General features: G+C 48.2%; 4 protein-coding genes and 1 long non-coding RNA gene across 7 annotated transcripts; 1 reads left to right on the top strand and 4 right to left on the bottom strand.

Annotated features, from left to right (window-relative positions):
- Nucleotides 1-20,095: 20,095 nt before the first annotated feature.
- LOC119776724 lies at nucleotides 20,096-20,763 on the bottom strand. The gene is made up of 2 exons (XR_005279811.1): nucleotides 20,456-20,763; nucleotides 20,096-20,168 (listed from the first exon to the last, which is right to left on the bottom strand). It is a non-coding gene; the product is annotated as an uncharacterized LOC119776724 (long non-coding RNA).
- Nucleotides 20,764-21,211: 448 nt separating this feature from the next.
- Nucleotides 21,212-23,906, top strand: LOC119776716. The gene is made up of 2 exons (XM_038275295.1): nucleotides 21,212-21,535; nucleotides 23,034-23,906. Exon 2 carries the CDS (start codon nucleotides 23,043-23,045, stop codon nucleotides 23,904-23,906), a length of 864 nt encoding a protein of 287 aa, XP_038131223.1. The 5' UTR covers nucleotides 21,212-21,535; nucleotides 23,034-23,042.
- A 6,973-nt stretch (nucleotides 23,907-30,879) lies between these two features.
- Nucleotides 30,880-36,018, bottom strand: LOC119776713 (zinc finger MYM-type protein 1-like). The gene is made up of 4 exons (XM_038275292.1): nucleotides 35,874-36,018; nucleotides 33,566-33,652; nucleotides 33,321-33,434; nucleotides 30,880-33,211 (listed from the first exon to the last, which is right to left on the bottom strand). The coding sequence occupies exon 4, from the start codon at nucleotides 32,494-32,496 to the stop codon at nucleotides 31,057-31,059; it is 1,440 nt and encodes a 479-aa protein (XP_038131220.1). The 5' UTR covers nucleotides 32,497-33,211; nucleotides 33,321-33,434; nucleotides 33,566-33,652; nucleotides 35,874-36,018; the 3' UTR covers nucleotides 30,880-31,056.
- A 5,204-nt stretch (nucleotides 36,019-41,222) lies between these two features.
- Nucleotides 41,223-76,111, bottom strand: snapc4 (small nuclear RNA activating complex, polypeptide 4). The gene is made up of 21 exons (XM_038275294.1): nucleotides 75,727-76,111; nucleotides 73,974-74,087; nucleotides 73,834-73,868; nucleotides 73,644-73,760; nucleotides 73,454-73,576; nucleotides 70,257-70,415; nucleotides 70,092-70,176; nucleotides 69,908-69,989; nucleotides 69,718-69,819; nucleotides 53,328-53,400; nucleotides 53,094-53,258; nucleotides 51,715-51,865; nucleotides 50,995-51,101; nucleotides 49,589-49,683; nucleotides 46,769-46,863; nucleotides 46,583-46,674; nucleotides 45,727-46,503; nucleotides 44,863-45,297; nucleotides 43,675-43,956; nucleotides 42,291-43,481; nucleotides 41,223-41,609 (listed from the first exon to the last, which is right to left on the bottom strand). Exons 2-21 carry the CDS (start codon nucleotides 74,083-74,085, stop codon nucleotides 41,508-41,510), a joined length of 4,380 nt encoding a protein of 1,459 aa, XP_038131222.1. The 5' UTR covers nucleotides 74,086-74,087; nucleotides 75,727-76,111; the 3' UTR covers nucleotides 41,223-41,507.
- A 4,817-nt stretch (nucleotides 76,112-80,928) lies between these two features.
- pomt1 (protein-O-mannosyltransferase 1) lies at nucleotides 80,929-102,124 on the bottom strand. Of its 3 annotated transcripts, XM_038275310.1 has the most exons (20): nucleotides 101,992-102,124; nucleotides 91,878-91,998; nucleotides 91,701-91,807; nucleotides 91,571-91,621; nucleotides 90,790-90,936; nucleotides 90,590-90,698; nucleotides 90,354-90,413; nucleotides 90,170-90,263; nucleotides 89,939-90,094; nucleotides 89,446-89,576; nucleotides 89,265-89,360; nucleotides 88,968-89,060; nucleotides 88,797-88,893; nucleotides 88,185-88,277; nucleotides 87,989-88,109; nucleotides 85,286-85,383; nucleotides 85,098-85,211; nucleotides 81,854-81,980; nucleotides 81,601-81,778; nucleotides 81,155-81,329 (listed from the first exon to the last, which is right to left on the bottom strand). In XM_038275310.1, exons 2-20 carry the CDS (start codon nucleotides 91,988-91,990, stop codon nucleotides 81,155-81,157), a joined length of 2,160 nt encoding a protein of 719 aa, XP_038131238.1. In that variant the 5' UTR covers nucleotides 91,991-91,998; nucleotides 101,992-102,124. The 3 variants fall into 3 exon arrangements, with proteins under 3 accessions (XP_038131237.1, XP_038131239.1, XP_038131238.1); XM_038275309.1 differs by having other exon boundaries at nucleotides 80,929-81,329; nucleotides 89,939-90,263; XM_038275311.1 differs by lacking the exon at nucleotides 81,854-81,980 and having other exon boundaries at nucleotides 80,929-81,329; nucleotides 81,601-81,836.
- Nucleotides 102,125-105,799: the final 3,675 nt, after the last annotated feature.

Raw genomic sequence — 105,799 nt, 5'->3', positions numbered from 1 at the left:
TGGAAGACATTGAACCAATCTGACTGAATGATCTGATTAAATTGTCAATGTAAAGTGTCTTGAGATGTCATGTGTTTTGAATTGGCCCTAAACAAGTAGGCTATAACTAAAGCAGTTGAAAACATTTTGAGAAGAAAAAAGAATCTTAGGTGGCCGCAAACAGCAAAGCCACAGATTTCTGGTTGTCTACGATTCAGTCTAACTGATTAAAAGGTAACCTCAGCTATTGGTCTTTGTGTTGTTACACCGCCATCTTGTGGGCCAATAATTACACTACAAAATGAGCAGAATCAAGACACCCAAATCAAATGCATGCTTCCTGATTTTAAGGTTATTTTATACAGTGGCTTGAAAAAGTATTCACACTCAATATTTTATCACACTACAAAGATGCAAAGGGTGCAAAACTATTCAGACACGTTTTCTCTGAGAGCAACCAGTTGTCTTTAGGAGTTGACTGAATAGAGTTCAACAGTGCGTAATGTGATCTCAGTACAAATGCTGCAGCTCTATGTGGCAGGGTTCTGCCCTATGTTTAAGTTTATTTTTGGTTTCTTTGTACTTTGTGTCTTCATAGTTCTTTTCTAAAAAGTATTGAGTTCTTCATTTGCTCTCTGTTACCCCTTGTGTTTGTTTCCTTTCCCCTTGGCTTCCTTCTAGTCTGTTCCACTCACACCTGCTTCTTATTCAGCTCATTAGTCCATCCTTTGTTCTGTTCCTTATATTCTATTCACTTTATTTCTATAGCTCCAATTCACATCATGTCATCTCAGGTCACTTTCCAGTTCACCAGATCATCCAGTCAGATTGATTCAAAGTTTTCTATCTAAGGAAAACCAGCTGATTGCATCGACTCATTGACTCTTCAGCAATCCCTCACACTAAGCATGCTTGTAGCGACAGTGGAGAGGAAAAACTCCCTTTGAACAGGAAGAAACCTCCAGCAGAACCAGGCTCAGTGTGAGCGGCCATCTGCTGAGGCCCACTGGGGTTCAAGGAGACAGAAGCAGACATAGAAAAAGAAGCATAGATACAAAAGGCGGCCCCGTCCAGGAAACACACAGCCAGGCAGACGAGCTCCGAGCCAGCTCCCATGTCAGAGGATGAAGAGAGCACATCCAGTTAGTCACAGTCAGAGAAACAGGACTACACTGGAAAACAGGCCAAGCTCCAACATCTAGAAACAAAGGTGTTGATGGCAGCAGCACAGCTGATATTTCTCTCCAGGATGGAGTCACAGCCAAACAGGAACAGACCAGATGAAGCTACTCTGAGGAAAAGCAGAGAGAGCAGAACGTTAGAGATTGAACTAACAGATTCTGCAGAGTGGGAGAAAAGAGATAGAATGAAGCAGAATGATGAAAAAGGGGTCCCTATGTCCTCCAGCAGTCTAAGCCTATAGCAGCAGAACTATAGAGATAGATCAGCATAACCTGAGCCACTCTAACTAGAAGCTTTATCAAAAAGGAAAGTTTTAAGCCTAGCCTTAAAAGTAGACAGGGTGTCTGCCTCACGGACTAAAACTGGTAGTTGGTTCCACAGGAGAGGAGCCTGAGAACTAAAAGATCTGCCTCCCATTCTACTTTTAGAAGTTCTAGGAACCACTAGTAAACCTGCAGATTGAGAGCGAAGTGCTCTGTTAGGAACATCAGGAACAATCAGATCTCTGATATCAGATGGAGCTTGGCCATTTAAGGCTTTATATGTGAGAAGGAGGATTTTAAATTCTATTCTGGATTTAACAGGAAGCCAATGAAGAGAAGCCAGGATAGGAGAGATATGATCTCTCTTTTTCATTTTCATCAGAACTCTGGCTGCAGCATTTTGGATCAGCTGAAGGCTTTTAACTACAGTTTGTGGACTTCCTGATAGTAAAGAATTACAATAGTCCAGCCTTGAAGTAACAAATGCATGGACTAGTTTCTCAGCATCACCCCTGGACAGGAGATTGCTCATTTTTGCAATGTAATCTATGTAATGGGTTAGCTTCATCTGGATTATAGACAGATATAGCTGGGTATCATCAGCATAACAGTGGAAATTAATCCCATGCTGTCTAATAACTCTACCGATTGGGAGCATGTATAAAGTAAAGAGAATTGGTCCTAGCACTGATCCCTGTGGTACTCCACAGGTAACCTTTGAGCATGTTGAAGATCTATCATTAACGTGAACAAACTGAATTCGATCAGATAGATCAGATTTAAACCAGTCTAGTGCTGTTCCTTTAATTCCAACAAAATATTCAAGTCTTTCTAAAAGAATATTATGGTCAACTGTATCAAATGCAGCACTAAGATCCAACAGGACGAGCACAGATACAAGTCCATTATCTGAGGCCATGAGAATATCATTAGTGACTTTCACCAGAGCTGTTTCAGTGCTATGATGAGCTCTAAAGCCAGACTGAAACTCTTCAAAAAGTTCATTATGGTGGAAGTGATCGCAAACTTGTTTGGCAACTACTTTCTCAAGAATTTTGGATAAGAAAGGAAGATTGGATATAGGTCTATAATTAACCAAGTCATCTGGGTCAAGAGACGGTTTCTTAAGCAGAGGTTTAATTCCAGCAACCTTAAAAGCTTTAGGTACATATCTCTGTAACAGAGATAGATTAATCACATCTAGAATGGAGGAGGAGATCAAAGGGAATACCTCCTTAAATAACCTGGTTGGAACTGGATCTAACATCCAAGTTGAAGGCTTAGATGAAGACAATAGTTTAGCTAACTCTGAAAGTTCAACTGGATCAAAGCAGTCTAAACCCGGTTCAGATTCCATGACTACCTCAGGTACAATCGCGGATAGAGGAGTGCTTATGATCTTATTTTTAATAAGATCAATCTTATTTATAAAGAATCCCATAAAATCATTGCTGCTAAGAGCAGGTGGAATGGACGGTTCAACAGAGCTATGGCTCTGGGTGAGTTTGGCAACTGTATTAAAAAGAAATCTAGGATTATTCTTATTCTCCTCTATTAATGAGGAGAAGTATGCTGCTCTTGCTTTACAAAGGGTCCTCTTATACAGCAGTAAACCATTTTTCCAGACTAGGAAGGACTCTCGCAGGCCTGTGGAGCGATATTTTCTCTCCAGTTTCCTAGCATTTTGCTTCAAAGTACGCAGCTCTGCATTAAACCAAGGAGCAAGCTTTCTATTTTTAACGGTTTTCATTTTCAAAGGAGCTGCGTTGTCTAAGGCAATACGCAGAGAACTAGCAACCCCATCAACAAAATCATCAACCTGTGAAGGGGAATAAGCTATACTTTTGCACTCTGCAGCACTGCTCAGCGACACAGAGGAGAGAGACATTAGTGATGCATTATATCATGATTATAACTTTATATTTATCAAATATAAAGTTATAATCCACTGACAGTCACTCAGTAACAAAAACTGCAATCAGAAAATAGTGAACCTTCAAAACTAACCTCAGCAAATCCAAAGAAAAAAGGGCAACTTTTAAAATATGCTCAGAATCTGCAAAGATATTTGAGAAGTAAAGTCAAATATTTTTCAAACATGAAATTAGAGTAACTAACATACGTATGTCTGTCTGGGTTAGAAGTGCTTCCTTTTCATCAATGACATTTGCAGCATCAGAAACCAAACTGTCTGTCTATGCTGGTTGAAGGACAGGTGCCTCAGTGAGGTAGGATCTGGGAAGCCATTTTTGTTTTTTATCCAGTACACCATGGGGCTCTCAGACCATGGAGCGCTGGGCTCTGACAGATAGACTCTCTGACAGATAGACTTGGATCTAAATGAGTAGAACAAAAACTAAATTATATATTTCACTCTATTTGATATTCTTGTGTCAGAAAGTTAAAGCTTTTCTGAGACAATAAATAATAACCTGTCGATCTGTTTGGCTTTGGTCGGTTGTTATGGGTTGTTTTCTTGCATCCCTTCATACATTGTCAGCAGTGAGATGTTGTTGTCATCTTCCTCGGTTTTCTTCTCCTGTGGCTCATCAACATTTTCTGCTGATTTTTTCACTTTTTATTGCTTCCTGTTTGGTTGTTTGGTCAAAATAGCAGTCCTTATCTCTGGGATCCAAGTTGTAGCAGAAAACAGTGCGTCCATGCAGATGTGACTGAAATGCTGCTCCATGGCTTGCAGCAGGGCTCTTTGAAGTTTAAACTCTACGATCTGAAGCAACCTTCCTATTTATCAGGTTTTAAGGCTTCGATGTCATCAGCTGCAATGACTGAAGCTGAACTTATGTCTCCTGTAGGCTGTTCTCAGGGGGCAGGTTTAGTAAGCATGTTTTCAATTATAGTCCATTTATCATTTTTCACTTCTTAACTAATGTTCCTAAAATTAAATTAAAATCTCCTTCATAACTTGGTCAGATTTTGAAAAGTCTAAATCAAACAAAGACTTTTCTGAAATATAAAGACAGCAGCTCTGAGCTGCCTGTCAGTCTAAATACAAATCATTTGCCTGCTGCTTGAAAGGTTTTGCTGAAATTTGCTGAAGTTTTTGTCTAATTTCATACTGGGGGGGGGGGGGGGGGGGGGGGGGGGGGGGGGGGGGATATTGTCCCTCCTATATCTTCATTGCTCTGTTTGTTCGCCCTCCATCTTTGGAGCACAAAGGTCAGATGTTCACTGCAGTTCAGGTGGAATAAAGGGTGGCATCCTGTGAAGAACAGAGATTGTTGCAGCTTTTCTTCCCTTCTGTCCAGCAGTAATGGTCTGAAGGTGGAAACAGCATCAACATCCCAGAGATGGACATAAAGGGCCTCCAGCAGCAGCAGCAGTGGTCCATGCTGCCATCCTGCTCTAATCACACACTTTCTGATGCTGATAAACAAGATGATGACAATTAAAAGACCTCCCCTCATTTCTGACTCTAATGTTTGAAGGAAATATTCAAACAGAACAAATATTATTTGGCCTTTTAGGAAAGATAGTTAGAATAGAGACTTTGAAGGGAAGTTTGATTATTTGATCATTTCTAAGTGAAATTCTTCTAAATTACTGCAGCAGAACAATCTGTCCATCTTCTTATCTTCTAATGCAACAAGGAAGAAACATCATCAACCAGATCATCAATATGTGGGAGAAGAAACCAGATTTCTGCTCTGCTCTGCGTTTTTCTCTGATTCTGAGGTGTGGTTCTCTAACGGCGACATTTCTGACTAAATATTCTACAGAAACACCCCCCCCTCCTTTCTCCCCCTCAGGGTTTCTAGCTGGAATAAGTCCAAGAAGCTGTCTGTAGTCAGACGTCACAGATTTCTGTAGAAAATACATAAAAGCTTCAGAGGAACAGGTTAATAACAGCAGGAGGATAAATCAGTTGTTTCCAGAGAAACGGTCTCCTCAGAGGTGGAGCTTTCCCTCCACAGCATGAAGGTCCTTTGAAGGCTAAACACCTGATTGTAGATAAAACACTCCGTTCACATTAACAGTGACAGATGAAGGCTTTAACTCAGGCTCTCTGTCTGGACCAGGGGTCTCCAGCTCCAGTCCTTCAGAGCTGCCCCCCCTCAAGGGCAGATACCAGACGCCCCACCGGGCTGATCAGGGTGAGCTCTATGGAAGGCCCTAATTAGGTCTTTATCCAGAATAAACCAGACAGGGACCCAGGACCTCTCTTCTGGTCCATAACCTTCCCAGTCCACCAAGTACTGGATTCCCCTGCCCCTTTTCCTAGACCTCAGAAGGTGGTTGACTGTATAAGCGGGTCCACCATTAATGAACCGGGTGGGCGGAGGGGGTCTGGAGGGCACAAACCTAGATGAGACCACAGGTTTGACCCGGGACACATGAAAGGTAGGGTGTACTCCAAGTGAACGAGGGAGCTGGAGGCGGACTGCCACCGGGTTCACCAGCTTAGAAATGGGAAAAGGGCTGATAAAGCGAGGGGCCAGCTTTCTGCTATCCACCTTTAGGGGTAGATCCTTGGTGGAGAGCCAAACCTTCTGGCCCACCTGGTAAGTGGGACCTGGAACCCTCCGACGGTTGGCGGCTTTAATGCAATGGCCTTCCTGGCTCTTCTCCAGGCCCGCTGGCACCTGAGAGCAGACAGGCGGGCAGAAGGAACCTTACTGTCCCCCTCCAGCACCACTGGACAGGTGGGGCAGAGTTAATAGCATGCTCCACCCAGGAGAGTTGACTGGCCCACTTTGTGGGATCAGCCTCACAGAGGATACGAATTTTTGTCTCAATGACCTGGTTGGCCCTCTCTGTCTGTCCATCAGTTTGGGGGTGAAAGCCTGAAGACAAACTAACAGAGATCCCTAACAAGGAGCAGAACTCCCTCCAGAATTGAGAGACAAACTGGGGGACACCTGTCAGAGACAATGCCAGTGGGGAGGCCATGGAGACGAAAAACTTCTCGGATGAGGACCTCCCCCACCTCCCTGGCAGAGGGGAGTTTGGGCAGCGGAACCAAGGGGAACATCTTGGAGAACCTGTCAATAATAGTGAGGATGACAGTGTTACCATCAGAACTAGGTAACCCAGTGATGAAGTCCATGGCAATACGAGACCACGGCCGAGACGGGATGGGCAGAGGTCGGAGAAAACCAGATGGAGGCCTATTGGATGTTTTAGACTGGTTGCAAATGGGGGAGGCTGCCACAAACTCCCGCACATCTGCAGACAGAGAAGGCCACCAAAACTGAGACCGAACAAAGCTGATGGTTTTGGAAACACCAGGATGACAGAAAAACCGAGAACCATGGCAGAAAAACAACAATTTCTTTCTAAGACCATCAGGAACAAATAAACGACCACTGGGGCAACTGCTAGGAGAAGGTTGGTTAATGAGAGCTTGCCTGACCTCCTTCTCAACGTCAGCCTATGGTGCCAAGATCATGACAGTGTTCATGGGCAACAGCCCAGGATCCACACATTTGCATAGCAGCAATAGCCATGAGATGAAACGATACATCAGCACATTGAAGGCCCCAGCATTTATTGTTTTATTAGGGAAGATTTAAATTCAGGCATCTTTCCAGAGTTATTGTCCCTCCTATATCTTCATTGCTCTGTTTGTTCGCCCTCCATCTTTGGAGCACAAAGGTCAGATGTTCACTGCAGTTCAGGTGGAATAAAGGGTGGCATCCTGTGAAGAACAGAGATTGTTGCAGCTTTTCTTCCCTTCTGTCCAGCAGTAATGGTCTGAAGGTGGAAAAGCAGCATCAACATCCCAGAGATGGACATAAAGGGCCTCCAGCAGCAGCAGCAGTGGTCCATGCTGCCATCCTGCTCTAATCACACACTTTCTGATGCTGATAAACAAGATGATGACAATTAAAAGACCTCCCCTCATTTTCTGACTCTAATGTTGAAGGAAATATTCAAACAGAACAAATATTATTTGGCCTTTTAGGAAAGATAGTTAGAATAGAGACTTTGAAGGGAAGTTTGATTATTTGATCATTTCTAAGTGAAATTCTTCTAAATTACTGCAGCAGAACAATCTGTCCATCTTCTTATCTTCTAATGCAACAAGGAAGAAACATCATCAACCAGATCACTCAATATGTGGGAGAAGAAACCAGATTTCTGCTCTGCTCTGCGTTTTTCTCTGATTCTGAGGTGTGGTTCTCTAACGGCGACATTTCCTGACTAAATATTCTACAGAAACACCCCCCCTCCTTTCTCCCCCTCAGGGTTTCTAGCTGGAATAAGTCCAAGAAGCTGTCTGTAGTCAGACGTCACAGATTTCTGTGAAAAATACATAAAAGCTTCAGAGGAACAGGTTAATAACAGCAGGAGGATAAATCAGTTGTTTCCAGAGAAACGGTCTCCTCAGAGGTGGAGCTTTCCCTCCACAGCATGAAGGTCCTTTGAAGGCTAAACACCTGATTGTAGATAAAACACTCCGTTCACATTAACAGTGACAGATGAAGGCTTTAACTCAGGCTCTCTGTCTGGACCAGGGGTCTCCAGCTCCAGTCCTTCAGAGCTGCTGTCCTGCAGCTTTTAGATGCTTCAGCTTCTGAGACACAAACAGTTTCAACGTTTAGCTTCAGCTCCTGATAAAACAGAGACGGTTTCTTCCCTCAGACTGTCTCTCTGATCAAAACTAACCTAAGGGGCAGTCTGGGAAATGAAGTCCTCACTTTACCAGTAAAATACCCAAACTATATTTTCACTGCACTGCCAGAATAACTAGATCCAGTCCCACGTACACAGTGGATCATCTCGGCCCTCTGACTGGTTGGTGATGATCACTCGGACAGGCTCAGGAAGAAAGTGTCTCTGTGGATCCTGGTTCCTCCATGGTGGTTCCTAGGAACTCTGAGGGTGAGAAAGCAGCTTATGCAGAACTCTGCTGCTGACTTTATAACTCAGACCTGCAGACATGAGCGTATTTCCTCCATCCTGGGCTCCCTTCACTGGCTCCCTGCTTATTATACAATTCATTTTCAGTGTCTGAACAACCTTGTTCCACCATATCTATCTGAGCTGCTTCATTTCAGCCACTCCTCCTCCTCCATCACTTTGTAGTGAAAAGTATAGGGTGGTAGGAGGTTCGTGCTGATCGCCCGTGCTGGCTGACGCGTCCGTTAAAGCAGAGGGGATACCAGTTGTATGAGCTGACAGCTCCCTAGCATGGTGGAAAAGGAGTCCTAAGTATTCGACAGCCCTCCTGTGATTGAGCTGAGCTCTGACTGGGGTAGCTTCAGCCCCCATATATACACACAAACTCCCAACACACATACCCAGGGAAACCAATCCCACCCCGCCAAGGACATCTCCTTTTATATTAATATATCTTTATTGACCAGACGTAACATTTCACAACAGCCTTCCTCCTGATCATGCCATGGGGGAGGCTGAGTGAGCCCCAAACACTCATTATTATCTCTCACAGCCTTCCTTTGAACCCTCTGTGAGACTAAGACATACGTCAATATTTCATTTCACACTCTGCAGTCATTGGGAGCATCAAAGATGAGCAAGAAGCTAGACAGAGAGTCTGGGGAAGCCTGTTGTACCTGGAGAGGAACAAATCATCTTGATCCTAGGGAGGTCAACAAAACAAGAGAGATGGATTCACAGAAGAAAACAGAACAAGTAAATCCTGTAACTCCTGGGAGATCATCACCATCATCACACCAGTATAATGAGCTGGCTTGCCCCATGTATAAATGAGCTGTTTCCCCAGAAATAGCAATGATCTGTGCCCCAGTATAAATGAGCTGTTGGGCCCAGTAAAAAGAGCTGTGCCCCAGTATAAAATGAGCTGTGCCCCATTAAATGAGCTTGCCCCAGTAATCATGAGCTGTGCCCCAGTATAATGAACTGGCCCCAGTATAATGAGCTGTGGCCGCATTATAATGAGCTGTGCCCCAGTATAAATGAGCTGTGCCCCAGTATAATGAGCTGTGCCCCAGTATAGTGAGCTGTGGCCCAGTATAATGAGCTGTGCCCCAGTATAATGAGCTGTGCCCCAGTATAAATGAGCTGTGCCCCAGTATAAATGAGCTGTGCCCCAGTATAATGAGCTGTGCCCCAGTATAATGAGCTGTGCCCCAGTATAATGAGCTGTGCCCCAGTATAATGAGCTGTGCCCCAGTATAAATGAGCTGTGCCCCAGTATAAATGAGCTGTGCCCCAGTATAATGAGCTGTGCCCCAGTATAATGAGCTGTGCCCCAGTATAATGAGCTGTGCCCCAGTATAATGAGCTGTGCCCCAGTATAATGAGCTGTGCCCCAGTATAATGAGCTGTGCCCCAGTATAAATGAGCTGTGCCCCAGTATAAATGAGCTGTGCCCCAGTATAAATGAGCTGTGCCCCAGTATAATGAGCTGTGCCCCAGTATAATGAGCTGTGCCCCAGTATAATGAGCTGTGCCCCAGTATAATGAGCTGTGCCCCAGTATAATGAGCTGTGCCCAGTATAATGAGCTGTGCCCAGTATAATGAGCTGTTCCCCAGTATAATGAGCTGTGCCCCAGTATAATGAGCTGTGCCCCAGTATAATGAGCTGTGGCCCAGTATAATGAGCTGTGCCCCAGTATAAATGAGCTGTGCCCCAGTATAATGAGCTGTGCCCCAGTATAATGAGCTGTGCCCAGTATAATGAGCTGTGCCCCAGTATAATGAGCTGTGGCCCCAGTATAATGAGCTGTGCCCCAGTATAATGAGCTGTGCCCCAGTATAATGAGCTGTGCCCCAGTATAATGAGCTGTGCCCCAGTATAATGAGCTGTGGCCCCAGTATAAATGAGCTGTGCCCCAGTATAATGAGCTGTGCCCCAGTATAATGAGCTGTGCCCCAGTATAAATGAGCTGTGCCCCAGTATAATGAGCTGTGGCCCAGTATAATGAGCTGTGCCCCAGTATAATGAGCTGTGCCCCAGTATAAATGAGCTGTGCCCCAGTATAATGAGCTGTGGCCCCAGTATAATGAGCTGTGGCCCAGTATAATGAGCTGTGGCCCCAGTATAATGAGCTGTGCCCCAGTATAATGAGCTGTGCCCCAGTATAATGAGCTGTGCCCCAGTATAATGAGCTGTGCCCCAGTATAATGAGCTGTGCCCCAGTATAATGAGCTGTGCCCCAGTATAATGAGCTGTGCCCCAGTATAATGAGCTGTGCCCCAGTATAATGAGCTGTGCCCCAGTATAATGAGCTGTGCCCCAGTATAATGAGCTGTGCCCCAGTATAATGAGCTGTGCCCCAGTATAATGAGCTGTGCCCCAGTATAATGAGCTGTGCCCCAGTATAATGAGCTGTGGCCCCAGTATAATGAGCTGTGCCCCAGTATAATGAGCTGTGCCCCAGTATAATGAGCTGTGCCCCAGTATAATGAGCTGTGCCCCAGTATAATGAGCTGTGCCCCAGTATAATGAGCTGTGCCCCAGTATAATGAGCTGTGCCCCAGTATAATGAGCTGTGCCCCAGTATAATGAGCTGTGCCCCAGTATAATGAGCTGTGCCCCAGTATAATGAGCTGTGCCCCAGTATAATGAGCTGTGGCCCAGTATAATGAGCTGTGCCCCAGTATAATGAGCTGTGCCCCAGTATAATGAGCTGTGCCCCAGTATAATGAGCTGTGCCCCAGTATAATGAGCTGTGCCCCAGTATAATGAGCTGTGCCCCAGTATAATGAGCTGTGGCCCCAGTATAATGAGCTGTGCCCCAGTATAATGAGCTGTGCCCCAGTATAATGAGCTGTGCCCCAGTATAATGAGCTGTGCCCCAGTATAATGAGCTGTGGCCCAGTATAATGAGCTGTGCCCAGTATAATGAGCTGTGCCCCAGTATAATGAGCTGTGGCCCCAGTATAATGAGCTGTGCCCCAGTATAATGAGCTGTGCCCCAGTATAATGAGCTGTGGCCCAGTATAATGAGCTGTGCCCCAGTATAATGAGCTGTGGCCCCAGTATAATGAGCTGTGCCCAGTATAATGAGCTGTGCCCAGTATAATGAGCTGTGGCCCCAGTATAATGAGCTGTGGCCCAGTATAATGAGCTGTGCCCCCAGTATAATGAGCTGTGCCCCAGTATAATGAGCTGTGGCCCAGTATAATGAGCTGTGCCCCAGTATAATGAGCTGTGGCCCAGTATAATGAGCTGTGCCCCAGTATAATGAGCTGTGGCCCAGTATAATGAGCTGTGCCCCAGTATAATGAGCTGTGCCCCAGTATAATGAGCTGTGGCCCAGTATAATGAGCTGTGCCCCAGTATAATGAGCTGTGGCCCAGTATAATGAGCTGTGCCCCAGTATAATGAGCTGTGCCCCAGTATAATGAGCTGTGGCCCAGTATAATGAGCTGTGGCCCAGTATAATGAGCTGTGCCCCAGTATAATGAGCTGTGCCCCAGTATAATGAGCTGTGCCCCAGTATAATGAGCTGTGGCCCAGTATAATGAGCTGTGCCCCAGTATAATGAGCTGTGCCCCAGTATAATGAGCTGTGCCCCAGTATAATGAGCTGTGCCCAGTATAATGAGCTGTGCCCCAGTATAATGAGCTGTGGCCCAGTATAATGAGCTGTGCCCCAGTATAATGAGCTGTGCCCCAGTATAATGAGCTGTGCCCCAGTATAATGAGCTGTGCCCCAGTATAATGAGCTGTGCCCAGTATAATGAGCTGTGCCCCAGTATAATGAGCTGTGCCCCAGTATAATGAGCTGTGGCCCAGTATAATGAGCTGTGCCCCAGTATAATGAGCTGTGCCCCAGTATAATGAGCTGTGGCCCAGTATAATGAGCTGTGCCCCAGTATAATGAGCTGTGGCCCAGTATAATGAGCTGTGGCCCAGTATAATGAGCTGTGCCCCAGTATAATGAGCTGTGCCCCAGTATAATGAGCTGTGCCCCAGTATAATGAGCTGTGCCCCAGTATAATGAGCTGTGGCCCAGTATAATGAGCTGTGCCCCAGTATAGTGAGCTGTGCCCCAGTATAATGAGCTGTGCCCCAGTATAATGAGCTGTGCCCCAGTATAATGAGCTGTGCCCCAGTATAATGAGCTGTGCCCCAGTATAATGAGCTGTGCCCCAGTATAATGAGCTGTGCCCCAGTATAATGAGCTGTGGCCCAGTATAATGAGCTGTGCCCCAGTATAATGAGCTGTGGCCCAGTATAATGAGCTGTGGCCCAGTATAATGAGCTGTGCCCCAGTATAATGAGCTGTGCCCCAGTATAATGAGCTGTGCCCCAGTATAATGAGCTGTGCCCCAGTATAATGAGCTGTGGCCCAGTATAATGAGCTGTGCCCCAGTATAGTGAGCTGTGGCCCAGTATAATGAGCTGTGCCCCAGTATAATGAGCTGTGCCCCAGTATAATGAGCTGTGCCCCAGTATAATGAGCTGTGCCCCAGTATAATGAGCTGTGCCCCAGTATAATGAGCTGTGGCCCAGTATAATGAGCTGTGCCCCAGTATAATGAGCTGTGGCCCAGTATAATGAGCTGTGCCCCAGTATAATGAGCTGTGCCCCAGTATAGTGAGCTGTGCCCCAGTATAATGAGCTGTGCCCCAGTATAATGAGCTGTGCCCCAGTATAATGAGCTGTGCCCCAGTATAGTGAGCTGTGGCCCAGTATAATGAGCTGTGCCCCAGTATAATGAGCTGTGGCCCAGTATAATGAGCTGTGGCCCAGTATAATGAGCTGTGCCCCAGTATAGTGAGCTGTGGCCCAGTATAATGAGCTGTGCCCCAGTATAATGAGCTGTGCCCCAGTATAATGAGCTGTGGCCCAGTATAATGAGCTGTGCCCCAGTATAGTGAGCTGTGGCCCAGTATAATGAGCTGTGCCCCAGTATAGTGAGCTGTGGCCCAGTATAATGAGCTGTGCCCCAGTATAATGAGCTGTGCCCCAGTATAGTGAGCTGTGGCCCCAGTATAGTGAGCTGTGGCCCCAGTATAATGAGCTGTGCCCCAGTATAATGAGCTGTGGCCCAGTATAATGAGCTGTGCCCCAGTATAATGAGCTGTGCCCCAGTATAATGAGCTGTGCCCCAGTATAAATGAGCTGTGCCCCAGTATAATGAGCTGTGCCCCAGTATAATGAGCTGTGCCCCAGTATAATGAGCTGTGGCCCAGTATAATGAGCTGTGCCCCAGTATAATGAGCTGTGCCCCAGTATAATGAGCTGTGCCCCAGTATAATGAGCTGTGCCCCAGTATAATGAGCTGTGCCCCAGTATAATGAGCTGTGGCCCAGTATAATGAGCTGTGGCCCCAGTATAATGAGCTGTGCCCCAGTATAATGAGCTGTGCCCCAGTATAATGAGCTGTGCCCCAGTATAATGAGCTGTGGCCCAGTATAATGAGCTGTGGCCCAGTATAATGAGCTGTGCCCCAGTATAATGAGCTGTGCCCCAGTATAATGAGCTGTGCCCCAGTATAATGAGCTGTGCCCCAGTATAATGAGCTGTGCCCCAGTATAGTGAGCTGTGCCCCAGTATAATGAGCTGTGGCCCAGTATAATGAGCTGTGCCCCAGTATAATGAGCTGTGCCCCAGTATAATGAGCTGTGGCCCAGTATAATGAGCTGTGCCCCAGTATAATGAGCTGTGCCCCAGTATAATGAGCTGTGCCCAGTATAATGAGCTGTGGCCCAGTATAATGAGCTGTGCCCCAGTATAATGAGCTGTGCCCCAGTATAATGAGCTGTGCCCCAGTATAATGAGCTGTGGCCCAGTATAATGAGCTGTGCCCCAGTATAATGAGCTGTGCCCCAGTATAATGAGCTGTGGCCCAGTATAATGAGCTGTGCCCCAGTATAATGAGCTGTGGCCCAGTATAATGAGCTGTGCCCCAGTATAATGAGCTGTGGCCCAGTATAATGAGCTGTGCCCCAGTATAATGAGCTGTGCCCCAGTATAATGAGCTGTGCCCCAGTATAATGAGCTGTGGCCCAGTATAATGAGCTGTGCCCCAGTATAATGAGCTGTGCCCCAGTATAATGAGCTGTGCCCCAGTATAATGAGCTGTGCCCCAGTATAGTGAGCTGTGGCCCAGTATAATGAGCTGTGCCCCAGTATAGTGAGCTGTGGCCCAGTATAATGAGCTGTGCCCCAGTATAATGAGCTGTGCCCCAGTATAATGAGCTGTGCCCAGTATAATGAGCTGTGGCCCCAGTATAATGAGCTGTGCCCCAGTATAATGAGCTGTGGCCCAGTATAATGAGCTGTGGCCCCAGTATAATGAGCTGTGCCCAGTATAATGAGCTGTGCCCCAGTATAATGAGCTGTGCCCCAGTATAATGAGCTGTGGCCCCAGTATAATGAGCTGTGCCCAGTATAATGAGCTGTGCCCCAGTATAATGAGCTGTGGCCCCAGTATAATGAGCTGTGGCCCCAGTATAATGAGCTGTGGCCCAGTATAATGAGCTGTGGCCCAGTATAATGAGCTGTGGCCCAGTATAATGAGCTGTGGCCCAGTATAAGTGAGCTGTGGCCCAGTATAATGAGCTGTGGCCCCAGTATAAATGAGCTGTGGCCCAGTATAATGAGCTGTGGCCCAGTATAATGAGCTGTGCCCCCAGTATAATGAGCTGTGGCCCAGTATAATGAGCTGTGGCCCAGTATAATGAGCTGTGGCCCAGTATAAATGAGCTGTGGCCCAGTATAATGAGCTGTGGCCCAGTATAATGAGCTGTGGCCCAGTATAAATGAGCTGTGCCCCAGTATAAATGAGCTGTGGCCCAGTATAATGAGCTGTGGCCCAGTATAATGAGCTGTGGCCCAGTATAATGAGCTGTGCCCCAGTATAAATGAGCTGTGCCCCAGTATAATGAGCTGTGGCCCAGTATAATGAGCTGTGGCCCAGTATAATGAGCTGTGCCCCAGTATAATGAGCTGTGCCCCAGTATAATGAGCTGTGCCCCAGTATAAATGAGCTGTGCCCCAGTATAATGAGCTGTGGCCCAGTATAATGAGCTGTGGCCCAGTATAATGAGCTGTGCCCCCAGTATAATGAGCTGTGGCCCAGTATAATGAGCTGTGGCCCAGTATAATGAGCTGTGGCCCAGTATAATGAGCTGTGCCCCAGTATAATGAGCTGTGGCCCAGTATAATGAGCTGTGGCCCAGTATAATGAGCTGTGGCCCCAGTATAATGAGCTGTGCCCCAGTATAAATGAGCTGTGCCCCAGTATAATGAGCTGTGCCCCAGTATAATGAGCTGTGGCCCAGTATAATGAGCTGTGGCCCAGTATAATGAGCTGTGGCCCAGTATAATGAGCTGTGGCCCAGTATAATGAGCTGTGCCCAGTATAATGAGCTGTGGCCCCAGTATAATGAGCTGTGGCCCAGTATAATGAGCTGTGGCCCAGTATAATGAGCTGTGGCCCAGTATAATGAGCTGTGGCCCAGTATAATGAGCTGTGGCCCAGTATAATGAGCTGTGGCCCCAGTATAATGAGCTGTGGCCCAGTATAATGAGCTGTGGCCCAGTATAATGAGCTGTGGCCCAGTATAAATGAGCTGTGGCCCAGTATAATGAGCTGTGGCCCAGTATAAATGAGCTGTGGCCCCAGTATAATGAGCTGTGGCCCAGTATAATGAGCTGTGGCCCAGTATAATGAGCTGTGGCCCAGTATAATGAGCTGTGGCCCAGTATAATGAGCTGTGGCCCAGTATAATGAGCTGTGGCCCAGTATAATGAGCTGTGGCCCAGTATAATGAGCTGTGGCCCAGTATAAATGAGCTGTGGCCCAGTATAATGAGCTGTGGCCCAGTATAAATGAGCTGTGGCCCAGTATAAATGAGCTGTGGCCCAGTATAAATGAGCTGTGGCCCAGTATAAATGAGCTGTGGCCCAGTATAAATGAGCTGTGGCCCAGTATAAATGAGCTGTGGCCCAGTATAAATGAGCTGTGGCCCAGTATAAATGAGCTGTGGCCCAGTATAAATGAGCTGTGGCCCAGTATAATGAGCTGTGGCCCAGTATAATGAGCTGTGGCCCAGTATAATGAGCTGTGGCCCAGTATAAATGAGCTGTGGCCCAGTATAAATGAGCTGTGGCCCAGTATAAATGAGCTGTGGCCCAGTATAATGAGCTGTGCCCCAGTATAATGAGCTGTGGCCCAGTATAATGAGCTGTGCCCCAGTATAAATGAGCTGTGCCCCAGTATAATGAGCTGTGCCCCAGTATAAATGAGCTGTGGCCCAGTATAAATGAGCTGTGGCCCAGTATAAATGAGCTGTGGCCCAGTATAAATGAGCTGTGGCCCAGTATAAATGAGCTGTGGCCCAGTATAAATGAGCTGTGGCCCAGTATAAATGAGATGTGGCCCAGTATAAATGAGCTGTGGCCCAGTATAAATGAGCTGTGGCCCAGTATAATGAGCTGTGGCCCAGTATAATGAGCTGTGGCCCAGTATAATGAGCTGTGGCCCAGTATAAATGAGCTGTGGCCCAGTATAGTGAGCTGTGCCCCAGTATAATGAGCTGTGGCCCAGTATAAATGAGCTGTGGCCCAGTATAAATGAGCTGTGGCCCAGTATAAATGAGCTGTGGCCCAGTATAATGAGCTGTGGCCCAGTATAATGAGCTGTGCCCCCAGTATAATGAGCTGTGGCCCAGTATAATGAGCTGTGCCCCAGTATAATGAGCTGTGGCCCAGTATAATGAGCTGTGGCCCAGTATAATGAGCTGTGGCCCAGTATAAATGAGCTGTGGCCCAGTATAGTGAGCTGTGCCCCAGTATAATGAGCTGTGGCCCAGTATAAATGAGCTGTGGCCCAGTATAATGAGCTGTGGCCCAGTATAAATCTCATGAATATTTGCAGCAATAATACATTCTGTCATTCATCGATGTAGATAATTCCAACCGGAGGAGACGGGCCATCCTGCTACTTTATAAGTTGAAAAGGAAGAACTTTCTAAGCTGAGTCACAGTCTAGTGATCGACCGCTTTGCAAAAATCAAAAATAGGAGGTAAACTTTAATGCTCAGAAAATAAAAGAAAGACTTAGTTCAGGTTGAGTTAAACTTTCCCCTGAACTAAAACTCTGAAACCTAGGAATTAACGATTACTTCAGAATGTGTATAAGGAAACTTTTGATTTGTCAAAGTTGTTGATGTCTTATTGCAATGTTGAAAATGTTTGTTAAAACAAATATGCTCTTACACTCATTAATATCTCAACTGGTAATTTTGGTAGCAATGTATCAGGGTGGGGCAGTGTGCTTGTCTGTATTTGCGTATGGAAGGGGGGGCACATGCGGTAGGGGGCCAGTGCCCCAGTAAAGCTTGGTGCCTAGCAACGCCCCTGCTTCAAACTGGCGTGTGTCTTAATAAAGTGGCTGTTTTCTGTCTATCAACAACAGCTTTTTAATGTGAAGGTTTTCTTTGTTAAATCTATGAAAATATCTGCATGGGGGGGTGGGGGGGGGCTGACCTCCTGTTGTTTGCAACCAGAGCCAAGGTTAAACATGGTGGCTAGGCTAATGCTTAGCAGATCACTATCTATTTCACATTGTAATACTGACAGTATGCTGCGTTTTCTGAACATTTAGTCACATTGTCAAAACAAAAACAACAACAAGATTTGGTGGTGTGACTGTTTACTGTTGTTTTCAACACATAGACGCATTTACACCTAAAGACATAAACATTACATTTATATTGTTATTAAAACCAGGTTAGGATATTAAGCGCCGATGTGGGACCTTTGCTGAAACTGACATATGCCGCTTCCCTGCTGGCTATGTGGCAAAAGCCAAGATCAATCTAGGCCTGATTGAAAGCATAACATGAACAACTGGATGTTTATTATAACAATGAACTGAGAAAGCTTTCATGAACTTGTTCTTCCTGGAAGGGGATGAATGATTTAGTCAGAAGTAAAAGTAAAGTTCATATTTTTAGTGGGTTGGAAAATAGCAAAATAAAACTTTGAGACTTTATTCGTCCGGTTTTTAATCCAACCTTGACTTTTGTCATTTTTTATATATTGTTCATTTTAGAGGCTCTCATACAGAGCCGCTGTGGTTCTAACAGGGGGGGCGTTACCATGGAAACGGTTTTCTGGTCCTGGTCGTGCAGCTTGTGAATAAACGAGCTCCGGCATCATGGAGTCCACCTGTCTCCTCTGTGATCCACTCACAGGTGACACACCTGTCCTGTTTACAGGACATTTTATCGTATTCCTCCTACTCTGTACTTTTCCTTCATGTGGAAACAGAACGCTGCTGTTCAGCGGCACATTGTTCTATTAGCAACTCATTGTGGAGCCGAAGCACAAAGTGATCATTTACTTTAGTCTGTAAAGATATTTGAAAGTAGATTTACTGATTGGTTTTAGTACTTTTATGGACAGAATTGAAGATTTTCTAAATATTCAGCTGTTCAAACCATGAATGTTCCTCCATCTTTGTTTAAACAGCAGGTTGTCAGTTTAAAAAACTATTTTATCTGATTTATACCATAAAAAGATACTGTGAAAATAGTTTTTAAATGAGCATTTTAGATTTATTTTTCAGGGAAGGGTTTGATTGGTTCAATTGACTGTGTTTGATATTTATGTTATTAATATATTATTTATTTGCTGTGGTTCTTTAAATTGTATAAATAAAACAAGTGAGTTTGAAACAAGAGGTTAAATGAATGAACGACAGTTTTTTCAGATGCATGATAGACGTTTATTGTTCTTTAAAACACAAGGGTTACAGGAAAGAAAGAAAATCTGGTTTAAATGACCCCAGAATCAATAATAAAAGGAGAGATTTGAGTTTAAACTCTTTCCCCGACCAATAGAACCACCACCAAAGCAATGAAACCATTTCTTTTCCTCCTCAGGGCCGCTGGCTTCAGTGCCGACGCTCACTGATAGAAACACAGGTACTGAAAAGCTCCTGTATTGCCTTCATTGAGATTTTTGTCAATGACCTGGAGCCCCGCCCTCTGACATGGCAGCTTGTAAAGGGGCCCGTCAATCAGAGTGAAGGTCTTGATGGGCTTGGATCCCTTTTTCTGGGACCACACATTTACCAGGCTTCCTCCGGTCCCCTGATTCAGATCCTGTATAACTTTTTGGAAACCTTGCTCCTGCAGGTTCTTCCCCTCCGCTGCACTCACAGAGACTGATAGATCTGTGAGAGCTTCGTTAGGATTAGTGGTCAGTTTGTACCACAGGAATACTTTGTCTCCTCCAGCACTTGCGTTGGTGTTTTCATCCAGTCTGAAGAACCCATCCTGAAACTGCTTAGCGTCATCTTGGAAGCCAGCTGTAGCTCTAATCTCAGAGATGTAGGTTTGTTCTCTTCTCTTCACCCACAGGAAGATCTGAGTTCCTGAAGTTCCCCTCTTCATGTTGCAGGCGAGCCTATCCCAGCCCAGATGATACAGCTGTGGAGCTGCTTGTTGCTCTGTGGTGACAAAGAGGTCGGTAATGGGAGATCCTCCCTCTGAAGGACCTTGTTTGTACCAGAGATGGAGAGGATCTCCACCGGTTTTGTAATTTAGATTTTCCTCAACTTGCTTGTACCCTGCTTCCTCCAGGCCTTTAGACATTTCCCCACTGAAGCTGAACTGAATGTTGGTGATTGGTTCATCATTTCCCTTTTTGTACCACATGTACATTTTATAACCACCGGCTCTTTTGGTCAGACTGACAGGGATCTGGATAAAGCCTTCTTTAGATAATTTCTGTTCTTCCGTTTTTACTTCAGTGGGGCCACCCTTTTCTATATAAACAGTGATGTCAGTGATGCAATCGTTGTCTGTGTTGGAAGGCATGTCGTCTACCTGCATCAGAAACAACAAAGTGTTGATCAGAGAAACTTCAATGTAAATAAATTTGCAATTATTCACAGAAACATCAACCAGTTAAGAGCTTCATAGACATCTAGTTTATACATCCTCTGCAGCAGAGGAGAGGAAGTCAGGCTCTCCTCCGTCTGCTTCCTGATTCTGACCCAAACCTCCAAGCAACTGGAATCAAATGTAACCTGAAGCTGCGATGCTGAAGCTGAGCTGCCTAAAGACGCTGTAACCTCATGAAATCAGAGCCAATCAGGATGATGGAGACTTACGTGTCTGCAGGCAGAGGTCGGCTGGCTGAGGTCTTCTGGAGGTCTGAAGGCTACTGTTCCTGAGCTGCTCTCCTGCTCTTTATACACCTGCTGGGAGCTGGGCTGTGGTGGGAAAGCTCCACCTCTCAGGAGAGGCTTTCTCTGGAAACCCCCCCCCCCCCCCCTCGTCCCAACGGAAGGTTGGGCTGCTGGCAGCTTTCTCAGGAAGCCAGAGATCTGGCAGGTAGGAGTCCTTTGATGGGGGGACAGATGGGCGGCTCCACTTCTTTGGAAAGCAGAAAGATTTCTTCACTGATTCGGTCGTCTTTGTCGCCACTCGGCTGCGTTATTGAAGCGCTCTGGTGTCCAAAGGTCCCTAATGTTCATCTCTACTGTCCTCAATGTGCTGCTGCTCCTCTGACCAACACAAACATTTGAACAGATTTCACTTTGTTAGTCGCTGCACTTGATTCTGGTTCCTTTTAAGATTATCAGAAATAATAACTTTATTTCCTTTAAAGTCTAAAAGAGTTTTTTCCCTTTCCTGGATGGATGTCACAGGTCATGTGTGTCCCTTGTTCTCCTGGTCGCCGCCTTTAGAGCGGCCTGCTGCAGGCTCTTCTCTAAGCAGCTCTGACATCAGCTGCTGCTTGCTGTCAAACCTGCAGCGATTGGTGAACACATTAAAGCAAAGTACTTTACTATCCTGGATCTTGTAATTCAGGTTAGTCAAAGAACTGCTGTTTCCCCCAGAGTTCAGAGCGCTTCAATAACGCAGCCGAGTGGCGACAAAGACGACCGAATCAGTGAAGAAATCTTTCTGCTTTCCAAAGAAGTGGAGCCGCCCATCTGTCCCCCCATCAAAGGACTCCTACCTGCCAGATCTCTGGCTTCCTGAGAAAGCTGCCAGCAGCCCAACCTTCCGTTGGGACGAGGGGGGGGGGGGGGGGGGGTTTCCAGAGAAAGCCTCTCCTGAGAGGTGGAGCTTTCCCACCACAGCCCAGCTCCCAGCAGGTGTATAAAGAGCAGGAGAGCAGCTCAGGAACAGCAGCCTTCAGACCTCCAGAAGACCTCAGCCAGCCGACCTCTGCCTGCAGACACGTAAGTCTCCATCATCCTGATTGGCTCTGATTTCATGAGGTTACAGCGTCTTTAGGCAGCTCAGCTTCAGCATCGCAGCTTCAGGTTACATTTGATTCCAGTTGCTTGGAGGTTTGGGTCAGAATCAGGAAGCAGACGGAGGAGAGCCTGACTTCCTCTCCTCTGCTGCAGCTTGTGGTGATGGTGGCTTCAGATGCAGGAGAGTTGGCCAAGACAGCCCACCCAGACCGATGGTCAGACCTGACCGGTTGAAGCCCGTTAGAAGTAGAGGCCATTTACCATTCGTCTGTTAAAGATGAACAGATAGAGGTTCAGGAGCCATTCTGTCTTCAGAAGAACGATGTCCAGAAGACACATGCTGACCTTTGACTGGTGGTTTAGTGTGGAGCTAAACTGGGACCATGTTTGATGTTATTAAATATCAAAAAATGAAAGAATAAAAATGACAAAAATAATGTTGAAACTGAAAAAACATAAATTTTTTTGAGTTTCAGATGTGTGGTTTTTGGGGGCTGAAATGACATGGGGTGTGGGATGATGACTGACAGCTTATCTGTTCCCAGGGGTTACATTCAGGAACCATGGTGACTTTCTGTAGAAGATCATCTACATCTATGTTTATTTAGAAAACTAACTGATCTGATCAGGGCTGCACTCATCGCATCTGACAAACTATGATTTTGATCAATTTGCTGAGTGTTTTCAGTCAGTTTGAAAGTAAAGCAGAAGATGCAGCTGGTTTCTCTCAGCTGCTTTAGGTATTGTAAGGTAATAAGTTTCATGTCTCCCTCTATTTCCCTGTGAGACAGAAAGAAAACCATCCTTTACGTCTTTAGCTGGTTGTTGGTGCCCACTGACCATGAAGCTCTGCTGCAGTCCAGCCGTTCTTCCGCTTTGAGAAGATGGGAAAAAACAATCATCAGATGGTGTAAAATTCCTGGATTAAAGCGAAGTCCAAGCATGAAGCGTTTTCTCTCAGACAGATCAGATAGAAAAAGGTCGTTGAACATCATGGGTTCTTCCAGTCACTGCAGATGGGTGGATACAGATTTCTCAGTGGTTGTTATTTTTCATGGGGGCTTTAAATGAGAATTGTATAATTAAAGATGTGTGAATATGTTAATATCTACATAAACTCGTTTATTTGCTCCCCTAACGGACTGTTGGAGCAGCGAGGACCAATAAGTTCATATAATATTGCTGGTGTTTAAAGATTACAGGAGGAATAAAATAAGCTTCATTCCCCTTTTCACACAAAACTACACGTACAATTATACATCATTTATCAATTTAGTCAAATTTGATTTTTTTATTGTTCCTTCTAAAATAAGGTTTTTCATTTATTAATTCAAATATTATTTTTCAGTTTCAAAATAAAGGTGTTCAAACAGACTTTCTGGCCCTAATTCAGCTGCATAATGTAGGGATTCCTAACTGGTTGATTCACATTGAAGTCCATCTCCATCTCTGACCAACATTTGATGCTTTTCTGTTGCAGGAAGTCAACATGTCTTACATCACTGAAATCGTGGTTTCTGTCAATCAAGACGAGGAGAAACAATTCCTTTTAGATGGCTACATCCAAAACCCTGTAAATCTGAACAAAGAATCCACCGGAGCAAAAAACTTCCTCTGGTACAAGAAGGGCAATGACAACGGAATCACCAGGATTCAGGCCTCATTTAATGATGAAATGAGCAAAGGCCTACATGATGCAGGGTACCAGAAAGTTTACAAGAATCTGAACCAAGGAGCAGGTGGAGATGAAATTTACCTGTGGTACCATAAGGATTCCACTAACCATGAAATTCCAATCAAAGATCTTTTCCTCTCCACTGAAAGAGAAGATGAAGCCCAACTCTTTCGTTTTGGGTGGGAGAAGCTCACCTGTAACTTGAATCGAAGAAATGGAGGCTGCAGGATCTACCTGTGGGTACAGAGAGCTGAACCAACCTTCGTCAGTGACATCATCGCCACTCGTAACTTCGAAGATGATCATTCAAAGTTCAAAGAGGGCTACATCCGTCTGGATGAGGACATCCACAGGGGTAGTGGGGGGCCCAGTATGTTCCTCTGGTACCTTCTGACCACAGATGAAAAGGAGGCCATCAAGGACCTGAAGATCTGTCAAGATAAATGTCCTTCAACAGATTATAAAAAGGTGGAGCAGAACCTCAACGAGGGCAAGGGTACCCCAATATTCCTCTGCTACACCAAAGATGGCCAAAGCAAGAAGGCCATCCAAACCATCTCTCTGATTATCAAGGAGATTGGTAAGGAATTCTATGAAATTGCCGGGGTCCAGCTGTTGGAAACGGATCTTAACGAAGGCAATGAAGGAGTGGCAGAGTACCTGTGCTTCTATCAGTGAGGGTCACCATGGTAACAAAGCTGAGCATGCTCAGTCGGGGATTTTAGTTTGGTGATGGGGTATTTCTGTTTGTTTGGGAATGACATAATCCTTTAGCTCTTTGATTTCTGAGGTTTTAAGTTGGATGTAGAATAAGTCAAACAAAGTTGTTGACTTTTCTTTGATCACTCTGTTCTGATTTTCTCTTTAAATAAACATCCTGCATCTGAAATCATCTCTGCCTCATTTTATATCCAAGGGTTTTCCCTGTGCTGGTAGACCTGGAAGACAGGTTCATATTTTTTACGCCAGCGGGGGATCTAGAAAATATTAATGGGCTGGTAAAGAGTGGCAGGAAGTCTTTCTGGGGCGGCAACAGCAGATGGTATTATACTGCAAGACACTGGCGACCTGTGCTGGGTCCCCCGCCTCTCACCTGATCCTTTCTGGGTCATGAATGATACTGTGGTGCAGAAAATGATGGCGTACACGGATACACCAGCATGTAAACACGCACAGCAGCATCTCAGACAGCACAGGTAGAAAACATCCAGATAAGGTACGGAATAAAATGGGTCTGAGAAGATCTGTGGACACAGTTATTCACCCAAGTTCATGGAAGATTGTTCGGAAACACATTTTAACTGAAACAAACTACTGGACATTAATATCATCACAGAACTTTTCCTCCCACTCATTGCTAAATGCTAGAAATAACATTTTGACATTTATTAAAATAACTCTCCTCTCTGTTCTTCCATTGGTAGATCACTAAAAATAAGATTCTTCCTGATCAAAATCACACTCCTAGACTGAACTGTAAAAGGTTTTCTAAATTCCATTTTTACAGCAGAAACTAAATTTCAGATATTAAAAATAATTATACTAGTAAGAATCAATTTTACATTAGAAATGTTTACACATTATGAGTGGCTGTTCTGACATTTATCAGCTTGACTGAATATTTATGATATCAGAAATTTTTTTTAAGTCAAAAAAATACAAATGCTAAGCAGTAACAATAGGAATATGGAGATCTGCTATTAATTTCTAGACATCCAGAATGTTTATTCCAGATGTGGAGAGTGTCATTTTGTTTGAAATGATCATTTTGAAAAATATATATTTTTTACAGATATCAGGAGTACAGATTCAGTAAAACTAATACATATCAAAATGGCTTGCCATAGATGTTATGACCATAATAACATTTTTTTTCTCTAAATGTAGTAGATCAATGAATCTATTTGGCTGAAATCTTTTTGCAGCCGGTGAAGATGAACAATAAAAACGTTCTAATTTATAGAACCTGTTCATCTCACGGGTTCCTCCTGTTGTGGAATAATAGATATTTAATTCATCAGGTGTTGTTAGTTGAGTAAATGAAGCTTTAATTTGCTTACTAACCAGGGTTTATGCCTTTCACCTCTGGATGGTTCCTGGATGGCTGTTAAAATCCAGGTATTCCACCAATTTAGTGATCTAGGCTAGTTTATCAGCAGAGCGATTAATTATCAAAGAACTTTTTATTTCTTTTTATTCAAACTATTACCAAAAGGAGAGTGGATCTGGCCTGAGTGATAAACCATTCGTATATGAATCACAAACAACTGCGAGTTAAAAATGACGCCTTTATTCTAATAATTCAGGATTACAGAAATCTAACATCTGTGCAAACACGCTATTAGAAAATAAACACGACATAAAGGAGTAGTTTTGAAAGAAAGAGAACAAAATCCTGAGTCCGTTTAATTGGCTACTGAGATTGTCCAAGATAGGCCAGATGTTAATACATTCCACTACGTAAAAGCAGTGTATCTTAACTTATGAAGTCACAAAACGGCCTCTCCTAGCATGTGGTTGCACGCGGTTCAACCACCAACTACGTGACTTAAATTACCTGTAGATAATGGGAAAGGTTTTGCAGTTCTATCGTAGTAGAATAAAAGGCAAGGTTCCAGGGAATTGTCAACTGCCCAAGGAGACATTTTTGATCAATTGCAAAGAAAATAAGGTTCTTTTAATGTTGCAATAGACAAAAATGTTAAAGACAAAATAACAGAGAACTTTTCTTTTTGGGGAGCAGAAAGGCAGTTCAGGTTTTGTTCCGCCTGTGAACCAAAAGACCTCGCATAGGAACGAGAGGCTCTCTCTAAGGGTGAGAGGAAGGCTGTAGGTGCCGCCAGAAGGCATTTCATTTTACTGAGACGTCGGTAATCTAGAGTGGGATCCCCCCAGTTATCCAGGTCGGCACCAGAGGATTGGTGTGTATCGGGCAGAGTTAAATTACCTGTAGATAATGGGAAAGGTTTTGCAGTTCTATCGTAGTAGAATAAAAGGCAAGGTTCCAGAGAATTGTCAACTGCCCAAGGAGACATTTTTAATCAAATGCTAACCCAACTGTTTTTAATATTCTTTTTTGTTTCTGCATTTTTTTTATTTTATTTTATTCATTTTTAATTTTTTTTCCTACTTGCTTTGATTCTGTTTTATCTTCCTGTATTTTAATCATGTAAAGCACTTTGCATTGTCTCTGTACTGAATTGTGCTATACAAATAAATTTGCCTTGCCTTGCCTTACCAACCGCCAGCATCAAAAAGAACATCACCACCCGTCACTTTGACGGCAGGAAGGCGGAAGGCTACTCTCAGATCGCTTCCAGGGGACATCAGGCAGGAAGAGAGGAGGCTAATTCCGCTAGCCTCCAGGAAGCATCCATGTGGTGGAGGGGGGGGGGGGGGGGTCAGCTGTGGCTCACCACCATCAGTGTGTGAGTGTGTGAATGGGTGAATGAATGTAGAGTAAAGCGCTTCGGTCAAGTCTCCTGACTTGATAAAGGCTCTATATAAGTACAGGACGTCTACCATTTAGAACAGGACAGGAAAAACAGGAGAAAAGATGAAAGAAAGAGAAAAAACAAAGAAATGATAAAACATTTTCAGTCTGCTTCATTACCTGCAAAGACATGGAAAAAGAACAGAACAACCACTGGATATAGAATAAGAGATACAGTAAAGTAACACCTTGATTCTATTGCTGAAGTATAAGCAGTATTATTTAATCTGACATGTACTCTATGTGGAGAGTGGCGGTCTAGCGGTTAGGGCATAGGGCTTTGAATCCTGAGGTTGTGAGTTTGACCCCCCACTCCCACAGACTGCCACTCTGGCTCCCTGAACAAGACCCTTAACCCCACACTGCTCCCCTGGCGCCGCACACTGGCAGCCCGCTGCTCGCCATGGGGATGGCTTAAATGCAGAGAATTCATTTTGTTGTTCTGTACTTGTGACTGTGGAAAGACAATAAAGTTGAATTATTATTATGGTACCTGAAGATCAGAATATGGGCTTTCTGTATGGAAGTACATTTCTGAGTACCTGGAACCAAGGACTTGTAGGGATTCTCCCTCATTTCTACCAACATGTGGACTTTGCAACTCGGGGTGAAAACAGTTTAGATCTGGTTTACTCTGACATCAGAGATGCATTCAGAGCAGCCCCCCGCCCCCACCTCGGGTCATCAGATCACCTCTCTGTCATGCTTATCCTTGTATATAAAACCCCAGCTGATCAGGGCTAAACCGACAGTTAAAGAGGTCAGAGTGTGGTCTGAGGGCGCCATGGAAACACTCCAAGACTGTTTTGAATGCTCTGACTGGAACATCTTCAAGGCTGCAGCAACATATGACAACTTATTAAATATTGATGAGTATGCCATGACTGTGTCAGCCTACATCAACAAATGCATTGAGGACGTCAGCATCAAAAAGAACATCACCACCCGGGCCAACCAACCACCCTGGATAAATGGAGAGGTTCAGAAATCGCTAAAAGCACCAAACTCAGCTTTCAAGTCTGGTGAGAAAGAGGCTCTGAGAACAGCGAGAGGAAACTTAAACCATCAGATCAGCGAAGCAGAACCACAGCCAGAAGATCCAGGATCTTTTCCACAACGACAGCAACACCAGGAGGATGTGGAAAGGCATTCGGATGATCACAGACTACAACTCTGAGGAGAGTCAACCCAAGGAAGGCCCCAGGGCCTGATAACACACCTGGGCAGGTGTATAAGGAGTGGTCAGATCAGCTGGCTGGTGTCCTCACAGACATCTTTAACACCTGGCTGGACCAATCCATAGTGCCAGCATGCTTCCAGTCTGCCTCCATTGTTCCAGAAGCCTCAGGTCGCCTCCCTCAATGATTAGCGGCCTGTCGCTCTGACTCCCATCATGATGAAGTGCTTCCAAAGGCTGGTTAAAGAACACATCGTCTCCAGTCTGCCGCCAACATTCCACCCGTTCCAGTTCGCCTACCGACGGAACCGCTCCACTGAGGACGCCGTCTCTGCTGCTCTCCACCTGAGCCTGGCACACCTGGAGGAGAAGAACACCTACGATGGATGCTGTTCCTGGACTTCAGTTCAGCTTTCAGCACCATCATCCCACAGCATCTGATGGGCAAACTGGAACAGCTGGGCTTCAATACACCCCTCTGCTATTGGCTGCTAGACTTCCTCACCAACAGACCTCAGTCAGTCCGGGTCGGACCTCTGATGTCATCAGTCTAAGCCCCTCCCCTCAGGGCTGCGTCCTGAGCCCCCTGCTGTTCACCCTGATGACACACGACTGCGTCCCCAGGTTCACCACCAATCACATGTCTAAGTCTAAACATCGGACTAATTCAGGAACTAAAGCAGCCTGATTGGCTGTAAGGTGAAGCCAGAGGACACTAAGTTTACTGAAGGAAACCTGCTGCTGACCAGGTTAACTCTGGGAGGATGTTACCATGGCAACAGAAACAGAGGATGAGGAAACTCTCTTTCAGTAAACCTGCTTTGTGAAATGGACTCCTGGAGGGAAAGTTTGGGATTCTTCCTGACCGCCAGCTGCTGAGGAGTTGGTTTGTTCTGTGGATCTGGAGAAGGCTCCTGATTATTTCCCTTAAGGATTTGTGGGGGAAGCTTCCAGAATAAAGGCAACAGGGAGCTTTCTTCTTCTCTGAACACAAAGCAGAACATTAATGCAGACAGTTTGTGGTATCCAAGGACGAGCTGTTGTGACGCGTTCTGCTGCTCCGTTATGAACGTGTTCAGCATGAGTTGGATCGGTCTGCAGCTGAGGTTCTGCCTCAGAAAAAACTAGACTTCCCCCTCTGGGTCTGGGATCCAGATCTACCTCCAGGGAGGACTTTAAGTAACCCGGCATCCTGGTCTGTCGGAACCAGTGGGAGACTGACCAAGAGATTTACTGGCATGGTACCAGTTATGCTCTGGACTGTGGTCAGGAATCAGGAGTCCACAAGAAGGCTCTCAATTCTGGTTGGTTCTGACCCACATCTGGCTGTTTCTAGCTGTTCAAAGAGACGTTTATAGAAGGAACTCGTGACTGTCTAAGTGAGAAGTGGTATCAGGACTCAGGAATAGTTCCCTCAGCATCCATCATTATCTCCCACTACAGCAGGGACTGTTAGCATCCCATGCAGGTGGTGTTCATAGCAGGAAGCGTGTCCAGCAGAGCGGTCTCTGTAGACGCTCCCTTCCTGGATGGAGGTGGAACGTTCTAGAGAGACTGGGGTGGGGGGTATCCATCCAATGAAGTCGAACTGCAGAAACAAACAGAAGCTCCTGGTTTCTATGGTGTTCTGGTTCACCGTTATCATTCCTGAAACCAACATCTTTCCAGAATGAGATAAAAGTCAGACGTAATCATCCAAGCACTCGACCATCGGATCAATGTGGCAGTTATATTATTAATATTTTATAATTCACACATTTTCCAAAGCATCAATGAAACAACAGCGAGGCCATCTGATGCTAGGAAAACATCCCATAGTATTATGGGGAGTGGCGCCATTACAATATTATAATAAATAACTGAACACAGTTTATGTTTCATAGCTTCACAGATCTTAGTTTCATCTCAGCCATAAAGTTTTATTAAAGTTGTTGCTTCTTACATGAGTGGAAAAGTATTATAAACAACATTTAGCTTCCCTCTCTGCCTTTAGAAACACCCGTTATATTAAACGGTGGTCCGGTCCGGACCGACCCAAACCCTGAATGGGTGACCTCACCGTGCCGTTTATTAATGTTTTATCAGGCAGGAAGATTATCCTGTTTCACCTATACTTCATTTCTAAACTAGCCTTCCTGTTATCTTCTCTTTATCTTTCCCTGTTTGTTCAAAGACTAATAGGGAACAATATGTTCAGCTTAATTCTCATTAGAAGACGGGACATAACTTGTTGTGGCCCCCAACCATCAATTTTGGTCCCTAAAATGTTTTGATCATATATAAACGACCTTTATCATATCTCAGCCAAGTTTAATGATGACAGTAGCAAAGTCTGTTCAGGGAAAGATCTACAGCTCCTAATGACTGACAGCTCAACAGAAGTTAAAATGATGGTTTGACAGTAATAAATCATCAATCAGCATTTCTAAATCTAAAACGATCATTTTCAGCAAACAACCGAAAGATATTCAGTTAAATATTCAAATAAAGAATATTCATTTGAGAGAGATGTTTGTCCTTTTCTTCACAGTTTAAGGCAAATGCTAAATATAAATTTAAATACATACTGATGTCATCTCTATATTTATGTTTAATCTATTTATGTATATAATATGATGATTGGAATTCATCATTTAAATGATTTAATTAAACAATATGTAAAATAACATTTTATACAACAAAACATTTACAACGCCTCAATAGTGATATATTCTCCTAACCCATTACTGTCGAGCTAGAATCATCGTTAGGCTAAACCGTAACGGACTAGCATCCCTAACATTAGCTGAACTGTTGGCTAATGCTAATTCACGAGGATGAATGTAATTAGGAAATTAAAGCGTTGTTTGACTAGCTAGCTTCAGAGTACAGATTGTTTGCTAATCCTAAAGGCAAATCACGTTAGCCTCGGCTGCTGCAGACAGGCTAACGTTAGCCTGGATCAGTTAACCGTGCCCAGCTCGGTTCCATTTACACACATTGCTACTGTCCATAAGTGTTAGTCTTCTTCTTCAGCACAAGGTGTGTGTGTGTGTGTGTGTGTGCTATCAAGTGTTTAATGTGTATGTGTGTGCAAACTTCTGTGATGACTGTGTGACATAGATTTTTAACAATTACGTTCACTTGACTTGATTTGAGTGCAGAGCATGGTGATAACTTCAAAGAAGCATAATTCTTCTATTTTGATGAGAAGTGGCAAAATTATTGACAAAATCATCCATGTCAAGGGCACGTGCCCTCCTGGACTCAACACTTAGAATGGCTAGATGATTCAACCGGTCATCCATCATTGTTGTCCTGAGATGTGTTTTTATTAGCTTTAAGGCAGAGAAGCTTCTCTCACAGGAAGCAGTGCTAACAGGTATAACAATGGCAATTTTGCAGAGCCTGAATAGCTCGTGAAAAACTTCTTTGTAGGGCTCAAGAAAGACAAGAAATTCAAGCAGAGAAGCTGGTTTGTCTAACCCCCTTTTCATTCTCCTTTCCAGTAGCCGCTTTGTTTGGTGAACTTCATGTCTAAGGTCACATACATCAGACTCAAAGGTTTGGGCATAGGCAAACAAAGGCTCATTATTTAGAAAGGTTGCACTATTTGGATTGAGAGACTGGACACCATGCATGATCTCACAATTTTTGCCAGAAAAACGCCTATCCAGCTCACTAATTAGACAATCAATGACTTGGTAAAATAATGCTCTGGGGAAATCCTCTTCATTCCAATTTCTCTGCCCTACTGAGCTCATCATCAGTGAGTCCAGGAATTTTGAGCTTATTTTTCGTTGCCTTTTCTTGTCTGCTTGTACACCAATTTCACACTGTTGTGCAAGCTCCTCAACCTCTTTCCACAGTTTGCTAAAATAATCATCAGATCTGTAATTGTGGAAAGTGCTTTTAAGGGACTGTACTAAATCCACAGCCCTTGCTAAGTTGAGAGTGCTGGACTGGAGCATGTCTGACAGACACTTGGCATCCCCAAGTACTTCACAGAAAGTGACCAAAAGCCCCAAGAACTGCAAGTCAATTTGTGAAAGAAGCCCCCTTGCTAGCACTGATCTTTCACCATGTTTTTCAAGTGAGAGATCTTGCAATAGTTTCAGCACTGCAGGAAGTCTGTCCCTAAGATTACGGCATGCTGCATATCTGCAGGCCCACCTGGTGTCTGAAAGTGACTGTAGTTCCCTGGGCTGCTGTGATGGATATAGTTTCTGTTGAACATCAAGCCACCTCAGGTGCACATAAGAGCCAGATATAAAGTTATATAGCTGCTGCAGAAGTGCAAAAAAGTCCACAACCTCAGGCACTGATTTTGTAGCATCAACAAGAACTAAATTTAAGCAATGAGCATTGCAATGCACGTAAAACGCAAATCTGGCATTGCTCTGTATTTTTGCTGCAACCCCAGAATGCTTGCCACTCATGACAGAGGCTCCGTCATAACCTTGTCCCACCAAGTTGTTCCTGTAGTCTAGACCATGTCTCTCTAAACAACGGACAATCATTTGACTGAGGCCTTCTGCATTAAGGGTCTCAGCTGGTTGGAAGCATAGGAAGCTTTCATGTATGGCACCATTGTAGTAGTAGCGCACTACCAACGACATTTGTTCCTTTTTTTCAAATCTTTTGTTTCGTCAGCCATAACACTAAAGACTTCACTTTCTTTCACTTCTGCAATTATTTGTTTTTGAACCATATCAGCTAATGTCTGAAGCATTTCATTTTGGATGTTGTGACTGGTGTACTTTGCATTACCAGATGCCTCTAATCTTTGCTGTATGAAGCTGTCATGTTTCGCGATTGTGTCAAGTATTGTCAAGAAGTTACCCTTGTTTTTTGATTCTTGAGACTCTTCATGACCCCTTTGGGGTATGTTTTGGGTGGCAGTCAAAAGGAGTACTTCTGCAATTGTTTTGATGTACTGCCTGTTTTCTTGCACCTTTTTTTTGTGCTTTTCATTTAGTGCATTTAACAAAGTCTGATCTACTTCTTTCCTCTTTTTGAACTCAGACCATGCATACATTGCGTTAATATGAAGCTCAGATCTAGAATGGAGTTTAAATCCTGCCTCTTTTGACAGTGCCTTTTTCCAATTTGAAAAGCCTACATCAGATGTGAAGGCAGAGTCAGGCGCATTGGGCAACGAAAAATGCCTGCAAGCAAAGCAGTAGCAAGAGTTTTTTGACACTGAATACTCAAGCCATGAATTGTTCGTGTACCACTTGCTATTGAAGGCCCTCTTGCTGGTGCCATGGAGAGTCTTGGGGTATTTACTCAAATGTGGCTGAACTGGTACCTCTTCTCTCGATGTTGAAATATCTGTAACATGATACAATGAATCATAGTTGAGAATCAGAGATGCACAAGGTGATCAGAAACAGCGAATTAGCAGGTATCACATAGACATATAGGTTTCAAATAGACCTACCACTGGGCCCTTTTGAAGGTGCAAAGGCAGTGCTGGACACATCTTCAGGCTCAGGTTGCTCTGGGTCTGGGTCGTCGTCTTGTTCAGAAGCCTCAGAGACTTCCTCAGAAGGAACTATATTGTGAAACAATAATAACAATAAAAATAATATAAATAAATAATGTTAAAAGCAACACATACTATAAATTACATATTATAGAACAATCTCACACTGACTGAACTTGGCATGTCTGACTTGCTCTGACCTGATGATGGTGGGCTGTGTTGTGCCTGACACTCCTCGGTAATGGTTCCAGTTTGGGACTTGTCATCATCTCGGTCCACTCTCACACCTACATAGTAGAAAAATATTTATTTAATAGTATGATCAAAATAAACAACCATTGTCTAAAACTAAACATACAACAATAACCAACATTCAAAATAATGTTTAACATAACTTAAAATGACTGAACTGAACATCTGAAATAATGTTAAATATAATTTAAAATAACTGAACATGTGACTGCTTCTGTATGTTCAAACCTGGCGATGATGACAGGCTGGATTCTGCTGGACTTTCCTGACTAGTCCCAGGATGAGGGCTGCCGGGGCTGCTGATCTGCTCTAAGCCTGATCTGTTTCTCTTAAAGTAGTTATAAATCGTGCCTCCCTGTCTTTTCATTCTCAACTGGAAAAAAAACGTTTTGTTACTCCTAGCATGCATGACTTCTCTTATCAAAGCAAAATGCAACATTTCGTGTCCAAAATGATGCACAAGGAAATTAATGAATACAGACTACATTATTACAGCCTAGAAATATCAGAACACAACAATAGGACATGTCTAGTGACTGCAATCTATCCAGGGGCGTGCATACATAGACACTAGGTGGTGCTAAAGCACTAGGAAGTTTGCCCTTTATCAACGAAAATGCCCTTTTGAAACTCGTTTTTTATTTTTATTATTAAGATTTTACTGAGGTCGGTTTTAAAATGATCTTTTGAAAACCTGAGCCATTAAAAACGACTGAAACAATGCCCCGAAATGAGCCACCTCCTTACACACCCGACCAGCCTCTCTCTCTTCCTTTGTCACGTGACCTCGCGCGGTCGCCCGCAGGGCATGCCAGATGCGCAGCATCATAGCAGTTCAGTAAGCATCTTCGGATAGCAGGAATGGTCGCTGACAGGCTGCTTCTCCCGTGCCCCATTAGCCAGGTAATATACAGATCAAGCAATATCATTTTGTTGTGCATTAAAATGTCTCATTCAGCAGCACCAAACATGCATTTTGCCGACTGGTCACCTGATAAACTAGTTAGGCTAGATAAAGTTTTACACTGTAGCCCAAGTCAATGACAGATAACGTGTGGACGTCCACATAGGCTACAAATAATTTCGGTAGAGTTTGCAATTGCAAATCTATGTGTTAAGACAAACGTTTTCTGTTGTATGGGTTTTGTTAGGAAACATTAATTAACAAATTTTGGTCTCTTTATTGTCTTAATTGTATATTGATTTAGTAAATGCAGCACAATACCAAGAAAGGAGGGTTAATCGTATTGAAAAATCTTAAAAGCTGTTCACATTTTATTTTTAAGTGGTTTGTACAAAATCAGCAGGTATTGAAATAGCTATTATTTTGTAGGCTACCATAAGTCATATCCACGTGACAAGACTTCCAGTCATGTTGCCCTAATAGCCCATTATTTAAACTAATGTGGCATATTTGTTAAAGCTATTATTATTATTATTATCATTATTATTGTCATGATGGTTATTATTAATATATTGTAGCCAGTCACAGCAGGGAAGCTCTATACCATCAACATCTACCAGGACAGGAGATGAGGAAGAGTTCAGGGAAGACACAGAGACAGAAAAAGACCAGGATGAGGGAGACCAGATGGATGAGGGATTTTTTCATTGAAAACTCACGTTTATAGAATGTTACAAATAAAAGTCAAAATTCATTCAACATGCGTGTGTATTTTTTTTTATAATTAAGTGTTACACGTGCGCTAAAAAGTGCCCTGCCCCCCTCCTGAGCACCTGCCCCCCAAAATGTCTGTGCACGCCTCTGAATCTATCCATTCAATTAAGGTTTCAGCCTGCCATAACTTTACTGTGGATTACATTTGTCTGCTGCCCTGAGACTAGCTAACTACATCGGTCGTGAATTATCTACGACTAGTAATGCATTTCATGACATGGGCAAACGGTTCTGATCAAAGATATTGCTGGTTTCATAATTCAGAAGGTTCTAGACACGGACATAAAAAAAAATGAAATAGTTTCCGTTCTCGTCAGCAGTATTTTCAGCAGACATGGGCATGAAATCACAGAAATTGACACTGAAACGCATCAATATCACCCACCTGCACCTGTCTGTTTACAGCCAGGCTAGCTTCTAGCTGCCCTTCGTGAAAAGCAAGGGCTTCTCCTTATCATTCTGATTTATGAAACGGACATCAATTGAACAGAGGATGATCCTCATTGACTGAACTTATCAAACTCTTAGTTATTGAGCTTCTTTTATGAATATAATCTGTGGACGTGCAGCCTACTCACCGGTAATGTTTTGCAGCTTGTTGCACTCGGTGGCTCCACAGGCGCTTTAGTTCTTCTTCTTTCACACTAGATTCACGACTGGAAAGGGGCTGCATAGCGCATGCTGCATTGCGCCATCTACTGTACAGGAAGAACATCGCAGTCAAAGACTTCAGACGTGCAACTGTTTTAGCGGTGCCGTCAATCATCTGGGGTGGCAGTTGGGGTAGCCAATCAGATTTCGGGGGAGTCAATTGCTCCCGTAGCCACCCCTATAGATCCGCCCCTGCCTGTGACCATCTTCTTACGGTTCTTTTTATTGCAGGTTGTCTCTTATAAAGTGGTTTATAAACCATAAGATTGTGATGCGATTTCCCAAGAGGAGGTCTTCCTTCAGAGATGCACGAGTCTTTAAAATTTTCATAAAACATTTGTAATTATAGAGAAACCGGGTCCAACGCCTGTGCAGGGTCTTGGTGAGTGTGATCAAAAAATGTTGTTTCTCTTATTTCATATATTAATTTATCCTACTGACTCACTCTAAAAGTTTTCACTCAGCAAGGCCACAGCACTCCTCTGTGTGAGGCTGTTTGTAGACAAGAAAAAACCCTTATTCCAGTAACAAAACAGATTCTTCTCCAGGTTTATTCATTACGTTACTATTTAACCTAAATGTCTGTAATTTGTTTTGACTCTGACTACTTTCCATTATTGTAAATGAGGAGGAACGAACGCTGCCCAGTCAGAACAGGGCAGATTACTGAGCCATAAGGGCCGAATGATCAACTGTTCTCTCTTTGCAAAGATGTGAAAATGGGGTTAATGGTGAATAGTTGAATATTTTTCCCACTGCAGTGAGGTATTGCTGGGTGCAGATGAAAACCAGACGTTGCTGCAATCCTTCATGTTGCATGCAGCTCTGATCTCAGCTGTTCACTCAGCAGGTGCTTTGATTGGCTAATTTTACTCAGTGGTTACGACTTGGAAGGTTAGAAGAAAGGGAGAGACATGCGGCAAAGGTCAGCAGGACTAGGACTCGGACCTGTGACATGACCTCTACCTCCACGCCATGGTAGCATCCCTTCCTACCATCCCCATAGAGTCCAAACTGTCCAGAGTCCAAACTGTCCAGAGTCCAAACTGTCCATAGAGTCCAAACTGTCCAGAGTCCAAATTTTCTATAGAGTCCAAACTGTCCATAGAGTCCAAACTGTCCATAGAGTCCAAATTGTCCATAGAGTCCAAATTGTCCAGAGTCCAAACTGTCCATAGAGTCCAAACTGTCCATAGAGTCCAAACTGTCCAGAGTCCAAATTTTCTATAGAGTCCAAACTGTCCATAGAGTCCAAACTGTCCATAGAGTCCAAATTGTCCATAGAGTCCAAACTGTCCAGAGTCCAAATTGTCTATAGAGTTCAAATTGTCTAAAGAGTTCAAATTGTCCATAGAGTCCAAACTGTCCATAGAGTCCAAATTGTCCATATAGTCCAAACTGTCCATAGAGTTCAAATTGTCCATAGAGTCCAAACTGTCCATAGAGTCCAAACTGTCCAGAGTCCAAATTTTCTATAGAGTCCAAACTGTCCATAGAGTCCAAACTGTCCATAGAGTCCAAATTGTCCATAGAGTCCAAATTGTCCAGAGTCCAAACTGTCCATAGAGTCCAAACTGTCCATAGAGTCCAAATTGTCCAGAGTCCAAACTGTCCATAGAGTCCAAACTGTCCATAGAGTCCAAACTGTCCAGAGTCCAAATTTTCTATAGAGTCCAAACTGTCCATAGAGTCCAAACTGTCCATAGAGTCCAAATTGTCCATAGAGTCCAAACTGTCCAGAGTCCAAATTGTCTATAGAGTTCAAATTGTCTAAAGAGTTCAAATTGTCCATAGAGTCCAAACTGTCCATAGAGTCCAAATTGTCCATATAGTCCAAACTGTCCATAGAGTTCAAATTGTCCATAGAGTCCAAACTGTCCATAGAGTCCAAACTGTCCGTAGAGTCCAAATTGTCTAGTTTAAATTGTCCTTAGAGTCCAAACTGTCCATAGAGTCCAAATTGTCCATATAGTCCAAACTGTCCATAGAGTCCAAATTGTCCATATAGTCCAAACTGTCCAGAGTCCAAACTGTCTATAGATTTCAAATTGTCCATAGAGTCCAAACTGTCCATAGAGTCCAAATTGTCCAAATAGTCCAAACTGTCCATAGAGTCCAAACTGTCTATAGAGTTCAAATTGTCCATAGAGTCCAAACTGTCCATAGAGTCCAAATTGTCCAGAGTCCAAACTGTCCATAGAGTCCAAACTGTCCATAGAGTCCAAACTGTCCAGAGTCCAAATTGTCTAGTTTAAATTGTCCTTAGAGTCCAAACTGTCCATAGAGTCCAAATTGTCCATATAGTCCAAACTGTCCATAGAGTCCAAATTGTCCATATAGTCCAAACTGTCCAGAGTCCAAACTGTCTATAGAGTTCAAATTGTCCATAGAGTCCAAACTGTCCATAGAGTCCAAATTGTCCAAATAGTCCAAACTGTCCATAGAGTCCAAACTGTCTATAGAGTTCAAATTGTCCATAGAGTCCAAACTGTCCATAGATTCCAAACTGTCTATAGAGTTCAAATTGTCCATAGAGTCCAAACTGTCCATAGAGTCCAAATTGTCCAGAGTCCAAACTGTCCATAGAGTCCAAACTGTCCATAGAGTCCAAATTGTCCAGAGTCCAAACTGTCCATAGAGTCCAAACTGTCCATAGAGTCCAAACTGTCCAGAGTCCAAATTTTCTATAGAGTCCAAACTGTCCATAGAGTCCAAACTGTCCATAGAGTCCAAATTGTCCATAGAGTCCAAACTGTCCAGAGTCCAAATTGTCTATAGAGTTCCAACTGTCCAGAGTCCAAATTGTCTATAGAGTTCAAATTGTCTATAGAGTTCAAATTGTCCATAGAGTCCAAACTGTCCATAGAGTCCAAATTGTCCATATAGTCCAAACTGTCCATAGAGTTCAAATTGTCCATAGAGTCCAAACTGTCCAGAGTCCAAATTTTCTATAGAGTCCAAACTGTCTATAGAGTCCAAACTGTCCATAGAGTCCAAACTGTCCAGAGTCCAAATTGTCTATAGAGTCCAAACTGTCCATAGAGTCCAAACTGTCCATAGAGTCCAAATTGTCCAGAGTCCAAACTGTCCATAGAGTCCAAACTGTCCATAGAGTCCAAACTGTCCAGAGTCCAAATTTTCTATAGAGTCCAAACTGTCCATAGAGTCCAAACTGTCCATAGAGTCCAAATTGTCCATAGAGTCCAAACTGTCCAGAGTCCAAATTGTCTATAGAGTTCAAATTGTCTAAAGAGTTCAAATTGTCCATAGAGTCCAAACTGTCCATAGAGTCCAAATTGTCCATATAGTCCAAACTGTCCATAGAGTTCAAATTGTCCATAGAGTCCAAACTGTCTATAGAGTCCAAACTGTCCATAGAGTCCAAACTGTCCATAGAGTCCAAACTGTCCAGAGTCCAAATTGTCTATAGAGTCCAAACTGTCCATAGAGTCCAAACTGTCCATAGAGTCCAAATTGTCCAGAGTCCAAACTGTCCATAGAGTCCAAACTGTCCAGAGTCCAAATTTTCTATAGAGTCCAAACTGTCCATAGAGTCCAAACTGTCCATAGAGTCCAAATTGTCCATAGAGTCCAAACTGTCCAGAGTCCAAATTGTCTATAGAGTTCAAACTGTCCAGAGTCCAAATTGTCTATAGAGTTCAAATTGTCTATAGAGTTCAAATTGTCCATAGAGTCCAAACTGTCCATAGAGTCCAAATTGTCCATATAGTCCAAACTGTCCATAGAGTTCAAATTGTCCATAGAGTCCAAACTGTCCAGAGTCCAAATTTTCTATAGAGTCCAAACTGTCTATAGAGTCCAAACTGTCCATAGAGTCCAAACTGTCCAGAGTCCAAATTGTCTATAGAGTCCAAATTGTCTATAGAGTCCAAACTGTCCATAGAGTCCAAACTGTCCAGAGTTCAAATTGTCTATAGAGTTCAAATTGTCTATAGAGTTCAAATTGTCCAGAGTCCAAATTGTCTATAGAGTCCAAATTGTCTATAGAGTTCAAACTGTCCAGAGTCCAAATTGTCTATAGAGTTCAAATTGTCTATAGAGTTCAAATTGTCCATAGAGTCCAAACTGTCCATAGAGTCCAAATTGTCCATATAGTCCAAACTGTCCATAGAGTTCAAATTGTCCATAGAGTCCAAACTGTCCATAGAGTCCAAATTGTCCAGAGTCCAAACTGTCCATAGAGTCCAAACTGTCCATAGAGTCCAAACTGTCCAGAGTCCAAATTTTCTATAGTCCAAACTGTCTATAGAGTCCAAACTGTCCATAGAGTCCAAACTGTCCAGAGTCCAAATTGTCTATAGAGTTCAAATTGTCTATAGAGTTCAAATCTTCCATAGAGTCCAAACTGTCCATAGAGTCCAAATTGTCCATATAGTCCAAACTGTCCATAGAGTTCAAATTGTCCATAGAGTCCAAACTGTCCATAGAGTCCAAACTGTCCGTAGAGTCCAAATTGTCTAGTTTAAATTGTCCTTAGAGTCCAAACTGTCCATAGAGTCCAAATTGTCCATATAGTCCAAACTGTCCATAGAGTCCAAATTGTCCATATAGTCCAAACTGTCCAGAGTCCAAACTGTCTATAGAGTTCAAATTGTCCATAGAGTCCAAACTGTCCATAGAGTCCAAATTGTCCAAATAGTCCAAACTGTCCATAGAGTCCAAACTGTCTATAGAGTTCAAATTGTCCATAGAGTCCAAACTGTCCATAGAGTCCAAACTGTCTATAGAGTTCAAATTGTCCATAGAGTCCAAACTTTCCATAAAGTCCGAATTGTCCATATAGTCCAAACTGTCCATAGAGTTCAAATTGTCCATAGAGTCCAAACTGTCCATAGAGTTCAAATTGTCCATAGAGTCCAAACTGTCCATAAAGTCCAAACTGTCCATATAGTCCAAATTGTCCATATAGTCCAAACTGTCCATAGAGTTCAAATTGTCCATAGAGTCCAAACTGTCCATAGAGTTCAAATTGTCCATATAGTCCAAACTGTCCATAGAGTCCAAACTGTCCATAGAGTTCAAATTGTCCATAGAGTCCAAACTGTCCATAGAGTTCAAATTGTCCATATAGTCCAAACTGTCCATAGAGTCCAAACTGTCCATAGAGTTCAAATTGTCCATATAGTCCAAACTGTCCATAGAGTCCAAACTGTCCATAGAGTCCAAATTGTCTAGTTTAAATTGTCCTTAGAGTCCAAACTGTCCATAAAGTCCAAATTGTCTATAGAGTTCAAATTGTCCCCACAATGAGATTCCATAATATCCAAAACATTTTTTATTAAAAAAATAATTTTTCAAAAAGAAACATTTTAACACAAACCTTCAGTGCAAAAACTGTTCCATAAAAACACCAAGTCTCCACCTGGACCTGATGCAGAACCAAACTTCAGAGCAAACATTAAGAACTTTCAGCATTTTTCTACCTTTGCATCTGAAGGTCAGTGAGTAGAAGAACTTGAATTGCTCTGTAACAGTCAGGTCTGGGTCTTTTTCCATGAACCGGTTCAGAAACGATAAACTCAAATCTGATCTGAGGTTTTTTAATTGTCCAGATCTGGGAGGGAACCGGGCTTGGAGCCAATGTCAATCCCTGAGAAGTCGCAGGCTGAAGCTGCAGACTCGTCAGACAGCAGCAGAGATCTCTGCAAAAGAAAGAAGACTGGATCAGAATGAGCTAATCTGAGCAGCATACTTCTCCTCATTAATAGAGGAGAATAAGAATAATCCTAGATTTCTTTTTAATCCAGTTGCCAAACTCACCCAGAGCCATAGCTCTGTTGAACCGTCCATTCCACCTGCTCTTAGCAGCAATGATTTTATGGGATTCTTTATAAATAAGATTGATCTTATTAAAAATAAGATCATAAGCACTCCTCTATCCGCGATTGGTTTGTCTCTGGAGGGGGGGGCAGCATCTGAGGTAGTCATGGAATCTGAACTGGGTTTAGACTGCTTTGATCCAGTTGAACTTTCTGAATTAGCAAAATTATTGTCTTCATCTAAGCCTTCAACTTGTATGTTAGATCCAGTTCCAACCAGGTTATTTAAGGAGGTATTCCCTTTGATCTCCTCCTCCATTTTAGATGTGATTAATCTATCTCTGTTACAGGGATATGTACCTAAAGCTTTTAAGGTTGCTGGAATTAAACCTCTGCTTAAGAAACCGTCTCTTGACCCAGATGACTTGGTCAATTATAGACCTATATCCAATCTTCCTTTCTTTTATAAATCCTAAAACTTTAGATGAAGTCAGCGTTTCATTGTGAAATGCTGCCATCTGGTGGCAGTCTAAAGAGCAGCAGCCTCTACCTGTCAGGACTCACCTCGGCTTTCCTCCTCCTTCCTCTCTCCTGGATTCTCTTCATCTTCTCCTCCTCTTCCTCCTCCTCGTCGGCTGCAGACGCCGCGCTGTTGTTGACAAGCGGCTCCACGGTGGCCAGGAGTGCAGGGACGGTGAAGCAAGACAGGAAGCGGGCCTTTAGCAGCTGGTAGGCGGGGTTGGAGGAGAAACGTTGGGCCACCAGCTGACGCACCTCCTTCACCTGCTGCCGGTCTGCAGAGAGAACGAACCTCTGAGCGCCGCCTGGCTGCTCTGGCGCCACTCTCTGCTCAGACATGGAGTCCGGCCCCACTGAGGGGGCGGAGCCAGGATGGGTCTGAGAGCCTACAGGTGTGTGTACGCTGTCCAGCAGCTTCAGAGACGCCGTCATCAGAGATTTCTTGGACTCCAGAAGCAGACTGAGCGTGTTCAGAGTGCTGATGAACGGCGGCAGGTAGGGAAGGGCAGACCTCGCCCCGGGGATGGCCACGCCCCCTTCCCCACTCAGCCAATCCTTCACTGCCTCTTGGGTCTCCAGGAACATGAGGGAGGGATCAAAGTGCACCCCCACCCTCCGCAGGGGAGGAGGCTTCAGTGGGTCCACCTGGACCACCCCGCTGTAAGGCAGCACAGGCTTTTCAGGTGATTGGTTGACTGCTGGGAGGAGCAGCTTCATGTTCCCAGGGGGCGGGGCTCCTGCTGTAGCAGCAGAATTCAAACCAACAACCTTTGAGCTTCCAGCTGTCAGAGTGGGCGGAACTTTAGGATCTGGAGGCAGAGCCGCAACCAAAGACATGGATGCAGCTGGGGTCATGACCCACAGGGGCAGACTAGGCAGCAGATGAACCCCTGAGGCCTGAGCCAGGGGCGGGGCCAAAGCCAGGGGCGGGGCCTGGGCTCGGATCTGAGCCAGGGGTCGGGTCTGAGCCGGAGCCGGAGCCGGGGCCTGAGCCAGGGGTCGGGTCTGAGCCCGGGCCGGGTTCTGAGCCGGAGCCGGGGCCTGAGCCAGGGGCGGGACCTTGGTCGGGGGCGGGGCCTGAGCCAAGGACATGGATCCAGCTGGTGTCATAACCCAAATGGGCCAACAAGGGAGGAGATGAAACCCGGGGGCCTGAGCCGAGGGCGGGGCCGGAGACCTGCCAGCTTTCTTCTGTTTGGCAGACGAGGCGGGTCGCTTCTTCTTTTCTTTTTTAGCCTAGAAAGAAAAACAGAACGCCATCAGATGGGAGGTTCTATTGGGTTCTGGTGTCTGCTTGTTCTGGAACATGAACCTAAAATCTGTCAACATTTAACCTGAACCAGAACCTGGTTCCATCAACTGTTCTAGTCCAGACCTCAGTCTGCGGGAAACTGTGAGGTCATCGATGACATCACAGACTGGAACTCACCTTGACCTCTGCAAATTCCCTGATCTTCGGGGTCGGCCTTCGGACTCTCTTCCCCTGCTGGATCAAATCGGCCCCGCCCAAATCCCCCCGCCTCCTCTTCCTGCCTTCGCTCTGATGAACCGTAGTCTCTGTGGAGGTGGGCGGAGCCTGTGCTACGCGAGGGGGGCAGGAGGACTGAGGAGCAGAGGTGGAGGAGCTGACGGCTGCATACGGATGGTCGCTGCTGATGGCGTAAACGTCTGGACGTGTTTCTAGAGAACGTGCCGTCGTCATGGATACAGGCTGAAAGGAGAACAGCAGAGTATTATGACCAAGCAGACCGGCAATGATGTCACAGTTAACGACCAACCAGCTGAAGCTGATTGGTCTGGGATGAACTGGATCCGAGGCTGTTGCACTGGAAAACGACCAGTTACCCATCAGGATGAGAAAGGTGGTGTTGAAAAATTTTGATTTCTCTTCTATTATATATTAATTCATCCTATTTACTCTCTATAAAAGTTTTCACTCAGTCTGTTCCTCTTTCAAGGCCACACCATTCTCTGCAGGATGGTGTTTGTAGAGCAGTCATTGCTTCTTCCATAACAAACCAGATTCTTTCTCAGGTTTCTTCATAACATGTTTCTGTTCAACCAAAGTGTCTGTAATTAGTTTCGACTCCTTTCCATTGTTGTCAGTAAGGAGGAACGAACGCTGCTCAGATCAGAACAGGGCAGAATGCTGCCATTAGGGCTGCATGATGAACTGTTCTCTCTGTGCAAACATATGAATAAATGTGCCGACTGAGTGAAATCCATCCATCTACGTTTATTTAACTAGGATGAATGGTTGAATACTTTTTTCCCACCACTAAGGTCATGCTAACAATACAGTAACTGCAGGCCATTTTTTTGCACCATGTTTTTCTCCCACAGCTTCCATTTGCTGCACTTTATGGGATGGAAATGTTCATTAACTGTCTGGAAGCTGCACTAAAGAAACTTCATTTTATATCCAGTCTGTGTCGAAAATGACAAAAGTTTTCTCTGAGGCCAAGCAGAGGGGAGCAGAGGAGGAACTGCTCCTGCTGCATCTGCTGAGGTTCAGAGGGGAACGGTGAGGCTCTGCTGTAGCGGTTGGTCGAGTTACTCCAGCTATGGATCAGACCATCACAGAACGTTCCTCAGGGGAACCTGCTGAGAACTTTACCTTAGAATCTAGAGGTGCTTCCTCCTGCTGATGGGGTTCTTCAAACGCTCCTCCTTCCACACCTCCAACCAGTCCAGGATTGCTCCGCCCATCAGATTTCTCGCCACCTGCATCAGGCCAGACTGTACACAAGTCCACTTTAGACCCGCCTACATCGATGTTAGCTCCACCCATATCCAGCTTAGCCCCGCCCTCACTGCTGCAGGCAGCCTCATCCCTGCCAGCTGGGGTCTGACTGGGTGGAGGAGCCTGGAAACTGGTTAGACTGGAACCAAGAGGGGGAGCTGAGGAGGAGAGGCAGGTTGGCAGCCGAGGGCCTGGAGGTGCAGGAGCAAAGTAGATGGAGGCAGGAGCAAAGAAGGTGCTTTGAGGAAACACCTGAGGACCTCCAGAAGGAGGAGTCTGAGGGAGGAGGTGCTGGCTGGGAGGAGGAGCCTGGGGGAGGAGGTGCTGGCTGGTAGGAGGATTCTGGGGGAGGAGGTGCTGGCTGGGAGGAGGATTCTGGGGGAGGAGGTGCTGGCTGGGAGGAGGATTCTGGGGGAGGAGGTGCTGGCTGGTAGGAGAAGCCTGAGGGAGGAGGTGCTGGCTGGGAGGAGGAGCCTGGGGGAGGAGGTGCTGGCTGGTAGGAGGAGTCTGAGGGAGGAGGTGCTGGCTGGGAGGAGGAGTCTGAGGGAGGAGGTGCTGGCTGGGAGGAGGATTCTGGGGGAGGAGGTGCTGGCTGGGAGGAGGATTCTGGGGGAGGAGGTGCTGGCTGGGAGGAGGATTCTGGGGGAGGAGGTGCTGGCCGGTAGGAGGAGTCTGGGGGAGGAGCTGCTGGCTGGGAGGAGGATTCTGGGGGAGGAGGTGCTGGCTGGTAGGAGGAGCCTGCATCCCCCTGCTCCTCTGCTGCTTCAGGAGCTCAGAGACGTGCCAGGGGTTGGGCTGTGATCTGGGAGCAGGGGGCGGGGCCAGGAGCTCCGCCTGGCTCCTCCTCTGCTCTATCATCTCCCTGCAGCCCAGTGTGTCCACGTTCATGGCTTGGAGGAGCAGCAGAAACATGGAGGAGGTGGAGACGCCGCCCCGCTCCCCTCGCTCCCTCAGCACGTCTGTGGCCGTGTCTCTGCGGGTTTTAGCCATCAGAAGGTTCCCGATCCACGGCGTGACGGCGGCCTGCAGCTCGTGCTGCAGCTGCCCCCCCCCCCTCACTCTGGGCTTCTGCTTCAAGGCGCTCAGGTGGAGGCGCAGCCCCTCCTGAGACACCATCTGCATGGCAGAGGAGCGGTGGCGCTCCTCCCTGGACAGCACTCTGGGAGGAGGGCCGATGATGACGGAAGTTCCAGAACGTTCCAGGACGGTGGAGCGGACAGAGGTCCCATCAGGAGCGGCAGAGGAAGGAGGGAGCTCCACAGCCTGGAAGCTCAGCATGGAGGACGATGGTTTCGTCTTCAGGGGGATCCACTCCTCCATAGGGGGGATGATGTACTCCTCCTCCTGCTCCTGCTCCTCCTCAGAGTCTTCACTAGAATCCATGTACCGGACCACCTCATCTTCGTCCTCCTGTTCCTCCTCATCCGTGTTCTCCTCCTTCTTGATGGCGGCGGCTGTCTTCCACCCTCCTCGTCCTGCTTTGGCCTTCTGGGTCTTCTGGGTCTGCTTCCTGCCCTGTCACAGAGGGAGAGGGAGCATCAACAGGGAGGTGCCCTCAGCTCCTCCTGGCTTTGCTCCTGGTTCCTGCCGGTACCTGAGCAGGAGGTCGGATCAGCTTCCTCCACTCCCTCATGCACTGAGCATCCAGGCGGTGAGGAATCTCTGCAGCGATCTTTGCCCAGCGGCCTGCGGCACAGCGACACCCGGGTCAGAGGCTGCTTCATCATCATCATCATCATCATCATCATCATCATCATCATCATCATCATCAGAACCTCACCAACGCCGTGTTTCTCCACCAGCTTCTTCAGCAGCTCCACCTCATGTTTGTCGAAGCTTCCTTTCTTTATGCTCTTCTTCAGACAGTCCAAGTACCTGAAGACAAGAGGGACAGACAGAGACTATCAGAGGGACAGACAGAGACCATCAGAGAGACGGACAGAGACTATCAGAGGGACGGACAGAGACCATCAGAGGGACGGACAGAGACTATCAGAGGGACGGACAGAGACTATCAGAGGGACAGACAGAGACTATCAGAGAGACGGACAGAGACTATCAGAGGGACAGACAGAGACCATCAGAGAGACGGACAGAGACTATCAGAGGGACAGACAGAGACTATCAGAGGGACAGACAGAGACTATCAGAGAGACGGACAGAGACTATCAGAGGGACAGACAGAGACGGACAGAGACCATCAGAGAGACGGACAGAGACGGACAGAGACTATCAGAGAGACGGACAGAGACTATCAGAGGGACAGACAGAGACTATCAGAGGGACAGACAGAGACCGTCAGAGAGACGGACAGAGACTATCAGAGGGACAGACAGAGACTATCAGAGAGACGGACAGAGACTATCAGAGGGACAGACAGAGACGGACAGAGACCATCAGAGAGACGGACAGAGACTATCAGAGGGACAGACAGAGACGGACAGAGACCATCAGAGAGACGGACAGAGACTATCAGAGGGACAGACAGAGACGGACAGAGACTATCAGAGAGACGGACAGAGACTATCAGAGGGACAGACAGAGACGGACAGAGACTATCAGAGACGGACAGAGACTATCAGAGGGACAGACAGAGACGGACAGAGACTATCAGAGGGACAGACAGAGACGGACAGAGACCATCAGAGAGACGGACAGAGACTATCAGAGGGACAGACAGAGACCGTCAGAGAGACGGACAGAGACTATCAGAGGGACAGACAGAGACGGACAGAGACTATCAGAGACGGACAGAGACTATCAGAGGGACGGACAGAGACGGACAGAGACCATCAGAGAGACGGACAGAGACTATCAGAGAGACGGACAGAGACTATCAGAGGGACGGACAGAGACGGACAGAGACCATCAGAGAGACGGACAGAGACTATCAGAGAGACGGACAGAGACTATCAGAGGGACGGACAGAGACCATCAGAGAGACAGACAGAGACTATCAGAGGGACGGACAGAGACGGACAGAGACTATCAGAGAGACGGACAGAGACTATCAGAGAGACGGACAGAGACTATCAGAGGGACGGACAGAGACCATCAGAGAGACGGACAGAGACCATCAGAGAGACAGACAGAGACTATCAGAGGGACGGACAGAGACTATCAGAGGGACAGACAGAGACGGACAGACTATCAGAGAGACGGACAGAGACCATCAGAGAGACGGACAGAGACTATCAGAGAGACGGACAGAGACTATCAGAGAGACGGACAGAGACCATCAGAGAGACGGACAGAGACCATCAGAGAGACGGACAGAGACTATCAGAGGGACGGACAGAGACTATCAGAGGGACAGACAGAGACGGACAGAGACCATCAGAGAGACGGACAGAGACCATCAGAGAGACGGACAGAGACCATCAGAGGGACGGACAGAGACCATCAGAGAGACGGACAGAGACTATCAGAGGGACAGACAGAGACGGACAGACTATCAGAGAGACGGACAGAGACTATCAGAGGGACGGACAGAGACTATCAGAGGGACGAACAGAGACCATCAGAGAGACGGACAGAGACTATCAGAGGGACGGACAGAGACCATCAGAGAGACGGACAGAGACCATCAGAGAGACGGACAGAGACCATCAGAGAGACGGACAGAGACCATCAGAGGGACGGACAGAGACCATCAGAGAGACGGACAGAGACTATCAGAGAGACGGACAGAGACTATCAGAGGGACAGACAGAGACGGACAGAGACTATCAGAGAGACGGACAGAGACTATCAGAGGGACGGACAGAGACTATCAGAGGGACGGACAGAGACTATCAGAGGGACAGACAGAGACTATCAGAGGGACAGACAGAGACGGACAGAGACCATCAGAGAGACGGACAGAGACTATCAGAGAGACGGACAGAGACTATCAGAGAGACGGACAGAGACTATCAGAGGGACGGACAGAGACTATCAGAGGGACGGACAGAGACTATCAGAGGGACAGACAGAGACGGACAGAGACCATCAGAGAGACGGACAGAGACTATCAGAGGGACAGACAGAGACTATCAGAGGGACAGACAGAGACGGACAGAGACCATCAGAGAGACGGACAGAGACTATCAGAGGGACAGACAGAGACGGACAGAGACTATCAGAGAGACGGACAGAGACTATCAGAGGGACAGACAGAGACTATCAGAGGGACGGACAGAGACCATCAGAGAGACGGACAGAGACTATCAGAGGGACAGACAGAGACGGACAGAGACCATCAGAGAGACGGACAGAGACTATCAGAGGGACAGACAGAGACGGACAGAGACCATCAGAGAGACGGACAGAGACTATCAGAGGGACAGACAGAGACGGACAGAGACCATCAGAGAGACGGACAGAGACTATCAGAGAGACGGACAGAGACCATCAGAGAGACGGACAGAGACTATCAGAGGGACAGACAGAGACTATCAGAGAGACGGACAGAGACTATCAGAGGGACAGACAGAGACGGACAGAGACCATCAGAGAGACGGACAGAGACTATCAGAGGGACGGACAGAGACCATCAGAGAGACGGACAGAGACTATCAGAGGGACAGAGTCACCACTCTGTCCTCCTCCAGGTTCTCACCTGTCCCTGCAGGCTCCATCAGAGCGTCCAGGAACTTCTAACCGGACCTTCCACCAGCACTTCTCCCCGTAACGAGCCACAGCCTGCAGGAGGAGCTGATGGAGACAGACAGGCGTCCCGTCAGACAGACGGAGACAGACTAACGCTACAATCAGACGCTGGAGGCAGCAGAGGAAGCTGCTGTCCAGGCAAAGACAATGATTGAAGCACATCAAGGTGCAGCAAAAGCTCCTGCAGCGCCTCATGAGCAGCTGAGGGTTAGGGCTGGTTTATCCTCAGAAACCAGGTGGTCTGCATGTGTCACAGGTAATGCAGATAAGCCCCGCCCCTTCCGCAGACAGGAGGCCTCTGATTGGTCAGATCTACATCTGCTCTAATCTATGTGTATTTCCTGTTTGGAATATCTGCGATACACTGCTGCGCAAGCTGCTGGACGCGCCGCATCAACCAATGAGAGAAGCTGATCTGGGAGCTGGCAGGGAGTCAGACGCAGCACTGCTGATGCAGAGCGCTATGATCACTCCTCTGAAACAGTTTATTAACGCCTAAATTAACTTCAAATGTAGAAACCTGCCGGCAGAATATGTTGGCTTTTATTATCCTGCTGCCTGCAGTTTGTAGCACAGACCTGAAAAACGCTAACATCTACTTCCAGCCGCCACCAACAGGAGGGGAAAACCCTGGAGAGGCGAGCGGGCCTGAGGCAGCTGCTGCTGGGGATTCCCAGTGACAGCGCAGCGCCGGTATGTGGGGGTCTGAGCGGCTCCCACAGAGAAATAATCTTTGAAGGCAGGATGGTAATCTGGATGAACTGACTGCACAGACCATGTTTTCAGGAGGACTTTCTCACTTCAACATAGATTCTAACTACTTTCTACCCGCTGATCACAGCTAATATAGCAAAGCTGCTCTCTGGCATCGAACACAGGAGCAGCAGAAGCATTTTACTGGACGTCTGACCTTAATGTGGATCAGAGATGAAGCAGCAGAAGCTGCTTTGCTGCTTCCAGCCTGGCAGTCTGAACGTAGCATCAAAGGCTCATTATGCTTGATGTACGGACAGCCGTTTACAACTTTATCAAAGCCTCTTCATGCTCTCTGAGAGCCACAGTCGGTTCCTTCCTGGAGTTTCTCCATCGTCTGTGGATAATGGTCATATTTAGGGGCTAAATCAAACCCTCGCCAGCAGAAGCTGCTGCTCACTCTTCCACTGTTACAAGTTTTAGTAAATTCTGTCTGCATCGGGCGCCATGCAGAGAGGCGTGGAAGCCCAAAATGGCGTCATCTGGCCATGCGAACCTCGTGGACAGGTCAAGCATAAACCAAGCGTTACTGGATCCTAGATTTCAGATCCGGTAGGCGGTCCTGGACCAGGAAGGAGGAGCAGACATGGGTCCGACTCATACCTGGTCCTCTTCTTTGCTCCATGGGCCTTTCTTCAGCCTGGGGTCCAGAACCATGGTCCACCTGTAGAGCAGCTGGCATGGATCCCGACCCTCAATGAAGTAACTCACTGTAAGCAGAGGCTTCGTCAGAGAGGGCATCACGTCACAGGGTGGCGTCACAGGGTGGCGTCACAGGGTGGCGTCAGAGGGTGGCGTCACAGGGTGGCGTCACAGCGTGATGTCACAGCATGATGTCACAGCGTGGCGTCACAGCGTGGCGTCACGCTGTGATGTCACAGCGTGGCGTCACAGCGTGATGTCACAGCGTGATGTCACAGCGTGATGTCACAGCGTGGCGTCACAGCGTGATGTCACAGCGTGATGTCACAGCGTGATGTCACAGCGTGGCGTCACAGCGTGATGTCACAGCGTGATGTCACAGCGTGATGTCACAGCGTGGCGTCACGCTGTGATGTCACAGCGTGATGTCACAGCGTGATGTCACAGCGTGATGTCACAGCGTGGCGTCACAGCGTGACGTCACAGCGTGGCGTCACAGCGTGACGTCACAGCGTGGCGTCACAGCGTGACGTCACAGCGTGGCGTCACAGCGTGGCGTCACAGCGTGATGTCACAGCGTGGCGTCACAGCGTGACATCACGCTGTGACATCACAGCGTGATGTCACGCTGTGATGTCACAGCGTGACATCACGCTGTGATGTCACAGCGTGGCGTCATACTCTGAGTGTAAGGGATGAAGTTTCCGATCCTCATCTTCTGGACCAGCTCTCTGAGCTGGGCGTCCTCCTCTGGAGTCCAGCTTCCTCGTTTCAGAGAGCTGGAGACGAAACGCTGGAACATCTGGAGACACATGAAGGCCGTCCTCCCAGTCTGTGGGACAGGGAGCAGATAGAGACTGTTATTGTCATTTAGTACAGCTCTCATAAAGCAGCAGTGATCAGATGTAAACATCGTGGAGATTTAGAGTTGATCCAGCAGTTGATCAGTGTGATGGCGGTGGGGGAGAAGCTGCTGCAGAACCTGCTGGGTAGGAAGGAGTTCACTGCTGAAACGGCGGCTGGACTAACAGCTTCGGTCCCAGGATGGAAGTGACTCGCCCAGAGCTGCCATCTGGGTGGAGGGAAGTTACCGAACGGCCCTGATTGGACTGAGACTTTGGTCCAGAACCAAACGGATCCTACTGACCGTCACACAGCAGCTGTGTTAGGGAAACCCGTTCAGCGGGCGACTAACCGGCTGAGGAAGCAGATACAGGATTTAAAATCCAAACCCACAACCAAAAGCAGCCTGATAGTCAGTTTGTCCTTCAGTCGACTTACAGGCTTCTGTTAAAGCAGCAAGTTCAGCAGTTTGGGCTGAGAAGGTTTCTGGCAAAGAAGCAGTTAAACATGAAGAGAACAATAAGCAAATCCAACCTGGTTCTCTGCAGTTTCAGGGACGCAACCAGCTGAACCACCAACAACCACAATCTAAGCTGCTCTTCCAAACACACCTCAGACAGTGCAAACTTCATTATCCTCTGCTGCACGAAGAATGGCGGAGACGCTGTCCAGGAGATCCTGTTCATGACGGCAAATTGCAGCAGGGAAAAATGATTGACCTATTTACTGCAGTTAAATAAACAGATGGATGGATTTCACTCAGTCGGTACTTCATCATATCTTTGCAAAGAGAGAACGGTTCCTCATGCGGCTCTTATTGCTCGGTAATCAGCCCTGTTCTGCCTGAGCAGCGTTTATTCCTCCCCATTTACAATTACAGACACTTTGCTGAAACATAACATGTTATGAATAAACCTGGAGAAAGAATCTGGTTAGTTTTTCTCTGGTCTATAAACACCATCACATGGTTTATCCTTGCAAAACAATGGCTGACTGAGTGAAAAACGTTTATAGTGAGTAAATCTAGGAAATGTTAGGAGACACTGGGTTTAACACAGAGCTCCTGACATTCAGCAGGACAAGAAACAGAAGTAAATCTCCGCCATCGAGCAGAGGAGCAGCTGATTGGATTAGCTGGCCCGGTGGGCAGTGTTTAAGATGTATGGGCGGAGTTAAAGCCAATGAAGCTGGTTCAGCCCCCCCCAAAGCGTTCCTACCCCCAGCTCCTCTGCGATCTTCTCCCAGTTCCTCTCCCGGTGTCTCCTGCAGATCTCATTAAGCTGCTCCACCTCCTCGTTACTCCAGGGACTTTTGTTGATGGACGGATGGAGGAAGTTCTGCCAGAAGAGACGGATGTCCTCTGCGTCCCTCGTCCCTTCAAACTGGGGAAGAGGAGCAGACCTGAGCGGAGCCGTCGGCTCATCAATCCGCCGGTCGCTTCATTTACTCACGTCGATGTTGGAGATTTTCTGCCAGTCATGTTCTTCATATCTGTCCCCGATCAGCTCATCCTCCTTCTTGGACCTGACCAATCAGGGCACAGAACCAGGCGGGTGTTAATGTTGGAGGTGTTTACCGCCACATGACCGACCACCTGCCGGTCTTTGCAGTAATTGATGGTGAGAATGTTATGGAGCAAAAGGAATATTTTACATATAGAAGAATAAAATCAGAACAATTAATGCAGATCTAAGAGAGGATTGACTAAGACACAATTGAAGTGAGTTTTATGAAGAAAACGTTAACAACGCATTCGGCATATTTCTTAAAAAATTCAGAATGTTGTATGAAAAGCATTGCCCATTAAAAAGTATAAAAATAAATAAAGAAAATGTATGGATGTCAAAGGGGCTTATTAACGCTTGCAAAAGAAAAATATGCTATATAAGGAATTTATCAAGGAGAAAACAATAGATGCTGAAAAAAGGTATAAAAAATATAAAAAAAAAAACTCACAAGTTTAATAGGATGAATTTAACATGTTTTTGTAAATGTGGATTCCAATTTAGCGGATCAAAGATGATGACAAGGCAGAAGCTGAAGCTGTTAAAAACGAGGAAATAAACTCAAACCAAAAACCTCTGCAGGTTTTAATAACATTGACATGGAATCTATAAAATAATTGATTAGAGTATTTATAAAACCACTGAGGTCTTTTTTTAATTTATCCTCCAAACTGGAAGATTTCCACATGAAATGAAAACCGCCCAAAAGGTTCCGTTATATAAAGCTGGTGAAAGAGATTGTTTTACTGATTACCGTACCGAAACGGTTCTGGTCCGCAGCCCGGGTTAGATGGGTCTAGGGAAATGAAACGGTTCTGGCCCAGGTTCAGCCCGGGTTATAAAATGGGTCTGGGAAAAATAAAAGGTTTTTTGGCCCGGGTTCGGGCCCGGGGGGGTTGGGGGGGGGGGTTTAAACGGGTTACCGGCCCCGGGTTTTCCCGCCCGGGAAAAAAAGGGCAAGGGAAATGAAAAAGGGTTTTTCAGGCCCAAACCCGGGTTAAAGGGTCAAGGGGAAATGAAAGGGTTTCGGCCCCGGGTTAAAAGGGGTTCTAGGGAAATGAAACGTTTTTGGCCCAGGTTCAGCCCGGGTTAGATGGGCCCTGGGGAAAATTTGAAACGGTTCGGCCCCGCACCCGGGGTTTTAAAGATGGGCTGGGGAAAATGAAAGGGTTTTCCGGGCCCCGGGTTTCACCCGGGTTTAGATGGGTCTAGGAAAATGAAACGGTTCGGGGCCCAGGTTTCCACCCCGGGGTTAGAGGGGCCCTAGGGAAATAAAAGGGGGTTTCGGGCCCAGGTTCCCCGGGGTTTGAGGGGTTTCTGGGAAATGAAACGGTTCGGGCCCCCAGGTTCACCCCGGGGTTAGTTTGGGTCAGGGAAATGAAAGGGTTCCCGGGCCCCCAGGTTAAACCCGGTTTTTAAAGGGGCCCCCTGGGGAAAATAAAAAGGGTTCTGGGTCCGCACCCCGGGGTTAGAGGGGCCCTGGGAAATGAAATGGTTCGGTCCCCCCACCCCCCGAGTTAGTTTGGGTTCTAGGGAAATGAAAACGGTTCGGCCCGGGTTCACCCGGGGTTAAGGGGTTCTAGGGAAAAAAAACCGGTTTCGGCCCGGGTTAAACCCCGGGGTTTAATGGGTCTGGGGAAAAATGAAAACTTTCCCGGGTCCGCACCCCGGGGTTAGAGGGGTCTGGGGAAATGAAAAGGGTTCCCGGTCCGCACCCCGGGATTAGATGGGTCTGGGGAAAATAAAACCCGGTTCGGGGGCCCCGGGGTTTCAGCCCGGGTTAGAGGGGCCCCAGGGAAATAAATGGTTCTGGGCCCAGGTTCAGCCCGGGTTAGATGGGCCTAGGGAAATGAAAGGGTTTTTTTTCGGGGCCCGGGTTTCCCAGCCCGGGGGGGTTTTTTAGATGGGCGGGGGAAAATTTAAAACTGTTCTGGCCCAGGTTCAGCCCGGGTTGGGAGGGGCGGGAAATGAAAGGGTTTCTGGCCCTTTTTTTTCAGCCCGGGTTTAGTTTGGGTTCTAGGGAAATGAAAGGGGTTCTGGCCCAGGTTCAACCCCGGGGTTTAAATTTTGGGTCAAAGGGAAATGAAACTTTTCTGGCCGCACCCCGGGGTTTTAGAGGGGTAAAGGGGAAATAAAAATTGGTTTTTGGTCCGCGGGCCCGAGTTAAAATGGGCCCAAAGGGAAAAAATAAAAGGGTTCGGGCCCCGGGGTTTTCACCCCGGGTTAGAGGGGTCTGGGGAAATGAAACTTTTTCGGCCCGGTTCGGGCCCGGGGTTGAAATGGGCTGGGGAAATAAAGGGTTTTCTGGCCCAGGTTCAGCCCGGGTTAGATGGGTCTGGGGAAATGAAAGGGGTTTCTGGCCCAGCCCGGGTTGGGAGGGGCTGGGGGAAAAATAAAAGGTTTTCTGGCCCGGGTTTTCAGCCCGGGTTAGAGGGGTTTGGGGAAATGAAACGGTTTCTGGCCCGGGTTCACCCGGGGTTAGAGGGGTTTCTGGGGGAAATGAAACGGTTTTTTGGCCCGGGTTCACCCCGGGTTTAGAGGGGTCTAGGGAAATTAAACGTTTCGGGCCCCAGGTTCACCCGGGTTAAGGGGTCTGGGGAAATAAAAAGGGTTCTGGCCCGGGGTTCAGCCCGGGAAAGAGGGGCCCGGGGAAATGAAAGGGTTTTGGCCCAGGTTCACCCCGGGGTTAAAGATGGGTCTAAAAAAAATAAAACTTTTCCCTGGCCCGGGTTCACCCCGGGGTTTAATGGGCCTAGGGAAATGAAAGGGTTTTTCGGGTTCCGCACCCCCGGGTTAGATGGGTAAAGGAAATGAAAGGGTTTTCTGGCCCCGCAGCCCGAGTTAAAAGGGTCGGGGAAAAAAAACGGTTCTGGCCCCTTTTTCCCACCCGGGATGGGAAGGGCCCTGGGGGAAAAATGAAACATTTTCGGGGCCCCGGTTTACACCCCGGGTTAGTTTGGGTCAAGGGAAATGAAAGGGTTTTCGGGCCCATTTTTTCAGCCCGGGTTAGATGGGCTAGGGAAAAAAAAGGGTTCGGTTTTCCGCACCCGGGGTTTAGTTTGGGTCAAGGGAAAAGAAACTTTTTCCTGGCCCGGGTTTTAGATGGGCTGGGGGAAATGAAACGGTTTTTTGGCCCGGTTAGAGGGGTCTAGGAAATAAAAGGGTTTCCCTGGCCCGGGTTAGAGGGGTCCAAAGGGAAAGGGTTTTACGGGAAAGAAAAAAAACCCTTTGAAAACATAATCAATAATTTCTGCCCTTCCTGTCTAGCACTTTTGTAAATGTTTTTAAAATTTTTAAATTTGAAAATAATGTCTTTGTTTTTTACAGATCAATGTCCAACTTTTTTTTAAAATTCCCTAACAAATGTTTTTTTTAATTTATTGTTGAAACTAATTTTTTAATGTTTTTTTTTTTTTAATTATGTTGGCTTTTTAAAACCCCTTCCCCCAGGGACACTTTTTAAAAAATTTAAAGCTTTTTAAATTTTAAAACTGGCTCATTTACGAAAATGTTTTTTAAAGTGAACTGTCCCCTGTTCAAATAAACCGTAAAAAAAAAAAAATAAGAAATGAAACGGTTCGGGCCCCGGGTTTTCACCCGGGTTAGAGGGGTTTCCAGGGAAATGAAAGGGTTTTCGGGCCCCGGGTTTTCTCCCCGGGGTTAAAATGGGTCTAGGGAAAAAGAAAGGGGGTTTCCCTTGGCCCTTTTCACCCCCGGGTTTTAGATGGGTCTAGGGAAATGAAACGGTTCTGGCCCGGGTTCTCCCCGGGTTAGATGGGTCTGGGGAAAAATGAAAGGGTTTCCGGGGCCCCGGGTTTAAAGATGGGCCCGGGGGAAAATGAAAAGGATTCGGGGGGCCCGGGTTAGATGGGTCTGGGGGAAATAAAAAGGGTTCGGGCCCGGGTTAAAAATTTTTCAAAGGGAAATAAAAAACGGTTTTTCTGGCCCGGGGTTTTCGGGCCCCGGGTTCGGGCCCCGGGTTAATGGGTCTAGGGAAATGAAAAGGTCCGGGCCCCGGGGTTTAAGAATGGGTCGGGGGAAATGAAAGGGTTTTTCGGGCCCGGGTTTTCAGCAGGGGTGTTGGGATGGGCCCTAGGGAAATAAAACCCGGTTCTCCCCCGGGTTCACCCCGGGGTTTAAGAGGTCTGGGGAAATGAAAGGGTTTTCGGCCCCGGGGTTTCACCCCCGATTAAATTGGGCTGGGGAAAATGAAAGGGGTTTTCTGGCCCATTTTCCCTTTCCCCCCCCCCGGGGGTTTAGAGGGGTTTTTGGGAAAATGGAACGGTTTCGGGCCCGGGTTTTCTTTCCGGGTTAGAGGGGTTTCGGGAAAATGAAAGGGGTTCTGGCCCGGGGTTTTTCTCCCCGGGGTTTTAGAGGTTCAGGGAAATGAAAGGGTTTCCTGGCCCGGGGTTTTTAGATGGGCCCCGGGGAAAATAAAAAAGGTTCTTTTCGGGCCCCGGGGTTTAGAGGGGCCCTAGGGAAATAAAAACGGTTCTGGCCCGTTTTTCAGCCCGGTTAATGGGTCTGGGGAAATAAAACTGTTCGGGCCCGGGTTCGGGCCCGGGGTTAGAGGGGCTGGGGAAATAAAAAAGGTTTTCGGGCCCCCCGGGTTTCCCGTCCCGGGTTAAAAATTGGGTCTGGGGAAATGAAACGTTTCTGGGCCCGGGTTCTGCCCAGGGTTAAGGGTCTGGGGAAAAAAACCGGTTCGGTCCCGGGTTCGGTCCGGGTTAGAGGGGGTTTTGGGGAAAAAATGAAAAGGTTCGGGCCCGGGGGTTTTATATGGGTCTGGGGAAAAATGAAACGGTTTCCCTGGCCCGGGTTAAAAGGGGCTAGGAAAGGGAAAAGGGTTTCTGGTCCGGGTTCTGGCCCGGGGTTTGGCCCCGGGTTAAAAATGGGTCTGGGGAAATGAAAAGGTTCTGGCCCGGGTTAGATGGGTCAAGGGAAATGAAAGGGGGTTTCCCGGGCCCGTTTCAGCACGGGTTAAGGGGTTAGGGAAAGAAACGGTTCGGGCCCGGTTCACCCCGGGTTAAAAGGGGTCTAGGGAAATGAAAGGGTTCTGGCCCGGGTTCACCCCCGAAAAAAGAGGGGTTAAAGGGAAAATAAAAAAGGTTTCTGGCCCGGGTTTCAGTTTCACCCGGGTTAGAGGGGGCCCGGGGAAAGGAACGGTTCTGGCCCAGGTTCTTTCCCCGGGTTTAGTTTGGGCTGGGAAATGAAAGGGTTTTTCGGGTCCGGGTTTTCTCCCCCGTTTAGATGGGACTAGGGGAAATGAAAGGGTTTTGGCCCGGGGTTAGAGGGGGTTTCCTAGGGAAATGAAAAGTTCTGGCCCGGGTTAGATGGGTTGGGGAAAATAAAACGGTTCTGGCCCTGTTAAAACCCCGGGGTTTAGATGGGTCTGGGGAAATTTAAAAAGGGTTTCGGGGCCCGGGTTTCACCCCGGGGGTTTTAGAGGGTTCCCAAGGAAATAAAAAGGGTTCGGCCCCGGGGTTTCTCCCCCGGGCCCAAAAGGGGTTCAAAGGGAAATGAAACGGTTTTTCGGGGCCCGGTTAGATGGGCCCCAAAAAGGGAAATGAAACGGTTCGGGGCCGGGGTTTCTGGCCCCGGGTTTTCGGGTTTCCGGGTTTTAAGGGGCCCAAGGGAATAAAAAAGGTTTTCTGGCCGGGGTTTTAAGGGGGGGCCCTAGGGAAATGAAACGGTTTTTGGCCCCCGGGTTTAAATTTTGGGTCTAGGGAAATCCCGGGTTTCGGGTTTCCGGGTTCTGGCCCGGGGTTTTAGATGGGTCTAGGGAAATGAAACAGTTCTGGTCCGCACCCCGGGTTTTTAGATGGGGTCTGGGGAAATGAAACAGTTCGGGGGTCCGCACCCCGGGTTAGAGGGGCCCTGGGGAAATTTAAAACCCGGTTCTGGGGCCCGGGTTTCCACCCCGGGGTTAGAGGGGGTCGGGAAATAAAAAGGGTTCTGGCCCAGTTCACCCCGGGGTTTTTAGAGGGGCCCTAGGGAAAGAAAGGGTTTCTGGCCCAGGTTCACCCCGGGGTTTTAGATGGGTCGGGGAAAGAAACGGATTCTGGTCCCCCGGCCCGGGTTAGTTTGGGTTTCTAGGAAAATGAAAGGGTTCGGTCCGCAGCCCATTTTAAGTGGGTCTAGGGAAATGAAAGGGTTTTTTCCCCCGGGGGTTCGGGCCCGGTTTAGAGGGGGTCTGGGGAAATAAAAACGGTTCTGGCCCGGGTTTTTCGGGGCCCGGGTTAAAGGGGTCAAAAAAATAAAGGGGTTGGGGCCCCCGTGTTCAGCACGGGTTTTAGTTTGGGTTCAAAAGGGAAAAAGAAAGGGTTTCTGGCCCGGGTTCGCCCGGGTTAGATGGGTCTAGGGAAATAAAAAGGGGTTCGGGCCCCGGGTTTCAGCCCGATTAAGGGGTCCAAAGGGAAATGAAACTTTTTCTGGCCCGGGTTTTCCACCCCCGGGTTAGTGGGTCTGGGAAATGGAACCCGGTTCTGGCCCAGGTTCTTTCCCGGGGTTTTAATTTGGGCCCGGGGAAATGAAATTTTTTCTGGCCCGGGGTTTCGCCCGGGTTAGTTTGGGCTAGGGAAATGAAAGGGTTTCCCCGGGGCCCGGGGTTAGATGGGGTTTTAGGGAAAATAAAAAGGGTTCGGGCCCCGGGGGTTAGATGGGTCTAGGGAAATGAAACGGTTCGGGGCCCGGGGTTAAACCCCGGGGGTTTTAGAGGGGTCGGGGAAATTTAAAGGGTTTCTGGCCCGGGTTCACCCCGGGGTTTAGTTTGGGTAAAGGGAAATGGAAACTTTTTCGGGCCCCGGGGTTAAGATGGGTCTAGGGAAATAAAACGGTTCTGGTCCCGGTTCGGTCCGGGTTAGTTTGGGCCCTGGGGAAATGAAAAGGTTTTTTGGCCTGGGTTAAAATGGGCCCAAGGGAAAGGGAAAGGGTTTTTTCGGGCCCGGATAGGGGGGTTCTAGGGAAATGAAAGGGGTTCGGGCCCGGGTTCGGGCCCCGGTTTTAGAGGGGTCTGGGGAAATGAAAGGGTTTTCGGGTCCGCAGCCCGGGTTAGATGGGTCTGGGGAAATGAAAGGGTTTCCCGGGTCCGCACCCCTTTTTTTAAAATGGGTCTGGGGAAAAATTAAAAACGGTTCTGGCCCGGGTTCAGCCCGGGTTATAGGGGTGGGGAAATGAAAGGGTTTCTGGCCCAGGTTCACCCGGGGTTTTTAAATGGGTCAAGGGAAATAAAAACCAGTTCGGGCCCATTTTTTCACCCCGGGTTTTAAGATGGGTCTAAAAATGAAAGGGGTTTCTGGTCCGCACCCGGGTTAGATGGGTCTGGGGAAATAAAAATGGTTCTGGTCCCCCCGCCCAGTTGAGGGGTTCTAGGGAAATGAAACTTTTCTGGCCCAGGTTCAGCCCGGGTTTTGGGTTTGGGTCTAGGGAAATGAAACTTTTCGGGCCCCCGGGTTTTCCCCGGGTTAAAAATGGGCCCTGGGGAAATGAAACTTTCTGGCCCGTGTTCAGCAGGGGTTTAAAAAGGGGTCTGGGGAAAAAGAAAGGGATTCGGGCCCGGGGGTTTCAGCCCGGGTTAGATGGTCTAGGGAAAGGGAAAAGGGTTTCGGCCCGGGTTCGCCCGAGAAAATTTTGGGTCAAGGGAAATGAAACTTTTTCTGGCCCATTTTTCACCCGGGGTTTTAAGGGGCCCCTGGGAAAGGGAAAGGGTTCCCGGGCCCCCGGTTCTTTCCCCGGGTTAGATGGGCTGGGAAAGGGAAAAGGGTTTTCGGGTTTTCCGGGTTCTGCCCGGGTTTAGATGGGTCTAGGGAAAGGGAAAACTTTCGGGTCCGGGTTAGAGGGGGCTGGGAAAAAATGAAAAGTTCGGGGGCCCGGGTTTAGAGGGGGTCAAGGGGGAAATAAAAAGGGTTTTCTGGCCCGTGTTCACCCGGGGTTAGAGGGGGTCGGGAAAAAGAAACGGTTCGGGGCCCCAGGTTTCACCCCGGGGTTTAGATGGGTCAAAGGGAAATTAAACGGTTTTCGGCCCGGGTTCACCCCGGGGTCAGAGGGGTTGGGGAAAATAAACGGTTCGGGGCCCCGGGTTAGATGGGCTAGGGAAATGAAAGGGTTTCTGGTCCGGGTTCTGGCCCGGGGTTCGGCCCGGGGTTTGGGAGGTCTGGGGAAATGAAAAGGTTCGGGCCCTGGGTTAGTTGGGCCGGGGGAAAAAGAAAGGGGTTTTCGGGCCCGGGGTTTTAGATGGGCTAGGGAAATGAAAGGGTTTTCTGGCCCCGGGGTTTTTCTGGTCCGGGTTGGGATGGGTCTAGGGAAATAAAAACGGTTCTGCCGCAGCCCGGGTTAGAGGGGTCTAGGGAAATGAAACGGCCCTGGCCGCACCCCGGGTTTTTAAAATGGGCCCTGGGGAAATTTAAACGTTTCGGGCCCCGGGTTTTCACCCCGGGGTTTAATGGGTTTTGGGAAATTAAAGGGTTTCTGGCCCGGGTTCAGCCCGGGTTAGTTTGGGCTAGGGAAAGGGAAACGGTTTTTCCTGGCCCGGGTTTCAGCCCCGGGTTAGTTTGGTTCTAGGGAAATGAAAGGGTTTTCTGGTCCGCACCCCCGGGTTTTAAGATGGGTCTAGGGAAAATGAAATGGTTCTGGTCCGCACCCCCAAGTTAAAATGGTCAGGGAAAAAAAAGGGTTTTCGGGGGCCCGGGTTTTCACCCCGGGGTTAGAGGGTCTGGGGAAATAAAAAGGGTTCTGGCCCGGGTTAAACCCGGGGGGTTTTAGATGGGTCTAGGGAAATGAAAGGGTTTTCGGGCCCCGGTTCGCCCGGGTTAGTTTGGTCGGGGGAAAAAAAGAAACGGATCGGCCCAGGTTCGGGCCCGGGGTTTTTAGTTTGGGCTGGGAAAATAAACGGTTTCTGGCCCAGGTTCACCCGGGGTTAATGGGCTAGGGAAATGAAAGGGGTTCTGCCCAGGTTCACCCGGGGGTTAGAGGGGTCTGGGGAAATAAAAACGGTTCGGGTCCGCAGCCCGGGTTAAAAGGGTTTCAAGGGGAAAATGAAATGGTTCTGGTCCGCACCCTAATTTAAAGATGGGTCTAAAAAAAGAAACGTTCTGGCCCGGTTCAGCCCGGGGTTTTTAAGTTTGGGCGGGGGAAAAAGAAACGGTTCTGGCCCGGGTTTTCACCCGGGGTTAGATGGGTCTAGGAAATGAAAGGGTTCTGGCCCGGGTTTCAGCCCGGGTTAGATTTTCCTAGGGAAATGAAAGGGTTTCTGGTCCGCAGCCCGGGGTTTTAAAGAGGGGCAAAGGGAAAGGGAAAGGTTTCTGGCCCGGGTTAGATGGGTCTAGGGAAATAAAACCTTTTTTCTGGCCCGGGTTAGAGGGTTGGTCGGGGAAATAAAGGGTTTTTTCGGGGCCCGGGGTTAGATGGGTCTAGGGAAAGGGGTTAAACAGGAGAATAAAACCCTTTGAAAATCAAAATCAAAAATTTCTGCCCTGCCTGTCTGACCCCCTTTTTGTAAAATGCTTTTTAAATTTTTAAAATTTGTAAAAAATTGTCTTTGTTTTTACAGATCAATGTCCAACTTTTATGTAGATTCCTAACTATGTTTTTAAAATTTAATTGTTTCACTAATTTTTAAAATGTTGTTTTTTTTATTTTTGGGGGCATTCTAAACCTTGCCCAGGGCCCCAACGGGGAAAAAAATTAGCTTTTTATTTTAACACTGGCTCATTTACAAAAAATGTTTATTAATGTGAAATTTTCCCCTGTTCAAATAAACCCTTAAATAAAAAAAATAAAAAATTTGAAACTTTCGGGCCCCGGGGTTTCACCCCGGGGTTAGAGGGGTCTAGGGAAATGAAAGGGTTCGGGGGCCCGGGTTCCCCCGGGTTTTGATGGGTCTAGGGAAATGAAAGGGTTTTCTGGCCCGGGTTTTCACCCCGGGTTTAAAGAGGGGTCTAGGGAAATGAAAGGGTTCGGGCCCGGGTCTGCCCGGGGTTGGGAGGGTTTCAGGGAAATAAAAAGGGTTCCCGGGTTTCCGGGGTTTCCTGGCCCCGGGTTAGTTTGGGCCCTAGGGAAATGAAAAGGTTTTACTGGCCCGGGTTAGATGGGTCTAGGAAATGAAAGGGCGGGGCCCCGTGTTCACCCACGGGTTTAGAGGGGTCGGGGGAAAAAAAACGGTTCGGGGCCCGGGTTCACCCCGGGGTTTTAAAATGGGCCCTGGGGAAATGAAACGGTTCGGGCCCGGGTTCACCCCTTTTTTAAAAGGGTCAAGGGAAATGAAAGGGTTCCCGGGCCCCAAAGGTTTCAGTTCGCCCGGGGTTAAGGGCCCTGGGAAAGGGAAAACGGTTTTTGGCCCAGGTTCTTTTCCGGGTTAGATGGGTCGGGGAAAAATAAAAGGGTTTTCTGGCCCCGGGTTCTGCCCGGGTTAAGGGGCCCTGGGGGAAATGAAAGGGTTTTTCGGGGGGGTTTCTGGCCCGGGGTTTAAAGATGGGTCTAGGGAAATGAAAAGGTTCTGTCCCGGGTTTTAAGGGGGTCTGGGGAAAAGGGAAAGGGTTTTCGGGGCCCTTTTGTTTTTCACCCGGGGGGGGATGGGTCTGGGGAAAAATGAAATTTTCGGGCCCCGGGGTTCGGGCCCGGGGTTTTAGATGGGTAAAGGGAAAGGGAAACTTTCGGGCCCGGGGTTTTCTCCCCGGGGGCCCAATGGGTCTAGGGAAATGAAACGGTTTTGGGCCCGGGGTTTTAGATGGGTAAAGGGAAATGAAACGGTTTTTGGCCGGGTTCTGGTCCGGGATCTGGCCCCGGGGTTAATGGTCTAGGGAAATAAAAAGGGTTCGGCCTGGGTTAATGGGTCTGGGGAAATTGAAACTTTTCGGGGCCCCGGGGTTTGATGGTCTAGGGAAATAAAACCTTTTTTCGGGCCCGGGGTTCGGGCCGGGGATAGATGGGTCAAGGAAATAAAAACGGTTCGGGCCCCCGTTTTAAACCCGGGGTTAAGGGGTTTCGGGGAAATGAAAAGGGTTTTCGGGCCCCCGGGTTCGGGCCCTTTTTTTAGAGGGGGCCTAGGGAAATGAAAGGGTTCTCCCCCGGGGTTTCCCGGGTGGGGGTTTTTTGGCCGGGGGTTTAGATGGGCTAGGGGAAAATGAAACAGTTTTTGGCCCCGGGTTAAAAAGGGTTTCTAGGAAAGAAACGGTTCGGCCCGGGGTTTCGGGGCCCGGGGTTTTCGGCCCGGGGGGTTAAATTGGTCTAGGGAAATGAAAAGGTTCTGGCCCGGGTTGGGAAAGGGGGTTTCTAGGAATGAAAGGGTTTTTCTGGCCCGGTTTCAGCACGGGTTAGATGGGTCTAGGGAAATGAAACGGTTCTGGGCCCGGGGTTCACCCCTTTTGGATAAGGGTCTAGGGGAAATTTAAAAAGGGTTTCGGGCCCGGGTTCGGGCCCGGGTTAAGGGGTTCGGGGAAATGAAAGGGTTTCTGGCCCGGGTTAAATTTTCAGCCCCGGGTTAAAAATGGGCGGGGAAATAAAACTTTTTGGCCCGGGTTCATTCCGGGTTAGAGGGGTCTAGGGAAAAAAGGAAATTTTCTGGTCCGGGTTCGGGTGGGGGTTAGTTTGGGTCTAGGGAAATAAAAAGGGTTTTGGGGCCCGGGGTTAGAGGGGCCCGGGGGAAAGGGAAAGGGTTTTCGGGCCCGTTTTAACCCGGGTTAGATGGGTTGGGGAAATGAAACGGTTTGGCCCGGGTTCCCCCCGGGTTTAGGGGTCTAGGAAATGAAACGGTTCCCCCGGGGTTTTCCCCCGGGGTTAAAAGGGGTTTCCAAATAAAAAGAAACGGTTTCGGTCCGGGTTCGGCGCGGGTTAGGGTCAAGGAAAAGAAAGGGTTCTGGGCCCGGGTTAGATGGGGTCTGGGGAAATTAAAGGGTTTTTCCGGGCCCGGGTTTAGATGGGCCCAAGGGAAAATAAAACGGTTTCGGTCCGGGTTCTCCCGGGGGTTTAAAGTTTGGGTCTAGGGAAATAAAAAGGTTCTGGCCCGGTTAAAATGGGTCTAGGGAAATGAAACGGTTTTTTCCCCGGGGTTTTTAGATGGGCCCCTTAGGGAAATGAAAAGGGTTTTCGGGCCCGGGGTTTTTCCCGGGTTAAAAAGGGCTAGGGAAAAAAAAAGGGTTCTGGGCCCGGGTTAGATGGGCTAGGGAAATGAAACTGGGTTTCGGGCCCCGGGGTTAGGGGGGGGTCTGGGGGAAATGAAACGGTTTCGGGCCCCGGGGTTCCCAGCTGGGTTTTAAGATGGGTTTTGGGGAAAAAGAAACGTTCGGGCCCGGTTTCCCCCCGGGTTTTAAATTTGGGTCAAGGGAAAGGGAAAACGGTTCTGGCCCGGGTTCAGCCCGGTGAAGGTTTTCTGGGAAAAGGGAATTTTTCGGGGCCCCGGTTTTAGAGGGGTTTCTGGGGAAATTTAAAAAACGGTTTCGGGCCCCCGGGTTCAGCCCCGGGTTTAATGGGTCAAAGGGAAAGGGAAAAGGTTCGGGCCCGGGGTTTGAGGGGCCCAAAGGGAAATGAAAAGGGGTTTCTGGCCCGGGTTCGGGCCCGGGGTTTTAGATGGGCGGGGAAATGCAAGGGTTTCTGGCCCGTGTTCACCCGGGTTAGTTTGGGTCTGGGGAAAATGAAACTTTTTTCTGGCCCGGGGTTCTGCCCGGGCCCAAGGGGTCGGGGGAAATGAAAACGGTTCGGGCCCGGGTTAAGGGGTTCGGGGAAATAAAAAGGGTTTCGGTCCGGGTTCTGGCCCCGGGTTTTTGGCCCGGGGGTTAGAGGGGTTCTAGGGGAAATGAAAGGGTTTCGGGCCCGGGGTTTCAGCCCGGGTTAGTTTGGGGGTCTGGGGAAATAAAAACGGTTTCTGGCCCGGGGTTCACCCCCGAGTAAGGGCCCTAGGGAAATAAAACCCTTTTTCTGGGCCCATTTAAACCCCCGGGGTTAGATGGGTCTGGGGAAAGGGAAAAACGGTTTCGGGCCCCCAGGTTCTTTCCCGGGGGGTTTAAAAGGGGGTCTGGGAAATGAAAGGGTTTCTGGCCCGGGGTTTTCCCTCCCCGGGGTTGATGGGTCTAGGGAAATGAAACTTTTTCTGGCCCGGGGTTATGGGTCTAGGGAAATAAAAAGGGGTTTTCGGGCCCCCTTTTTTAGAGGGGTCTGGGAAATGAAACGGCCCCGGGGGCCCGGGGTTTCACCCCCGGGTTTGATGGGCCCTAGGAAATGAAAAGGTTCGGGCCCCGGGTTCACCCCGGGGTTTTAGTTTGGGCCCTGGGAAATGAAAGGGTTTCTGGCCCGGGTTAAAGAGGGGGCCCGGGGAAAAATAAACGGTTCTTGGTCCGGGTTCTGGTCCGGGTTAGTTTTTTTCTGGGGAAATTTGAAAATTTTCCTGGCCGGGTTTAGAGGGGTTTTTAGGGAAATAAAAGGGTTTTCGGGCCCGGGTTTTAAAAGGGGGTTCTAGGGAAATGAAACGGTTTTCCTGGCCCGGGTTCGGCCCGGGGTTAGTTTGGTTTCAAGGGAAATGAAAGGGAATTGGCCGCGGGCCCGGGGTTTAGAGGGGCCCTGGGGAAATGAAAGGGTTTCTGTCCGCGGGCCCGGGTTAAAGGTCTGGGGAAAAATTAAACGGTTCTGGGCCCGGGGTTTTCAGCCCGGGAAGAGGGGTCGGGAAATGAAAGGGTTTTCGGGCCCGGGTTTTCACCCGGGGTTTTAGATGGGCCCTGGAAATGAAACATTTTCGGGCCCAGGTTAAAGCCCGTTTGGGGGGGGGGGGGGGAATGGGTCTGGGGAAAATAAAACCCCGGTTTCGGGCCCGCACCCGGGTTAGATGGGTCGGGGAAAATGAAAAGGTTTTTGGGTCCTGCAGCCCATTTTAAAAGGGCCCCTAGGGAAATGAAAGGGGGTTCTGGCCCGGGTTCACCCCGGGGTTTAAGATGGGCGGGGGAAAAATGAAAGGGTTCGGGCCCCGGGTTTTCACCCCGGGTTAGATGGCCCAAGGGAAATAAAGGGTTTCCCCGGGCCCCGGGGTTTCACCCCGGGTTAGAGGGGTAAAGGGGAAATGAAACTTTTTCTGGCCCGGGTTCAGCCCGATTTAGAGGGGTTTCTGGGGAAAAATGAAAGGGTTTCGGGCCCAGGTTAAACCCGGGTTAGATGGGTCGGGGAAAAAGGGAAGGGTTTTTCGGGCCCGGGTTCTTTCCCGGGGTTAGTTTGGGGTCCTGGAAATGAAAGGGGTTTTTTGGTGGGGGTTTTCTCCCCGGGTTTAGAGGGGTTGGGGAAAAAAAAACTTTTTCGGGCCCGGGGTTTAAAGATGGGCCCCTGGGGAAATGAAAAGGTTCGGCCCCGGGTTTTAAGATGGGCCCTAGGGGAAATGAAACGTTTTCGGGCCCGTTCCCCCCCGGGTTTAATGGCCCTAGGGAAAAAAACCCTTTTTTCCTGGCCCGGGTTCAGCCCGGGTTAGATGGGTCTAGGGAAATGAAACGGTTCTGGCCCAGGTTCAGCCCGGGTTAGATGGGTCTAGGGAAATGAAACGGTTCTGGCCCGGGTTAGATGGGTCTAGGGAAATGAAACGGTTCTGGTCCGGGTTCTGGTCCGGGTTAGATGGGTCTAGGGAAATGAAACGGTTCTGGCCCGGGTTAGATGGGTCTAGGGAAATGAAACGGTTCTGGCCCGTGTTCAGCCCGGGTTAGATGGGTCTAGGGAAATGAAACGGTTCTGGCCCGGGTTCAGCCCGGGTTAGATGGGTCTAGGGAAATGAAACGGTTCTGGCCCGGGTTCTGCCCGGGTTAGATGGGTCTAGGGAAATGAAACGGTTCTGGTCCGGGTTCAGCCCGGGTTAGATGGGTCTAGGGAAATGAAACGGTTCTGGCCCGGGTTAGATGGGTCTAGGGAAATGAAACGGTTCTGGCCCGGGTTAGATGGGTCTAGGGAAATGAAACGGTTCTGGTCCGGGTTCTGCCCGGGTTAGATGGGTCTAGGGAAATGAAAAGGTTCTGGCCCGGGTTAGATGGGTCTAGGGAAATGAAACGGTTCTGGCCCGGGTTAGATGGGTCTAGGGAAATGAAACGGTTCTGGCCCGGGTTCAGCCCGGGTTAGATGGGTCTAGGGAAATGAAACGGTTCTGGCCCGGGTTAGATGGGTCTAGGGAAATGAAACTGTTCTGGCCCGGGTTAGATGGGTCTAGGGAAATGAAACGGTTCTGGCCCGGGTTCAGCTCGGGTTAGATGGGTCTAGGGAAATGAAACGGTTCTGGCCCGGGTTCAGCTCGGGTTAGATGGGTCTAGGGAAATGAAACGGTTCTGGCCCGGGTTCAGCCCGGGTGAGATGGTTCTGGGAAATGAAACGGTTCTGGCCCGGGTTAGATGGGTCTAGGGAAATTAAACGGTTCTGGCCCGGGTTCAGCTCGGGTTAGATGGGTCTAGGGAAATGAAAAGGTTCTGGCCCGGGTTAGATGGGTCTAGGGAAATGAAACGGTTCTGGCCCGTGTTCAGCCCGGGTTAGATGGGTCTAGGGAAATGCAACGGTTCTGGCCCGTGTTCAGCCGGGTTAGATGGGTCTAGGGAAATGAAACGGTTCTGGCCCGGGTTCTGCCCGGGTCAGATGGGTCTAGGGAAATGAAACGGTTCTGGCCCGGGTTAGATGGGTCTAGGGAAATGAAACGGTTCTGGTCCGGGTTCTGGTCCGGGTTCTGGTCCGGGTTAGATGGGTCTAGGGAAATGAAAAGGTTCTGGCCTGGGTTAGATGGGTCTAGGGAAATGAAACGGTTCTGGCCCGGGTTAGATGGGTCTAGGGAAATGAAACGGTTCTGGCCCGGGTTCAGCCCGGGTTAGATGGGTCTAGGGAAATGAAACGGTTCTGGCCCGGGTTCAGCCCGGGTTAGATGGGTCTAGGGAAATGAAACGGTTCTGGCCCGGGTTAGATGGGTCTAGGGAAATGAAACGGTTCTGGCCCGGGTTCAGCCCGGGTTAGATGGGTCTAGGGAAATGAAACGGTTCTGGCCCGGGTTCAGCCCGGGTTAGATGGGTCTAGGGAAATGAAACGGTTCTGGCCCGGGTTCAGCCCGGGTTAGATGGGTCTAGGGAAATGAAACGGTTCTGGCCCGCAGCCCGGGTTAGATGGGTCTAGGGAAATGAAACGGTTCTGGCCCGGGTTCAGCCCGGGTTAGATGGGTCTAGGGAAATGAAACGGTTCTGGCCCGGGTTAGATGGGTCTAGGGAAATGAAACGGTTCTGGCCCGGGTTCAGCTCGGGTTAGATGGGTCTAGGGAAATGAAACGGTTCTGGCCCGGGTTAGATGGGTCTAGGGAAATGAAACGGTTCTGGCCCGGGTTAGATGGGTCTGGGTTTAAACGTCTCACCTCAGCAGCTGGATCTCCTTCTCCAAGCTGTCCATCTGCTCCATGAGCTGCTGTCTTTCTGCTTCCTGGGCCGAGGACAGCTTCTTGCACAGGAAGTCCAACCTGTGGGGGGGGGGGGGGGTATAGAAGGACCGTAAACCCAATCGGACTCTGACAGGAGGACCCAGAGGAGCAGGTTCTGTTCTGGTACCTGGACAGCTTGGGCTGCATCACCCTCCTCAGGTGGTCCCTGGTCACCGAGTGGATCAGCAGGGTCTTCTGCCAGCTGTCCCCTGAACACAGACAGACTCATTAGAGAAGCGGGTCAGAGCAGAACCAGGTTCTGACCCGTTACATTACATCAGAACCATGTTTTCTAAGAATTTTCCTCCTACATCTTCTTATCCTGAGCTTCCTGTCGTCTAGACATCCCGTCATCCTCAGCGCCTTCAGCTTGGCCTCCGGGTTGGCTGGTGGACCCTGGTCAGAACCACAGAAACAGTCACTGGGCCGCTGCTGACACCGGGTCAGTCTGCGGGTTATGGAGGGGCGGTAGGTACCAGTCCTGTCAGCCGGTCCTTGAAGTACGGCTTCAAGAAGCTGCCCAGGAACATCTTAGAGGGATGCTGGTGGCAGGAGGCGGGACCTTCTCTGGAGGAGGCGGGGCCTTCCTTGGAGGACGCTTTGATTGGTCCAGAGATCTGGGCCTGGAGCTCCCTCTGCAGGCACAAAGGCGGTACCTGTGATTAGAGAGGGGGGGACCAGAGCGGAGGCAGGCAGACTTCCAGGCAGGTTTAAGATGTTCCTGCTATCAGATGCAAACCGCTCTCTGCTGCAGCTGCAGACACGTCCATCACTGGTCAGTCAAAGCAGCTGAAATACAAACCACCGTCTGCGCATCCATCAGTGTTTCCTCTTCCTAACGATCAACACCCACAGAGGCAGCAATCCACTCGCTCTGCTGCAGGCGGGTAAAAACCTCCCAACCAGCAACCATCTGGATCCATGGAGGCCATGACCCGCCTCAGACGGTGCTCTGATCCACCTGCAGCCGCAGTGAGGCGCACTGGTCACATGACCGTCCGTCAGTTTGGTCTAATGGGCCTTTCAGACAGGCTGCGACGACCGCACTGCTGCGCTGTGAAACCCATTCTTTTCAATGGCACAGCGTAGCGCACCGCTTCGCGAGCTCGCCGCGGCGCACCGTGACGAATGCACGCGTGGCCAATAGAAACCGGGCCATCGGCTGGAAAGACCAGGAAGCAAAATGGAGGAAAAGCTTAGGGTGAGGAGCTCAGGACTCAGAGTAGAACTGCTGCTCCTCCAGAAATTGGCTCCCGGTAATTTGTATGGATCCTTGAGATCCTTGGTCCGACTCTCCCCAGCAAACTTTCAAACTGCTCCATACTGAGCCGAAAGTAGACCTGGAACCGGTCGCTGTGAAAACGGAGCTCTTTCACAAGCCGGAACTCCCCAAGCTGCTCTCTGGACCTGAGGGTTTCGTGCACCCACAGCCTCTTCTTCCTTGCTGCTCTTTTTCTTCGAACTAGCAGGGCTAGTGCTAGCGCTTGCTTCTTAGCACGGGTCAGATACATATTTGCTGCTGACCAAAAGCTGGAACAACAAACAAATGACTAGACCCGGCAACCCAGCCGGCGCAGCGCTAGCCGCGGGGTTCAGCGCATTTGCGCAAATCGCTTCCTATCTGAAAGGCCCATAACAGGTCATCCTGCTTTCCAAGCTAGCTCCCCGTCTACGCTTAGAAATAACTAGCATTGTGGCCTGAGAGTCAACTTATTCAGTAAATGACCCTAAGTGCAAACCTGCTGGAGTCCACCATTGGGTCCACCTGTGGGTCTACCTGTGGATCTACCTGTGGGTCCACCTGTGGGTCTACCTGTGGATCTACCTGTGGGTCCACCTGTGGGTCTACCTGTGGATCTACCTGTGGGTCCACCTGGTTGTCTACCTTTGGATCTACCTGTGGGTCCACCTGGTTGTCTACCTGTGGATCTACCTGTGGGTCCACCTGGTTGTCTACCTGTGGATCTACCTGTGGGTCCACCTGTGGGTCTACCTTTGGATCTACCTGTGGATCTACCTGTGGGTCCACCTGTGGATCCAACTGTTGGTCTACATGTGGATCTACCTGTGGGTCCACCTGGTTGTCTACCTGTGGATCTACCTGTGGGTCCACCTGTGGGTCTACCTGTGGATCTACCTGTGGATCTACCTGTGGGTCCACCTGTGGATCCACCTGTGGATCTACCTGTGGGTCCACCTGTGGGTCCACCTGTGGATCCACCTGTGGATCTACCTGTGGGTCCACCTGTGGGTCCACCTGTGGATCTACCTGTGGGTCCACCTGTGGGTCTACCTGTGGATCTACCTGTGGATCTACCTGTGGGTCCACCTGTGGATCCACCTGTGGATCTACCTGTGGGTCCACCTGTGGATCTACCTGTGGGTCCACCTGTGGGTCTACCTTTGGATCTACCTGTGGATCTACCTGTGGGTCCACCTGTGGATCCACCTGTGGGTCCACCTGTGGGTCCACCTGTGGGTCCACCTGTGGGTCCACCTGTTGGTCTACATTTAATGTGAGAACAAAGTAGGGCTGGGCGATAATTCAATAACGATATATATCGATCGATAGACGTGTGGCGCAATAGAAAAAAAGAGAGTCGATAAAAGTTCGATAAAAAAGAAACGCAGTTTTCCTTCCTTCTCATTGTAGCCTAGCATGTAGGTTTATGCTAGTAACTGCTTCCTCCCAACCAATCACAATCGCGGACCCAGGCACGCCGTCACCAAGCCCCGCCCTCTCAAACCACAACACAGAGCACATGAAGATGTCGCAGCAGGAGAGGCGGAGGAAATTGTTCCAAAGAAGGTTTCTGTAGTTCGGCAGTCTGGCAGTATTTCGGTCATGGCAAGTCGGACAAAAAACAAACCAGTCATCTGTAAAATGTGTCGGGAACCAGTGAAACCAGTCTGATAACACAACCAACTTTTTTTTTTTTTATCATCTCAGCCGCTCACAGCCGCAGGAGTACGAGCTGTGGAGGCCCCGGGGCCGCTCTCCTCCGAGGAATCTTCAGGAATTTCGGGAAAATATTTATATATATATTTTCAGTTCTGGGCAGTTTCCCACGGAGTTGTAACAATTGAGATAAAAATGCTGAGGGGCCAGAAACTTCAAAGTAATAACTCAGGTTAAAGCAGGAAACGGGGGTGGGGGGGGGGGGGGGGGGGGGCATTTATTTATCTGTTATATTTATTTTGGTCACTTTTCTGGTCACTTTAGTTTATTCTTTGTCAGTATTTAATAACATAACTCAGGTCTCTTAAGTTATTTTTCTTTAAAACAATTCTGTTATGGTTAAAAAAGTTGGTTGAATAAAGATTTAATTGGAAGTCTGTGTTTGTGTTCTTTATTAAAATTAAATCATTTAGCAATATTATAAAAAGTCCAGGCAGAGCTGCACATAAAATATGGTTTCAAATCTTTTCAATAATTATCGATATCGATCAATATGCATTTTTTTTATCGATAAGCTTTTTTTCTATATCGCCCAGCCCTAGAACAAAGCCAAGGAGGGAAATGGATTCTGAGCATCTTCAGCGATTCTGATCTCTATCTGGGCCACCAAGACCCAGCAGAGTTCTGTGGGTCCGGTTCTGCCCATGTGGAGTAGACCCGGCCCTGGACTAGAACTCTGGAATGTCCTGGGGTTCTGGAGCGGCCCGTCCTCACCTGCTGCTTCTGGTTGCGGGTCCGGAGCGTCTCCAGGTGGGCCAACGTCTCCTGGACCACCTGCTGGTAGACCAGGTTCAGCTGGAGACACGAGTCCACAGACGGAGACAGGTCCAGCTCGCTCTGTGGACAGAACACACCAGTCACACCAGAACCAGAACCCTGCCACCGGGTCCTGACCGGTACCGACCTCGTCGCTGGAGCTGCTGCCGTCACTGCCAGAGCCGCTCATCGGACCCAGCATGTCCTCCAGGTTCTGGATCTCCGTCTGGATCTTCTCTCTCTGGGCCAGCAGGTCCGCTGGACTCTGGACACACAGACCTGTCAGGTTCTGTCCCGTACCGGACCGCCAACAGGAGGTTCTGGGTGTTCTGTCTCACCTGTCCCACCTGGTTCTCCCCGTCTGATTCACCATCTAAGCAGAGAGAGAGAGAAGCGGAGTCAGAGACGCAGAACCGTTTCCTTCCTGTTCATCAGAGAGTCTGATGGGGGGTCCGATGGATCAGGACCCAGCTGGTACCGGTCTCACTGCTCAGCAGGTCCAGCTCCTCCTGGGTCACGGCCAGGCGCCGCTCCAGCGCCTCCACCTGCCTCTGGATGCGGTCCCTCTGGGCCGACAGGTTCTCCGCCATTTCTGGAAGACAGAGACAGTCCGCTCAGAGAGGCCTGCCTGGTTCTGGTTCTACTGCAGGTCTAGTCTGAATGGATCTATCTGGTTCTGTTCCACCCCCTCCGAGGCCAGAACCAGAACCTTAAAGACCCTTTCATCCGAGATCCTGGTTTCTGTTTCTGGATCAAGATGTGAGGCGGTTCTGCTCGGCTTTGTTTGTTTCTATTCTATACTGTTCTATGTGATTCTGTTCTATTCTATACTGTTCTATGTGATTCTGTTCTATTCTATACTGTTCTATGTGATTCTGTTCTATTCTATGCTGTTCTATGTGATTCTGTTCTATTCTATGCTGTTCTATGTGATTCTGTTCTATTCTATGCTGTTCTATGTGATTCTGTTCTATTCTATGCTGTTCTATGTGATTCTGTTCTATTCTATACTGTTCTATGTGATTCTGTTCTATTCTATGCTGTTCTATGTGATTCTGTTCTATTCTATGCTGTTCTATGTGATTCTGTTCTATTCTATGCTGTTCTATGTGATTCTGTTCTATTCTATGCTGTTCTATGTGATTCTGTTCTATTCTATGCTGTTCTATGTGATTCTGTTCTATTCTATGCTGTTCTATGTGATTCTGTTCTATTATATGCTGTTCTATGTGATTCTGTTCTATTCTATGCTGTTCTATGTGATTCTGTTCTATTCTATGCTGTTCTATGTTCTATTTTATGTTATTCTATGTGGTGCTGTTCTACGTGGTTCTGTTCTATGTGGTTCCGTTCTATGCTGTTCTATGCTGTTCTGTTCTATGTGGTGCTGTTCTATGTGGTTCCGTTCTATGCTGTTCTATGCTGCTCTGTTCTATGTGGTTCTGTTCTATGTGGTTCCGTTCTATGCTGTTCTATGCTGTTCTGTTCTATGTGGTGCTGTTCTATGTGGTGCTGTTCTATGTGGTTCTGTTCTATGTGGTTCCGTTCTATGCTGTTCTATGCTGCTCTGTTCTATGTGGTTCTGTTCTATGTGGTTCCGTTCTATGCTGTTCTATGCTGTTCTGTTCTATGTGGTGCTGTTCTATGTGGTTCCGTTCTATGCTGTTCTGTTCTATGTGGTTCTGTTCTATGTGGTTCCGTTCTATGCTGTTCTATGCTGCTCTGTTCTATGTGGTTCTGTTCTATGTGGTTCCATTCTATGCTGTTCTGTTCTATGTGGTTCCGTTCTATGCTGTTCTATGCTGTTCTATGTGGTTCCGTTCTATGCTGTTCTATGCTGTTCTGTTCTATGTGGTTCTGTTCTATGTGGTTCCGTTCTATGTGGTTCCATTCTATGCTGTTCTGTTCTATGTGGTTCTGTTCTATGTGGTTCCGTTCTATGTGGTTCCATTCTATGCTGTTCTGTTCTATGTGGTTCTGTTCTATGTGGTTCCATTCTATGCTGTTCTGTTCTATGTGGTTCTGTTCTATGTGGTTCTGTTCTATGCTGTTCTATGTGGTTCTGTTCTATGCTGTTCTATGTGGTTCTGTCCACCAGGCTGCAGAACAAACCCAGATTGTGACTGCAGTTTCTGACCTCTGACCTTTTCTTCTAGCTTCTGTTTTCTGACCCACATCATCAGAACCCTGTAGAGTGTGTAGAAGCTGCTGGGGGGGTTGGGAGGTCCTACCTGGCAGTTGGTTTGGTCCAGAAGGTTCTGTTTCGGATGCTCCTCTGGACCTCCAGTCTAGAAGGGTACCTGTGAGGTGGACCCGGTCCTCCCGGGTTCGGCCCACCGGAACCAATCGATCCTCAGGTGTCTCCGTCTCCACCAATCACCGCCGCTTGGTCGTTAGCATTTTACCCATCAGGCAGCGCGGCAGCAGAAACGCGGTCCTGACGTTTGCCGGTTCGGATTCGGTTCTGGTTCCTCGGAAACAACAGTGGCGATTATTGAACAGAAAAGAGTCCAGAAACCTGCTTCCGGCTTCTCTTCTAGTTCGGACCAAACTTTATTACATCCTGAAGCAAACACGGTAGCATCCAGCTAGCAGGCGGAAATACGTCATAAGCAAGTGGGGTGGGACCCGGCTCCTATTGGCTGTTGAGTTCATCAGAGCCCCTCCTGTTCCGACTCAACATCCAATGAGAACAGGAGCGGTGAGGTTCTAAGGAGGTGACTAGAAACACGGGCTCTGTTCGAAAACCTAGGACGTGTCCTCCAAGGACGCGGTCTACCTAGACTGGATCCTTCGAAGACCTTGAAAATAAGGAGACCGGAAGAGTTTAGTCTTTGAATTCGAACAGGTCTACCCTTCGGCGGCTTTTACCGCTGTATGCTCTGTTGCTTAGCAACCGTAAACGTTGACACACAAAGCAAAAAAAGATGAAAACCGAAGTTTTCAAAACTGTTTATTTATTTCTTCTTTTATTATAAAGTGAACAAAGACTGATTTAATCCAGAGTGGAATAAATGTTCCAACCAGCGGGAACTAATCAATCAAATGTAATGATAGAAACCTTAGTCAGTTCAATAACCTGCTGCTGTCATTCTGCACATCTCTGATGTTGCTGCTATTTTCTAATTACTGTAAAAATGTCCATAGCTGCATATTGGTTATTTATTCTCCAGTTTTATATTGTTAAAACACTTTACAGGATTTTATTGTTTATATTTTAACTCTTCCCTATTATGTTATTCTTTATTCTATTGTGTGACCATTTTCAATAATCTTTCTGCTGCTGTAAATCTGCCCATTGTGGGACAATAAAGGGATTTTCTATTCTATTCTATAAAAGGGCTAGAAAGATAGAAGTAAATCTAAAAAATGTATTAAAAATATATCTGCAAAATCTCTAATATTCAACAACAAAAAATACTTGGTGAAGCATATTGTGCAAAGAAGCAATAAAAAATAAAACTATCAGATTTATAGCCCCCCCCCTGCAGATATATTACAAATGTCCTGAAATTACAGCCAAACTGAACTTCCAACATTCGCCACTGTTCGGCGCAAAGGTAAATGGCGCCGAACAGTGGCGAATGTTGGAAGTTCAGTTTAATATAATCCAGTCTGTGAATAGTTCCGTCTGAAATGAATGAAAATAGTTGTTTTAATGGTTATAGAGTCAGATACGTGGCGGTAATGTTTGATTTATCTAAAGGTTTTTATCTGTTACTGTGGAAATGGGTTTGACTGGAATTTAAGGACAGATTCTAAAAGATCTGCAGGGTGGGGGGGGGGGACTATAAATCTGATAGTTTAATTTTTCCAGAGAAATGTTTACTTTTCATAGCAACTTATATTCTTCTGCATATAATACCTCCATGGCAGAAACATTCTATCATTCTATTCAACACTTGATTCCAGAAATTGATGAGAATTTTAAGCAGACATGTGAAGCAGGCGTCACCAGAGGAACTGGATAAAGCTTTGGCTTCTTTCTCCAAGGACAAAGCTCCAGGCTGCGGTGGTCCAACAAGTCATTTTTGGGCTTGTGTTTGGAACGTTTACTGAACTATTAGAGCACGGCTGCTTCACCCACACTAGGAAACAAGCTGTCATCACGCTCATTCCCAAAGCTGGAAAAGATCAAACACTTCTTGATCATTTAAGACAAATAACTCCATTAAATAATGATTACAAACAGTTTAAAATCAGGCATATCTCGAATTATTTCCGACACTCAATCTGGATTTATAAAAGCTGCTCCATACATAATAACATCCGCCTTATTCTGGATTTAATATATAACCATTAAATGGAACATGAAGGCGTTGTGTTATTTTTAGACTTTTATAAAGTCTTTGATATGATAGAACATGAATTTATGTTCAAAGCTTTTGATTTATTTGGGTTTGGGATTAAATTTATTAATGAAATTAAAACATTTTATAAAGATACAAACAGTTCAGTGGGTTAAAGATTTAGCATCAACAAAGGAATAAAAGCAGGTTTAATTTCTCCTCTGCTATTTATTGCTGCTGCAGAAACGTTTTCCATTTCAATTAAAAACGGTAAATTATCGGTGGAAGGAAAGTTTTCTATTGGTCAGCTAGCAGATGACACAACCTCCTTCTTCAATAACCTGAATGAAATTCCCAAAATCCTTAAATTAATTGAAACGTCCTCAAAGGCTTCAGGAATTAAATTAAATTTAAACAAATGTGAAATTTTGCCTCTTAAAAACTGTCCAATATCTGCTGCTTTTAATATTCCTATAAAATCCAGTGTTAAATATCTGGGTGCGCATAAAAATAAAAATGACTTAGAAAATATTAATATTTGGGAGAAACTTTAATATAAAACTCATTTAAATAAATTGGCTCAGAGAGATTGATCTATTCTGGGAAGAACATTTCTCACCAAATAGAAAGTTTTCCAGACTCATCTAACCTGCTTATTTATCAGGATTCAGCATCACTTCTATCAACAGGAGGAACTTTGACTTCATATGGAAACAAAAAACTCACTATAATAAAAAAGGTCATTTAATTAATGGAGAAAAACCAGCTAATTTAACAGCATGAATGGAACTTAAAAATTAATTGGCTTCCATCTTTTTTAATAACAATAAATCAATTATGGTTCCATATTCCAAGTAAAATATTTTCTAACCTGGGCGGAGTCAGTTTTCTCCTTAGATGTGACTTTGATATAAAAAAAATACTCGTTAAACTTTCCTTCTTTCACCAGCAGATTTGATGATATTGGAGATGAATCTATAAACAGAACTACAGCCCAGATAAAACTCCTTTGGGGAATTGCTGAAACATAACAGTAATAAATCAATCTTTGCAGGTACATGACTAGAACAAGGTGTTTGCTCTGTGATGCATTTATTCAATAATGGAAGGATTATATCTTATGAAAACTTCAGAATTAAATATAATATGCAGAAAGGTGAATTTTAAAAGATTATTAGAGCTATTTCCCCAAATATTTGATGCAGAGCTGAATGTTTTAATGAGAATCCTGATGACAGAAGCTCTGCTCTGCCTGGACCTCTGATACATGGGCAAACTATCACAGATAATCAAATTAAATAATCAAGAATTACGGAACGATTTACTAGTATTTTGTCTCAAACCCAAATTTTATATCTAATTTTTCTCAAACTCTGAAAGAGTTAAAATTAGAACAAAGTGTTTAAATCTTCCCATTCCTCCTAAACCCAATGAAGTCCACCTTAAAAACTTTACAGGTGTTTAACCCTCTGAGGAATTTCTGACATCGATGATCAGATTTGTTCATCTTGTGATTTTAAATCGACTGTTTTCTATTGCAAAGCTTTATGGGATGATGATGACTACTGACTTTTCCCCAGAATTAAAAACTTACCTGAATTCTCTAAGAAAGATTTTATTTTTAGGAGAAAATAAAGGAAAATTGAAAGACTAAATATAATAATAATCATGGGCAAATTTTAATTTCTAAAAGTCAAACCATCTTTCTCCATTTTTCACATGAAACTCTTCTTATCTCTAAACTTCATGGACAAAGAAGAGGATGCAGAGCGATATAATCTGATGAGACGCCCCTAATGTGTGATTTTATTTTTTATAGTTTTTATTTGTTGTCCTGTAGACATGGAGGCGTCTCCTCCTGGTTTACATACATCTGATGCAGACACCCTGCCTGCTGTACATGACGGTTTATAATTAAATAAATGAGCCAGGCCTGTGGGGCGGCCATCTTGGATCAGACCACAGTTCTGCTGTCAGAATGAACAGGAAGCTCCTTAGATGTAATTTTAATCAGGAGTCAGAGATAATATTACAATAATCTCTGACGCGTCACAATCCTTTAAAAGAACTAAACTAATTCTAAAATGACCTTTTAGTTAAATTAGACACTTTTATTCAGATTAAAAACTAAACTGAACCCTAACTGGATGAGATAAATGCAAAGTTATTGAAACGATAAACAGAAAGTTTAACTGGGTTTAGAAGCGAAGCTGCACCATCTGAACCTGTTGGATGGCTTTTCTAGTTTGCATATTCTATAGCCTGCTAACTGGTCCTATGACACCCAGCGCTCCCTCTGGAACCTTCCAGCTCCTTCCATCATGCTGATGATTTATATTCAATCTTTTCCTTTGCCACAGATATCATGGAATTAACCCTTTCCATCCCTCAATGGTCTGGGAGCTCATTGAACTGGGAGCACTGGAAGTGATGGACTGGGACCATAGAAGCTGGGTGCATTTAGAGCAGAGGCAGCCCCACCAGGTCCTGATGGAAGGAATGAAGCAGTGAGTGGAAACATTTACCGCCAGAGCTGACCTGCCTGATGCCCGGGGGGGGGGGGGCTCACTGACCCACGGCCAATCTAATGCCTGATATGTGGATCGACCTGTCAATCACTTTAGAGAGCACACTGAGCAGCAGGCCGAGCTCCAACATCTAGAAACAAAGCTGCACGTCCATTTATTCCCAAAATGTAGAAATATAGCAGTCAGACCACAACTGGAAGGAAAATCCAGTTTAATCTCAGCAGAGATCATCAGAGCCGCCCTGCAGGTACAGGTTAGTTCATTCATTTCACTCCTTCTGTTTGATTCAACATCTGGTTAAATAATAAGACCTTAAATAAAAAAACACCATAAACACGTCTGTTTGATGTTTTCTAAGGACTGATGAGAGCAGCCTCCTGTTAGACGATCAGACGCTCCGCTAATCTCCGTCTGAAAAGGCTAAACTTTCATTCCTGCTGCCAGGTGATTCCACTAAACAGGAAACATTTAAAGTTTAACCAAAGAGCAGAAGTTAACGAAGCGAAACCTGCTGGTTAACTAGTTAGTTCCACTGTTGGTTGGTTTGCTAACCCTAACCTGGTTGTTTAATCTATTAACCCGTAGGTTAAACTATAACTAGCTGTTATGTTAAACTATTAACTAGTCAGATAAACTGATTAGGTTAGCAGTATGTAGTTCGTTCATGATGCCTCTGTTCTCCCTAAAGAGGGCGGAGCTTCAATCAGCTGTGTCTCTTTCAAAGTAAAAGCTTCAGTTGGTTTCAGTGACATCATCGGGTCACATGATGAGAGCAGGGCTGATGGTGCATTCAGGAGCTGCTCATCAGGTGGTAAAGAACAGCTTCAGTGTCTCAGTGGCCCTCAGCGCCGGCGGTACAGGATGTCCCAGCTGTCTCTCCACTTGAGCGCCAGCAGCTGATTGGCTGACAGCTCGGGGCTGCCGTAGGTCAGAGGACAGAGGTACCAGTAGGACAGGAAGATGGACACGAGGACGGCGGACGCACACAAACCGAGTCCACGGCGAAGCGTCCTGCTGCTGCAGACAGAAAGAGGACAGGTTCAGAGAGACGAGCCCCCATCATTTCCCCAGGAAGCAGATACACAGACTTTCAAAGTAAAAGCAGGGACGGCCCGCGCCGAGGACAAGCAGGTTGAAACGGGTCTGGTTCTGATCAGAACCCTGAAGGTCCATCGGTGCAGACAGAATCTGTTCAGCAGGTGGAACCTTCGTCCTCTGGCGCTGGGCTGTGATTGGTTAGAGCCGGGCAGCAGGAGGTCAGGCTCTGCAGACTCTCCCTGACTTTTACCTGAGCAGGTGAGTGTGCACGTGCTCCAGGAGGGCGGGGCTTAGCAGGTGCAGGTAGCACAGAGCGGGCAGGTAGTGGTACAGGAAGAGAGTTCTGTCCATCAGCAGGAAGGGGAGGAAGTTCATCATCCAGCCGCCGACGCAGACGAAGCCCAAACACACAAACCGCTGCCAAACCTCTGCAGACACAGGAAGACGGGTCAGAACCAGAACCGGATCCAGCAGCAGAACCTGGAATTGGGAGGAAACGGTACCATCAGGCAGGTCTTTAAATCCCCGCCTCCTCCTTAGCATGTACACCATCGCCAGCAGCTGATAGGCCAGCAGGCTGAGATTGGCCACGCCCCACGACACTGGATTACCAATCAGATGGATCTGAGCCTGAAAGACAGCGGGCCAATCAGGGCTCAGATACACAGGAAGGGGGTGGAGCTACAATTGGGGGCTGTGTTTATTGTGGAGAGTTAGAGGTTCTAAGGTGACCCATCTGTCAAGATGGGCAGTCATCCAGGTCATGGTCAACCTGGATCTCAACCTGTGAACCCCCTTTATACCAAAACGCTGCCAATACGCCATTATACAGTAGCTGGAAGTTAGAAACACGTTCATCGCTCGCCTGGAACACGGCAGATACGCTGATATGTTGGAGAGAATTTCTGGATAAGTTATGCAGAAGTTACTCAGAGGTTTAGGATCAGCTAGACGCCACGACTGATGATGAACTGACACTGAACGGATGTCAACCATCAGATAACTGATGGCCCACTGATGGCAGACCATCATATATCTAACCCTAAGCTAACCCTGTGCTAACCCTAAGCTAACCCTGTGCTAACCCTTTACCATCATATTTCTAACCCTAAGCTAACCCTAAGCTAACCCTTTACCATCATATATCTAACCCTAAGCTAACCCTAAGCTAACCCTTTACCATCATATATCTAACCCTAAGCTAACCCTAAGCTAACCCTTTCCCATCATATATCTAACCCTAGGCTAACCCTATGCTAACCCTAAGCTAACCCTTTACCATCATATATCTAACCCTAAGCTAACCCTAAGCTAACCCTTTACCATCATATATCTAACCCTAAGCTAACCCTAAGCTAACCCTTTCCCATCATATATCTAACCCTAGGCTAACCCTATGCTAACCCTAAGCTAACCCTTTACCATCATATATCTAACCCTAAGCTAACCCTAAGCTAACCCTTTACCATCATATATCTAACCCTAAGCTAACCCTAAGCTAACCCTTTACCATCATATATCTAACCCTAAGCTAACCCTAAGCTAACCCTTTACCATCATATATCTAACCCTAGGCTAACCCTATGCTAACCCTTTACCATCATATGTCTAACCCTAAGCTAACCCTTTACCATCATATGTCAAACCCTAGGCTAACCCTAAGCTAACCCTTTACCATCATATATCTAACGCTAAGCTAACCCTATGCTAACCCTTTACCATCATATATCTAACCCTAAGCTAACCGTAAGCTAACCCTTTACCATCATATATCTAACCCTAAGCTAACCCTTTACCATCATATATCTAACCCTAGGCTAACCCTATGCTAACCCTAAGCTAACCCTTTACCATCATATGTCTAACCCTAAGCTAACCCTTTACCATCATATATCTAACCCTAAGCTAACCCTTTACCATCATATATCTAACCCTAAGCTAACCCTAAGCTAACCCTTTACCATCATATATCTAACCCTAAGCTAACCCTAAGCTAACCCTTTACCATCATATATCTAACCCTAGGCTAACCCTATGCTAACCCTAAGCTAACCCTTTACATCATATGTCTAACCCTAAGCTAACCCTTTCCCATCATATATCTAACCCTAGGCTAACCCTATGCTAACCCTAAGCTAACCCTTTACCATCATATATCTAACCCTAAGCTAACCCTAAGCTAACCCTTTACCATCATATATCTAACCCTAAGCTAACCCTAAGCTAACCCTTTACCATCATATATCTAACCCTAAGCTAACCCTAAGCTAACCCTTTACCATCATATATCTAACCCTAGGCTAACCCTATGCTAACCCTTTACCATCATATGTCTAACCCTAAGCTAACCCTTTACCATCATATGTCAAACCCTAGGCTAACCCTAAGCTAACCCTTTACCATCATATATCTAACGCTAAGCTAACCCTATGCTAACCCTTTACCATCATATATCTAACCCTAAGCTAACCGTAAGCTAACCCTTTACCATCATATATCTAACCCTAAGCTAACCCTTTACCATCATATATCTAACCCTAGGCTAACCCTATGCTAACCCTAAGCTAACCCTTTACCATCATATGTCTAACCCTAAGCTAACCCTTTACCATCATATATCTAACCCTAAGCTAACCCTTTACCATCATATATCTAACCCTAAGCTAACCCTAAGCTAACCCTTTACCATCATATATCTAACCCTAAGCTAACCCTAAGCTAACCCTTTACCATCATATATCTAACCCTAGGCTAACCCTATGCTAACCCTAAGCTAACCCTTTACATCATATGTCTAACCCTAAGCTAACCCTTTACCATCATATGTCAAACCCTAGGCTAACCCTAGGCTAACCCTAAGCTAACCCTTTACCATCATATATCTAACGCTAAGCTAACCCTATGCTAACCCTAAGCTAACCCTTTACCATCATATGTCTAACCCTAAGCTAACCCTTTACCATCATATGTCTAACCCTAAGCTAACCCTTTACCATCATATGTCTAACCCTAAGCTAACCCTTTACCATCATATGTCTAACCCTAAGCTAACCCTTTACCATCATATGTCTAACCCTAAGCTAACCCTTTACCATCATATGTCTAACCCTAAGCTAACCCTTTACCATCATATATCTAACCCTAAGCTAACCCTTTACCATCATATATCAAACCCTAGGCTAACCCTAAGCTAACCCTTTACCATCATATATCTAACGCTAACCTAACCCTATGCTAACTCTAAGCTAACCTTTACCATCATATGTCTAACTCTAAGCTAACCCTAAGCTAACCCTTTACTATGATATATCTAACGCTAAGCTAACCCTATGCTAACCCTAAGCTAACCTTTACATCATATGTCTAACCCTAAGCTAACCCTTTACCATCATATATCTAACGCTAAGCTAACCCTATGCTAACCCTAAGCTAACCTTTACCATCATATGTCTAACCCTAAGCTAACCCTAAGCTAACCCTTTACCATCATATATCTAACGCTAAGCTAACCCTATGCTAACCCTAAGCTAACCTTTACCATCATATGTCTAACCCTAAGCTAACCCTTTACCATCATATATCTAACTCTAAGCTAACCCTAGGCTAACCCTGTGCTAACCCTAAGCTAACCCAACTGTGGGGCCCCATGCCTGGACCCCAATAGTTTTAGGGTCAGGGGTCACGGTCAGGCTGTAGAAATGAATGGAAGGCCCCACAAAGATAGAGAGACAAGTGTGTGTGGGTTACGTTGGTGGAGGCGTGCAGCCAGTAGGCGATGTTGGTTTCCATGGTGACCCACTCCAAAGGGGATGAGCTGTACTTGTGTTCAGACTCTTCCTGTTTCACAGTCAGCATCTTCCACTGCAGTGACATCACAGCATTACATCATCAGATAGAAGTGAGGTCATCATGAGATGATGCGTCCGCTGTCTCACCTGAAGCTCTATAAACTTGGACCAGAAGGAGATCTTTCGGTCCACGTTGATGTGCGTCGGAGAGTGAAGCTCCGCCTCCCGCTCCTTCTGCTCCTGACCTGCAGGTGATGCATCATGGGAGATCGTAATGTGACAACAGCGACAGAGGAGAAACCGTTTCAAACTCGACCTTCCCTCTAGGATATAATGGCGTCTTTTTCTTCTTCCTAACTCGTGATTTTCTGTCATTAGTTCATTGTTTCACCTGCTGCCGGATCCCAGCAGGTCTGCTCCAGAGTCGTTGCATTTACTCCTTTAGTTCAAAATAGTACTTAGAACCAAATCTTGTGACTTTTTTTTCTGCAAATGGAAATAAAAGCACTGAACTCTGCCCTCCTGAGTGAGGGCACCTTAAACCTCTCTGTCTTCATGCAGAACCGCTGCAGCTTCCAGATCTGCTCGGGTCCTGCTTCATGTCTGTGACATCACGCTACATGATTGGCTGAACGTTGCCACATGATGTAAATCGTTGTGGTTGCCCAGACAACGATAACATCACACAGCGTCTGTGTTCCAAGTCGGGAGCATCTGTAGCGTTAGCGTGTTTAATGACTGAAAAAATCAGTTCCTGGTGAACAAAGTAACTGTTAGACAGTGAAATATGCTGCTATAGGCTTAGACTGCTGGAGGACATAGGGACCCCTTTTTCATCATTCTGCTTCATTCTATCTCTATTCTCCCACTCTGCAGAATCTATTAGTTCAATCTCTAACGTTCTGCTCTCTCTGCTTTTTCTCATAGTAGCTTCATCTGGTCTGTTCCTGTTTGGCTGTGACTCCATCCTGGAGAGAAATATCAGCTGTGCTGCTGCCATCAACACCTTTGTTTCTAGATGTTGGAGCTTGGCCTGTTTTCCAGTGTAGTCCTGTTTCTCTGACTGTGACTAACTGGATGTGCTCTCTTCATCCTCTGACATGGGAGCTGGCTCGGAGCTCGTCTGCCTGGCTGTGTGTTTCCTGGACGGGGCCGCCTGTGGAGCTGGTTGACCTTTTGTATCTATGCTTCTTTTTCTATGTCTGCTTCTGTCTCCTTGAACCCCAGTGGGCCTCAGCAGATGGCCGCTCACACTGAGCCTGGTTCTGCTGGAGGTTTCTTCCTGTTCAAAGGGAGTTTTTCCTCTCCACTGTCGCTACAAGCATGCTTAGTGTGAGGGATTGCTGAAGAGTCAATGAGTCGATGCAATCAGCTGGTTTTCCTTAGATAGAAAACTTTGAATCAATCTGACTGGATGATCTGGTTGATCTGGATCTATAAAGTGACCTGAGATGACATGATGTGAATTGGAGCTATAGAAATAAACTGAATAGAATTGAAAGAATTGGGTAGCGCTGTGGCTAGCAGTAGCTAACAGGTTAGCCTCTTTTAGCTCGCTCAGTTAGCCATACTAAGCTACACTACTTTTAACTTTGTGTCAACAACAACCGTTTGTTTTCTACGAGTAGAATAAATGTTTATTTGTCTAAAATCTCTATGAAAGTCATTTTTAAAATGTTCCATTTGTCCTCCTCTGACCTCAGATCTGAATAAAAAGGAATAAAAACAAACTGAAACTTTTCGCGTCTCCTTGTTAAATAGCAGAGCTCAGTCCGTCTTTCCTTCCAGACGGATGATTGTTTTCTACTTTCAGCTAATTTAGATCGCTGATGAAATGTCAAATAATAATATGTTGAGCCTCTAGAGGAGATGTGAACCTTCAGAAACGGGTGTGATGCAGTTTGTCTGAGGGGAGTTGCCATATGGTGATGTCATAAGAAGGGGCGGAGCCCCGAGCAGGTGTGGTACAGCAGCAGAGAGTAAACCTTTCCAGGTGGAATCAGGTAGAGACTGAAACGCTGCTGTTAATCCCGCCTAGATTGGAAAAGTAAATCATGAAAATCATTTTTAGCTGACGGCGATTTCTCACATAAAAAACGACATAATCCTTCTGCTGCCTCCTTCTGTGTGTCTTTGCACTGCTGCTACTTTTTTACGGGTTGTCAAACCCCTAATGGCGCATTCATGCCACCTATTTCTATGGAGTGTGGATCTAAATGGCTGAATTCTATGTTGAAAGTCTCTATAAAACTCTTCATGTTTCTTCCTCCCTGCTATCCTCTCTCTCTCTGCGCTGCAGGCGGCCAGAATTAGGCGATGACATCATCGAGGGCCTTTTAGGACAGTAAATAGGAAACTTTTCTTGCTGAGGAGTTGGCCGCGCTGACCTGCACTGATGCAGACTGTTTGGGGCTGGGGGGTCCACCGGGCTTTGCGGTTAAGACCAACCTTAAACTGAGGGTTGGAGCTTAGGGGCCGGTTTGGGATTAGAAAATAAGCTCTGACTTCCTGCAGGGGCCTTTAGCTCAGCTTCATGCTCTATGGATGAAACCTTGGTCCTGCTGAGACTGACGGAGCCATTGATGCTACGCTAACGGCCCTTAATGCTAGCCAACATCTCAGCTGCTCTCTCTGCTACACGCAGCCATCTCTGCTGTTGCTGCCGGATCGGCGCCGCTGGGTGTTTCTGTCTCTGATGGCGGCTCTCACTGAGCCTGGTGCTGGTTCTGCTGCAGCTTCCTACCTGCTGGAGGTAGTTTCCTCTCCCCTGCTCAGTGTGAGGGATTGCTGCTGAGGGACACGATGAAGCGGTCAGGTTCCTCAGGATCTGCCCAGAGGAGCAGGACTTACTGGTTCCGTATCGGTGCTCCTCCACGGTCCAGGCCAAACTGCTGCCGTGTCCCTTCTGCAGTTTTTCTGCGACGACCTCCAGCTGATGGAAAGCCCAGTCTGGAAGAGCCACGCCGCTGAGCTGCAACACAGACACACTGGGCTCAGTGCTGCTGTTCTGCTGTGGTTGAAGTGGGACGCCGCTTCCTGTTCGCACCTTGAGGACCGCCGATGTGTTAACGTGAACCAATCGGACCTCAGACCGGATGGTCTTCCACACCTCTGACTCCGCCTCCCTGTTGTAGATGTCCTGAGGTCACAAAAACAGAAACTCTGAAGGTCAGTCAGTCTAAAGTCTGCCACCAGGTGTCACTGCTGGGCTGTTAGTGTGTAACTGGTGTAAGAGGCCTGAAATCAGCCTGCCCAGGAGCTAACCGCTAACCGCTAGCAGCTGGACCGGTCTCATCAGAATAGTTCTGCTCCATGTCTGCGGTTCTGATTCTGAACGGAAGAAAACCGGCGACGAAGTTTAAAACGGTTTCATTTAAAGATGGCTGATGGAGGGACCGCCCCCCCTCACAGGAAACGTTAGCTTGCTGGTCAGGCCTCGCTGTTAGCCGCTGTTAGCTGTCAATCATCCAGATCAGCCTCTGCCGCCTCACATCCACCATCTTTAATCAGGACTTCTGGAGTACCCGGTACCAGAACCTTTCGCTCCTCAGGTTTACAGGAATGAGAAACCATTCCAGTTCCTGGTTCTGATGGCCCAGATGACCTAGGATCAGCTCAGGCATCCTGCTGTTGATCAGAACCTCTCAGGTAGACTCACCACCCTCCACAGGTTCTGAGCCGCCATGGAGACGTTGAAGTCGATGTACCCAGAAACCTCCTGAGCCTGAGGACTCATGGGAGCTGCTACGTCATGACTGGAGGAGGAGAAGGAGGAGGAGGGATCAGCTGGTCCTCAGACACCATGACATCACAGCAGGTGAAGGTTTACCTGTTGAGGAGGCGGGATGTCATCCCATGAACCAGCTGGATGACATCACCGTGACGGACGGGTCGGGGAGGAGTGTCCACCACCAGCTCCTGTCTGACACACAGACAGCTGCTGCATGAGACCACGTTTCCCAGCAGGCATCAGTGAGACGGTACAGAACCAGAACCATGTTGGACGGTTCTGATCCAGAAACCTCTACATGCTTCCAGGCAGCGTGGGATCAATGTCTGCTGTATCTGAACATACACCTGGAACAGCGGTCCATTCCGGTCCGCTCCGGTCCTGGAGGCGCCCTACCTGCCCGGGTCTTTGATGATCCACCAGTTGTTGACATCTTTAAAGGGATAACAGGTGACCTGCTGCTGGTGGGAGCTGCCCCGCCCATCCTCATACCTGAACACAAAAACAGGAAGTTACCTCCCCAGCCTCCTCCTTCGCTGCTTCTCATTGGCTGTTGGGAAGACTGAGCCGGCAGCACCTGATTGGATAGTTGGCTTTATGTGAGTGGAGCCAGCAGGGGAGGGGCTGAGAGGCGGAGCTTCTTAACGTCACCTGACTGCCGTACGCCACTTCCAACGGCTGACCCTTGGTGATCCTGGAGAGGCCGCCCTGAGACAGAGCGGGAACGATCAATCATCATCGATCAACCAGGTATTCATCCAAACCAGTAACAGACGGACACACAGAACTATTCCTTCTAGAACCAGTCCGTCAGACTGGTTCCACCGAGGCCTGCAGACTCCATCAGCCACGGCGATCTACTGGAGACAAACCCAGCCGCCACACGGCCGCCAGTGGAACCAGGCTGACATCCTGGTTCTAGAAGATCCCAGGAGGACCCTCCGAATGCTGAACAGAACCCCCCCAGGTTCATGTGACACCTGAAGGAAACTGGACCTGGAGGACCGGGTTCTAGCAGAACCATTAAAGCTGCTGAACAGGTCTGGCTGTGAAGAAGTGGGCGGGGCTACCTGCAGGCTGGCCTGGAAGGCGGAGCTCATCAGCTGGTCATGTGGTCCGCTGTGCTGGAGGATGCTCAGATGAACGTAGAACCAGAACACGTAGAGTAGAACCGGAACCACCAGCAGACACAGAACCTTCAGCACACAGTGGATGAACACACTGAGCTGCAGCGACACAGAACAGTCAGTCAGAACCGGGTCAGAACCTTCTGTGCTCACAGCAGACTGAGCGCCACTCACATGACCCACGGCCCGGTTCCCCATCTGCCTCCAGCTGTGCACAGAGGCCAGGCCCAGGAGCAGCAGGTAGGAGGACAGGCCCATGTACTTCACCCTAAACGGGTCGGGCCCGTCGTGAACACGCTGCGTTAAACACGTAAACATGACGAGAACGTGACAAAGACACCAGGAAGATCGGACTCACCCGACGGCAGCCGAGCAGGAGACCCCAGACAGGAGGAGCCAGCAGAACCTGGACCAGGACCTGAGGAGAGGACAGGATCAGAACTGGTTCTTTGGTCGACAGTTTCTACTCTCAGCTGCTCCTCCTTCATGGACCCATGTTGGTCGTTCAGGTCTGCTGGCAGAACATTCTAGCCAGAGATGAAGCTGACCGGGGTCACAGCGCCCCCTGCTGTCAGAGCCACCCACTGTCCTGACCTGCTGGGGCTGTTGTGGAAGCGCAGGTATGAGAAGAAGGCCAGCAGCATGAAGAAGATGAGGAGGGCCTCCAGGAGCATGAAGCGTGATTGGACGATCAGCGAGTTCTCTGAAACCACAGGAAACCTGGATCACTTTCAGGCCCTGAACGTAACACGGTCCTCCAGGGGCTCCTGAACGCCTCCCAGCAGCAGACTCACCCAGCAGCAGCAGCAGAGCCGCTCCCAGAGCCGACAGGTGGGAGAATCCCAGCTCCACCGTCAGCAGGTAGACCAGAGGAACGCAGAGAGCTCCGCCCAGCGCCGGCAGCAGCCGCAGGGTCCAGACGCTCACACCGCAGGGGAACTCTGGGACAGAACAGAACCAGAACCGTTACAGGCGGACCAGGAAGCACAGCCAGCAGTGCAGATGCTTCATGTATCCCAGAGTCCAGCTGTGGTTCTGGAGGACCGCAGTGCTTCTCTGAGATGTTCTGGTTCAGTGAAGAACATCTTTCATGGTTTTTCATCGATGGTTTCTGTTCCTCCTGAATGAGATGTTGAACAAACCAGCAGTCGGAGGTCCATGAAGGAGCCCTCACTGTCCCATCAGAACCTCCTCAGCTTAGATTCAGGGCTAATGGTGTCGCTGTCCGTGGTGCTGAAACCCGCCATCTTCGGCTCGTCCTGCATGAAGGAGAACCTTTGGCTAGCTTCTAGAACAAAGGTTCTGCTGTAGATGTTCTGGTCCGATGGAACTTCTGCAGTCGGTTTACTGATCAGGATGAACAGAACCTGATTCCTGGTCTAAACCCGACCCAAACCGGGTTCTGGAACTGCTGTGAAAGAACCGGATCCCAACGGTTCTGCTGAGCTGCTACTACCTGGTGCAGGAAGTGGGTGGTTAGAATCCTGATGACCTGAATGACACGGGTAGGACTGCGGACACCCCCTGCTGTGAAGTGGTTCTGGGTAAGTAAACCAGACCGGTCGCCATGGTTACCTGCTCCAATCCGGCTCCACACAAAGTTCCCGTCGAAGCCTCCCAGGTAAGCTGGAACAGGAAGAACAGAACCAGGATGTTGGTACCAAACCGCGCTGCGGCATCACAGCCTGTTGTCATAGCAACCAACCTCCCAGAGCCAGGATCATGTGACCAAGCGGTGGGCCGCTGTCGTCGACAAAGAACCGCCCCTTCATGTAGAGAGACACAAACGGGCCGTAGTAGACTTCATCGAACCTGCAGACAGAGAGGTTCTGAAAAGGTTCTGGTACCACTCAGACGTACCGAGAGGCCCAGACACACTCACACCACGGAGCCGGGGTGGCCCAGACCGCCCAGTCGGGTCCACAGGGACAGCAGGGTCACCAGGAGCAGCAGCAGGTCCAGCTGTGCCGTCACCAGCAGGGGGAGCCGCAGCATCTCTGGACCTGAAACAGGAAGTACTGTCATCAGAACCAAAAGGTCCAGATCCAGTCCCAATACTCCCACTAGAGGAGCCAGGACCCAGTCCCAATACTCCCACTAGAGGAGCCAGGACCCAGTCCCAATACTCCCACTAGAGGAGCCAGGACCCAGTCCCAATACTCCCACTAGATGAGCCAGGACCCAGTCCCAATACTCCCACTAGAGGAGCCAGGACCCAGTCCCAATACTCCCACTAGATGAGCCAGGACCCAGTCCCAATGCTCCCACTAAAGGAGCCAGGACCCAGTCCCAATACTCCCACTAAAGGAGCCAGGACCCAGTCCCAATACTCCCACTAAAGGAGCCAGGACCCAGTCCCAATACTCCCACTAGATGAGCCAGGACCCAGTCCCAATACTCCCACTAGAGGAGCCAGGACCCAGTCCCAATACTCCCACTAAAGGAGCCAGGACCCAGTCCCAATACTCCCACTAAAGGAGCCAGGACCCAGTCCCAATACTCCCACTAGATGAGCCAGGACCCAGTCCCAATACTCCCACTAGATGAGCCAGGACCCAGTCCCAATACTCCCACTAGAGGAGCCAGGACCCAGTCCCAATACTCCCACTAGATGAGCCAGGACCCAGTCCCAATACTCCCACTAAAGGAGCCAGGACCCAGTCCCAATACTCCCACTAAAGGAGCCAGGACCCAGTCCCAATACTCCCACTAGAGGAGCCAGGACCCAGTCCCAATACTCCCACTAGAGGAGCCAGGATCCAGTCCCAATACTCCCACTAGAGGAGCCAGGGCCCAGTCCCAATACTCCCACTAGAGGAGCCAGGGCCCAGTCCCAATACTCCCACTAGAGGAGCCAGGGCCCAGTCCCAATACTCCCACTAGAGGAGCCAGGGCCCAGTCCCAATACTCCCACTAGAGGAGCCAGGACCCAGTCCCAATACTCCCACTAGAGGAGCCAGGGCCCCTAGAGGAGCCAGGGCCCAGTCCCAATACTCCCACTAGAGGAGCCAGGGCCCAGTCCCAATACTCCCACTAGAGGAGCCAGGGCCCCTAGAGGAGCCAGGGCCCAGTCCCAATACTCCCACTAGAGGAGCCAGGGCCCAGTCCCAATACTCCCACTAGAGGAGCCAGGACCCAGTCCCAATACTCCAAATATAGAGGAGCCAGGACCCAGTCCCAATACTCCCCCTAGAGGAGCCAGGGCCCAGTCCCAATACTCCCACTAGAGGAGCCAGGGCCCAGTCCCAATACTCCCACTAGAGGAGCCAGGGCCCAGTCCCAATACTCCCAGTAGAGGAGCCAGGGCCCCTAGAGGAGCCAAGGCCCAGTCCCAATACTCCCACTAGAGGAGCCAGGGCCCAGTCCCAATACTCCCACTAGAGGAGCCAGGGCCCAGTCCCAATACTCCCAGTAGAGGAGCCAGGGCCCCTAGAGGAGCCAGGGCCCAGTCCCAATACTCCCACTAGAGGAGCCAGGGCCCCTAGAGGAGCCAGGGCCCAGTCCCAATACTCCCACTAGAGGAGCCAGGGCCCAGTCCCAATACTCCCAGTAGAGGAGCCAGGGCCCCTAGACGAGCCAGGGCCCAGTCCCAATACTCCCACTAGAGGAGCCAGGGCCCAGTCCCAATACTCCCACTAGAGGAGCCAGGGCCCCTAGAGGAGCCAGGGCCCAGTCCCAATACTCCCACTAGAGGAGCCAGGGCCCAGTCCCAATACTCCCAGTAGAGGAGCCAGGGCCCAGTCCCAATACTCCCAGTAGAGGAGCCAGGGCCCAGTCCCAATACTCCCACTAGAGGAGCCAGGGCCCAGTCCCAATACTCCCACTAGAGGAGCCAGGGCCCAGTCCCAATACTCCCAGTAGAGGAGCCAGGGCCCAGTCCCAATACTCCCACTAGAGGAGCCAGGGCCCCTAGAGGAGCCAGGGCCCAGTCCCAATACTCCCACTAGAGGAGCCAGGGCCCAGTCCCAATACTCCCAGTAGAGGAGCCAGGACCCAGTCCCAATACTCCCAGTAGAGGAGCCAGGGCCAGTCCCAATACTCCCAGTAGAGGAGCCAGGACCCAGTCCCAATACTCCCAGTAGAGGAGTCAGGGCCCAGTCCCAATACTCCCAGTAGAGGAGCCAGGGCCCAGTCCCAATACTCCCAGTAGAGGAGCCAGGGCCCAGTCCCAATACTCCCAGTAGAGGAGCCAGGACCCAGTCCCAGTACTCCCAGTAGAGGAGCCAGGACCCAGTCCCAATACTCCCAGTAGAGGAGCCAGGGCCCAGTCCCAGTACTCCCAGTAGAGGAGCCAGGGCCCAGTCCCAGTCCTCCCAGTAGAGGAGCCAGGGCCCAGTCCCAATACTCCCAGTAGAGAGGCCAGGGCCCAGTCCCAATACTCCCAGTAGAGAGGCCAGGACCCAGTCCCAATACTCCCAGTAGAGGAGCCAGGGCCCAGTCCCAATACTCCCAGTAGAGGAGTCAGGGCCCAGTCCCAATACTCCCAGTAGAGGAGTCAGGGCCCCTAGAGGAGCCAGGGCCCAGTCCCAATACTCCCACTAAAAGAGCCAGGGCCCAGTCCCAATACTCCCAGTAGAGGAGTCAGGGCCCAGTCCCAATACTCCCAGTAGAGGAGTCAGGGCCCAGTCCCAATACTCCCACTAAAAGAGCCAGGACCCAGTCCCAATACTCCCACTAAAAGAGCCAGGGCCCAGTCCCAATACTCCCACTAAAAGAGCCAGGGCCCAGTCCCAGTCCTCCCAGTAGAGGAGCCAGGACCCAGTCCCAATACTCCCACTAAAAGAGCCAGGGCCCAGTCCCAGTCCTCCCAGTAGAGGAGCCAGGACCCAGTCCCAATACTCCCAGTAGAGGAGCCAGGGCCCAGTCCCAATACTCCCACTAAAAGAGCCAGGGCCCAGTCCCAGTCCTCCCAGTAGAGGAGCCAGGACCCAGTCCCAATACTCCCACTAAAAGAGCCAGGGCCCAGTCCCAGTCCTCCCAGTAGAGGAGCCAGGACCCAGTCCCAATACTCCCAGTAGAGGAGTCAGGGCCCAGTCCCAATACTCCCAGTAGAGGAGTCAGGGCCCAGTCCCAATACTCCCAGTAGAGGAGCCAGGACCCAGTCCCAATACTCCCAGTAGAGGAGCCAGGGCCCAGTCCCAATACTCCCAGTAGAGGAGTCAGGGCCCAGTCCCAATACTCCCAGTAGAGGAGCCAGGGCCCAGTCCCAATACTCCCAGTAGAGGAGCCAGGACCCAGTCCCAATACTCCCAGTAGAGGAGCCAGGGCCCAGTCCCAATACTCCCAGTAGAGGAGTCAGGGCCCAGTCCCAATACTCCCAGTAGAGGAGCCAGGGCCCAGTCCCAATACTCCCAGTAGAGGAGTCAGGGCCCAGTCCCAATACTCCCAGTAGAGGAGCCAGGGCCCAGTCCCAATACTCCCAGTAGAGGAGTCAGGGCCCAGTCCCAATACTCCCAGTAGAGGAGTCAGGGCCCAGTCCCAATACTCCCACTAAAAGAGCCAGGACCCAGTCCCAATACTCCCACTAAAAGAGCCAGGGCCCAGTCCCAATACTCCCAGTAGAGGAGCCAGGGCCCAGTCCCAGTCCTCCCAGTAGAGGAGCCAGGACCCAGTCCCAATACTCCCACTAAAGGAGCCAGGACCCAGTCCCAATACTCCCACTAAAAGAGCCAGGGCCCAGTCCCAATACTCCCAGTAGAGGAGTCAGGGCCCAGTCCCAATACTCCCAGTAGAGGAGTCAGGACCCAGTCCCAATACTCCCACTAAAAGAGCCAGGGCCCAGTCCCAATACTCCCACTAAAAGAGCCAGGGCCCAGTCCCAGTCCTCCCAGTAGAGGAGCCAGGACCCAGTCCCAATACTCCCAGTAGAGGAGCCAGGGCCCAGTCCCAATACTCCCACTAAAAGAGCCAGGGCCCAGTCCCAATACTCCCACTAAAAGAGTCAGGGCCCAGTCCCAGTCCTCCCAGTAGAGGAGCCAGGGCCCAGTCCCAATACTCCCAGTAGAGGAGCCAGGGCCCAGTCCCAATACTCCCAGTAGAGGAGCCAGGGCCCAGTCCCAATACTCCCAGTAGAGGAGTCAGGGCCCAGTCCCAATACTCCCAGTAGAGGAGTCAGGGCCCAGTCCCAATACTCCCAGTAGAGGAGCCAGGACCCAGTCCCAATACTCCCACTAAAAGAGCCAGGGCCCAGTCCCAATACTCCCAGTAGAGGAGCCAGGGCCCAGTCCCAGTCCTCCCAGTAGAGGAGCCAGGACCCAGTCCCAATACTCCCACTAAAAGAGCCAGGGCCCAGTCCCAATACTCCCACTAAAAGAGCCAGGGCCCAGTCCCAGTCCTCCCAGTAGAGGAGCCAGGACCCAGTCCCAATACTCCCACTAAAAGAGCCAGGGCCCAGTCCCAATACTCCCACTAAAAGAGCCAGGGCCCAGTCCCAGTCCTCCCAGTAGAGGAGCCAGGACCCAGTCCCAATACTCCCACTAAAAGAGCCAGGGCCCAGTCCCAATACTCCCACTAAAAGAGCCAGGGCCCAGTCCCAGTCCTCCCAGTAGAGGAGCCAGGACCCAGTCCCAATACTCCCAGTAGAGGAGCCAGGGCCCAGTCCCAATACTCCCAGTAGAGGAGCCAGGGCCCAGTCCCAATACTCCCAGTAGAGGAGCCAGGACCCAGTCCCAATACTCCCAGTAGAGGAGCCAGGACCCAGTCCCAATACTCCCACTAAAAGAGCCAGGGCCCAGTCCCAGTCCTCCCAGTAGAGGAGCCAGGGCCCAGTCCCAATACTCCCACTAAAAGAGCCAGGGCCCAGTCCCAGTCCTCCCAGTAGAGGAGCCAGGACCCAGTCCCAATACTCCCAGTAGAGGAGCCAGGGCCCAGTCCCAATACTCCCAGTAGAGGAGCCAGGGCCCAGTCCCAATACTCCCAGTAGAGGAGCCAGGACCCAGTCCCAATACTCCCAGTAGAGGAGCCAGGACCCAGTCCCAATACTCCCACTAAAAGAGTCAGGGCCCAGTCCCAGTCCTCCCAGTAGAGGAGCCAGGGCCCAGTCCCAATACTCCCAGTAGAGGAGCCAGGGCCCAGTCCCAATACTCCCAGTAGAGGAGCCAGGACCCAGTCCCAATACTCCCACTAAAAGAGTCAGGGCCCAGTCCCAGTCCTCCCAGTAGAGGAGCCAGGGCCCAGTCCCAATACTCCCAGTAGAGGAGCCAGGGCCCAGTCCCAGTCCTCCCAGTAGAGGAGCCAGGGCCCAGTCCCAATACTCCCACTAAAAGAGCCAGGGCCCAGTCCCAGTCCTCCCAGTAGAGGAGCCAGGACCCAGTCCCAATACTCCCAGTAGAGGAGCCAGGGCCCAGTCCCAATACTCCCACTAAAAGAGTCAGGGCCCAGTCCCAGTCCTCCCAGTAGAGGAGCCAGGGCCCAGTCCCAATACTCCCAGTAGAGGAGCCAGGACCCAGTCCCAATACTCCCAGTAGAGGAGTCAGGGCCCAGTCCCAATACTCCCAGTAGAGGAGCCAGGGCCCAGTCCCAATACTCCCAGTAGAGGAGTCAGGGCCCAGTCCCAGTCCTCCCAGTAGAGGAGCCAGGGCCCAGTCCCAATACTCCCAGTAGAGGAGCCAGGACCCAGTCCCAATACTCCCAGTAGAGGAGCCAGGGCCCAGTCCCAATACTCCCAGTAGAGGAGCCAGGACCCAGTCCCAATACTCCCACTAAAAGAGCCAGGGCCCAGTCCCAATACTCCCAGTAGAGGAGCCAGGGCCCAGTCCCAATACTCCCAGTAGAGGAGCCAGGACCCAGTCCCAATACTCCCAGTAGAGGAGTCAGGGCCCAGTCCCAATACTCCCAGTAGAGGAGCCAGGGCCCAGTCCCAATACTCCCAGTAGAGGAGTCAGGGCCCAGTCCCAGTCCTCCCAGTAGAGGAGCCAGGGCCCAGTCCCAATACTCCCAGTAGAGGAGCCAGGACCCAGTCCCAATACTCCCAGTAGAGGAGTCAGGGCCCAGTCCCAGTCCTCCCAGTAGAGGAGCCAGGGCCCAGTCCCAATACTCCCAGTAGAGGAGCCAGGACCCAGTCCCAATACTCCCAGTAGAGGAGCCAGGGCCCAGTCCCAATACTCCCAGTAGAGGAGCCAGGGCCCAGTCCCAGTCCTCCCAGTAGAGGAGCCAGGGCCCAGTCCCAATACTCCCAGTAGAGGAGTCAGGGCCCAGTCCCAGTCCTCCCAGTAGAGGAGCCAGGGCCCAGTCCCAATACTCCCAGTAGAGGAGCCAGGACCCAGTCCCAATACTCCCAGTAGAGGAGTCAGGGCCCAGTCCCAATACTCCCAGTAGAGGAGTCAGGGCCCAGTCCCAATACTCCCAGTAGAGGAGCCAGGGCCCAGTCCCAATACTCCCAGTAGAGGAGCCAGGGCCCAGTCCCAATACTCCCAGTAGAGGAGCCAGGGCCCAGTCCCAATACTCCCAGTAGAGGAGCCAGGGCCCAGTCCCAATACTCCCAGTAGAGGAGCCAGGGCCCAGTCCCAATACTCCCAGTAGAGGAGCCAGGGCCCAGTCCCAATACTCCCAGTAGAGGAGCCAGGGCCCAGTCCCAATACTCCCAGTAGAGGAGCCAGGGCCCAGTCCCAATACTCCCACTAAAAGAGCCAGGGCCCAGTCCCAGTCCTCCCAGTAGAGGAGCCAGGGCCCAGTCCCAATACTCCCACTAAAAGAGTCAGGGCCCAGTCCCAGTCCTCCCAGTAGAGGAGCCAGGGCCCAGTCCCAATACTCCCAGTAGAGGAGCCAGGGCCCAGTCCCAATACTCCCAGTAGAGGAGCCAGGACCCAGTCCCAATACTCCCACTAAAAGAGCCAGGGCCCAGTCCCAGTCCTCCCAGTAGAGGAGCCAGGGCCCAGTCCCAATACTCCCAGTAGAGGAGCCAGGGCCCAGTCCCAATACTCCCAGTAGAGGAGCCAGGACCCAGTCCCAATACTCCCACTAAAGGAGCCAGGGCCCAGTCCCAATACTCCCACTAAAAGAGCCAGGGCCCAGTCCCAATACTCCCAGTAGAGGAGCCAGGACCCAGTCCCAATACTCCCACTAAAAGAGCCAGGGCCCAGTCCCAGTCCTCCCAGTAGAGGAGCCAGGGCCCAGTCCCAATACTCCCAGTAGAGGAGCCAGGGCCCAGTCCCAATACTCCCAGTAGAGGAGCCAGGACCCAGTCCCAATACTCCCACTAAAAGAGCCAGGGCCCAGTCCCAGTCCTCCCAGTAGAGGAGCCAGGGCCCAGTCCCAATACTCCCAGTAGAGGAGCCAGGGCCCAGTCCCAATACTCCCAGTAGAGGAGCCAGGACCCAGTCCCAATACTCCCACTAAAGGAGCCAGGGCCCAGTCCCAATACTCCCACTAAAAGAGTCAGGGCCCAGTCCCAATACTCCCACTAAAAGAGTCAGGGCCCAGTCCCAGTCCTCCCAGTAGAGGAGCCAGGGCCCAGTCCCAATACTCCCAGTAGAGGAGCCAGGACCCAGTCCCAATACTCCCAGTAGAGGAGCCAGGGCCCAGTCCCAATACTCCCAGTAGAGGAGTCAGGGCCCAGTCCCAATACTCCCAGTAGAGGAGTCAGGGCCCAGTCCCAATACTCCCACTAAAAGAGTCAGGGCCCAGTCCCAGTCCTCCCAGTAGAGGAGCCAGGGCCCAGTCCCAATACTCCCAGTAGAGGAGCCAGGACCCAGTCCCAATACTCCCAGTAGAGGAGCCAGGACCCAGTCCCAATACTCCCAGTAGAGGAGCCAGGGCCCAGTCCCAATACTCCCAGTAGAGGAGCCAGGGCCCAGTCCCAATACTCCCAGTAGAGGAGCCAGGGCCCAGTCCCAATACTCCCAGTAGAGGAGCCAGGGCCCAGTCCCAGTCCTCCCAGTAGCCAAAGGTCTGCAATGCTGTAATTGCTGCCAATGGAGGATTCTTTGACGAAAGCAAAGTTTGCTGTAAAAAAATCTTATTTCAATTAAAATAGTTTATTTTTAAGCATCTAATCATTATTTTCTATTCATTTCACAACGTGGTGAATAACTGAGACTTTTCAGTAAAACACAGAATATTGTGGCGACTCCAGACTTTGAACGGTAATATATCTGCAGGGGGGGGGCTATAAATCTGATAGTTTTATTTTTTATTGCTGTTTTGCACAATATGCTTCACTAAGTACTTTTTGTTGTTGAATATTAGAGATTTTGCAGATATATTTTTAATACATTTTTTAGATTTACTTCTATCTTTCTACCCCTTTTATAGAATAGAATAGAAAATCCCTTTATTGTCCCACAATGGGCAGATTTACAGCAGCAGAAAGATTATTGAAAATGGTCACACAATAGAATAAAGAATAACATAATAGGGAAGAGTTAAAATATAAACAATAAAATCCTGTAAAGTGTTTTAACAATATAAAACTGGAGAATAAATAACCAATATGCAGCTATGGACATTTTTACAGTAATTAGAAAATAGCAGCAACATCAGAGATGTGCAGAATGACAGCAGCAGGTTATTGAACTGACTGAGGTTTCTATCATTACATTTGATTGATTAGTTCCCGCTGGTTGGAACATTTATTCCACTCTGGATTCTTGTGAGTCTTTGTTCACCTCACAATAAAAAAGAAATAAACAGTTTTGAAAACTTCGGTTTTCATTCTTTTCCTGCTTTTTGTGTCAACTTTCACGGTTGCTAAGCAACAGAGCCACAGCGGTAAAACCCACCGAAGGGTAGAGCTGTTCGAATTCACAGACTAAACTCTTCCGGTCTCCTTATTTTCAAGGACTTCGAAGGATCCAGTCCAGGTAGACCGGGTCCCTCGAGGATCCAGTCCAGGTAGACCGGGTCCCTCGAGGATCCAGTCCTGGTAGACCGGGTCCCTAGAGGATCCAGTCCTGGTAGACCGGGTCCCTCGAGGATCCAGGTAGACCGGGTCCCTCGAGGATCCAGTCCAGGTAGACTGTGAATCCCAGAGATCACTTTGCTGAAGCTGATCAAAACACACCTTTGTTCCAACATGGCAGCGAGGCTCGTCCCGTTAGCAGTGATCTCTACAGGGAACAGTTTGGGACGGTTTATATCATCTGCTGCTACACCTGACAGATGGATGAGTGCAAAGTCACAGAATGTAGGAGTTTAAATGTCATAAATGTTAAAACTCTGACATGGAGTCCAGGCTGGTCATATTTCCGCCACTGCTGGTATATATTTTATTTTATTTCTTTAATCAGGAAAGAGCACATTAATGAACAATCTTAAACTTCTGTACAGATTGTAAATGAGCCAGATTATAGCATAGTTGCTCATTTCCATCTGAGGCAGGAAGACAAAACAACACAAGATCACATAAAACAGATTAGTGAAAACACACAGATACACGTTCAGACGATGACGTCACAACAATAACAATAGTGAGTGCATGACTGGGAGCTTTTAAGAAAGGTGCTTTTTAAACGTGCAATAAGTGGGACATTCCCTGATGTTTGATGGGAGGCTGTTCCAGAAGTGACCCCCCCTGACTGATAGAAGGGTTTGTCCAAAGGTTGATCTTCTGGGGGGAGGATCTCTAGGTCTCCTCTGGAGGCTCTGGTCTGCCAGGTATTTCTACTTTATTAAACTTCTTATTTGGTTATAATTGAAGTGATCACCTGATAAAATATGGAAGATAAAACACATTCTATAATACAGGCTGTGGGAATCGAACCGGGGACCCGCTAGTTTACTTTCAGTAGTTTTTAAAGCTTTTACTGCAGTAAAAAGCTGAAGTTGATCCTCTGATTTCTATAAAAACAGGATAAATAGTCATGAATATTTCTGAAGAACTGGGTCTGGTTCTGACCCGGACCACGTGGTCTCCGAACTGGGCCGGTTCTCTTTAAACCCGGTCCAGCTGACCGGTTCTGAACGGTCTGGTTCCGTCAGCGCTGATCAGGGGCTAATCTGGACCCGCAGGTTCTGCTAAACCCGTTAGCTTGTTAGCCTGCCATTCTCGCGAGACTTGCCTTCAGGGCTCCACGCCGCGCTGCTGCTCACCGGCGGCCGTCACTCAGGTACCGGTTCGGCCCGAACATTCTGCTGCGGGTCACGGCTTCTCTCTTTAGAGGCAGTCGGTCCTTCAGCTCCGCTTCTTCTTCTTCTTCTTCTTCTGCTGCTGGTTTAATGGCGGCTGGTGGCCAACAGAAGCGCTCAGTACCGCCACCCAGCGGTAGATAAAACATCACACAATGACGCACCTGCTTCCGCTCGCTGTCACTCACGGTGGTATGAAAGAGTTTGCACACCCCTCATCATCTTTATTGTTTCCTTGGTTTTTAGATCAGCTGTTTCAGTTTTATATATAATAAAGTAGATGAAGACGGTGATGTTTGAGAAATCATATGAAGTTCATAGGATTTAAAGAAAGTTTATAATAAAATATTCAAATAGTCGTATAAATTTGGGCACAGAGCAGAAAACGCTTCATCCTGTAAACGCTTCCTGCAGCTTTAAATCAGATCCTGATTAAAGGTATTGTGGACCATGGATTCCAGTTCAGTCCAGTTTGATGGTTTATGATGGAGGACCGGCCCCCCCCGCTAACATCTCATCGAGGATCATGGCCTGTGGTCAGCGTTCAGGGAAAAATTAAACGCACTCATCATAAAACTACAACTAATGTCTCAAATGTCAGATTGACTTCATGTGGCTCCGCCTCCGATGTGACCCTCTGCTGAAATGTCTGTCTCGTGCTACATGTGCTTTTCTTGTGCAGACTTTTTTTTTGATATCTCAAGCTCAAAGTTTTCTATCTAAGGAAAACCAGCTGATTGCATTGACTCATTGACTCTTCAGCAATCCCTCACACTAAGCATGCTTGTAGCGACAGTGGAGAGGAAAAACTCCCTTTGAACAGGAAGAAACCTCCAGCAGAACCAGGCTCAGTGTGAGCGGCCATCTGCTGAGGCCCACTGGGGTTCAAGGAGACAGAAGCAGACATAGAAAAAGAAGCATAGATACAAAAGGCAACTGTCAACAAGCTCCACAGGCGGCCCCGTCCAGGAAACACACAGCCAGGCAGACGAGCTCCGAGCCAGCTCCCATGTCAGAGGATGAAGAGAGCACATCCAGTTAGTCACAGTCAGAGAAACAGGACTACACTGGAAAACAGGCCAAGCTCCAACATCTATAAACAAAGGTGTTGATGGCAGCAGCACAGCTGATATTTCTCTCCAGGATGGAGTCACAGCCAAACAGGAACAGACCAGATGAAGCTACTATGAGAAAAAGCAGAGAGAGCAGAACGTAGAGATTGAACTAACAGATTCTGCAGAGTGGGAGAATAGAGATAGAATGAAGCAGAATGATGAAATGGGGGTCCCTATGTCCTCCAGCAGTCTAAGCCTATAGCAGCAGAACTATAGAGATAGCTCAGGATAACCTGAGCCACTCTACTGTAGAGGAAAGACACTGTATGTTTTTCTGAAAGTTGAGTCATCCAGATTTTCATGCCTATAGTCCAGCGGCTGGTTTCTGTAATTTACCTGACCGAGAATCCAACCACACAGTCTTTTACTTTTAACTAATCTGTGTATAAAGTAAGTGAGCAGGAACCCAATGAGCAGCTGGAAATGGAACCTCTCATAAAGAATAATCAGGTTAGTGACTGGGTACGATCTCAATGACAACTGAGAAATGGAAATAAAGTCATGAACCTTCTTGGAATCCGTGTGGGAATAAACATTTAATGGTTTATTCCCACAACTGTCATGCTCTTGCCACTGATGACTGGATTATTAGTTCATTCCTTCCATCTGCTTAGCTCCACCCAGTTTTCATGTGCTCTCATCTGATCCACCTGTTCTGCTTCCAATTTAAGCTTTCTGTTTCCAGCCATCAGTGCTGGATTATTTGAGCTGATTGTGAGAGGTCTCTACCTGATCCTGACTCTGGTTTCTGTCTCTGGACTCCTGAGTTTTGGTCTGCCCCTGTTCTGGTCTGTTTCTGCCTGTTTCTGTGTTCTGACTGCTGTTAACGACCTGGGATCTGTCCCCTGACCCCAGCTTGGACTCCCCTTTGGTAACTCTTCATCTCTCTGATCTTCTGGTCTGGACATCTGCTTCTCCGTCGTCACCTGCTCTTGATTATCCGTCCAGATGCTTCTGCTCTTCCTCGTCTGCTGGCTTCTGCTCGTCAGCCTTGCCTGCTTCACTCATGGAACTCTCTGGGCGGCTCCCGCCGCATGCTGTGGGGAAATCATCTGACTAGTTTCTAGATTCTGGACACGGACAGAACTAAGAACCAGGTTAGTGAGTCACATGCTCACTAGTGTTCACAGTCACAGTTTCGTGTTCACAAACCTGAGTATCCATTTCCACAGAGAATCCAGTACGCCGGTTCCAGCTGATGAGCCGCAACTTAAAGGAATAGTACACCCAAAACATGATTAGCCTTCATTTTCTACTCACCCCCATGCTGAACAACACTCTGGAGTACTTTTTTGATATCTCAAATGCATCTGGAGATCTGGGAGGCTTCTTGCTGTCTGCTGACATTCAAATAATGGAGGTCTATGGCGCCCGAGGCAGAAAGGTCCATAAAAGTCCACAAAAAACGTGTCAATATTCCTCCATACTGCTCGTCCAATGTATTCCAAGTGTCCTGAGTGGGTAGCGTCCAGAATTTACTCGAAACGAAGTCATTTAGAATGTTTTTAGAGCATAAACGGTAGTGTATAGGATTTCCTGAAAGCGCGTTCACGAGTCTACGGAAACCGCGGCAGACCAAGCCAGATGAAAGTGCGCATTCAGCGTCTGCTCTGCCGATAATGCAAGCGTAGAAGAAGAAATGTGCTGTTTACCTGTGCAAAGAAAGAAACAACGAAAGAAAAATGTCTGAGGACTTCAGTGTTGAGGAAGAGCATGAGTTCTTTGCCGAGCTGAATGCGCACTTTCATCTGGTTTGGTCTGCCGTGGTTTCCGTGCTTTCAGGAAATCCTATACACTACTGTTTATGCTCTAAAAACATTCTAAATGACTTCGTTTCGAGTAAATTATGGACGCTACCCACTCAGGACACTTGGAATACATTGGACGAGCAGTATGGAGGAATATTGACACGTTTTTTGTGGACTTTTATGGACCTTTCTGTCTCGGGCGCCATAGACCTCCATTATTTGAATGTCAGCAGACAGCAAGAAGCCTCCCAGATCTCCAGATGCATTTGAGATATCAAAAAAGTACTCCAGAGTGTTGTTCAGCATGGGGGTGAGTAGAAAATGAAGGCTAATCATGTTTTGGGTGTACTATTCCTTTAATGAGTCAATATAGTGTTTCATTTTAAGACATCTGTTCTGTCTGCAGGAATTCTGGGTCCTACTTTCTGAGCAACCGTTCCGTAGTGTTTGGTTTATTGGCAATATCTCTGCTGTTCAAGTCTTTCTAAAGAATATTCTGATCAACTGGATCAAAGGCCATGAGAATAGAAAAAATGAATTAAAAAATACTCATTAGGAGCATCACAGGCGTCTCTAACAGGACTGGATAATATCAGGGAGAGAACATTGATGACAGATAACAACATCATAGAAAACACCCGCTCAGTCAGACAGAATCAACCTGAAGAGGAACCCATGAGATGATGGACAGGTCCTTCCTGTTAGAACAAGGTTTTTATTCTTCAACTCCACCTGCTGACAGGTGAGTTGACTTAAACAGATGCCTGGATCCACTATAATTCAATCACTAAACTAGTTGAGCCGTATTGTTATCGTGGTCACAGCAGACTATGGCAGGCCATTTGATATGTATTAGTCTGACTGAATATTTATTCCTG

Source organism: Cyprinodon tularosa, unplaced genomic scaffold, assembly GCF_016077235.1.
Source record: "Cyprinodon tularosa strain WSP-4 unplaced genomic scaffold, ASM1607723v1 ctg951, whole genome shotgun sequence".
Classification (NCBI taxonomy): Eukaryota; Metazoa; Chordata; class Actinopteri; order Cyprinodontiformes; family Cyprinodontidae; genus Cyprinodon; species Cyprinodon tularosa.
This window is presented reverse-complemented; position numbering and strand designations above follow the sequence as displayed.

Bases quoted from the DNA above. Each gene is read 5' to 3' on its own strand.
- LOC119776713 (XM_038275292.1), bottom strand. From the start codon at position 32,496: ATGTCGTTGGTAGTGCGCTACTACTACAATGGTGCCATACATGAAAGC.
- pomt1 (XM_038275309.1), bottom strand. From the start codon at position 91,990: ATGCTGCGGCTCCCCCTGCTGGTGACGGCACAGCTGGACCTGCTGCTG. The intron at 88,110-88,184 runs GTGCGAACAGGA...TCTGTGTTGCAG, and splicing joins ACACATCGGCGGTCCTCAAG to CTCAGCGGCGTGGCTCTTCC. The intron at 81,981-85,097 runs GTAACCCACACA...GCTGTCTTTCAG, and splicing joins GGCTGCACGCCTCCACCAAC to GCTCAGATCCATCTGATTGG.
- LOC119776716 (XM_038275295.1), top strand. From the start codon at position 23,043: ATGTCTTACATCACTGAAATCGTGGTTTCTGTCAATCAAGACGAGGAG.
- snapc4 (XM_038275294.1), bottom strand. From the start codon at position 74,085: ATGGCGGAGAACCTGTCGGCCCAGAGGGACCGCATCCAGAGGCAGGTG. The intron at 45,298-45,726 runs GCTCCTCCTACC...CTCCTCCCCCAG, and splicing joins AGAGGAGCAGGGGGATGCAG to GCTCCTCCTCCCAGCCAGCA. The intron at 41,610-42,290 runs GTGAGTCCTGAC...TTTCTTTTGCAG, and splicing joins GAAGGAGGAGGAAAGCCGAG to AGATCTCTGCTGCTGTCTGA.